The sequence below is a fragment of the Platalea leucorodia genome, assembly GCF_965183815.1.
Source record: "Platalea leucorodia genome assembly, chromosome: 3".
Lineage (NCBI taxonomy): Eukaryota > Metazoa > Chordata > Aves > Pelecaniformes > Threskiornithidae > Platalea > Platalea leucorodia.
Window position 1 is genome coordinate 111,574,449 of NC_138825.1, and position 142,680 is coordinate 111,717,128.

At 46.5% G+C, this 142,680-nt stretch overlaps 2 protein-coding genes across 7 annotated transcripts; one reads left to right on the forward strand and one right to left on the reverse strand.

Annotated features, from left to right (window-relative positions):
* The first annotated feature begins 34,344 nt into the window (after positions 1-34,344).
* On the forward strand, positions 34,345-101,532 carry HPCAL1 (hippocalcin like 1). Of its 6 annotated transcripts, XM_082306691.1 has the most exons (5): positions 34,345-34,558; positions 50,981-51,027; positions 95,835-96,237; positions 97,398-97,503; positions 100,359-101,532. In XM_082306691.1, the coding sequence occupies exons 3-5, from the start codon at positions 95,860-95,862 to the stop codon at positions 100,454-100,456; spliced, it is 582 nt and encodes a 193-aa protein (XP_082162817.1). In that variant the 5' UTR covers positions 34,345-34,558; positions 50,981-51,027; positions 95,835-95,859; the 3' UTR covers positions 100,457-101,532. The 6 variants fall into 6 exon arrangements, with proteins under 6 accessions (XP_082162817.1, XP_082162820.1, XP_082162819.1 ...); XM_082306694.1 differs by lacking the exon at positions 50,981-51,027 and having other exon boundaries at positions 95,745-96,237; XM_082306693.1 differs by lacking the exon at positions 50,981-51,027.
* A 24,871-nt stretch (positions 101,533-126,403) lies between these two features.
* ODC1 (ornithine decarboxylase 1) lies at positions 126,404-135,895 on the reverse strand. Its single transcript, XM_082306269.1, has 12 exons — positions 135,723-135,895; positions 133,123-133,231; positions 132,803-132,948; positions 132,460-132,633; positions 132,119-132,291; positions 131,701-131,835; positions 131,462-131,543; positions 131,061-131,144; positions 129,609-129,771; positions 129,409-129,521; positions 128,908-129,122; positions 126,404-126,853 (listed from the first exon to the last, which is right to left on the reverse strand). The coding sequence occupies exons 3-12, from the start codon at positions 132,902-132,904 to the stop codon at positions 126,712-126,714; spliced, it is 1,383 nt and encodes a 460-aa protein (XP_082162395.1). The 5' UTR covers positions 132,905-132,948; positions 133,123-133,231; positions 135,723-135,895; the 3' UTR covers positions 126,404-126,711.
* Between the last annotated feature and the right edge of the window lie 6,785 nt (positions 135,896-142,680).

A 142,680-nucleotide genomic window follows, 5' to 3' on the forward strand; every position in this document is an offset into this window, starting at 1 on the left:
CATTATGGTTACTTCAAATGGTGCCAGAAAACAGCCTCATCTTTTCCTATATATTTCAGGAATTTAATTTGGATGACTCCTCACTAGCAAGAACTAAAAAAGCTCAAATTTTAAAGCTCTAATTTTAGTTCATGTCTTTTACAAAGTCAAGGGTTTCTGTTTTTTTCTTTTCTTTGTTTTGTTTTTAATGGAAATTCTTCCCAAAATATGTCAGTGATAAAGAGAGTCAGATGCGATACACAGCATGAAGGATGTGATAGCGGCAGCTCTCAGCACAGGCGGAAACGCTCATCTCCCCCAGTAGCTGGTTACTGCAGAGTGATTAATAAAGCACTGATAGCAACTGACTGGGACGATCGAGAGCAGGGAGACATGGTGGTAACACAGCTAGGTAAAACTAAAAAACAAAACAAAACCAAACAAAACCAGCAGCTTTCTTGTTTTCCCACAGGACTTTGTACTCAGGGTGTCTGTTTTTCTTCTGTAAGTAACTTGGATTAAAAGAGACTTTGCAAAACTTATAATTTTTAGTTCGCAAAGAATTGGGGTGCAAAGAGGGGAGGAAAAAGAGAGGGTAAAGACTGAATCTACTGTCTCTTGAAATGACGTGTGGTGGGTTAGGTCTGTCCATAGGATGGGAGATTACTGTGTTATGAATTTCATTTCATATATGCATGGTAAAAAAAGTATCACCAAGCATTCTCCAAGCAATAAATCTCCCAGCATCCCAGATCACCAAGGACCTGAGCTTTTCCATCCTTTCTCTGGAGCTCTTAGCATGAGTCATTTGTTAGGAACAGGTATCCGAATCCCAGATAATTAATCTCTTGTGATTACAGTGGTGTCATTGCATCTTCATCTGTCTTCTGTTTCTCATGTGAAACAAATCTTTGGTTATTAAAGTAGCCAACAGAAAGGAAGAGCCTGGGGGCAATGGTAACAAGAAGCAGAGGAGTGAATTAAAGTTATATATATATATATATACACTGTTATTTATCAAGCAAGTGCTGTACCTTGGAGTACAGCAAAGGCCTAGATAAGACTTCAGCGTGATGGTAATGATCAGCCATCAGTGGCGTTAGGGTAGATGCAAAAGAGGAAACGGGCAGAAATATGTGAGCTCTAGAGAGTGGGATTCAGATTTCAAGGATTAACAAGGATTTCCAGTTGCTAAGAACAAGAAGATGGCTGCTATGAAAAAGTATCATCATCTGCCTGCTCTGCATTTTTTCCTAATGAATTTGCTGTTGTACTGAGAAGTCAGGCAAAGTCACTGATTTTTCCTCCTTTTTTTTCTCCTGTTTTCACTATATTTTCTTTGACTTTTCACTTTTTGTACCTGTGGCTCTCTTTTTTAATCAGAGGTAAAGCTTCCTTGGCCTGTGGTGTGAGCAGCTGATGGGGAGTGATGGGATAAGAGGGAATAGAAGTCCCGTTGACAGGTCAAGGCTAAGCATTAACGGCACAGCACAGCACAGCTGCCTGCGATTGCCAGAGCTGAAGCTGATAAGCTCAATGATCCCTTCTGCCCTGTGTCCTGCTAGTGAGCTACAAAAGGTAGGAAGTTATGTCCTTGTCCTCGTCCTCCTTGTAAAGTAAGAACAGCAACTGAAGAATAGGCTGAACATAGAGGTCCGATGAAGAAAGAGGAGTTGCAAATTTTTGGTCATGCTGTCAACATGAGGACAGCTGGTTTGGGTATAACAGTTGTGTAGTTGTTGCCATTCTAGAGTATTGCCATTCTTTGTCATCCAGTATTACCTGGAAAAACTGCTGATGGAGTTCAGCTGTAGCTTGTTCCAAGCACTTTGTAGTCACTACTCAAAAGATGATCTGCTAGCTTCAGTTTCCTCATGTAATGAAATGTGAGGCAAATATTGGAGAGGAAACTCTTGCGCAAGGAGATGAAGTGAGTCACTTGTGGTTGTGCTATCAGTCAGCTGCAGAGCTGGGATGAGTGCTTGCCTCTGGAGAGTCTGACCAAGGCAGCTCAGTCCTGTTCCTACCTTGAACTGACTGATTTTAACTACAACTTCCTGCTGGAAAAAAGTGTGTGTTTGTATCCTGGTGTGCTGCTTGGGATGGTGGCAACTTGGCAGGGCTGAGGGCGACATCCCTCTAATGCAAAGTTTGGGGGTATCATTCCGTGGGGACTTAAAAATGTTTTTCTGTTAAGGGGTGTGCTATGCGATCCATGCATTTCCGACTGAACGTAGCCAGAGACACTCATCTTATTAGCATTTCTACCCACAAACATCTTCAGTCTTCGCTTAGAAATGTGAACTATTTTAAAAACAGGCTGTGAATACAGATTCAATGATGTTGTTATAATTACTGTACCAGACAAGATGGCTCATTTTAGGAAGGGGAAAGTAGCTACAAATACAGCATCTCATAAAAGAGACTTTAATTAAGTCGAGAGGCAAAATATAATAACAGTCTTTTTAATGTAGACATGCTGTATCAAAGATCCCCAGACTGACAGGAAGATTAAGCTGGTTATGGTTTCTGTGTTAGTGTAATTGTTGAATTCAGCACTTGCCAAAATAAAACCTGGATCATAAAATAGGCAAGTTCCCATATAGCAAACTATGGAAAGTTTTTAGGGGTTTTAATTTTTTTTTTTTTAATTTAGATGAAACAGTTTTATTCACAACGAATGGTTTAATACCATGTGCATTTGTATAATGAGCGATAGAAGATCCTTAAATTAATGAAAGTTACCTAGAAATTAATGAAAATTACCTAGATTCTACCTCAGTTCTTCCCAATACAATTAAATGCTGGGCAGATCTATTCATATACGCAGTGCTATTCGTATGTGCAGTGCTCCCACTAAAGCACTGCCGATCATGGCAGCAGCTGCAATGTTTTTTCTCATGTCCTGCAGGAGTCCTTCTGTGGTGGTCCTGTGATGCTCCCCACTAAAACCCTCTGATGACCTTCCCAAAGGTCGCCAGCCCTTGTGCCTCCCTGGGGGTGAGGCTGCTTCCTACCTCAGCTTGTCTGTGCTTGCAGTCTTTTCCCACTCTGTGTTGCTACCTATTCTCCATCCCTGCAAGGTGGCAGGGCTTCTCTTTAGGTTGGGCTTGGGATGCAGTAATAATCTCAGAGGACGTAAGTAAAACATTTTCCATATCTGAATAAGCAACGGCTTCCTTGTGTGATTGAGAAAGCCAGGCTGCGTTCACTTGATCCCTAGCACTGCCTTTGGAGTGAATGGTCTACCTGAGCTGGCTCCTGGATGTTCCCCGTGCTTCCATGCCATGGTTAAAGCCCCTGGGTCTGGCTGCTCTAGCAGCAGATGGGACCATCAGGGACTAACGCTGGAGCTTGTACCCCAGGAAGGAAAGGGTGGGTTTTTCTGACCAAATAAGCATCAAGTACCTCTTGCACTGTGAGTTTCTGCTGCCAAGTCCTTAAGACCTTGGACCGAAACCAAAGACGAATCAGTTCCTACCTTTGCCATAGACTTTTTTTTTCAAGTCAAGTAGGTCCATGTCGATAAAGATAACTTTAGGAGCCTGACTCCACTTGGAATGTTACTTATTTCTGGTTAACTTCAGTGTGACTTAAGCACTTGGGACTAGATCTTCTCTATTTATGAGATGTGGATCCTTTGCCTCTTATTTGCCAAAGTTGGTAAATCTGTTCCCCAAAGAGCTAACTCTGTGCATGTGAAATATTGTTTATAATATGACACTGCTACAGAAATACTATTAATTGTTAGTGAAATTCTGGCAAAGAAGTAGTAAAGGAGAGCTGAGAATCACTATCTGCTTATGCAACTTCATTAGGACTTTAAAGTGGGGAGCAAAGCAAGAATACGGTGCTATAGGCTAGACTGTAACTTACTGAAAATTGTACTTATAATGGCCCTTTTGAATGAAAGATATTTTGTGAATGTTATTTGTAATCATTCAATACTTCAGAGCTACCCTGCTACTGCTGACTGTCATTACCAGGAAAAAGGAGGCCTTTTGGAATTCAAATGAGATGCAGAGAGCATCATTCATCAGACTGACTCCACTTTTGTTGGCAATCTATCAAATACACTGCCAGTGGGAGTCCGAGTCTGCAAGATGAAGAACAGTCAAATCCACTGGCCCTGCCACACCCCACGTTGGTTTTCAGCCAGGTTTGAAGATGAGTTACTAAACATCCATTCTCAGCCACGGTTGGTGGTGGGGTTGATCGTGGCTGCTTGAAATTCTCTCGAAGGTGGGAATGTTTCGCTGGTGACGGGAGAGACGCTGAAGACTCATGGACCAGTGCCTTGCTGCAACAGCATCAGCACTTTCATCAAAAAGATCCTCAAAAAAGCATTGCCTCTACCCGTAATATTTTTGTTGCTTAGGGTTTTTTTTGCTCCTCAGGCTTGTTGGCAGTTTTTAATAGTGATGTAAATGGCATCTGTTTTCACTAGTAGTTCATCCACAGCATTCTCATGATGCAAGTAACCCTTGTCTGGTTAAGGGTTTGGTTTGATGGTTTCTTCCACCCAACTTAGCTTTCACTTAACTAAGAAATTACAGGGAGGTATTGGCTTGATTTGGAGCCAGAAAGCAGTTTCCCAGGGCCAGGGTTATCTGCCTGCGTGTTTGGGCCAGCTCTCTGGGCACGGTCCCACAGGCAAGGACTCTCTAGGGACATCTGGGCAAAGCCACTGTAGCTGTCATGGTTCTGCTGTTTTGCACAAAGGCTGCTCTGAACTGCTCTGTCCTGGGCTGCCTGGGAGATCCCACCTCGTTTTGGTTGGTCTGCAGCTTTTGGAGGTGTCCTTCAGCCGTTTGGCTTCCGCTCTGGGACGAGGCATGCTACCAGCATCCCTCTCCTGCCCTCCTTGGCGGGCCACAAGCTCCAGCTCACTTATACCTCCCTGCTGTCCTAGGGCTCCCTGACTTTCTGCCCATGCTTCATCACAAGCACAATTTCTATCAACAACTTACAGTTTCAACCCAGAACAGGAAAAGAACAGGTTAGAGGGTAGTTCCTGAAGTTCATTCTTGCTTTCACCTTTGAAGATAAAGCGACGTGAAGACCATGCTGGATGGATGAGGTTTTTGGAAGCCCAGCAGCATGCAGGTGTACTGAAGAGAAAGTGGGAGAAAAGACTCACAGATGAGTCAGCTGAAGGTACCACCCTCCTACCCGAAAGCACATGGAACAACAGACTGTTGGAAAGCACCTGGAAGGACCAAGTAAGACAGGTAGCAGCAAATACAACCCAGTCTTTTAAATTCCAAGGTATTTTAGCTTTATAGTCAGATAAAAGCCAACGTGCTCAAGGGAGAAACAGGCATCAGAAGTACTGTCCTCAGGCTTTGGATGTTACATGTGAATGCTATGTCCGATCAGGAAGGGAAACACGGTCTGGCTGAACCTACCATGACATATGTGTGAGGATAGTTGATAACAGTGATAATGGTTCACTTCAAAAGGAAATGAGGTTGCTGTCCGGCATTGCTGCATCTGCCCGGATGTGGTTTTGTTCCGTGTTCTTCAATGATTACCTGGCATGACCCTGGCATGGGGCTGCCGGGAGAGGCAGAGAAGAAAGGAGAAATCAGTTCTTCATGCCTTTGGTGGACAGGATAAGAAATGAGAAGCTTAAATCTGCAGGGAGAAAGATTCGGGTTTTACATTAGAAAGAAACTCGCAATCTGCTAGGAAAGCAAGGTCGTGGCAAAGCAGGGGGAGGAACTGTTTTCTTTTCTTATGTCTCCCTTCTATCAGCTGCCAAATTATTAACAGCTGAACTGTTTCCAATGGTGGACGGTCTAGTTCATCCAAACTGGTCTCAGGCAAGTGCTTCTTGTTTTTCAGACCAAAGTGCAGAGATCAGTGCTCAGTCGTCTGTCTCCATGACAGCAAAACACTAATTTTGTGGAGAGGGGAACACTCAGGAAGATTTAAATCAGGAACCTTTTGGCTCTTGAAATCTGGTGGATAAACACTACTTTTGCTCCTGGCAGATGTTCTTAGCACGACTCTTAAAGAAAGTAAGATGTGAAGTTGGGCTGTGACCGAATGCACGGGCAGTGTGGGGGGATGCGCTGGCACAAAACGGGCTGGAGGAGGGATGGCTCTGCCTCTCTTCACAAAGTGCTTGAGAACTGGTGAAATGAAGGGCTAAACATGAGCCTGGCATTGTTGTTAATGTTATAAATGAGATGTTAAGCCAGAAAAAAAATGGAGGATCTGAGTCATTCCTTTTTGTCCCTTACCCTCTCTACTTGCCATCTTTAGCTTGCCTCTGCTCATCATGCCCTCTTCTCACATCCAGAAACCAGCCACAGGCTTTGGCAGGTTTCCCAGCCCTCCTCCATGGTCCAGCCACCACAGCTGGAGACAGCAGGCCCTGCTGCTGACCACACTATCCTGAAAGGGTGGATGAAGACACTTTCCTCAATCCAGGACTAGATGAAAATATTATATAAAAATAATGGGTCCTAGATTTTGCAAAGATCTTGTCGTGTCTCCAGCTGCACTTACTTCTCTACAAATCCTTATGCAGTGAAGTGTCCCAGAGCTTGCTGTGGTAAGGTATAAAAGCAGCTCACTTATTTAAAGATGCAAAACAGTGATAACCTTGCTGGATTATATTCCTGAGGTTGAATTCTCTTCTTATGCACTGTTGCCCATTCAGTTACTATGAACGCCTGGGTAGGTGAAGGGCAGTATTGGGTTTCTGTTATATGTTCATCCTAAGTTGTTGCCAAATTGGAAATTTAAATAACATATGTGGGTAGAGTTCCAGACAAGCTGTAGAGGTCCCATTTAGATGCTGAGTGTCAGAGTTATATTCTGATCCTTAGAGATGCTGAAATGTGCTTTGTGAGATGGAGTCAGACAGTGGTCAAGGATACTCGAATCTTTTATGACTTACTGGATAAATGATTTTTTCGTTGCTATTTTAGCAATCAGGCTAATGGATTGAGTTTTCTGATTGCTTTCTGATATCATTTAGCAATTCCAAATGTTTAAGCACCTTCATAGGTTTCGTTATCTGCAATACTAGAATTAAATATATTAAAAAGAAATTAAAGTAAACGTTGTGTGTTTCTCCATGAGAAGCATTTCTTATTTAATTTCTGAGATGTTACCAGTATCTGCATGATACTGGTATCATGCTTAGGGAATGGCTCTACCTAGTAAAACATGACAACCATTAGCACACTTTAGGTTACAGTTTTAGGCACAAGGAATTGCTCAAGTGCATAATCCTGCCTAGATGACTCTCCAGCCCTTCCCAGAAATATGGTGATTTTCAGAGTTACAGAAAAGTGAAGGAACAGAGTGAGCATGTGGCAACATGTTCACACCTTCTTTCCATCTGCATCTCCAACCTGCTGAGAGCCACAGGTGGTATTTCTCCAGGTTGATACTTTTCAGTGGGCTCCCATCCTCCTCCAGATTTGTGTAACTCCATTTTTTGTACCCGCAAGCTTTTTGTAACCTGCAGCAAGGAACTCTAGAGATGTTTCATAATCAGGTATTTGCTGTGTGTTCACCATTTTGTCCAGTTGGAGAGCATTAAACAAAAGTGGTCAGAGCCAGGTTCAGAAACGATCATCCTGTTTGCCCTCCCTGTCCCACTTGGACTTTGTGGCTCTCTGTGGTGCCTCTGACCCGTTGTCTCTGCTGGCCTGAAGATGACTGATATGTTGAGTGTTGCCCTTCTCTTTCTCTCCCAGCTCCAGTTGATGCTGCTGGAGGTGGAGGGCACCTGACCTGCACACCATATGCCAGATGAAGATGTTCCCTGCATGGTCCCCATCCCACAAGAACAGTTTCTTTTGTGTTTTTTGCTTCTCTCCTTATTTTTATGTTCCCTACTTTTAACAGCTACTGTTTTGAATTTTTCAAAAACTATCCTCTCTGTTAACCATATGGAAAAAGATAATTTAAAATTCGTTGTTGTGTAGGATTAGAATTTTTTCTATGATGTGTGTCACTTTGTATTTATCCATAAATTACCTACCAGCTTGCTGCCCAGTGAGGTCCTTCTGAAATTCCTCTGCCAACTTCAGATTTTTTTTTTTTGTTCTAAATAACTCTGTATCATCAGCAACGTTTTTTGTGTCATTATTCAAGCTCTTTACAGCTCATTACATCTGTTATAACTTCAGGATCTTTTTCCTGAGTGGTAATGGTTTGTTCAGAAACCACTATCGTGGAAGTAAAGCAAGAACTGTTCTCGTGTTTATTTATCCACAGTGAATTTAATTTGTCATTATAGAAAATTATGTTAGTTTAAAAAACAGCAGATATTTATTTAAAGCAGATTTCAGTAAGAGGCAAAGTTAAAATTAAACTCCAATAGTGAAACAGACGATCTGTTTTAAGACATGAAGTTATGACAAGCGTATTTAGGCCACAACTTGCTATATCTGAGAATTTAAGTTGATGTAAATGAAATAGAATATTTAAGAATGACATTGCTTATTTCCAAAGTTTGAAAAAGAAAGAGCATTAAGCTCATAAAAGTCACCAGACAAACATCTAAACCAAGGTTTTTGTCAAAATAATAAGACAGTTTTACAGCTATTTCATCTCAGCAGGAATTCAGTGGGGTTTTTGTTTCAGCATGTTCATCTAGTTCAGCTCAAAGACAAGTTAATTGAAAGCTGAAAAACTGCTGTTTCCTGTTTCGAAATAGCAAAAGCCAAGCATGATTTTCCTGCACTAACATAGAAGTAAAAGTGCGATGCGAGGAGACCAGCTCTACTGGTTTTAATGGCTTAAAGGACCTTGTGGTTAGTAATGGCCAGTTCAATTCACTTGCCATAGAAAATGTGTATGTTAATTAATGAGAAACCTTTTCAATAGCAATCACATTTCATTAAGGATTTAAAGATTATACAACCAAAATAATTGCTTTTTTTAAAGTTGTTTTTGTGCTTTGTATCTGTATTTTTAGCCGAATACAGCTTGACTCCAATTACCTAGGAAAAAGTCATAAGCAAATAACAAATCTGTAACTTACATTTTGAAACAGGAAATTATGAGCTACAATAAAAATTGACAATCTGGATGTACAAATACAGTCTATCCCCCTAGTCCGCAGAAAGTACCATGTGTACCTCCATCTTCTATTAAGTTGCAAAATGTCATATCCTGGTGGATGCCGGCAAGAAGAATGATTTTTTTTTTTTTTTAGTGCAAGTGAAATACGCAAATTATTATTAAAATTAATTTATTTCTATCTGCAGTTGGCAGAAATTGTTGAAACTGGTCAAAATTGCAAGTAGTCACAGTCAGATCTTTAGGAGAGAGCTGTTGGTGTATGTGTACTTCAGCATCCTCCGATCAGTCAGCAGCTCAGTGCAGTTCTTCCTGGCTGATGATATTAAAATAATCTCATAATCTTACTTCCAAGTCTGTAAGCAAGATATCGTAGCTAGAGAGTCACACATGGAATTGGTCTATGGCAATAGGTTAAAATCAAGGGGAATGGCTGGGTGACTTGAGTAATATATTCTGGCTAAATTCTTAATGCAATTTAGCAGCTATTCCAGGTAAACTTTAGCATTGATAATAGAGGTCTTCTGATTGGGAAGGAACCGGGGATTCCCTTCTTGACAATGCCTCTGACACCCTGAGCTTGTGTGAGTTTTCATTTTCAGGGACTCGGTAGCGATGTGTGAATGGCCATCAAATGTTGCAGCTTCCTCCGGACTGAGAGATCTGGCACTGAGAATTTTTCTAATTTCAACAGACTCATTCCGGACTCTTTCTGCACCCATCCGAGCCTCAGCCAGTGCAAATCTGCATAGCCCCGTTGACTGCAAAGGAGGCCAGTTAACAGCAGCCATGAACTGAGCCTTGTTTGTGCATACATGTGTATTTTACCTCTAATACAAAAGAAATGTGATAATTGTTCGTGTTGGTAATGGCCTCCCTTCTTCATCTACCCCCTCTGAGGTATGAATTAGCTTTCTTGCTTCTCTGATGAGCTAAATAGGGTGGCCTTCTCAGAGGAGGATTCAATTAACATGCAAATATCAGATTGTATAGAGAATAGCTGACACCTCTGTCTAGACCTTTGTGAACTTAATTCATAAAGCATTGTAAGCAAAATAATTGCTTCTTTTCTGAGGCTGTAATTGCCGAGTACATTATACTCAGTGTTCAGGAAGAAATTATCACTGTGCTATCAGACAAAAAATCAGGAACTAATAGGAAACATGCAATTTTATGTCAGGGAAATACAAAACAAGGTCATGTAATTTCGGCACCTAATTGTGATAATGTAAAGCCTAATTCTGCAAGTCCATGAAATTCACCCACTGAACAGGAGTCCTGACCACGAGGGTAATTCAGCAGTGGGCTCCTATTAAAATAACAATTGTGAATAACATTCCTAACTAGATTGAAGTTAGGATAACAAACCACTGCAGTAAGAATTTGGATAAGACACACATTAGATTTGATCATAAAATGCACATATAGATAATGACATTTAAAAGTTTCGGGCAGTCAGCTGACTTGCTTTTATCACATGTAGCTTTTTAAGGCAAATTATAACAGATCGCCTGATCAGGGACATAGTATCTCAGTTGCTGATTTGAGGCAGAATTTGAGAGTAGATGCTCTCACTCCAAATCAGCGATCTAGTACAATCAATCAGGCAGATTTCTTTTGATTGCAGTATTTTTGTGGCTGAACCAGATCAAGGACATGGAGCTAGTCTTAAAGAGCAGATTAAAAATGTAAAAAGGAAAAAAAAAAATCCTTTTTAGCAAAGAAAATATGAATAGAACTATATCGGAAAAGGAGGATGTTAGATGCTAAAATCTCATGTACTAAGCTTGACTAAGCAAAATACCTGTAACGGGGTTATCAGTTTCAAAAGAAGGCTCATGTTGGTAGCGTTGCCCTCTGAGTTACTGCAGTGCTCTTGGGATAGCTCAGGCAGCCAGAACACTGACAAAGCTGATTCTTTAAAATATGAAATGAGGAGGAGAAAAAAAAGTCATGTAATGCAGAGCAGGAGCAAGTAATGGCACAGGGTAAAAAAAGAGGAAAGGACTAGACACCTGCCCAGGCTCTGCCTGCCTGCCTGGCTTGGAGCAGTTCAGAAGGCACCATGCCCTTCCCCTGGGAGCTGCCCTCACCAGGCATCATTTCAGATGCACCAACGTGAGTAAATGCACGTGGGGAACGGATAGGATCCTTGCTGCCAGCTGTGGCAGGAGGACTGCTAGAAACACCCCCCCATGCACAGCTCTCCCAGCCCTTTGCAGCCGGTGGCAGGGAGGGGATGGTTGTCAGCACAGGGGCAGGGCTGGCCAGGTTACACGTGCCTTGCCCCTTGGTGTTGACAAGGTGAAGTGCTTTGCAAGGGTGGATAAAGGCCTCGAATGTCCCTGTCCACACCAAAGAAGACAATTTGCAACAGCAGTTGAGAGCCAGTAACTAACACAACTTGGTGCCCAGTACTGAGCTCACTTGTCTTAGAGCAAAAACATGCTTTGTCTCTCCACAGGTGAAGCCCTGGTGTGTTATAGTTGCATTCATTTTGAAAGGAGGTAGTAAGGCCTCTTTAACTATGCTTTTTAATGCAACTTGATACTGTTGATGGAAGTGTGCATGGGCTTGCCTTGGACTAGGTGAGGGAGTAAGCAAGCTCTAACACAATTGCTGTATAATGAGAGGTAAGATTACCCCTTGGAGAGAGATTTTCATTCCTGCTAGGTTAATCTAGTTAGGCTTACTTGTGCCAGTCATTTATGAGTATGTTTAAATGAAGACAAGACGTGCTCCTTTTTCAGGATTCGCTTACTGCCTAGGCACTGCTTGCCTTTCCCTGCCTTTCACCCATGTGTTGGTATCCAGTGGGAGCAGCCACAGCCTTTGCCAAGTGAAACTGCAGCTTCTCACACAACGGGACCCCAAGTCAGGGCATCCGGATGCTACTGTAGGGTAAACAGCAGCATATGGGTGGTAGTATGTTACATAAACTATGGGAGAAAGAGATGTTAATATGATTATGAGACATTCACCATTGCACTCCTGAATTTCAGAAACTAATACCTCCTGCATACGCATGCCACTCGGTACCTGGGATTATTGACAGAATTTTAATTTATATGTTAAATACAATGCACTCATAGTATTGGTGTGATACTGCAGCAATCTTCTTATCTTTCATTACCAACGCCAGAAACAAAGAATATTTTATGCTGGCATCTGCATTATTTGTAAGATGTTCTCCCTATTCATCACAATAATTTTATTTCTTCTCCCCTTCCATGTGCATATGCAACATAGCAGCCAAGTTTCACCATTTTCTTTCTCTTATTGTTCAAGATTAAATTTCTCAGAATCGTATTTTCTCTTCCAAGTAAGACTGACCATGCAGTCTGATATTGCTTCTTTTCTAAGAGCATTAGATTTCTCAACAGATAAAATATGGACACTATTAGATGGCATTGACTTTTTTAAAGCTGTAAGTAGTAACTGATAAAATCAGTAACACAGACCATTTTAAGCAACCTTTCATCCTAGTAATTCTTTGGCTTAGTCTGATACGGAAATTAATTTTACATACTGGGAGAAGATATATTTACAGAGTCTTGAAAGAGCATATCTTCTTCTGAGTTATTGAGAAGAGAAGCTCTATTTTCTTTCTCAAGTTTGTCTCATTCTTTGTGGTAAATGACTAAAGATGCAATTCGGCTCTGCATGTTAAAATTTTGTGCAGTGGAAGATCTGGGTAATCTGCCAGATAGTTATTACAGTCACGCTGTGTGAGTTTTATAACTCTGTGAGGGTCTGCAAGAGGCAATCAGTAGCTGACGCTGCTTGGCTATTTGAAGGTGGGTATTTGCAGGGGTTTATTTTTAGAGACCGCAACATCCCGAGGTATGACAGTGAGATTTTGTAAAGATGAAGTCGTGAAGGTGGAGTGGCAAAGGGGCCTCTACAGTGCTGAAGTCCTCCGCTAAGGCTGTGACAGCAACTGGAGAAAGCGCATGTGGCTGAGGATGAGGGCGGTGTGATGAAGCTGCCTTGCCCGGGGGCTCTGTTGTGTAGATAGGTTCAGAGCCAACTTGGGTGCATGTGTTTGGGGATGGTCCAGCAGCTTGTGATCTGCGAGGAGGAAGGTTTACATGAAGAAGTGAAACAAGGCCTAGCAGATCTCTAAGCAGAGGCATTGTTTTTTTCTCCTTTACCATAGATGGGTGTGTAGAGTAGATCCCCAAATCCAGAAAAACGAGTGTCCCAGGCTCCTCCAAAAAGCAGCTGCAGACACGCACGAAGTGGAGGATGGAGCTCCCACTCTTGTTCAGAGACAAATACCTGGGTCCGCATGTGTGAAAGAGGACTGGGGTGGGAAGGGCAGCCTGCAGCGTTAGGGTCGGGACGGGACGTGAACCAGAGACTGCAGCTATTGCTGTTCCTGAAGTGGGAGAAATGGCACCTGCTTCTGTGAAGAGTGGAGATGGAAAGAAAGAGCTGGGGAAAAGCTGCGCTGGCGATAGAGAAGTAATACTGTTGATTCATATTGTTGTAACACTTAAAGTGCAAAGCTTGGGGCTCTGCTGTGTTGAGTGCTAGGTAAACACATAATTGCTATCAGCAAATGAGAGCAAATGTCAGCTTTGCTTTGAGGTGAGAACCCCTTTCTAATTAAAGGTAAACTAAAGCCCACGACAGGCCCAAATTACTTGGAAATGTCATGTTCTGCAGCGTGGTACAGGGTAACACAGAGACCTACTTTTTTGGGTAATTGAGCAAGGGATTCCTGAACTATAATACATGAAAATGAAAGGTCTTCCTTCAGTTTATAACCCAGTCTTGCATTTTTTGTCTTTCAGAAGCTTGAACTGGGTATTTAGGAGGTTCTCAAGATGACTGCTGGCAAAAAAACTTGACATTTTTCTGGCACTTAATGAGATAAAGCTTGTTTAGTATCTAATTTTTTATGTTACTAAATATGAAGACTACAACAGGTAACTTGTATTTCATCAAGGCTTACCTTTTCTCTGTGCCTCCAGACTCTTGGAGGAGAAGAACATTTAAAGTTGCACAGCTGTGTAGACTTAGAGTTACTAAACAACTTCCATTCTCAAGTCCTGTTTTTAGTTGCTTATGCCTTGTCAAATAAGGTTGAATCCAAGTGGACTATGTATTATACTGCCTATCCCAGAACTTGGTGGCTTTGCAAGCTTCAGAAATCCGATCCAGCAAATTTGGAAAAAGTCTGACACAAACCAGTTTAATTTCCTTAAGTGAGAATTCTTGGAGCTCTTTAGCCCAAACTGCAGTGCCTCATTTTTGAGCAGGAATTGAAGCTCAGTAGGAGGGTTTGATTTGCAACTGGATCAGTTTTCAGTTTTCCCTCTCACACAAATCTGGCCAAGATACAAACCTCTAAAAAAAAAAAAAAACCCAAACCAAAAAAACAACCACCCCAAAACCACCACTATTTCACATACACTGTAGATACATGGCAGTGTGGGTAAGTTCACGGGTGATTTCATCTCCAAACCCAAGGCTCCAGCCCATGTAGTCTCTGGAGCTCTTCCTTTGTAATTGGGCATTGGAGCCAAAAGCAAAGAAATGCTATGCTTGCAGTTGAAGCATATGGATGCATAAGGCAGAGCCGTGAAAAGCAGATGAAGATGAGGCAGACTGGTGAGTGGGGAACAGATGTAAAGATAGACAGGGTAATCTGGGTGGTAGGAATAGGAGTAGGGTAAAAAGCATGGGAAGGAGCTGGGATATGAAGCAAGAGAAGATGGTGAGGAGGCAGGTAGGTCTGTAACCAATGGGACATATGACCTTCTAAGTTCAAATTCAGGATGAGTGGGTTTCTTTAGCATCTTCCCCAACAAATGCACTAGAAATAATGTCAAGTAAAATGTGAGTATCTTCCTACACAGAAGGCAAGAGTTTGCTGTCTCTGCTCCAGTAGCTTAGCTTGAAGGGATTAATGGATCAAAGCAGCTCAGTTTGGGTGAGGACTGCTTTGGGGTGGAGCATAGAGACACCTGAGGTGCCCCATACACACAAGAGACAACAGGCCAGTGCATCAGAGGGAAGCAGAACAGCATTGAGACATTTCACTGGAAAGCATCCTCAGTCACTGCTGCGGGACAAGGCCACCTCTGAGGAACACGGCTGCAACATTAAGCAGACTAGTTTCTAGTGATAGCGCTTGAATAATACTGTCAAAATGCTGGCAGACGTGTTTCAGAACACTCTAATATCTTATATAATATCAGCCAAGGACTGAATTGCTTTGCCAAGCTTCATCAAGACAACTGGGACAGACTGGCAGAGCACATCATACTGCAGGATGCATGATACTTCAGGGGAGAGAAGTACAGGAGAGAGGAGATGTTGAACTTAATATCTTTTATATTAACACTGGCTGCAGAAAATAAAGAGCACTGTGTGTTTCCATGCCAAACCTGAAGTGGTCTATTCACATCTGAATGGTGAACCCTAGCACTTATTTGCCATCTGGGTTAAGGGGCTGCTTATCTCATACAGGAGAGACAACTTGGGTGGCAATGAAAGGGCTGTGAAGGGTTGTCAGCATTTGAGCAAGGTTGATGTGGAGATGCAATGAATGGACCAGGCAGGTATTAAACTTAGCAGGTAGCCAAGGGGCATCAATCATAGGTAAGTGACAATCCTGCAGCTTGAGCACAGGCTGGGTGTGATACCTTGGCTGGGAGCAGAAGAAGTGAAAGACTGGGGAAGAAGTGAGGGATGCAGCTGAGTGATGAAGGCAGGAGGCTGGGGGTGTATGGGGGTGCTTTGTGCTTCTATTCAGAGCCAAGGAGACGTGAGCAGCAGTGTTTCAGTTGTGAATGACTGATGCAGGCTTGCTTTGAAGAAGCAACCTCGAGTATCTGCAAAATATTTGTTGGAGGTGATGTTTGCAAGAGCAATACATTTCCAATACAAGATTAGTGCTCTTGAATCCAACTGAGAAGGCCTTTGTGAAAGATGATTTGTCTTGCAGGGAGCTCAGGGGTGCACCCTTGTTGGGGTGTGGGAGCCAGGAGGCCACCCAGCAGTCTTGGCAGGCCCCCTGAGCAGCAGTGCAAGGGGCTGCCGGCTCTCAGAGCTGAGTGCAGTCGTGACATTTGTACAAGGCAGGGACCTTCCCCTGTGCTCCCAGTTACATCCTGAGTTTGACTACATTGATGGGATGCAATATGAACGATCCCATCATCACTGAATGCTTGTTTGTAGAGCTGCTACAAAATAATAATGAATTTGCAAGAGTAAACTCAAGTAATTGAATTTACTCATTTGGAAAGTTTTCCTGAAGCCTCGTTTCACTTCTGCATGCCTTTAGCATATGCATATCCTGTAAGTGCCAGGAGAAATTCTATATGCAGGTCATGAAACAGACCTTTGGATGGACTCTCAGGGAAATGTGGGGATATTTAAAACAAGACTGAAAAAGTACCCCTCTAGGGCAATGTTTTTCTGGCAGAGATGGCCTAAATGGCCCTTTTTAATCACCATATCAACATAAAAAAGTGTGTCAGAGTACTTCTAAAACAGAGAGGGATTCAGAACTTTCAAATATTGGATTTAGCAGAAATATATAATTTAACAATTTAATATTAACAATATATTAACATAAATATCATCTTGAGTGCTGCTTCATCTGCACTTAGACTGAGTCTAAAATGAGGCATGGGTCTGTGGCCCTGTCCCCTGCAGCCTCGGTCCCCATGCTGGGACCAAGCTCAGGGTTTCCTTTCCGTGGACTGAAGGGATGAGTTGGGGTGCACCCGGGTCCTAACATGGACTTGGACAATGTCTGGGTCCCTCTACGTCCAGCAGAGTCTAACAGACATTGTGTGTGTCACGATAGGCTTTTTCTTGCCTTGCAAAAGGCCACATAAAAGAAACTAACCTTCAGACACACTTCCAGTGGAGAAATGATGTGGTTAACATGCACAGAGAACAGGGTTCATGCACTTTCCTGAAAACACAGTTTTCATGGGACAGCCTTTTCTGTCAGTGTTAATGATTTACCTTGGGAATATGATTCTATAACTCTACTCAGGTTCTTTGCCTAAGGAAAAGAAGATAAATTATGAGCTTCAGAGTCTGAGTCAGGGCAGGCAGGTAATGTCTGAGAGGGTTTGCAAACCGGTTCTGGTGGTGGCTGCATCATATTTCTATAAATGCTGTTTTCAGTGCTGATACCATCAATATCATATAGGCCTGTTGCAGCAGCATTGTGTATCCAGAAGAAAAAACAAACAAAAAAAAGCATTGGTTCGGAGCTGAAATTTACTTTTCCCTCTTCCTTTAGGCTCATGGTTTTTGTATTACTCATTTAATTCTGTGGTCACTTTTCAGGAGCTCCTGCAGGGGATTTTGCCTCCTCCTCTTCCCTGGGAAGAAGGTTATACAGGGAGTTTCCAGCTGTGTTCAAGTACTGTGCAAATATGAACTTTAAAAAAACTCTGTCTTTTTAAAAGGTGAGAGTCAGATATCTTTGCACAGAGTTGCAGGAAATGATGGATAAAGTCTGGAAGCTTGTTACGAACATGAGTGGTTCTGCTGCCTGATCTATTTGTTTTGTACTTAATTGTGGCTTAGCTTTAAATGAAGCTAAATGCCAGAGCTGTCAATCTAGCACAGAAATGGTACAAAATCTGGGAATCTGGCTGCAGAACTCACGTTGCTCAAGGCAACCTGCATTCGTAGTCAGAGAAAAAGGTAGCCCATCTTGCTTTTCCTACAACACACAGAGTCAGCCATTTGGGTGATGTATATGCTGCTGTCTGCTGTAAGTGTCAGAGATACTTTCCATGTAGAAAATGCCATCAGTGTGACAGATATTCACTGCCAACACATTGAAATGGAAAGCCTGCTGCAATTCAAATAGAAATATCCTGGGAGATTCTCAGCTATGTTGAATTAAGGAAGGAAGAATAGATCAAATGTTTTTTTCTAAGCTCAGTTAACTCCACAAGAACAGGACACAGCTGTGAATCCCTTAAAGGCAGTACACATTCTCTGCCAAGTTAGAAGGCAATTATTCTTCATAAATCTGTCTTTTTAAATTCAAGCAGATCGATTGTCTCGTCCATCCTTTTCCTATGCAAGCACCCAGAAAGGCTCTTTTAGCACCACCTACACTAAGTACCCCGCTTATCAGGAGAGCCACACCATGGAGGCAATGAAAGCCCTGTCAACCCTGCGTATCCCTTTATAATGGTGGATGTAAAGGTACGTTCAGATTTTTAATGTTTTAACCAAGAAGCTTCTGTGCTGTTTTTAAACATTGTCTTGGCTTTAGATATCTGACCTCTATGCAAAGAAATAGGACGATCCTAAAAATTTATTGTCTAGCTAATAGGCAGAAAAGTGTTGCAAGAAGACAGGATAGTTTCCTTCCATATACTTTCATGGTTGCATTAGCATAGGGCTTCCAGAGCTGTGCTACATTGGCTTGGTTACAAGACAGTCATCTCCTAATAGCCCTGTTCTGCCAAATCACCCTGGCTCTGAAAGTCAAAATGGCTTCTGCCCTTTCTGGTGACCTGTAGCCATGGCTAGACATTCAGCAGGTACAGCGAAGGCAAATATTGTTTGGTGCAGTTGTGAACAAAGCTTACCTAAAAACATGTGTGAGACTTAGGAGAATCGGTTGCCTTCAGGGCTTTAAGGTGCTCGTTGTGATCTGAGTAACATGCTAGTCCTGAGGCTTTTCACTTTTTTTTTTCAGATAGGGAGAATGCTATGCAGTCTTTGTAAAGTGCTTTTTGAGATTGTACCGATTACACCCATTACTGCTATGGTGTGTCTTCTCTGGCTGACATTTGGTGGATTTACTAAGGCCCTGAAAAACCAACAAACACGATGAGAAAGGGAGATGAGTTAGCATAAATTGTCCTTTCCCACACTGCAGTGGCACAGCAATGAAAGAAAGGGTGTTTATTTATCTTTTTTTTTTTTTTAAAGACCATATTGTATATGTACCTCATTTGCATGCTGTTGTAATGAAACAAAGCAGGTAAATGAGATGTTTGTCCTTATCAACCAGCCTCCAGAGCCCAGCCAGATAGACGGGCCAAGGACAGCTGAGGGGTGGGATGTGGTGCAGAACAGACCCAGCAGCAAGTGCGGGGTCAGCTGCTTGGTGGCACCAGGTACGACTGGGGCAGCCTGGGGACACACACTAATCATTGCCGACTTAAATACAGGGGAAACGTGTGTTCTAGGTATGAAGTATGAGAAATTCTGCTGTCACTTAGGAAACTTCTGGTTTACCCACACTGGCATCATAGAAGGGTCCTCTGGGGTCTTAGTCCCACCCCTGATCCCAGTATGGCCAACTTCAAAGGTAGGTGAGGTTGTCCAGGGCCTCATCCCACTGAGTTCTGAAACTCCAGGATGGAGATACCACCACTTCTCTGGGCAACTTTTTCCTATGCTCAACCACCAACCCTCATGATGAAAATTTCTTCCTTGTTTCTAACTGGAATTTCTCTTGCTGCATCTGTGACCGCTGTCCCTCCTCCTCCTGTTCTGTGTATCTGCAAAGAGTCTGGCAAAAGAGTCTGCAAAGAGTCCTTCTCTGTCACCCACCACGCTGTTAGGCAGCAGGAGGCACCCCAGAAACAGCAAATGAAGGAACTAGAACTGAGCCAACATATTCATAATAGCTTCTGGGGGACTGAAAGGCCATGTGAATCTCAGTTTGTGAATCATTTCTGCTACAAAAGCAGAAGGAATTCAGAAAAGTCAACAGCTTGGCACTGGCACTTCCAGGACAGGAATTTGAGTTTTCTTTCACCTTGACTTTGAAGAGGCCTAGGTGTTGACAAGGGATGATGGGGAGGAAAGGGTTAAACAGCCTGGAGTCTGAACTGAAATAATGCTCTTATTTTGGCCCATCCATGATTTTTTGTTGATATTTTAGTTCCACAAAAACTGGAGAGAAAAGCTTTGAGCGTTACTTTCTCAGCTCCCGAAGAGACCGGAGCACAGTTTGCCGTTGACTTCATGGGGGCTTTGTTCCAAAAGTGGTGGGGTGTCACTGGGCTTAGACAAGAGGGCTTCCACTTTCTCCCAACATCTCCATGGCAGTGTGGGCCAGTGGAGCTGCATTTTTAAACCCTGAAAATGTGGAAAGCTGCAGCTGCAAATCCTCTGATAAATCACAGGAAAACAGGGCTAGAAAGATTCACAAGGGCTCATTTAATCTTTTCTCCAGCCTCAAGGCAGGTTGTACCGTTTTATCATCTCTAACCACCACTTGTCTGACCTGTTCGTAGTGTGATGGAAATTTCAATCCTCCCCAGCCATCCAGTCCAGTGGTTTGCTGCCTTTACCTGCAGAATTTTTTTTTTTCCCCATGCATGGTCTGACTCTTACTTGCTTTAATTTAAGCTTATCACTCCTATTCACTGCAGACATCCCCCTCCACTTAAGACAACATTTTACATAGCTGGAGGATTATGTTTCCCTTCAGGCTTCGCATATTTAGGCTAAACCCCAATTCAGTCAGCCTTTGCTTTCGGGGTGTTTTCCACCTCCCTGCTTGGCAGCCGGGCTCTCTGCAAGTGCCACTCCTCAAGCCACAGTGCATCACTGGCTGGTGCGGAAGGGTCATTTCCCGTTGTACGGGCTCTGCTCCTCCCTTACCCCCTCTAGAACATCTGTCTTCACAACAACATGACACTGTTGATTCACATTCACTCTGCAATCCACAACCACCCTCTCAGACCTTTTTTTGGCAGAGCTGCTGCAGCTGAACCCGGGCTGTGTTTGCACAGCTGATTGTTCCCGTCTACCTCACATGCGTCTCTGCTGAACCGCATCCTTTTCTCCAGGCCTTTTCCTCAACTTGTCAGTATTGCTTTAAATCGTCATCCTGCCCTTCTCTGTGCCTGCAGTGCCCACTTGCTTTGCCTTGTCTATAAGCTAATAAGCATACTCTCGATTTCTTCATCTGTACCCTTACCACATGCTCTTCTCTTCAATTGACCCTAATGTTTCTGGACACAAGGGAAATATGTGATGCTTTACCTGCCACCCACTTAAGAGCTTAAGAGCTCTAAAGAGCTAAGACTCATAGAGATGGCCTTTTGTTCCCCTTGCAGCAAAAAACCCCACAGCAGAGCTGGATGCATTTTTGACTGATACAGTAATCCTTGCTTCCTCTCTCCAGTTGCTTTGTGTCACGTCAAACAGCTCCCACACTTACACATGAAGGAGACGATATCTGCTTACAATACATGTCTCCTCTTATGCACATTTTAAGTTCAAGGAATGGCATGGGCTTAGAGGAGAGCCTTTCACTTTGAAGGATGCCAATACTCTTAATAAATGAAGTCTATGGAAAATCATGGCTCACAACTATGAAAAAAGCACTTGTTTGATAGCATGCTATGACTGTACCCAGTAACCTCATACTAGGAATGAATAATGCCATAACAGGGAGCTCATGGAAACATGACCTGACATGGGACAGACCCCTCTGCCATTCTGCACGTGTCTTTGGCCGGGAGGTACGACTGGAAGTGCCTGGTCCTGTGCCACTGAGAGTCATGCTGAACCAGGGCACTGGACATTCAAACAGTTCATCTGGAGCACTGATAACCTCCCTGTTTGTTAGTCTGTGAGCAGGCTGCCACTTCTGGCTTGCATAAAACTGAATTCTCAGGTGATCTGTTGCTGTTTTTAAAAAAAGGCAATAAACTTCTGCCTCTGTGTGGGTATGCTCTTTTTCACGAAAGCAACACGTAAAGGCCAGAGTCTGTCCCAGGGAGCCCTGTGCCGAGCCTCGGGGAGCCCGCTGAGATGCTGAGGGCAATGGGGTTGCATGGTGCCAGCTGTAAACCGGTCACCAACGTTGGCTCCTTCAGTATTCAATTAAAACATGCCCAGTATACAGCCTGACTACATGTGTTAGTCTGTAAGCCATAAAAATCCCACATCCTTCTACCCAAGAGTGGCAAGTTAAACGAGCAGTCCCAAGGATTCAATACCTTGAACTGGACACTGTAATGACTGGCTTAAAAAACTGGGAGACTGGAAGAAAACATCTGTGTTTGCTTGCTGGTGACTCAGGGCTCAGGGTTAATGTTTTCAAACTTGCCATGAGAAATACGGACTAGAAATAGAACTGGTTTGAAAATTGAAGGTCTGGATTCACAAGCAACACATGAATTCCAGCATCTGGAGCTTTGCAAAAAGCCCAAATGTGATAAGGTCTGCAAACAGGGGATTTTATAGGACCAGTGGTAACACAGTGGACGTGATAGTGGAGGCAGGGTGGGGGGAAGAAGGTTAAACTAGCGTTATAACAAAACATTTCAGAAAATATCCCTCCCTGTTTACAGCTGGGGCAGGAATGCTAACCTGAAACAATTTCACTTGTTTCTTCTATACTTTCTATATTAAGAGGTACTATTTTAGATATCTGCTCACTTCATCAATCTAACTGCAGGGTCTGCTTTCTCTCCCTGGGCTGAATCTGTCCCAGGAGGAGCTCTGTAGAAGACTATGCAGTTCTGTCGAGTATGAATTTGACCCACTGTGCTCAGTTGTCCTACTAATGCATCTGTCTTGGGTCCAAGTGCTCTCCTGATTTGTACTATAATTATCCTAAAACTAGATTTTTCTAAATTTCATTCCCTCATAGCTTTTTATAGTTCTGGGAATTAATTATTCAGAGCTGTGGAAGTTCTCAGCAGCACTTTTCCCCAGCTTTTATGGACATGGATGCATTTGGCTTATGTAGAGCGGAGTTGCAAGTTGGCACTTCAGATGGGGACAAGGGAATGACTTCGGCCAAATGTTAAACATGATGTGTTCAGTGTTTTCTTCTCTGACACCATCTCCTTGAATCTTTTGAGGCGCTTATAATCTCTGAGCCTAGTAACGTTTGTATTCCCTCCATGGTGTTCATAGACTTTAAAGTAACCCTTTACCTGTTACAGGTTGATGCCACCTGTAGCATCGCAGGGCAGGAGGCTTTGCGATGAGCATGGGGACCAGTGTGGCTGCAGAGCTGGGCACTGCCAAAAACACCCCCACATTTTGGCTGGGATGGGAGTAAAGTGGAGCAGGGGTGCAGTGGGGAGGCTGAAGGAGACAGACTTCTAGCCTGGAACCAGAAGCTGGGCAGAAGTTAGCAATCTCATTTTGCTGGCTGGGAGCGAGTGGACGTGCGGTTGGGGATGGCTGGGCTCTGGGGGACATGCCAGAGGGGTGCCTCTCTGGGGTGCAGGCTGGGGGAGATGTGTCCTTACAGCCCTAAGGCTTTGTTCAAATTTCACTTGAGTTGGAAATTACGAGGTGTGTTTGGAGGGCATGGAGGCACCAAAGCGTGGACCTACGAGGCTGCTGCCAGCAGAGCTCCTCTAGCTTCCTCGGCTGGGGACAGAGCAGTCTCCAGCACAGGCATGTGGGGAGCAGCGCCCACGTTGGGGTGTCACTCCCTCCCTTGCCAGACTCACCCCATCTGCCTGGGGAGTCACAGCCACTTCTTTCACTGAGCCCTTTCCCCTGGAGGTCACCATTCACACGCTGGGAGTCTCCATCGCATGGAGTGGTGGTGAAGGGTCTGCACTGCAGCCGCCAGGCTCTGAGCAGGACCCCGGTTCCCCTGCAGTTGGCTCTGCAGAGGCAATACAGCAGTGGAAAATGAGATTGAGCCTCTTCTGCCTCCCACATCCTCATTTGGGTAAGTGCAGAGTGTGTACTTTAATTAGCGATGATACATGAGGGAGACAGGAGATGAAGCAACGTTCAAATTAAGTATCTGCAGAGCTGGTGAGAAGGTAAATATGAGCTCCCAGACTTGGGGGATTTTTTTCAGTCCCTTCTCCCTCAGCAACAGTTTGAGTTTTAATTTAAAAAGCAAAGAAATCGTTGTTGCAGCATTTTTTTCCCCAAACCCACCAGCTTTGATGTCCACCTTCGCAGCCCCCTGTGCCTTACGGCATTGCAAAGCCCAGGCAGGGTTAGCTGGGCTCCTGCTGTGGATGAGGGCTGGGTCCTCCCCATGCACAGCTTTGCATCAGGTAAAGGGATGCTGCTCCCATGCTGCAAACCCACGGGGAGGGCAATGGACTGACGACTGCATGACACCACCATCCCTCCTGCAGCAAACCACCCTTTAACAGAAGGAAAACACAACAGATTTGGGGTCTTTCCTGAGGGATGGAGGCTTCAGCAACATGCCTGACTCCTCTCTCCCAACACTTTGCACCTCTGCCCCCACCCCTGCATGCATTTCTGCTCCCATGACACGTCAGGAGGATAAATTAAGGTTTATTGAAGAATAACTTAACCTTAGATTTCAAAATTGTTGTTTCTTAAGCGTTTGACTTCCTCTGTGCCCTATGTGACAGATTTTTTGCTTGCTTTTGTAAATAATACGGTATTTAATTATTGGACAAAGCGTGCTCCGTAGTGAAATATGGGTTCTAATGCATTTTAAACTGGTAAATACCAAGTATTCACACCCCCTTTGCTACGATTTCACTTTAATAATGATTTTGGTGTTTCAGTATGAGTCAGGCAACAACACGGGAATTGCTGAAGAAATTTCACTGAAAACCTCTCTGAAAAACCAGTTATGAGTCAGAGGAAACACAGCCGAATTTTACTGGTTGAGGTCTGGCTTGGTTGGGTCTGTAATTTCAGAAATCAGGTTCCACATCTGGAATTGTCTACAGTTTGGCTATTAATAGGATGTCTGTATTTTTATTTCACCACTACCACCAAGGGATGGGATCTGCCTTGGGGAAGGCAGCAGCAGCCAGCACCCACTGCTGCCTGGCGGAGAAGACCCTGCTAGAACAGGAGATTTCCTGCAGAGATGAGTCAGAAAAAATGACCTTTTTTCCAATGGAAAAATGCATTGCCGATGTGAAAGGGAACCATAAAGAGAATCAGCTAGGAGAGGAAGATACTGGAAGACCCCAAAGGCTCCAGAGTCCCTACCTTTTGCTTTCTGCCCCTGCTAGTGTAACTTGTTTACCTACTTTTTTGTTACTAAAACCTAAATTTTATATGCAATTAAATGCTGGCTGTTCCCAACAGGACCCCAAAGCAAAGCAGCAGTTGTGTTGCTCTCGGGAGTTCGTATGTGCATGGGCAGAAATGTGCTCTTTCCATGGCTGAACTGTACGTTAATTAAGCAGTGCTGAAACTCTACCAGCTTATGTTAAAGGTAACCCAGTCCAGCACTTTTTAGGAATTCATCTGGTTTAGAAACTCATTGGGTGCCTGTTGTGGTTTAACCCCAGCCAGCAACTAAGCATCACACAGCCACTCGCTCACACCCCCACCCCCAGTGGGATGGGGGAGAGAATTGGAAGGGTAGAAGTGAGAAAACTCGTGGGTTGAGATAAGAACAGTTTAATAATTGAAATAAAGTAAAATAGTAGTAGTAGTAGTAGTAATAATAACAATAATAATAATAATAATAATAATAATAATAATAATATACAAAGCAAGTGATGGGCAATATAGTCGCTCACCACCCGCCGACCAATGCCCAGACCACTCCTGAACAGCGACCGCTGCCCCCTGGCCAACTCCCCCAGTTCATGTACTGAGCATGACATCATATGGTATGGAATAGCCCTTTGGCCAGTCTGGGTCAGCTGTCCTGGCTGTGCCCCCTCCCAGCTTCTCGCTGGCAGGGCATAAGAAGCTGAAAACTCCTTGACTGGTGTAAGCACAACTTAGCAACAACTAAAACATCAGCGTGTTATCACATTATTCTCATACTAAATCCAAAACACAGCACTATACCAGCTACTAGGAAGAAAATTAGCTCTATCCCAGCTGAAACCAGGACAGTGCCCTTTATTGCTTCTTAATCTCTGTTAGCATGAAGGCATGTCTCTCAAAGTCTCTGTCAGACAGAATTAATGCTGTTCAGATAGCCCCAGCATAGAGTAAGTAACTGAATTTTTCTTACTTGCCTGGATATCATTTTATATAAAACAGGACACCTGGTATCATGATAATATGAAAAATCTGGTGGTATTTGCATGGCAATCTGAGTGCCGAGAAGCTGCTGTGGCTTCAATAAGCTGTGCCACTGTTTGCCTTTGAACGCTGTTGGGTGTATCGGCTGAGAGTGGCCGCACCGGCGGGTGCTGTGAGCACCAGTACCTTGCCAGAACACCAGCGGGATGCTGATGAGAACATGGTGTCATGCATTGTCCAGGATCCTGCTAGCAGGCTCTTTTATTGGATTATTGTCTGTTTGGAGGGGGAAAAAATATCCTCTGCTTGAAGCAAAATGCCTCATGGTTTGTGTTGTGATAAAAGGTGATTACACATCCCTGAAAACTGTAATTGCTTGTATTTGCAAAGTTGCTGCCCCTCTCTCTGTTGGTCTAATAAAAAAATGCATGTTTTGGTAGCGCTGTGGCAAAGGTAGGGCAGGATGCTGGGCATGGCCAGAAAGTAACCTGCCCTTTGGAAAAGCCCTCCCATTTCAGCAAGAGCCCTCTACATTTTGCTGTGATATCCCCATCGGGTGAGCAGCACCAGCTGCCGATCAAGCTCCTGGGAGGATGCTGCTCCCCTGTCTGCCTGCCCCAGGCTCATCACAGCGGTGGGTCCTTCTGTCTCCCCCTCCTCCTGCACCCACCAGCTCAGGCAGGGGGTGGGGAGGGGTGTCGGACTAGATGAGCTTTAAATGTCCCTTCCAACCCAAACTATTCTATGATTCTATGATATTTCATTCCTTGAAATCAAAGCTCGAGGCAGCAGAATTGGGACATTCCTGCAGTAGCACGAAGAATCTGGTGATTATCTCAACAGGTAATCAATACCACCATTTAATTATTAGTGTGCATTTGTCAAATGCCCAACAATGTGATTACCCTATTTAAGGATTTTCTCCAGGCATAAACCAACCTTTTTAAAATTACTAACTTTTTTCTTATTGAAAGTGTTGTTAATTAATACTTTTATTGTCCTCCCCTGTGATTTGATTTCTCTTAATTACCAACAGGAGCAATACAAGAGTGCTCCATCGCTTGTGCCAAAATTAATCTGACTTCCTCCAAATTGCACTGAATGATCCACATGGCTTCGCCTTTGGGTACTGAGTGGAACACCTTGATCCCATGGGAAATGCTGCTTTATGAGGTCCTCTGATTTCACAGAATCATGGAATGGTTTGGGTGGGAAGGCACCTTTAAAGGTCATCTAGTCCAACCCCCCTGCAATGGGCAGGGACATCTACAACCAGATCAGGTTGCTCAGAGCCCCATCCAGCCTGGCCTTGAATGTTTCCAAGGATGGGGCATCTACCACCTCTCTGGGCAACCTGGTCCAGTGTTTCACTGCCCTCATTGTAAAAAATTTCTTCCTTATATCTAGTCTGAATCTACCCTCTTTTAGTTTAAAACCATTACCCCTTGTCCTATCGCAACAAGCCCTATTAAAAAGTCTGTCCCCATCTTTCTTAAAAGCTGCCTTTAAGTATTGAAAGGAATTTCAATACTGAATATTTCAGGGTCAATTTATGCAGATGAGATTGGCGTGAGGACATGGGTGTCCCGGCAGGAAGGTCTGAGCTCTGGATGAGGGGTGCAGCATGATGCAAAGCCCCTTAACCCCAGAGCGCTGGGGCAGCAGCATCCTGATGCTGGCAGGTCGGGTCCCGCGGCTCTCGCAGGGCTCTGGAAGGCATCCCAGAGCACACAGGCTGGCAGAGCGCTAAATTAGCATCTTGTTGGCTCCAACATCCCAGAAAGCGCTGTTGGGTTTCTTTCTTTTCCTCTTTTGTTCAGCCATATAAAAAAAAAGTGGCCTTAGCAAAATCGAAAGTTGCTGTGGGGAAATACCAGGTTTACTATATTATTTTTTCATTGCCCTGAACGAACAAAAATACTTTGTTTTGTTTTGCTTTTTAAAGCTTTTGTAATGCCAGGCTAAAACATTGATTTTCATTTAGACACACGGGTATTTTTCACATTTAATTTCTGGCTTTTGCGTTTTCCTGTTGTGGTTCAGAATAGAAACAAGTAACAGCATTGATGTTTTCTGCTGCATAGAAACACTTGAGTTAGTTACCTTACTCTGTCTTACCTCTCTCAGCATAAATCTGCCATTTTGGACCACAAAACCAGAGTTCACTCTGTTGCATCCCACAGACACAACAGTCTTTCCATGGCTCTGTGGGACCTCTTCCGTTTCAAAGGCTCCCCGTTATTTTCTGCTCAAACAAGTCGGACATAGCATTTTGTGTTTTGATATTGCTGCTGCTGCTGTGTGGGTTAAAAACCCCGGGTGGGAATGCCAAGACCAAAGATGCTGAGGCCCTCACCATGCCATGGAATCGCAGGTGAATACCCAAAGCCCTGCTGCTCTGCCCTGACAGCAGGCATCTTTCCGCGTAAAGCCCATGGCAGAACTGGGTTCTTGGTACGTGCAACTCGAAATAAGCATGTGCAGGCTATGGAGCGTAGGAAATGCCAATTTTTTTAATAGTTTTAGTTAAAACACCCCCTGCCCCACACTTTTTTTGATGATAAATCCCAGCAAACATTGTGGCAAACCCCAGAGTGCAAAACTACAGTAAAGCACTATGGAGAGAAATGAGGCTTTTTAATTTTCCCTATTTAGCAAGGTTTTTCCCTTTTTGTGTAAGAAGCTGTAATATTAAAATCTTACCTAAACCATCTAACTTTAGTGTCTGGCATAGCAACTGCAGCATGGGAGGCAAAATCAAGTCCCTTTTAGATTCCCATGTAATAAACTGGTAGACAACAGTAAATGAAATGAAAATGTGCTGGTTTAATTCATAAATTCATCACCTCTGTCAGGCTTAATTTTTTTTAATATTTCCTCCTTCAGTCATTCTATTATCGGAGAGAAAAACCATGCAGCCAAATTTCCTTTATGTTGCTTTAATCGTTGCTCTCTTTGACTTTGAAAAGGACATCTTCTTATATATGTAAATGTGCCTGATAGCTTTGGCTGTTCATACGCTAAGTCCCCCGTAGGCACTGGGGTATCCCTGCGGCAACCTTAATACAAATGTAGGTAGCAAAGTGCATTTTTTTCTTTGTCCAGCTGTGCAGGCTCACATCTGCTGTTCCCAGGCTTACTGCCAATCATCACAGCTCTTACTATTCCTTTTTGATCGCAGGGGAAGAAAGCACCCAAGACAATCTTCTGCTAAGAGAAAGAGCAGAAATCATGCAATGATAGAGTATTGCCACTCTTTTTCTTACTTTTTTTTTTTTTTACATCTATCTGAGGTTACTGGCACAGCGGCAGACATAGCAAGTAGGTTGGAGATGAAAAAGCATGCAAAAAACCTACATCAAATATTGTGTTGCAACTAAATTCTCTGAGCACCCATTTGCACTTTCTCCACATTATATTAGTCAAACTAGACAAAGAGACTCTGGAGGGTACTAGCAGATTCCCCCCTCCCGCCTCTCCCCATCCTCCAAGGTCGTTTAAAACAGGCCAGGAAAGTACACTAGAAAATACTGCAGGGAACAATCCTGCTTTGGCAGGAAAATGCACTGTAGAAAACCTACCTGCTCTTTTCCACCTCCAGTTTCTGTGATCCAGACGACTAGCAAAACCCCTTGGCATATTTGTTTTGGTCGTACATTAAATACTGGGTCTGCCTGTTCAGGCGATGCTGCTTGCCCATACTGCAGGTGAGAGCAACACATGCAGCTGGCTTTTCCCAAGTTATGTTTATTTGCCTCTTATGTCCAAGCTGGAAATGCAAAGGAAAGGAGCACAAAGAGGGGTTAAACTGATGCAGGCAAAGATTCAAGCCCCAGCATCTAGTAGCAAAAAAATGGGAGGCTTTATAGATAAGCATCCAGAGTTTTATTACTGGAAGACAAAACTTATCAAAGAAAATAGTTCTGATAAACAATTTTCCCTTATATTTCCCCAAGCACCTGCCATCCACCTTGGCTTTATCACAGTGAAATAACACTGGGTACACTTCTCCATTGCTGTTTCTGTTTGAATTTCTTTAAAGTGATTCCTTGGTGAAGGATTTCCAAAAGCAAGATTAAAACAGGATGAAAAAAAATAATTGGTGTCTTTCAAAACATTGTTTTCTTCCATCAAATGTAAGTTGTGAGGACACTCAGTGATGGAGGAGGGTGCTCCTCCAACCGCTCCTGCAAGGTTGTCCTGCAAATGCCCCAGCCAGGCGGGACCCTCCTTCCCAGGCTAAACTGCCGGCCAGCAGCTCCCCCCGGAGGAGTGCCATCCGCCTCCAGGAGGGCAGCGGGGGGATGACCAGGACGACCGTGTCCCCAGCTCAAAGCCAGAAGACGTGCTTTTGCTGTCACTCTCCGCAGTGGAGGCAAGTCCAGGCTCTTCTGGGAGAGGCAGGTGAAAGCCTCTGACCCACACAAGCTCTCCACCAGACACCTGGCCTGAAAGTGGCTGGAGCAATCAGCCGCCTTCAAGGATGCTGCTGCCCACCAGCCCTTCCTGAAGCACTGGTGTTTTCCATCCCAACAACCATGACAGGTATCAGGAGACCAACGGGGAAAGAGTGGGCTGAATCCTTAATCCTTGCCAGCAGTTTCTTCCTTTGTTTTTTTGGTGCTGGCTGTCCAGGTCAAGCCGATGAACTGCTCAAAAAAGGTAAATATCGCTTTAATCTCTTCCTCGAGTTAATCATGCCAAACCACAGGAAGGCAGGTAATAATTCAAGATTAGCAATAGCTTTACAAAGCTCACATTATTATGGCAGATATTTAAAGAATAGCAGCGTGCCACACACCTCAAATACTTTAGTTTCCATCTAATCCCTTGGTGATTAAACCCCAGACAGCAGAAGGAATTTCACACAGTATTTTCAAATTCAGTGTAGTTGGAATGATCCAGATGAATCTAATTTAATCCCCCTTTGTTTTTCTCTCCTGACTGTGGAAACATGATGAAAAGCAGAAAGAAAAAAGAAACAAAAGGTGAGATGCCAGAGCAGCTATGGATTTAAGTTTGCGAAGGCCCACGCTAGGTCATCATGGGAGTATTACAGATAGGCTTAATGAACATAACGCCATCAAAAGAAAAACTTCAAATAAGCCAGATACACCCAGTGGGCCCAATCTTGCAAATGTGCCTGCTTTCATAGAATCATTTAGGTTGGAAAAGACCCTTAAGATCATTGAGTCCAACCATAAACCTAACACTACTAAGTCCACCACTAAACCATGTCCTCAAGCACCACGTCTACCCGTCTTCTAAATACCTCCAGGGATGGGGACTCAACCACTTCCCTGGGCAGCCTGTTCCAGTGCCTGACTACCATTTCGGTGAAGAAATTTTTCCTATTATCAAATCTAAACCTCCCCTGGCACAACTTGAGGTGGTTTCCTCTTGTCCTATCGCTTGTTACTTGGGAGAAGAGACCGACCCCCACCTTGCTACAACCTCCTTTCAGGTAGTTGTAGAGAGCAATAACGTCTCTCCTCAGCCTCCTTTTCTCCAGGCTAAACAACCCCAGCTCCCTCAGCTGCTCCTCATAAGCCTTGTGCTCTAGACCCTTCCCCAACTTTGTTGCCCTTCTTTGGACAGGCTCCAGCACCTCAATGTCCTTCTTGTAGTGAGGGGCCCAAAACTGAACACAGTATTTCACAGGACATTAAGTTCTCGTAGTAGTAGACTCAAGTACACACTTACGTGCATAATATGAGAAGGTAACTGCCTACAATGGATCTTAACTGGCAAGTGCAGGGCTTGACTGTCTTCACGTGGCACGTTCTCTGAAGAGGAGAGTAGAGCTGGGAGGCTGCGGAGCAGAAGCAGCAGCCCTCACATTGCAGGAATCAATCATCTGCAGCTTCTTTTCATCTCAGATTGTTTGTGAGCAGCCAACAACTTTCTAAGGTCATCCTTCCTTGTTTCCCAAGGGATTTCTGTAACTCAGGAATTGCTCGTTATCAAGCATAAGGACTCAAAATCATCTGAAATCTTGGCAGTGTTTCTTTGGTTGGTCATCTGGATTCCACCATCTTGTATCCAGTCACAGCTGGAAGGGTGCAATTCTTGAAGAAAGAAGTTAGGTATAAATGAGAGTAATGCCTCATGTCTGTTTCCCAATAATTGTTGAATCCAGAATTATTTTCAGTATTTATATAATTTATCATGGGATAATATACAGAATACTGGAGGGCTTGAAGAGAGGAGCAGCCATGATTCCTTCTCAAGTAAATACCCACTGACCATAAAATGTCCCGGAGTCTCCCAGCATAGGCAGCTCCGGACAGAAACGTTCGAGCGCTGTGCTGAGCAGGGTGCAGTGCAGCACAGGGACACCCACCCGAGGATCACCCCAAACCGAGGGCAGGGCTCTCGCAGCCGCCGAACCCCATCGAACCAGGGCAACCTCACAAGGAATTGCTGCAGCCTCCAGCAATGGCTGCAGGTCTCACTTCACAGCCTGTCCACTGCAGGACGCGGGGCAGCGAGGCAGCAGAGGAAAACCTTCTGCTGTTGGGGCTACCGGGTGACAACCACGTTAAAAATGAAAGCGGGACTGAGTGCCATGAACTGCCTCCTCTCGCCAGACAGCAGCCCTGAGTGCTGTAAATCTCGGAGGAGGCCTCAAGCAGGTACTTGCTCTGTTGCCACCTATTCCTGGGTGGAGGGTGGTGTCGTCACCCGCGCCACCGCCCTCCCTGGCAGAGCAGCCGGAGAGGCACGGCGGGAGCCACAGCCCCATCCCCGCGGCCGCCGCGCTTACGTGGGCAGTGCTCGCGCAGGGAAGGGTTTGCGGGGAGAGCAAGGGGATTACTCACGTGTAATCATCGCCTGCGAGGAGAACCCGGCTTCAAGTATGTGGAGTTGGCAGCGACGGTGGTTGCATACAGTTTTCCATTATATGTTCCTGGTCGAGTTGCTTCTAGTTTTTAACCGGTTCTTTAGTTTCCAAGCTTGTTCTTTGCCTTGGGCTGACATTTTTATTATCTTTCTTTAAGCTGGCAAAATGGTTGAACTATTTCTGAAAGGCCTTGGAGAAAATGGTTATTGTTGAGTAACATTTTCATCTCTTTGCATCAATGTATTCAGTTTCAATGTATTCAACCTTTGGAGTAGGTGTGAAAGGTTTGCATTATTTTTTTTTTTTTTGCTGTCCTTATAAAAAAATCTGTTGGACTTAGTACAGAGATAAGCTTTGAAAAACTGCTGCTTTGGTGGTGGTGGGATTTTTCTGTTTGTTCCTGCCTTCCCCCCTTGCCTCCCAAGGTCTGTTGTTAACATCTTTAAGTATCTTTTTTCTGGTGTGGCCTTGATTTCAGCTCTGTTCAGTTCTTATCTCCTGACTGCACTGAATGTGCTCACTTAGTCTCCTGTAAGGGAAGGCAGAGTGAAAGCTACCGATAAGGTACAGCGGCAACTACATTAAACTCTCCATACATTTTTGACTTGAAAATTTACTGGGCAGGAGCTGGGGGGGGGGGGCGGGGGGGGGGGCGGAATCCTAACGGGAGGATTCATTTCTTTGTCTGTGCTGCAGGCCATATTTCTGAGCAATGATTTCAATTACTTCCCTCGGGAAGCAGATTAGCATCAATCCCTAAATCCCCTCCATTTTGTGATGGGGTACGCGGGTGAGCTGTGCAAGTTCACGGCTCGCACAGAACGGCGAGCGCCCGTCTCCAGCCGGCTGGGAACGCACCCACCCACCGGCACCAAATCTACCTGCACCAAATTCACCTGTACCGCTCCCAGCCTTGGTGGGGGGCACTGCTGGGATGGGAGAGGGGCACTTTGGGGGGCACGGGGGCCGGCGCCCATCGCCCTGCTCAGCTGGGGAGCGCGGGGTCTGCTGTGAGGCTGCTGCGCTCGCTTGCAGCGGCCGCTCCAGAGCTGCCGCCGCTGCCAGCCCACCCAAAACTTGCCGCTGCTACGGGAGCCCTGCTCCACCGTTTCCTTATTTGCTTTGGGGTTAAAAAAAAAGGAAAAAAAAATTAAAAAAAAAGAAAAAAAAACGAAAAACCCAAACTTTCTTGCACACACCCCCCCCCCGCCCACGCCCGCGTTGCCAGCGAGGCCGGCAGCGAGCCCCGGCGGGGCGGGCGCAGGCCCCGCGGGCGCGGAGCCCCGCGGAGCCGCCTCTCCGCGCTGCCCCCCGGCCCCGCACTTCCTGCCCGGCGGCGGCGGCGGCGGCGGCCCGGGAGGCGGGCAGGGCGATACCAAGTGGCCCGGCTCGGCGGGAGCGCCGGCGGCGGCGGCGGGCGGGCCGTCCCTGCGCGGGGGCTCGGCGCTGCGCACGCCGCGGGGCGGCCGCGGAGCAGCGGCGCGGTGCGCTCCGCCCCCCCCGCCGCGCCCGCTGCCCCGCCGGGGAAGTTGAGCTCCGTCCCTCGCTCTCCCCGGTCCCTCGGCGACGGCTCCTTCCTCCCCCTCCCTCCAATGCGCCTCCCGCTCATTTCCTCTTTTCCTCCCCGCTCGCCGCCGCTCCGCAGGCGTGCGGCTCGCCCCGGCGCCGCCGCGGAGTTGTAGCGCCCAGGAAGCCGCCGCGCCCCCGCGCAGCAGCCGCCGCCGCCGCTTCCAGGCCGCCGCGGGACCCCGCTCCGCCCGGCCGGTAAGGGGCTGGGGCTGCCCGCCGCCGCCCGCCGGGTCGGGGGCTGGGGCTGCCCGCTGCCGCCCGGGGAAACTTCGGCGGGGCTGCGGAGGAGCCGCGCTGCCCTCTCCTGCCGCGGGGACTGTAGCAGGAGGGGAGTTGGGGTGAGGGGGGGGAACTCTACGGCTTTTGGGGGGGTATTTTTGGGGAGCGAGGGTTGGAAGGATCCCGGCTGGATTGCGGGCGCGGGGCGCATCTCTGGCAGCCCCGCGGGGCGCGGAGCGGGGCGGGGCGGGCGCCCCCGCCGCCGCCGGGGGATGCGGAGCGGGTCCCCCCGGCCCCCGCCACCGCCGGGGGATGCGGAGCGGGTCCCCCCGGCCCCGTCGCCGCCGGGCTGCGGTGGCAGCGCCCGCCTCGCCCCGAGCAGCGCGGAGCGCCAGCGCTTTCCCCTGCCCTCGGGAAAAACACATATGTGCGTATTTGTACGTGTTTCTCTCTGTGCGTGTGTGTATATGTCTGTCTGTCTGTACGCAGATATATGTGTGTATGTATATACACATGCAGCCCGCGTGTGTGTTTGGGGTGTGTGTGAGTCTCGCCTGATGATAAAGCGAGTTACGCAGCTCTGCTTTATGGTGGTTAATGGTTTACCCGGCGAAGTTCCCGCCGCATGAATGTTGCAGGGCGCTTTGAGTCAACTCCTTCAGATCCGGACTTCCTATTTGCCACCTTCCCGAACGGCCTCTAAAAAATGCTGGCATTTGCCTCTGGTGAGCAGGCTTTTTTGGCTGCCTCCTCCCCTGGGAGATGTCTGCGGCCGCGCCGGAGGCCGGGTGGCTGTGGCCGAGGTCACCCCAGTCCCCTGAACCCAGGGCAAGGGGGGACACCCTGCTCCCGGGAGGTCGTGGCAGCGAAAGTGTCTGCCAGCCTTGGTTTACATCGGGGACCTGCCAAGGCGCTGGGCTGTGGCATGCAATAACTGCAGGAGTATGGAGAATCGCAAGAAATAGGGAATAAAACAAGGCAAGTGTGTTTACAAGTGAGTTTCCATGTAAATAAGTTTCTGCTCGATTTGGGAAAAGGTCATTTAATGCATCATCTGGAATGAAAGATTTGCTGAGAAAAACAGCTGGGTGTTCAGTAGGTCTGTGTCTCCTGCTTGCAGCTGGGTGATTTATACCTTTATGGCAAAATCCTGAGTTTTTTTTCACAGGAATACTTATAGGCAAGAGCTGGAACTGAGTGTTATCCTGTAATCGCATTCACAAATGAAAATCTGATAGGGATATCAAATTTTCTCTGGGGGGGAAAGAAATGAATCAATTACTCCTTCCCCAAAATATTCTGCAGTTTTCCTGATAGGAGCTATTTGTCGTGGTTTGGGGTTCAAAAGCTCTTCTTGCCTGAGACGAAACTTGAGCAAAGACCACAGGGCTATTTCAGCAGCCCACTGGCACAATAACGCTGTCCTGCGTGGGGTCCCAGCAGCATCACTGGGTGCTTCCCGCGGCAGCTGGGGAGCAGAGCTGGAGAGGAGCCCGTGCGGGGCCCTGCCTGTGCCGGGGCCGAATATCCACCTTGCTCCTGGTGCCTTGGCCCTTCTTGGGTGCTTCGACAGGACGCCTTGGATTCAGGTGAAGGGATCTTACAACTGCTTATGTTTGATTTCATCTAGTGTGGTGAGGCTTGGGAAAAAAGGCAGGTAATCCCCCCTGCTTCTTCCCTTAGGTTAGATGGGGAGATGCTGGCCAGCCAGCAGGGCACGCGTCGCCTCTTCCTTACGCCTATTTTTTGCTTTGTTTCTTGCCTTAAATTTAGGGTTTCTCAGTGTAGAGTTGGAAGTGTAGGAAACTGGGAGGAAAAAAAAGTATGTGCCGCTATAGAGTGGCTGTCGCAACGCTGGCAGCAGCTCTGCTGAGGAGTCAGCTCTGCTGGCAGAAGAAGTGCTTTTTGTTGGCACGGCTGAGTCCGTTCACGGAATTGCAACGGTGAGAAGAGTTCTGCCAGCTGCAGGAGTGGGGTTTGCTCTTACAGCTGGGCGCGTGCACTGGCAGTAACTTGTGTCAGCGTGGACAAACCTTTTGAGTTATGGAATGAGGCTGTTGCTGTGGAGGTGCAGGCGATGCTCTGCTCGCTGTGTGTTGTAGCTGGCACCATGGTGCCTGCTTCTGCCACCCGAGCTCGTGGGCATGGCCATAACATGGGCCAGTTGTTGGGAGCTGATGACAGAGATTACTTTGTAGCCTAAGCAACATTAAACTTGGATTATGACTCTGCAAAAAAAAAAAAAAAAAAAAAAAAAAGGCAGCATTTGATCTGTGATTAGAAATGGTTGCAATTAAAAATACTCATGCAACGTGATTTTTTTCTTTTTTCCCCAAGCAAGACAATATTCTGTTGAGTGTTGATTATTTTGACGTGAGTGAGAGAGGAATGCTGGTAGACCAAGGGACAATCTGAATTAAAATTCTATGTTGTTGGGGTTTTTTTCTGGCTTTTAGTGATGCGAGACTGTTAGGAATGAGGTTGGGCTGTCTGCGTATGCAAGATGCACTGATACTCATGGGAGGAGGATCTCGCGCTTTTCCAAAGAACTGCTGGTCTTTCCTTCAAGCATGACTTATAGGTCAGATCCAGTAACAAATGCAATATGTTTTCCAGTGAATGAAAGAAAAACAGACTTTTTTTTTTTTTAAATGTGCTTTTCCTCATGTTCCTAGGATGCTTCCCATAATGTCTGTATGTGGGATTGGTTTCTTTGTTTGTTGTCTGTATTAGAAAATAGTTTGTGTCCAACTTTAGTATCTTTATGGAGCTTAACTTGGACTGAAGTTAAATTTCTTTTGGCACGAACTGATTTATCTTAGCTCACGTTGACTGTATTACTGTATTGTGTGAGATCCTAGACATGGATTGTGGCAGGATTTGCTCTTGCAAAATTGTTGGGTTTTAGCTTTAATGAACAGAAAATGTTTTAAATCAATGCCTGAAATTTCCGTTGATCCAATAATCCTCTACCATCCTGTGAGTATAACAAATGCAAATAATTATCTTCACTTCATCAGCCTTTTGCTGTATAAAAGTTTTCACCAGTTGCTTGTGTTTTGCTAACCTGCTAACTAACCCATGGATTTCTGCATTTCTTGACTTCCCCAGGTAAATACCTTCTGCCTATTGTCGCACTCCGATAGCAAAATAATTGTGAATCCTTAAACAATGGGGCAAATACTCCATGAAGGAGTTCCCTACCTTACCTCCCTGGGTCTTTCAATGGATAGGAGAGAAGATCCTTCAGCTGAGCCTCCTGGGAATGTGACCTTTCTGGAAGTTCAGTGTTATGTTGCTTATTGAGTGGGAGACCCATAGGATCGACTGTGGGATGAGTTATGCATTCTCCTGCACTGATTGCACTGGAGTTAGAAGGCAGGAGCTGGGGGGGCTGGATCCATTTTGCAATCTAAGAAATATTGCAGTTCTTCTGGATTGCACTGCATGAAATATGCCTTTATTATTATTAAGAAATGCCGCTTATAATTCGCACAGTAGGTTTGTAGATACCTGTGAATAACCAGGCTGGAAGAGATGGCAATGGTACTTTGACTATTTCAGTGTTTCTTGTACTGTAGATGTGCGTCTTTTTAAAGTCAAAGAAAGCAGCAAGTAGTTTAAGGAACTCCCTGGTGATCTGTGTTAGTTGAGATACTGTGGAAACCCATGCCAGCAGCATTCTGTGAAAAAGACGCCAGCTACAACCTGGTCGGCTTTTCTCTTTTGCACACCGCATGTTTACTGACGAGCGGACTGCCTGTATCAGGCAACAAAATCTACTTGAAACCTAGCCGGGGAGAAAAAACAGCAACAAAACTTAAACGTAGCTATAGTTACATACAGTTCGTGCACCAGCCTTTTGAGACCTTCTGCCAGTATTTTGGTGACTGCTACAAATATGTTTTCACCTTATTTTCTTTTTCAGCCCTCTTTTTTCAAGGGAGATCAGGCTGCCTAAGTGGGAAAGGGTGCAGCTGGATAAATGTATGTTTAACAGCTGGGGGAAAGGACGCTTGCTAGTATTTCAGTTGCTGTAATCTTAATGTATTCAGAGAGGTGTTCTGAGTGGATGGTATCCCTTTAAATATTCACTTGAGTTGGAAAACACTGGATTTGGGTGGCAGGGACACCTGGAGACTTCGAGGGTGAAAGGCATGGCTTGCACCTTCAGAGATGCTTGCTGAAAACGAGGCGTACTGAGATCCTGACACGCTTGCCAAGAGCGACAGCTAAACTTGGGCAGCTGGTTTAGCAATTAGATTATGTTTTTGTTTTGGACAATGAGTTTACCGTAACGAATTAACTGGTGGACTAGTCAGAGTGGCAAAGGGGTTTGTTTTAGATTCCCCAACCGTGCAGCGTGCCAGCATCAGGAACGTACTTCCCACCAGTGGGAGTGCAAGAAGCGTTTCATATGAATGCCTGGGGGGGCAGAGGGAGCGTGTGTGTGTGTTCTGGTGTGCAAACACCAAATTCTTGTGATTTCTTGAAAGTACAAGCATGTGATGGATGGTATAGCTTGGGCATGGGATAAGAAAATACATCTTGCTGATGCTTGAAAGTTGGCACGTGGCTCATGCGAAATCATTTTAGAATAGGAGGGGGTGGCGGTGGGAGGAGGGAGGAAACGAAATGCCTTGGGGGGCCGGGAGCCAGGGCGTGGGCGTGCTGCAAGCCTTCCTTGCCCTGCTTCTCATTCACCTCTGCTCCGCACGGGCTAGCGTGTCTGTGCAGAAGGGATGCTTTCCCTTGCTGGGAGGTAGCAGGATTTTTTTTCTTTTTTTTTTTTTTTTTTTTTTCTTTCTAAAGGGCATTGTGCGCAGGATGCTCTGTTCTTGGCAGCTCACCCATGGTGCTAGGGGAGAAAGCCGCTGCTTTGGGTCGTGCTGCAGATAGCCGCTGTCAAAGCCAGTTAGCATTTGCGGGGCATCCTTTCCTTTTTCTCTTTAGTGAAGCTTTATTTTTTTTTTAGCAGGTAAATGGTGTTTCTCCAAAGGCATCTCTTTGTCTTTCTTAAAACTTACCTGGGGAGAAGCAGACTTTCCTTTGGAGGACTATTTGGGGCTGGTTGATGATGGTTGTTTGCATGAGTGGGGAGTGGGAGTTACAAAGGAGGACGTTGTGGATGCATAACCATTAGCACCAACTTTAATTATGAAATGTGTGTTCAAAAGAAAGTGAGCGTACTTTGTGGTGCTTAGGAAAGGGTCTCGAAGCAACATCTGTTCAATATGCTAGAAGATGCTTGAAAATCCTCTGTCCTCTTCACCAGAGCTGAAGGGAAGGCAGCAGCTTGAAACTTGGGCTTGGGAATGCAGGTCTGGCAGGAGCTGCCTGGCAGGAGTGGCTGGTGGGTATCGCAGGCAGCTGCCTTTTGTAGTCCTCTCCACAGGGTGGTCAAAGCACCGTCCGGGAACAAGCCAGGGCTTCTGCTGTTCCGTCCAGTTTCCAATTTGAGTTTCTTCTTCGACAGTCAATACCCTTCTGTCTTGTGTCACCTCTCTCTCAGTCTCCTCTCCCTGGTATCGGTCCTCCTAAAGCTCTTGTAGTGAGAGAGCTGGAGTTGCTGTACAGAGGAGTGGGGAGAAGAAAGCAGACTCAGCGTAAAAGGCCCTCTGTGATTAGACGCTACTTTGATTTTTGCTGGGCTGAGTTTTATTGCTCTTGAGCTCGTGTATGTCAGCCTTGCTTCAGAGGGATTTGGGGGGGGGGAGCTTTCCAGAAAATGGGTGCTCCTGTGTATAAGAGTTTATTAAAGGAGGCACTTATGCAAAATAAAATGGGGGTTGGAAATGCTCGGTGCAATGAAGCCTGAGTAGTTACATCCAGTGGAGGGTGGCAGGCCAAGCCTGTCCCTGGTGTAAGGAGCCTGATTCCCCCAAATCCCATGACAAATTATTCTCCTTGGCTTAAGTTTGATGAGGAGCAAACCAAAACCCACTGAAATCAGTTGTGGGAGACCTTTTCCTTTCAGCTGGCTCCCTTGCTGTTGGTAACTCATCGGCTGCGGGGGGTTTGTTGAGTGTTGTACTCTCAGTGATGGCTGTGACACCTCAGGTTGTCAGGACAGGAGTTTGGTCGCTGCACGCATGCCTGTCCTTGGGAGCACAGTGTGAGCTTGGGGGTGCTGTGCTCCTCCACACCAGGCTTGTCCCAGGAGCATCAGCGCTGCCTGGGCTGGTCAGGGGCTCTTCTGGGGCTGTCAGAAGATGTATCAGAAGATTTTTTTTTTTTTTTTTTTTTTTTTAAATGGAAATTGGATTTCATTCCAGCTGAGGGTAATTGGAGCTGTGGTAATGATCTGAAAGCAAATGAGAATGAGCTCTGTAGACTCCAGCCACAACTTTCTGTTCTGCTCATGTCATGCTTCTTAAAATGGCATTCATTCCTAAAAGTGGCCCTAAAGCTCTGTTACTAAGACCTGTGTTTTTCTCAGGAGATACGCAAAGTGAGGGAAGATCATCCTTCTGATGTAATTCATTCTCTAGTCCTCCTCTCCCATCTCCTTAAGGATGCCCTGAACCTGCAGGCAGACTGGCTCAGCCAGGCTTGTCCCTGTGGGAAACCTCCTGACCCTGGTGGCACTTTGCGAAGGAGCAAAGAGTCTGCCTTCGTGCTCCCCAGATCACGAACAGCTGTGGCTGGACCCTCCAAAGCAGCCTGCAGTTGCAGGAGAAGGAATCTGTGACTCCAGTAATGTCTCCCTGCTTGGCCGGGAGGAGGAGAGGAGTCTTTGCAGAAGAAAATCCCATCGCCAACATCTGCCAAGATACTGCTGGATCCTCCAGAGCGGAGAAACAGTTGCTGTGCCCGTTGCAGGAGGGGGCCTCTCTTCTGACACAAGGACTTGCTGCATGCAGGTTTTGCCAGGTCTGAGCTTCCCAGCCACACCGACTGTGATTTCTCCTCTCTCAGATCTCCTGGTGTTTGCCCATGTCTTTCATCACCCCGATGGGGACTGTCAGCAGGCTGTTCGCAAGGTGTGTGCTGCAGCTTTCCACAACTCCTGTCCCTTAAGTGAAGCAAGCTGTTACGAACTGATAGCACCAGAAACGTGAATTTACTGAATGCTCGTTTTTATGGGCATAATTCAGAAGTCATGATCTGGAAGTGAAGATGCCCTTGCTTGCCGCTTCCAGAGCTCTGGCTTGTTGCAGGACACGTTCATGGATCTTCTTCCTCAGCTTTTGGCTTAGGCATTGTCTTCTGGGGACTGGAGCTTCACAGCCAGGTGTTTGCTAGTCCCATTTGTGTTGGGAGATTTTGAGTTAGCTGCTTCTTGGTGCTGAGCTTTGTTTTCAGATGCTTGGTGCCCCTGGCTGGTGCTGGGCGTCTTGTATGCCTCATTACCCAGCCCTGCTGGCTTTTTACGTTTGCTGGGGAGACATGTGTCTGACAAAAGTGGTCTGCATTGCTTGCTCAATTTCAGGAAAGCACTGCAAAACCGTGCAGGGGGAAGTTTTAATATTCTTGAGCTGTATGCATGCAAAAGGCTGGGCTGGCTATTGAATATTAATGCCTGCTCAGGAGCTTGTAACCAGTATGCCTCCTGGTGTAATAGTCATTAGATGGACAAACAAAGCATCGGTGGCTTTTAAATATCACAAGGGGTATGGCATCCTGCCTCCCCCTTTCCATGCGAGCACACTCGCTGTCTCTTGCCCGCTGTTTGGGCGGACTCTGACCCGGGGAAGACGTGTGGGTGCTGGGGCAGTGGAGCCACAGGCTGAGCTCCTCAGGGCCAGCGACCGCTGCCACCTCTGTCCGTGACAGCGTTTGTGAGATCTCCCTGCTGGCTTCTGCGGCTCTGGTCAGCGCCCGCAGCCAGCGTGACGTGGGGTTTGCAGGGTGCCCATTTGCCACCGCTTGTCTCCTCTCCTCCCCCAGCTCACCCTGCTGTCCATGTCAAGCCAGGGAGATGGCAGGCTCTTGCTTCCCGTTATCAGCCTCCATTTAAACCTAAGCTTGGCCACAGCATTTCTTAATGTCAGTCACCAGTGGAAGGAGAGGGAAAAATCCCTAACCAAAGTAGCGATGGTGACAGATCCGAGAGCGTAGACTTCAAGGTGGTCACCCGTCAGTCTTCTCCAGGTGCCTGGCTTCGTGCAAGTCACGGTGCCCACCAAGTACAGAAAGGAGGGGACTTCCAGCACTGTCACCCGAGTGTCCCTGCGGCTCCTGAGGAGGGGTTCACCCGGCTGTGTTTCAGACAGCCCTGCTGCTGGCTGAACCCCGTCTCCATGTACCCCGTTTGTGCTGGGACAGCCCCTGCCAAGGTGAGCGGTGGGAGGGCTGCCTGTGGGGAAGCGGCAGCCTGTCCTGGCAGAGCAGGGAAGACCCACCAGCCTGGAAAAATCTTTGTCACCTGAGGTTGATATTTTACAGCCTCTAAAGCCGTGATTGATGTGTTGAGGAAGTTTTGCTCTTAATGTAGCTTTTCCAGCTCTCTGGAGGTTAACAAGACACCGGTGCATCTGGTTTTTGCTTTGCTTTCAAGGTGGTTTTCCCCTTATAATTATAAAGAGAATGTATAAATTTTTTTAAAGGAGTAAACGATCTGCCCAGGAGCACTAGTTTGTGATAAACTCAATTTAAACACAGCTGCACATTCTGTAGCTGGAGTGTGGTTTTATGTAGCGTAAAAGAGCCTCAATATGCAGAGAAGGTTAAGGTTATATGAGGAACCTTGGCTGTGCCATAACAGCATTTATCACTGTAATTTTGTTTTTGAATAAATTCAGGCTTCATTCAGTCCTTGGAAAGTTTTTGAACTCTTTCAACTGCTCTTTTATGTCCCTCCACCTAGTAGCTTAGCTGATACAAATTTGCAATCTCCTTTAATAAAAGGCAGTTGACACTATGTCCTGCATAGCTGCTTAGCAAATCTTATTTTAGCAGATGCCTCCCTTTCCCTGACCGTCCTTATTCACTTCATTCCTCGCGAATCTTTATTGTGTAACTTGAACGTAATGTTTAGTTTAGAGCATCCTGTGAAGCAGGGAAATGCAACTGAAAAGGAGGCTGAAAAAGGGAAGAGAGAAACTTCCTGGACAATGAATGTGTAATGACATAATTTAGTTAATTGTATTGGGGAAAAGTTTAAAAGAGGAAATAGAGTAAATAAGTGGCACTGTTCTGTCCCCAACTGCCTGTATCCTTTTTAACAGTAGGCTGATCGCTTCTGCGCAAGTCAGACCAGGCACCATGTGGCATTTGTCTACAGTCTTTGAGGGGAAAAAACAACAAAACCAACCCTGCAATTCAGTAAGGCAAAAATATTTACGTGATATTAGTTCATCTTGTTCTGACACTTTAAATTAGATTTAATAAAATTTAATGCATTTAGTCATAGCAGAATCTTTGAATTTCCATACCTTCCTTTCCTTCTTTCATGTGCACACAGCTTCTAGGGGAATTTAGTGCAGTACATGCGCTTAGACAACTTACTTTGGCCATCAATTCTGTGGTATCATCAACTTACCCAGCTTGGCTTCTAGTCTTAGCGCTGGTGCTGTCCTGAAAAAGCCTTTGCTTACACTTGAATTTGTAAAGCTTCCTTACCCTTTAGTTGCTTTTGTGGAACCCAAGTTTGGGGTGTGTTTAATAAGCCAAATAGCTTTGCTTATGTAAAACTGGCCTAAGAACTGCAGATATTAATTACTCATTGAATTGGGTGGAGGAGATGTTTGTACAGCTTCCTCACCCCTCTGAAGTGGGGCATCGTGGCATGGTCATCCTCAGTGGCCAAAGGTTATCAGCCAACTTGTGAGAGCATCCGTTAGCAGGAGGGATGGAGCCAAAACCGACATGTAATGCAGAAATACAATCTGCAGCTTTGGACTGAAGTAAGCAAAACTCCTCCGAAGCCAGGGGAATTGCCTCTGACTCCACTGAGATGAATCTGTGGCAGTGTAGCCCATGATGTATTTCATGATAGGTCTTGTTGGTGTGCAGGTTTCTCCTTTGCATGAGCTTAGTGTGGTTTCCGTTGGTTTCCCTGTTGTTCCCCTGAATCTGGCAGGGATAACTGTTTGTGTTATGATAGCATCAGCCAGAGATAAGATTCTTGTACCGCACGCTTCAGGCTGTTCTTCAGTCAATGGTTTAACCACTATATTGCAGCTGTGTTCAATAAATAAACCTTTGGGGATGTTCAGAGTGGGGTTTTTGGAAATGTGGAACAACAGTTACTCACTGTAGACCTAATCTTCTACTAATTTAGGTCCAAGCTTTTCAGATTGTACTCCAAGTGTTTCTGTGCTCCAGCACAGCAGGCATGCAGCGGAGATGTGCGGCGCAGCATGGAGTGTTTCCTAAAATCCCACAGTAAAAACTGAGGGGATAGATGCGTTCAATTGATAGGATTTTGGTGACTCCTGTGAGCCCAACTCTGATGTCTCACAGCTAAGGCATGACATTCCTGCTTGGGTAGGAGCACAAGTCACAAACAGTCTTCCAGACAGAGACGTAGGTCTCTTACTCACTTGGAGAGTTTACTTTTAAGCACTCAGGTAAACATCTTGTCATGCTCTCAGGACTTGTTGACTTACCTGGTAGACCTGAGTGCCACGGGAAACCGAAGGAAAACAATGTTCTGGCAGGGCAGAGATTACGCCACTGTCCCTGCAACACCCAGCAGCCCCATTCTCCCTGTATGGTTTTGGGTTTTTTTAATGGTACAACATCCACCATTATTTGTTCTGTCTTCTCTGCTGAGAGGTGGACCTGGCTTCGCATTTCACCTCACTGTTAGGGGTTAAATTCACCAAGCAGTGTCAGGGTGGCTTTGTGAGCAGGTATAGGTACCGGTGATGCTGCAACGTGCTTCAGGTTGCAAAAATTTGTGTTGGAAAGTTGTCCAAATAAACTGCAGTGGGAGAAATCCTGAAGGCAGAGAGCTGACAGGAGTTGGACACCTTCTGAAAATGCAGGCTGCTTTACAGCATGAGAAGTCAAAGTAGCCTGGGAGCCTGTTCAGTCCGTTCAGTCAACAGGTGCAGGAGGTGCTGCAAATAAGCAAACACGGCCTCCGAGGAATGTTTTGAACTCCTCTCTGTTGCCGTGTCTTGATACCGTTAGTGCTTGCTGTTTCCTTCGTGCTCTGGCAGCCGCCTGGTTACAGTCTTCCCTGTGAGAAGTGGTGCTTTGCTACGGTGACTGCCAGGAACTTTCATCGAGAGTTTTTGGGCTGTGTGGCCATCTCGGTGCACATGTCCAGTTTGATGCGTTCAAATTGAGGTTCACTGTTGTTATGGTTGTGGTGACAGCTGGAAGCAGGTATAGGACATGTCTTCTGTCAGCTACCAGAGCTGATGTGGCTCTGTTGATGGCCTGGGGCTCGAGGGAGCGACATTCAATCTCTGACTTAACTATATGCCTCCTGAGATGTTCCTGGGGAGGCTGCAGGGTCTCCATACATCAGTTTCCTATTGCAGTGGTTGCATTATAATACATTTCTGGGGGTGTTGCAAGCATGTTGCTTAGGTGAAATGGTAACGGGAGAGGTGCCACTAGCAGTATCCAAGGCAGAGAAAGGAGGGGCAGCAGTTTATTCTGTTGACACAACAGAAACCTCTCTCAGTGGTACCAGCCCCTTGGGGGCTGCCCAGCCTAAGGTGTATCTGCACCGCAGCCATAGCAGAGTATTGAGGACACGTGAATTAGCTTTTACGTTAGCCAGTACCTAAATCTCTAGTTGTAGCACCCTGGAGTGCAGTATGGGCTAGAAAGGGAAATGAGCCTACGCTGGGCTGTGGTGGCATCTGGGCTCTCTGAGCCATGCCGAGTGGTGTAAGTGATCCCTGGGACTTAAGCAGGTTGGAAATGAGCTTGGGTAGTGACAATCCTTTGATGGACAGGGTGAACTGACCGACTCTTCTTCTGGGATGTAGGGGCCTTAAAGAAAACAAACCTGGAGGACAGAGTCCTCTGGGAGTTTCTTTGCACTGTGGGTTGAATTCTATGTCAAGGTGGGACCTCTCAGAGCTGCTGGGTGGGCTCCGAGCGTGGTGGCTTACAGGCCTGGTGTGAAAGGTGAGGAGGAGAAAGGGAGCAAGAGGTGAGTGGGAAGAGACTGTGCTATGGAGGAAGAGGTAGGTGGACACACTCCAGAGCAGTTTGTCAGCTGGCACGAGTGCTGGCACAGCTACACATGCGGTCTGGATGCATCCACAAGCATGTGTAGAAGTGCAACAGCCAAAGGTGTGGTGCCGTAGTGGGTGATGAGCTGAGCAGCTGGGGGGGACTGGAGGAAAATTAGACTAGAATAGTTCAGTTGGAAGGGACGTACAATGACCATCTAGTCCAACTGCATAGCAAATGACAGGACAAGTAGTTTCTTGGCTGTCCATAGGCTATTGCTACCCACATGTAAAGGGGACTGCAAAATTGTATGTCCTAACAAGCCCTTACCAGTTTGCATTTGCAAGAAAAAAAGAAAAAAAACCTAACACATTTTTATAAAATAGCAGAGTCTAGTTGAAAAAGAAATTGCAAATAAGGGAGAGCAGAGACTTCATGTAGTGCTTGGGGTTATCTCCACTGCTGCAAGTGATGTTTGCAGGCAGGTCACACCATCCACAAATGTAGCAATGTTAATAACAGTATTGATTTGTCTCAATGCAGTTATGAAAGCTGAACCTTGGAGGTGTGGGAGGGCCTTATCAGTAATCAGCATCAAGATTGATCAAGGATAGTATCAGCCAAAGGGGAACAAATGGAGGCTAGAAGAGGGCAAGGTAAAATAGTGGCCATTAAAGGAAGAAAAGTGCCCACAACACTTGAGGCTTCTCCATCACGTAGAAAGAAATCTACTTTATATATAATGTCTATGACTCGGGGCAAAGGAATGGGGTTAAAATCACTTTGGAAAACAAGACAAAAGAAAAATAAAGGTGTCTGCAACGGTTTTGGTGCAAGCTAAGGCAGGTCTGGAGACACTGCAGGATGTGGCAGAGCTGCAGTGCCCGCAGGGGAGGCAGGGGTGGGTGACGCGTGACCATTGGGAGGGACTTCTACCCCTGCTAGATAGGTCAAAGTGTGGTCTGAAAAAAAAACATTTGCTACCTTGGTTTCTCCAGTCTGTCAGTGAAGCTCTTTTTATAAGAAGGATCTTTACAAATGATTCTTTGGAGCAGTTTCCTCCTTAAGCTTTTTGCTGGCAGCTCTGAAAACAGTAGGTTGATGCACTCGCCTCTTCCTGCCCAGCCTCCAAAAGTTACTGACATCTCTTCCTTTAATTCTGCTTTGTAATTGAATTTCTGCCATAAGTTGCTTCTGCTAATTCAATTATACCTTACTTTTAACTGGCAGTGGCTTTAAATACTTCATGTGATACTAACATAGAAATTAACGTGTGCTGTCCGGTTACCCTCTACTCCATTGGGTTGCAGCAAAGGTTTTGTATGATTATAAGAATTTAAGTAGCCATTTTTTTTCCCAAAAGTCTTTTGGGATGCCAGAATCTAGCCAAGGACTGGGAAATGCCATTTATTTTGCACACATAAATATGGCCAAATAATTGTGCACTATTCTGTAAGGTTTGTTGAATGGGGAAGGCACAACAATTTTGTACCAGCAACACAGAAAAGAAATCGGAAGAGCTTCTGGGTTGTGTTTCCTATTTTGCCATTGACTGGGTTCAATCCTTACGTTGCCTTTCCGTTGGGTTTCATTGGGTTGGCAGCTTGGAGAGATAACATCCATCCCTGTACAAAATGAGGATACTAGGTTTTCTTCCCAAAAAGATGTTGAAGCTAAAATGACTTGTTTAAATGTTTGTATTGCTGCCAGGTTACAACATTAGTGAGTGCCTGCCTGGGGATCTCAAGAGTAATAGAAAGTTTCATGGAGTGTTGGATCTTCCTTCCTGTGAGCAGGAGACTGATGTAGTTGACATCTGCACTGACAAGGGAAGATACCAAGATAAAATAGGAAGAGAATCATTTAGGGAGCACTCACTTAAGGGTTTTTCTCTTTTTCTTTATTTTTTCTTCCAGGTTCTCTAGGCCTTAGGGAAGGGATTGTTTAAAACAACCCCCCAGATGTTGGGAGGACACATGTGGCAAGGTTGGTCTTCAGCAAAAGCCGGTCAACCAGCATCACCAGTGATCAGGGGAGAGGGCACCTGCAGGGGGTGGCTGGTGACCCTGTGGCAGAGTGGGATGCCCTGACCTCACCTCCATGACACTTGTCTTGTTCTCATGATTTGTAGAAGGAGCTAGATTTCAGTTGGCTGCTTGACTTTGGTTCTTTCCAATTTCTTCTGGGTGATTATTTCTGAAAACCGGTGGAGAATTTGTGAGGTTTCCATAACAATGAAAAAGTAAAAAATATAGTGCTAAATTTTTTAAAAAGGAGAAGATGGAATTGCAGTACAGCCAGTCTGACTTTTATTAACTTCCAGTAAAACACTGTAATAAATTATTTCCCACCTGGGCATCTTCTGGGTGCTTATGAGTAACAATCAGCATGGATTAGTCTGGAACAAATCATGTCAGACATCCTAATTTCCTTCTTCAGCAGGGTAACAGGTCTTGCGGATAGAAGAGGAGCAGATGATAAGATGTACTTCAGTCTAGTTAGGTTTTTGGCACTGTTTTGATATTCTCAGAAGGAAGTTAGGGAAAAGGAATTTTGGTGAAACTTTTGCCTTATGGATGGTGCAATGTGGGTGTGCTAACCATGCTCCAGGCTTAGCTCCACTATGTCATCAAGCTCAGAAGAAGTATTGGGTGGGGATTTCCAGAGGTGGACCCTGTGGCTTGGGTCATTGTAATTGATGCATTTGATAAAATACTGGTTCAGACTCAACAGGTAGCACCAAACTAGGGGAGGTTACAAGCACTTGGGAGGAGGGATTAGATTTTCAAATAACTTTGGGCAAAACCAGAAAATTAACTTGGAGGGTCCATCATTCGCACCCGAAGGCGTTAATGTGGGCTTGCAGTTATCCCTGGTGAATGAGCTGGCTGTACAGACTACCCAGGGGTGGTTGGAGGGGCTCTGCTGAAAAATGTTTTGGGATTGTGGTGGGTCACATACTGCTTTGCCAGCATCATCCTGCCCCAACAGCACCGGACAGAGTCTTCCATAAACAGGAGGATGGACTTGCTGTGTCCTGTGTTGTGTCTCCTGGTGCTTTGGCATTGCTGGAGTACTGGAGCCAGTGTGGGGCACTGCATCTAGGGGAAGACGTGGAGAAAATGAGAGAGGCCAGTGGGGATCTGAAGAACATGACCCAAGAGGAAAGATGGGAAGGAGTGGGGTGTTTGGTCTGGAGAGAGGGTGAAGGATTGGCACAACGGATTTGCAGGAAGACTGCTGCGAGGCGAGAAATATGAAACATCTGCCCCATGTCTGTGGGGGTTAGGGCAAGTGGTAATGAGTTTGAATAGTATCACAAAAGGAAGAAATTCCTACTTGTAGGGATAGTGAAATGTTGAAGGAGACTGTTGGGAGGCTTTGGTAATGTCTGGGATCTCTATGGCTCGGGTTTTGCATTGGGCAGACCCAATGTGTGTGTTAGGGGTGGGTTGGAGGTGCCTAGGAGTAGGGTCCCAAACCCGGTGGGGTTACTGGGTCAGACGAGGGTCTGGCAGGGAAAAAGTTGGTGTGGTGGGGCTGGAGGAGACGAATGCTTCCCAGCCGTGCCTGGCCTCAGTGGTGGGGGAAATCATGGAAGGCTCTGTGGGAGGGTGGGAATCAGAGCGAGTCACTTGGTGTTGATTTTCTGATCCACAGACTGAGAGATTAGGAATCGCAGAAGCAGGTGAGCTCACTCCTGGTGCTCTCCTCTGTGACTCCTTAAGTGCTGATGAACCCTCAGGATTCACAGTTGGCAGATGCTGAAGGGATGCAAATTATTATACTCTGTTTTCTCGAGACGCACGCTCAACGGAAAGAGAAGTGATTTTTAACCTTTCAGAGCAATGCTTAATGGCTCCAGGAAACTTGAAACTTTCTCCTGTTTTTAGATCTTGGCATAGTAATATTTTGAGGTATAAGCCAAGCAAACCTTCTGAATCCGAACTTGATACTTGCTTATTTTGAAAGATGAGTTTTACAAAAAAGATTTAAAGTAGGAAGGGTGGTTTCAGCAGATTTTTGAATGCCAGAAGAATTTGCTGTCTGAATTCGAGAGAAATCTGTGCGTTTTTCAACATGGGAGCTGATTTCTATTTCAGGACAAATAATAAAATGCAAACGCAGGCAACAAAGTTGTTTCTCAGTGTAGGGTAAGAACTGGAGTGGAGTTTTTGCATGTTTAGACTAATTCTGATTTCTTTTTCAGCTGGTAAAAACTGTTTTTTACAGGGGAGGCCAAAAAGTGGGAAAGTTATCACTTAGAAGAAAGCTGTAATGTAAAGCATGTTTGGTTTGTGTCTTCTGCTCCAGGTTACTAAGCCCTGTGGACTTTCTCTGAAGAGATTCCAAGATAGGTGGTGAGTACTTTCCAGAGCTTTCTCCTTTCAAGGTGCTCTTTAAATTAGTTATAGAAAATACCAGTGTTGGTTTTTGTTCTACATTGGGTGCAGAAGTTTGCATTTGCTGAGCTTGTGGCCCACTTTAGTTTTAAAGCTGGCAGGGCTAATCTTTGAGTAGGGGTTTGGCATCAAAATGTTAAGCTTTACTTTTGCACCAAAATGAATTTTCTGAGACTTGATTCGTGAAATAAATGCTATATTTTTAAAAATATTTCACTTTAGGAAAAATCTGTACAAATTACACTGTATTTTTACTAAAAGGCTACACTGTCCAGTGGGGCAAAGTGTTTTCCATGTCAGAGAGCAACCTTAGGTTTCTTTTTTCCTTCTGTTCTGACCATCTGTGTTAATCTAAAGGAATGCAACTTCCAGAGGGTTAAATGACCTGCATAACTCGCGCTAATCTTTGCTGCATGTGACTGATATTGTCCTGCCTGCACCCAAGACTTCCATGTATTTCATTTTTATGTGCTTCATTAAAGTCCTTATTTGTACGTAAACAAAACATTAAATCGGTAAAGAGCTGCAGGAGAATGAGATTGCTAAAAAATGCCGATGTTGTGGCATTGCAGCTGGAGAGCCACCTCTTATGCTGATGTAAATCAGTGCAATTTCTTTTCCTCTGGTGGAGCTGATCTCTTCCGGTGAATGCCAGCCAGGACGCTGCTCTGTAGCACCCTTTGCTGTTTGTTTTCGTCGTTTCTAGAGAAATACGTACCCTGTTTCCTCTTTCAATTCTAGATTTCTTTCCAATGAGATTAACCAAATCATATCATTACCCATTAATTGCTCAGGAAGTTTATTCTTTAGTTGCACTTCCCTGGTGCACAGGATACAAGCTATTAGAGCTCTTATGTGTTCAGACTGACTAATGAACTACAGTTGAATGTCCCAAACCTCTAATGGACTTCTCCATCTTCCAAATCAATATATTTTCCATAGATAAGGGGCCTTTTGATACAGATGGTCCCAGGTTGATTTGAAGTGTCCATACAGCTGAAATGTAGCCATCTGCACATGTTTCTTGTCGGGGCAGGGGAGGACGCTGGGGTTTGGTGTGTTGTACTGTGCTTGTGTCCACCTTAAATATGTGTTCATTTTGGCCAGAAAATGCTTATTTAACATTTATAAGGGTCTTATTTAATGCCCCTTGAATGTATTTGTCACCAATTACATCTTTCATTGATGAAAGCATCCCCTACTTAATAAACTGTTTTATCCATGTTTTCTGTATAAGGAGAGATAATTTAACCCCAGATGGTCCTTCTGACTAAGGCTTATGTCCGTAAACCATGAGTCTTGTAAGACCAAATTATGAATCTTGTGTGCCTTTTGCCAAAATGCTCTTGTGAGTAATAGCTTATGAACCCCTCCTCTCCCCCAGTCCCACAGCTACGATTGGATCTGCATTATAAAACTGCACGCTGTTTGTACTGATAATTGCTATATTGGGACCTGAATCATCAGTTGATCTTTTTGAGATGTTGAAAGATGAATCAAGCTCTCTTCTCCTGAGGGCAGAGGGGAGTATGGGGTTGGTGACACTAAAACCATGTGTGTAAAGGCCAGGCAATTTTAAACTGTCCGTTTAAATTGTACTTACAATCGGATTTTCTTTTCTTGTTGTTTTACAACATCTGAATAGGTTATAAGTTAAAAAAAACTTATTAATGCTCCAGACTCTGCTTGCCAGAGTTAATGTTTCTTTCTCCTGGGTAGTCCCTTTGGGTAGTGCTTTTAAAAGCTTGAAGGTCCTGTGGTCTTTCGGGGAAATTTGGGCTTCCGATACACTTTTGCAAAGAGAGTTTAGAGGTGTCAGGTGTTTATGCGTCACATTTTTGCTGCTTTAATGGTCTATATTCCTCCTCGCCTTTTCAAATTCAGGTGTGTCCTTTATTCCAATTTGGGAATTTAGATGATCCATACCAGTATGAAGGTACATGTCCAGGGTGTAACAGTTTCTGTATGGAGCCTTACGGTGGTCTGGCTGTGTCGGTTGATATTTAACATGCAGTAGGAGACAGACTTGAAGGCAGACTGGTGCTGAGCCAGCTGGGCATTTTCCAAAATGTAACATGTGGCCAGTGGCACATGTGTGGCTTCAGAGCAACATATAGCATCATGAAAACAAAATATATATGAAAGTCCCTGAAAGTAGCTCAAATTTTACCACAGCTGAGCACACCTGGATGTGAGGGTGCCATCTGGGGAAGGGGGGAACAAGCACTTGGGTGCTTTCCTGATGGGGTACTGCGGGCTGTGACAGGGCAAGCTGCTTACCCGTGTTTCTGCCTGTAAGCTCATAAGCAGCTCTGAGCAGCAGAGACCGGGGAGCCAGGCACACGATGGGAGATGCACCCGCATCGGGGCTGCCCTGGGCAGGACGGCTGAATCGGCACCCGTACTGGAGTCTCTTGTGCCTCAGCGTGTTTCGGGGTGCTGCTGGGGTGCTTGTGCCAGGAGGCTGGAGGCGTGATGTGGGCGTGAGGGCCATCTTGGTCCCAGGTCTGATGCGGTGGGGCTGCAGCAGTGGCATCACCGTAGCCTCTGTGCTGTTTCAGAGGAGTGCATGAGCAGCTGTGCCCTGCGGCTGAGGGAGGCAGAGGACAGGGCATGAAGTGGCGCGAACAACAGCAGAAACTGCCTGTTGCTTGCATGGAGCTGGGGCTCTGCAGCTGAAACGGGGCTCCTCCGGTTCAGTGCTGGCATGCATCACTGCAACATCCAGGACTTGCATTTTGAAGTGAAACTTTCTGCAGCCAAAGACTGACAGATCAGTTCTACCAAACTGGTGTTGAGAAACATTTTATTTTTAAACTGGAAGCTGACCTGAAACCTGTGCAACCTTTGTTTTTTGAGGGAAAGTGGCTCCCCTTGAATGGGAGGTTGTGTAGAGGCCTGGAGGGTTGCGCTCCTGGAGATGCCTCAGGACCACCTTTGGCTCGGCATTGAAATCAGTGGATGCTCTTGCCGTTGGTGCTGGGGTGTTTTTGAAAATACTCCTGTGCGTAGAGCGGGGCTGTGGGCACCTCCTCGTGGCCTGGCTCTGGGACCTTCTCCATCACTAGGACATCCCTAAGATGTCCTCATCCCTGAGCCCCGGTGCCTACCAGCATGGCTCCTCCTCTGCTGTCCCTGCCAGCACCTCCCTGCCTTCCCCACAGCCCACTCCTGTCCCCATCTCCAGGGTCCCACAGGGTCACCCTCCCTGTGAGCGTCTGGGCTCTGTGGGGAGGAGGAACCAGCAGCAGAGCCAGACTGAGCAACAGGGTGGAGGAGGAGGGAGCAGGCAAGATAAGGGGGAATTTGAGGCTTTTTCCCCCCTTCCCTGGGCATCCTCTGTGCCACAGCCTTGAAAAACTCTCTGGTTTGAGGATTCAAATCCTATTGGGGAAAGGGAGACCTTTCAGTGCTATAACCTTTTTCTGTTACCTTTCCCCGCAGTCTGCTAAAACCCTCTAGAGGATGCTGCGAGGGCCAGATGTCTGCCATACATATGACTATACTGCAGTGGGGGGAAAAAAAAGTGCAATTAATTGGAAAATGTGTCTTAAAAAAGAACAAATGGGGAGCACAATAGCAAATTAAGTACCTTGTGTGAGTGGCTTATGTAATAAAATAATTAAGAAGAATTTTTTATGCGTTTTTCCTCCCTACCACCTTTAAAAATTTGTATTTGAGTATGTTGTCTATATTTTTAATATAAAAAGATTTAATTATTTTCACTGATGAGGCATTTCTGTGTTGTATTGTGTGTTTGCTTTCCACATACCCTGTTAGCTCATTCAAGGATATTAAGAAAATAACCAGGATGAATGTGCAACGCTGCTGTTCATCTGTGTTTGTTTTTATGAATGAATCTTCTGCCTGGTTGCACACAGACTTCGGGATTGCCCACTTTTTTGAGAACTCCTAAAATTCAAAATTTTTCATCAATTCTTTACTGTGATGGGGAAAATTTAAAAGCAGGCTTTGCTTTTAAAAAAAATGTAAGTTATTAGCCAAGATTTCCAAGCTTGGATTATTCTGTAATAGCGCTGTTTTTCCCATCATTTACTGTGTCTCCTACAAACACCACCTACCTTGTACATTTTGTGTAGATGTTGCTATATAGCATGAAAAAGGAGTGTCTCCTAATGCAAATATCTCATGTTGATTCACTGCTATACAACTGTTCATCCTCTAATAGTGTGGGATTACAAAGCATTATCATCCTCAGATTGACTCAGGTAGTGCTATTTTTATTTAAGCTGTATTAAGGTATCATTGTGAATCTTTGGTCTTGCAGCATGGGGGTAATACGATTTACTATTTTTATAAAAAATCAACACAGCTGTACAAATCCTGTCCATAGCAAGAGCTGCAAAGATTCGTCATGAGCTCAACACTTTTTTTCCCCCATTTCCTTTACAGTGAGTTGTTAAACTTTTAATTTTCATGTGACATCCATCATGTTGGCCAGGCTTGGAATAAAATAAGAGGGTGCCTTGGCTTATGGCCAGGGACTTGCTGGGAGAAGCTTTAGTGTAAGCAGGGGGCTTTGGTGTAAGAGGGTGAGCAGGTTTGGGGATGCTTGGTGGAGTTACCTGGGCAGCCACCAAGGGGATGCAGCGGATTTCATCCATCTGAGCCCTTGTGGGGTCATGTAATTCAAGCAAATGAGACCTCCCGTGGACATCATATCAGCACTTGTGTCCCTCCACCTTGCTGGCTTTTAGATCAGGCCCTGCCCCTCTTAATTGAAAAAAAAAAAAAACTGCTGTAATTTGGTGTGGATCCTTTCCTCGCTCCTTTCCTGCTTATCACCCTGCAGCAGCTTGGTGCCCTGTTAAAGCAAAAATAAACATATGTCCTGGGGTTGAGGTTGGCTGAGGGGCACAGTCAGAGCTATCTATGGACAGCATGTCTGTCCGGCTGGATGCCTGCGGGTGGGACGGACCGCCAGCTGTTGTGTTTCCAGAGGGGGAGGAAAAAAAAGCATGGTCAGGGATCATTTCCCATAGGTGGTTTGGATGCAGCCCCCTTTCGGGGGAGCATAGTAGGAAGGACATCACTCACGGGTCGGCAGTGCACCCCCAAACTTCCCACCTCCAGGATTTGCCAGGATGGGGGGCTGCTTCAGAGCAGGGGACGCAGCACTGTCTTTTGGGGAGTTTCCGGGCATCTTTCTGGCCTTTGTTGGCATTTGGAAGAAGAGGCGATGGTTGACAGAAGGGGAGCGGTGGTGGCGCTGCTCCACCTGCCCCAGCATCATGCACATCCTCCTGGGCATCCTCCTGGGCTCTGCATCCCGGGGCGGCCTGGCTGGCGAGCTGCTTAATTGCTCTAATTGGCTCATGGCACCCAAAGGCACCAGGATCCTGGCGGGACTGCTACCATGAGCAGCTGTGGCTGTCTCAAGCGCGATCCCCAGTTGTGTAAGTATGAACACATGTGGGGACACATGGGGCCTCAGCCCGCAAAAAAAAAATGTGAGTGGGTGTTTCCATCCCCTTCAAGCCTTCATTTGAAATGAAGTAGACATTCAGCAATGGGTATTTTTACAGCTTTCTCTTTAATTATCAGGAATGCAGAATAACTTTGAATAACTACTTGATTTCTACCTTACACAGAAAAAAAGCCAGTGGTAGTGGCTGGATGCTCCACACTTCGGCATGGGCAGCACAGCACATCCATTGGAAGGGGTGAGAAGATGCTGTAGATTTGCCAGTGCAGCACTGCAACAGGCTGCTTGCAAAGGCTTTCAGTCCCATTCCCAGCTGACCACGAACTGTTGAGCTGGGTATGGGAATCAGCTGGTGAAGTCTGATCTCTGTTACGCCATTTAGGGTAGAGGAACTTAAATTGTCAATTTTGCCATAATAAAATATGTGAATAATTTTGACATGGGATGCATGCTGAGTTTCAGAATAACCAAGCCTGAAGGCAGGGAAGAAAAATTGTGAATGTTAATTAAAAGGTTTTTTGAGGTGAAGCCTGAAAACCCCAACTTACTTTGAGGGTTTTGACCTATCTAATATGTTTACCTCTTTAAAAAGAGCAACACGTCCTGTTCATTGTGCTTGTTTTTATGCTTAACATGTATTTTAGCTGTATTTAAGTATTTCAGTAGCAAAGTTAACCATTTAACTAGCTAACCACACACAGACTTGCAGGTCTGATTTTGCTGCAGCCTCATTGCTGCATTCTTGCTCCGGCCAGGGTCTCGGCTCCAGTGCTTTGTTAATGGTTTGGTTTGGGGGGGGTTGGTTTGGAGTTTTTTGGGTTCTTTTTCCCCCTGACACCACCAAGTGTTGCATCTACATCGGCTGTCTGGTCCAGGCATCTCCCTCTTCCTGCACAGCGTTCTGGTGAAGTTCCAGTGGAGCATCGGTGGGGTTGGTGGGATGCAAGCTGGTTTTTGTGTGAGCAGAGGGTCTGAGCTAAGCCAGAAAGTTTTGTTTCCTTCTCCCTAAGCATTTGGTATTTATAAATACTACCCTCGGGTTACCAGAAAATCGTGTCTCTTAGCAATCAAAATCCAGATTGCTCCCTTCCAGAGAGCTGCCCTGCATCACTGGGGGAAGCAGATGTGGCCATCAGACAGACCCTTGTTGCTGTTTTCTGGGATGAACCATCAGCATCTGCAGTTGGGCTAGATGATCGTTGCAGGTCCCTTCCAACTGACCTCTCCTCTCTTCTCCTCCTCTCTTCTCATGTAGACAGGATTCAGGAGCTGCAAGAGGACTGGGCTGTAGATCCCAGCTGGTATTTCTGTTCTTGCTTTGGTGCAGGAGGGGTTAGATGCTCACTGGCTGGCTGTCTTACACCCTAAAGCCTGAGAATTAATTGTCTCAATTTTGATTGCATCAGCAAATGGAGTGTGGTCACAAAATGCAGTGAATCTGCTACAGTAAAACTGAAGTGTATTGAAATACAGAATTTTCATTTCAGGAAAAAAAAAATTGGTCTTCATTGAATTTCAGGGGGAATATGATTTGACATTTTCTTTCATAAAATACCATAAAAATAATTTAGGAAGAATGTTAATTTTTGTAATTTGTGGGAGAAATTTCATTTTTGGGATTTACCATCAGTAGCTTATTTCGTGGCACGTCAGTATTAAGGCATTTATCATTAAGGATGTGTATCATGTTTCATTGTTTGTTATGTACCATTACTACCTATATGTCAGAATAGTTAATTATCTCGTTTTGATCATTTATATTGGAATCATTAAGTCAGTTTGGTTTTAAGTCTTTTTCTAGGTTAAAATACCTTTTCTCTGAATGATGATGAAATATTTCAACGCTGTATCAAGGAGCACAATAGATATGTTAATATAAGGGTATGAAAATAGAATCTTGGGGATTCAAAACCTTGAGCAGATTGGTTTCAGAATATACTAGGAGTACCTTCCCTGAGTTTGCATATGCTTCCCAAGTGTTTTGAATCTGAAAAAAAGAGCTGTTTCCTTTTATTTTGCTTGCATTTTGGTTTTCGTTGTTTTTTTTTTTTTAAGTTGGACCAAATGTATTTGACAAACTCTGCTCCTCACTTGAATAGTCAGGTAAGAGGACTGAATGGTCCCCGTTCACCACTATAAAGATAGTGGGGGATGAATTTACCTGCAAAATGTCAAGTGAATTGAGGATTGAGAGATGATAGCATGTACAAAAGACGTTTCAAAGCAGGCAGGCACTAAATGTTGAATTTTGTAGAGTACCTGGGAAATTACTTCAGATTATCCTCTTGAATCAGTGTACTTTTAAAGATCATTGGCTGGGTCTCTAAGGACAGGGATTCAGTTTTCCAGGCTAGCTGTTTCTCTGGTTGTTTCCAGACATCTACCAGGTCTGTGGTTGCATTCCGCTCCAGCCACATACTTTCTCTGCACCCCGGATAAAGTGTGACCTAGTAGGACGGTGGGCCTTTACCGTGCTCTCCATCCCTTTCTGTGGTGGCAAGGTTCTGTCTATTTCTAGCTAAACAAATACAAAAGTTTGATTTTATTTCTCATTGCATGTCAAGCATCCTTCTCTCTTCAGCCTCCCGTGCTCTGCGAGATGCCCTGGTCAGGGGTGATGATGGCTCTGCCTGGAGTTCCAGGCACCCCAGGCGAGCAGAGCAGCATCCACCTCTGTGACAGCACCCAGGCAGAATCCAGGGTTTATTATGCCTAAATGCAAGTCAAAACCTGCAAGAAGTGGTTTAATAATGGGAATGTCAGCAGACCCCTGAGTACAATGATGCTGCTGGATGCTTTCATAAATCTAAGGTTTAGGTATGACAGTTATGATGCATGGCACTGGGAGAATGTGAAACTGCAGTCATTAAACAAAAATGGGCTTTTAAACTAATGGCAGCTGCCTAAACAGTTTTGCAGTGAAGCAGATTCCCTTAGGCTACCATTCTTCAAATAATACAGCTCCTATTTACTTTAAAAACCAGGAAAATATTTTGTTTTGGTGCTGTAGCTCTGCTTTTACATTCATCCCAAAGGTCAGGCTGCTACGTGTTTGCTAGGTTTTAAGCTGGAGGTGTTAGAAAATAATGAATGGCAACATTTCCAGATAATTCATTCATCATTATTCCCCTGAATTAAGCCACCTGCCATACCAAGGATTCACACCTGCTCCTAGATGGGTTTCCAAGGGAGTATGGGGGCACTTGTCTCCGTCCAAACTCGGCTGTGTTTAACCCAGTAGGTAGTTCTGTACAATGTCTCTGTTATACAGATTTTTATCCAAATACCTCCATCAAAACCTGTTCCAACTCCTGCTGGTTTAAAATGATACACAATAAAGCAGTGTGTTGCCTTGTCTCCTTTGAAGCCGTCATTCCCAGCCTAAAGCTGGAGGTGTAAAGATGCACATATTGCCTTTTCCTTCATGCCAGAGAGATCCTGGTGGACAGGTGCTACCCGTGATCTGAAGTGTGTTGGCCAATTCCTTGAAGAGGCATTTCAAGAGTGTGTGGTGGTTGCAGAAGGCCAACCCATTCTCAGCCGCCCACTTTCACATCTTTTGTAACTTTTACTTTACCCAGACTTGGTTTCTTCCTGAAAATAGCTTGTTTTGGCTCAGTCTCCCTGTCCCACTCGTTCTTCAGCTTGATCAGAACTCATAATCTTTTTTCTTTCCTTCCCTCCCCCTTTTATTGCAAGAATAGCGGAGAGGACAAAATAACCCTGGCTGTGAAAGGATGCCGAACAGCAGAATTTGGTTGTTTTGTTTAATATCTCTCTTTGTACCATGCACAGCTCAGAGCCCTCCCTAGAAGCCCAATTTCAGCCTGGGGCTGGCCTTGCTTGCTGAGTAACTCCAGATTGATTTTTTTTTTTTTTTTTAATTATTATTATTATTATTTTTAGAGCAAACAGTTCCATTAGAAATGTATGTGAAATCCATTGTGATCAGTCATATTTCACTTTGAAGCCCTCCACGTCATGAGATAACGGTTTAAAGTTGGATGTTGTAATGCTCTGTAGTTTTTCTAGGAGCCCTGCAAGACCAAGCAGAGGTTGGGAAGGATGAGCTGGAGGGCTGGAGGTCTCCTGCCGTGTCGGGGAGGTCGAGCGCAGCTTTCGGAAGCCAATGAGTCTCTTCCAAACGTCGCCTGCAGTCCCAGCTCTCTGTAGTTTTTGGTTGTCCTGTGAGACCTTGGTAACATATTGCTTCTTTCCACCACTTTTCTTCTTTGCTTCCGCAGTCTGTCCTTACTGTAAATGTGTTTTCTGTCAGCAGTTCTTTGTGGACGAGGAGAGCTGTCTAACTGCGGTGGCTTCAGCCAGGTTTTCTTTTTCCTGGGGAGTATGCTTGAGTCAGGAGAGGAAGGTGGAAGAAGAAAGGTTAAATTAACTGTGACATGAATGTTTGAACAGATGGCTGACCTTTGTAACACCAAGAACCATTTACTTTTAGAAATTTGCAGGCTGCTTGAAGTTTGTCATGCTCTTTACAACCATCTAAGCATAGATATATGACATGATTTATTAGCTTACCACAAGGCTCCATTGCTTAATTTCCCTGCTGTTTGAAACACTGAGCTTTAGGTGGAATAAGCAGGATCCAGGAGCATCAATGGGATCGGCTCCCTTGGTGCCAACTTTCTTTAAACTTCTAGAAGCTGAGGGAGGAGGGGTGCTCCCGGTCATGCTGGAAGGAGCTCAGCTTGCTCCCCCGGGAGAGCTCAGCCCTAGCAGGAATGAGGGCCATGCAACAGTTAATTGTGGACAGGGAGGAGACAGATGATCATCCTGCCCCAAATCACTTAACCGTCTTAAGGGTCTACCCGTGCCTGCCTGAACTAGCGAACTAATCTTTCAGTGAGCCACACAAGTGAGCACTGAGCTATGTATGGTATGAAGAGGGAGATGACACAAAATGATCAAATTCCCCTATCCCACTCCTCCCCAGAAAGCTGTGCACCATATGCCTGCTTAATGGGGGAAGAACATCACTGTTTGGAGCAAATTGTTTCAGCCCGTGGTGGGTTCTCTGTCCTCTTGAGGCTTTTTAGGTCAGGGTTGCATATCTTCTGAAAATATTTGTGGTGTAGGCCAAATAGGTGGTGGCTTGATGCAGAAAAGCTTGGAGAAATTCTTTGAGTCAAGAGGTGTTGGACTACATCAGTTGTTCTCAAATTAATGCTTTTTGTGAGGGCACAGCAAATTCCCAGGGGCTGCACTTTGGACAGTTGTGTGGTGATTTGGAAAAGCAATATCTGCATGGTGGCAACACATGAAGTCTGTGGCGCCTTTCTGGAGATCTGCTGGGATGAGCGATGCCAAGGGTCCCACCTGGGATTCAGTCAGTGAAGGGTGGAGGTACAACCGTGAAGCGCTTGGAAATTGTCTTTATAAGGAGTGCACCATGTTAGTCCAACAAAAAGAAAGAAAAAAATCTGTATCGGTGCAGCATGTATTTCTTTTACAGAGGTCTGGCTTATCACTACGGTTGGCTTTTCTTAATTACTGCTAATGCTTCTGCAGGCTGTGCAGTTGGAGCTGGAATGTCGCTGGCCCGGAGTCAGGGCGCAGAGGCTTTTATCAGGGCCACTCAGAGACAGTCCATCTGCAAGATGTATTTATTTTTTTCTTATTTGTCTTCTCTAAATAAAAAGTGATGCTGTGAGAATGTCCATTCCATCCTATTGCTTCACTCTACCAAAGCTGCCATTTTCTGACAAACTGTTTTAGAAAGTTGTATTTGGCAAATGGCTGTTTACTTAATTCCTCTGCTGTCGTTGCTGCTTGCCCGTGAAACGCAAATCTGTTTGTGTGCAAGCTCAGCTGTAGCTCAGTTCAGAGAATTCTTTAAACCATAGTTGCTTTCTGCTCTTGTTTGCTTTTTTTTAGCTCCTTTTCTCTCATGATGGAGGAACTGCAGGTACTTCATATCTGACGGAGGCAAATCCAGTACCTGCAGAACCAAGGCTGTTAGAAGCTCCGACAGCCGCGTGATAAGGTTTCCTTGCTTACCCCAAGTGTTGGAGCTTCAACACTCTTGGCATCCCACAGCTATAACACAGAGAGCATAAGGAGGATTAGATTTGCAGGGGTGAGTTTATTCTGTCTGCAGAAAACCATGTGAAGCTCCACAAAGGAGCAGCCACCTATGTTGGTTCCCCAAGTGCTGTTGGCTCAGGTCTTCAGTCAACAAGGGAGATTTCTCCATGATTACTGTCAGCAAGACTGGCTTGTCAGGAGGACTTGGGAGAAACAGCCTTTTTCTTTTTTTTTTTAAAAAAAAAAAAAAAAAGTGATTTCCTTGGGCTCAGTGCGATCTCTGAAGTGAACTTACCTACTTGGGACACTGGGATTTGTTTTAGAAATTAAATACCTCCTCCATCATGGAGCTCTGTGCAGAACTGTGCTGTTCACGGGGGGAAAAAAGGAGAGTCCCTCGATGAAACTGGTTGTTGCAGGGTTTTTCTTAGACTGATAAACTTAAGGCTGTCCCTGGCAAAGTGAGCTTAAGCAAAGCTTAACATGCTTTGCCCACAGTTACTGCGATACAACCCAGCTTTGGCCACCCTAGCCTAGCAATGGGTGTTTCTGGAGGAAGGTAGAGCATAGGGACTGTAGTTATAAAGGGAAATGCAATTATAAAAGCAAAAGAGCAAACAGTTGTTTATAATCTATAAAAATTGATACTCATTGCTCTCGGGTTCACCTTCCTTGCCTTAAGGTTTTCTCATTAGAAGCAGTTTCTGTAAATACCGTCTCTTTCTTTCCCCTTGGAGAGATCTCAAATTGCTGGGCTGGAATTGTTGTCTGGGTAATCAATAAACTTTAATTTACATGACAGGTTTTTTTCCTTGAAGTTGGTTCTTTCTGTACTGGAGATAACATGTCTAAAGCAAATGTAAAATGAAGAAGGGTTAGATTCAACTTGACTCACTCTTACAATTTTGCAATATGAATGTCTTCCAAAACAATTATGGTTATTGCTAAGTGGACGCTAAATGATTAATCTACTAGCAGACAGCCAGTGCAGTAGTGTCTTTGAAACAATTTTTGAGCCTCTTCCCTGCTGTTCTTTCCCTGCAAGACTGGTTTAAAGATAAGACACTGACAATAAAATAAATTGTGATTTGTAGCCCACTTCTCTTTCAGTCTACTTCTTTGCTTCAGTGTTACACTTCTGCCTCACACTGAAAAGCATGTAATGAAAGGGGTTTAATGTCTGCCCTGAGCCCAAAAAATATTCAGTCTTGTATTTCATTTGAGGCATATGCTTAAATTATCATGGGGTTGGCTGGATTTATTGGTGCACTTTGATGCATGCTTAATCCAGGTGAATAACGACGCTTCAGAGCTTTTGTTGATGGGAGGTCACAAGTGCTCTTCTTTGTGAGTTGGTGGCATCATGTGCAGAGCATGTGAAAATATTCACTGACCATTTTACTGTCTGGACTAGTCCTTATAATGGGAATACCTGCTTACATCCTGGTTTTCTTCTCAGAAGGTCTCTTCTTTTTGCTACGTGGTGTGGAGGGAGAACTTCGCAGCGCTTAGTTAAGGAGCTGAATTTGCAGCTGAATTTAGGGAGATGACTAAACACTTTAAAATGCAGTGATTTGTGAGAGAAAAGGCAAGACTGCAGAAAAGACTCCAGTTTGGTGCCTCATAGATTCTGTAAACTTGTACATTTTTAACATTTTTACAGCTACAAGTCATAACACTACGTACCATGTTGCGTCGAGACAACTGACTCAGAAAAATCCTCTAGAGTCTGTTGATGCCGTGGACTTGCCTATGTGCTAGTGCTGGTTTTAATTGTCTTTCTGTTTGAGCAGATGTCGTCAAATCTGACCTCAAGTTAGAGGTTAAGCTCTTGAATAGCAATATGTTTGGTTGTATGCCCAGTTGAACCAGCTCAGAGCTGGTGAGCAGCAGTGGAGCTGGGCATAAGTCATGGAGTTACTCATATAGCTTCTTACCCTTGCCTTAAGTTGTTCTGGTTAATAATATGATATAATAATAATTCTGAACAATAACAGGTTTGCTTCCCTGGCTTGTGTGATGGCAGTTCTGTTATTGCAGAGGTTTTGAGTTTAACTCTCAATAAGCTGTGGCACAAAGCCAGTTACTGCGTGTATGGTTGAATACTGGCTTGATGGAGCTACAGAATATTTTCCCTGCACTTGGAAATATTTTCTCGTCCCCTAAAGGCAACCCTGTGCTCTGATAGCAACACTTTTGTTAGAGCACGAGAAGGCTAAAAACTGGCTCATACTGCACACTTTCTTAATCCCAGCTTTCTCAGGTAAATGAATCACCTTTTGTTAATTCCACATGGTGGAAGAAACAGTTGTGACAGTGCTTATAAATGATGCAGTTTGCTTTTGCTCTGGATGCTGAAGTTTGGGAGTGAACTCCAGGCAGACATCTGTGCTCTGTTAAGGTTATTCAGAGCAAAGCTTGGTTTTAGTCTTAATGTATTTGCTATCAAATTTTAGTAGGTAAACATGAGACAGACTGCTCCCACCCAGCAACAGATAGGGTTGTTTTGGTGCTATGGCTTTGGTGCGTGTTCCAAAATGACTCAGATAACCAGTGCTTAAAAATAAGCACCCCCCTCTCCTCCAAGCCTCCAGTGTGGGGGCCTGTGGTGCATGCAACTCGTGCCAAAGGAGATCAGAGAGGAGTGATGGTGTGCTGAGGTCAGAAAAGGGATGTGAAGATGTTGAAGGAGACCACCAAGAGCAGTCTTGCCTGTGGGTGCTGCAGGATGAGGCAATTAATCTCATTTAATCTTATTTTTAAGATAGTTTAAGATAGTTTTCTCCATGCATCGTGAGACTCTCTCATCATCCTGTTGTTTAGGTTTCTCTGTGAAATGGTGGTGGTCAGCATGTTTCAAAATAGCAGATTTCACAAAGCTGTGTTGATTGCAAAGCCCAATCTCGTGCTGTTGCAGCGAGCAGCAAGTAGACTTCCAGCACGAACAAACAGGTCCCCTCTCGCGTGTTTGCCCTGCTGAGAGGCTGTTCACTTCCCTCCCTGATTAGAAACTGCCCCACTTTCAGTTTTAACTTACGGTCTGTTTAGTAGTTTGGGGCTTTTTTTGTCAGTGCTGTTTGGTTGTTTTGGTTTTTTTTTCCATCTACTGTTCACCATCCTGATGCAGTTATAGCAAAAGCTCCTCTCCCTTCTTGTGCTTTTGTTTTAAAATGCATCAGCCAAGTGCTGCTAGTCTGCCACTTTCCTTAGCATTTTTTTAAAAAATATGTGTCACTGAAGAACATTTTGGTCTTTGCTCTTTATTTTTATTTGCATGATCTAATTCAGCTTGACTTTGGCAATTTCTCTTTACCCCTTTGCTTCCTGACCTCTGTGACACAGCTGTCTTTGCCGAGCAGCCCTTCCTTTCCATTCCTCGCAGGCACCCTGCTTAGTCCTGAAATCCCTTTTTTGGTGATTGTTTCTTCAGTTAGATTGGGAATCATTCCCTATATGTCTCCCTCACTTTGCTTGGGGTTATAAGTACCAACTCTTTTCTTTTCTTCTTCTTCTTTTTTTTTTTTTTTTTTAGTCTTTGCTGTAAAGATAGTCTAAGCTTCTTCCAAGCATGTCCTTGAGCACTTCAGTCCTGTTGACTTCCATGCCAAGTTCCTTTGATTCCTCAAAGCTTATGGGAAATTGAAAATACTAATTTCTGTGTTTTGCTTCAGAATATTCTTCTACCTAAACCACCTCTCCACTTTCTGAGAGCACTTACAGCTACTTACAGTGTCTAAATTAGTACACCCTTTTCTAGTTCAGGAGCTGGAGGATTACAACTGCTGTCTGCTGCTTCCAGGAATATCTGTGGTCAGCTCTTAGCATTAATAGTAGGTTCTTCAGTTGAATATTTTGGGAAGTTACAGTCCCACAGTAAGATAAGCTGTGTTAGCACTTTTATCTTGCTGCAGACCTTGCAATCTACACTGCACTCCCATGAAAACTCTGTAGGGTGCAGGGCAACCTGTGCCATTGTCCGTCCTCCCAAGCAGCGTGGACCCCATAGCACCATAGACCGGCCATGACTGCCACCCTTCTGAGTTTCTTCTCCTTCTGCTGCCTGACTTTTCCATTGTGTTGCCCTGGCTCCCTGTATCAGTATTTTAATCCTTGATCTTGTTTCTTACTCATCATCTGTGAATTTCTGGCTAATTAACTACCATCCTATCTGGCTGCTGCTATTGATGTTAATATGCTCTTTGTTCTCCTAAGTTTGGATGATATTGTGTGCTTTTTTGTCCACATTTACCAATCCCCCTGTCTGTTTATTAAAACCAGATGTGGGAATTAACTGTATTCCTGATATCCTCTCTCTAGAGTTTGTTTTTTTTTTTTCCCCTTTAGTTTAAAACTCTCATCTGTGCCTGCTGTGATCACAGAAGGCCACGGAGAAACATCCTTTTTCCATTAATGCTTTCTGGTGGTGGAACACCCTAAAACTTCCCTTGCAGTGTCAATTCTTGAACCATATGGATGACATTAACTTGTAATGGCCTTTCCTTCTTTTTGTAGCATCGAAAGTAAGTCCCCAGGGATGATGCTCAGAGGCTAAGCCTGGTCTGCCCAGGCTCTCTCTATAGCCTAGAGGGAGGTAGGCACCACTAGGGAGCATCTAAAATGGGCTCCTGCTCCAAATTGCCTTCCTAGTCTACTTCTCCCACTGACAGAGAGACTATCCTCTTCTGGGCTAAATTTAGTCCTGAGCCTGGTTCATCCTGTGGTTGAGTTCTCCATCTGTACACTGAGAGCAAGGGCACTTCACCTCTTACCAGAAAGCCAAAGATAAATCTCTTGGGGAACGAGGAAGTCGAATACTCTTAATAATAAGGACCAAATAAATTAGTGTAAGTAAACAGAGAGCTGAGGACGGTACAGTGGAGCAGCTGGGGGCACGGGATGGAAAAGGAGATGGAGAAGCGGAGTATGATGGAGAAAAGTCAGGCCTCCGACACATGAGCTGTGGCCTTGCAATCAGGAACAGCTGAAAGACTTTCATGGTGCAAAGACATCTTGCAGCATCTCTCCAAGCAGGAAGAATGGGTCCAGATTGCTGTGTCTACAGAGGACGATTGTTTTATTTCCCATTAAGAAGGTAGACACCAAATCAGATTTCCACTCCGAGTTGTCTTATATTTTTAGCCTGTGATTGGATTGCAAATGCACAGTGGATATTTACATTTCTGGAAGCAGGCTCTGGTGCCGTCCTCTTAACCAGGATCCAAGTTAATTTGCTGAGCTTCCAGATGGGAGCCATTCATTTCTCTATTACAAATTTGCAGGAGTGCTTAATTTAATCTAGATTTTCTAGCTCAGTAGTTTGCCTATTCTAACATTCAAGCATTTTCCTTACCTCCCCTTCTGCCTTTTTTTTTTTTCTTCCCCTTGAGCTGAATTATCCACTTGTGCAGAAGAAAGAGAATGGGTTTTGCAGAAGGAGCCACCTGTCCATCATCCATCCTGCGTGGAAGCAGATTGTCCTTCCATCTCCTATAGAAGGTTTCCTAAGAGGGGACTAAGCACAAGGTGTAGCTGGTAGAGCCTCTTAAGCCCTGTTTCACTTGGTTTGTTGAGGCTTATTAAATTTTGCTAGCTTCTTTGTTTTAAACTATTTAATGATCACCTTATTCTGGTCTAGTACATGTGCTGAATGAAGATGTTGTTAAACTACTGGCTCTTTCTCTGTTGCAGGTAGATAAGAATATTTGCACGGGGAGGCTCATAATTTTCCTTAGCAACATTCAGCCTCCAGTGCATTGAGTGACTTGTGATTGTATTACAGTCATTCTTTAATGAAATTTTAAACTACATGCCTCTTTACAATTACTTCTGCCTGGGGTTCTTAGATAGCCATGCAAACACTATGTATATCATTGCCATGGCATGCAGTACATACTGAAGAAGCAGATGGGGTGCAGACAGGTAAGGTTGGCTCATGAACCGGCCTTTCTTCATTACTGCATTTTCCATAACAGTTAAGACTGTGGTAGGAAAAAATGATGCATCATGGTTTAGGTACTTTAGTTTCAGAATGAGTGTATTGAACCAGCTTGAGGTCAACTTTATTATTTCTTCTCCTTGTGTTACGAATTTCCAGTGCTCCAAATAGCCAAACCTCATCCCAGAAAGACACAGAAGTGCTGCACAGAGAGACTGCATCCCTAAGCCCCAGAGACACAGCATGCTCGGAGCGACAGGCATGCTTGAGAGCTTGTCCTGAGCAGGTTGGGTCAGTGACCTGCAATGCTTAGCACATGGATGAACATCTACAATTGTCCTGTGTGGTTTCTGTGTTGCTTATGGTTATGCAGCAGTTGAAGGAAGCTGGGGTTGGTAGGGAATACGCAATATGAAACTGTCCTACTTCATTCCTTGCTCAGGATTGTTGCCTGTGAGGCAGTGATGATGAGGATGATGCGTAAGGTACGAGAAGACATCTTTTTGTTCTGCATCTGTACAACATAAAGTCTTGCTGCCTCCTGGTCTGTGGCTCAGGCCTGAAGGTGCTAGGGTGATGCTTTCACCCAGGTGATGCTCAACCCTTGCAATGGTAGGGCGAAGTGGGGTAGTTGGCTATGCAGTCGGGAGGCTCTGGCTGCTCACTTCTGGTATAAATAGTCCTTGGCACTTTTACATTTTGGGGTTGGAAGTGTCAATATTGGTTTTCCCCACAGCAGATGAGTGGACAGGCTTTGGAGTATTTTATCAGGCGATGGAAGCGATGGGGGGGGCTTGCTTCTGGAAGGTGGGCGATGGAGCATGGGGCAGGGCTGGGTGAAGCAATATTGCAGTTGTGCCTGGGAAGGCAGGCACAGGCTGGGAGTGCAGCCCAGCCTCAGGACTGAGGGCAGGGGGTACGTTTTGTACATGCTCCGAAGGGCCAAGGCACAACCTGGACCTGATTCTCAGCACCACCGGCAGGCTGTGAAACACCACAAAGGCAAAGGTGGTGTGGTGGAAATGATGCATCAAAAGCTTATTTGGCTAGCAGTACTCAGGTCAGCATCTCAGGTTAACAGACAGTAACCCAGACAGGGTGGGAAATTATATGAAACTATATGAATGGTACTATAATATATATTTTATTAGACTGTTGTTTTCCATCTTGCTCTACCACTGTAAAAAAGGATGAATATAAAGGAGAAAGAAGCAGCACTGGTATTAGAAACAGAAGCTTCTCTAATGTAGCTCTGAGATAAGCTTGTTACATCGAAACAGTCAGCCTGGAAGTTTTCTCCCTGTCGTGCTGCCCATGCAAACTCATTAAGAACCTTTAGGAGTTTCTCATGGTCTCCTCCTGCCTTAGTGTGAGTAGGACGCTGAAAGCATGGGATTATGGCTGTGCCCCTCCCACTCGCAGAGCCTTACGGTGTGCACGTGTTGTGAAAATTGCTTGGCGAGGCTGCTCTGCAGGAGCCGGAGCTCTTTCAGGCTACCTAGCAAATCCTATTAAGTCAGGAGTGTCAATACAATGTGTAAAACTTTGGTTCGGAGGGAGGGGCGGGGGGGGGGGGGGCTATTTATAGCTGCAGTAAGAGTATTGTGTGCACAGGGCTTTTCTCTCACACCTAATCAGGGACCTTGGCAGATTCACTGTTCCCTTTACCTGCTCAGCAGCTTGGGTGCCAGACCTCCGAGAGCGCCAGTATTTTAGCTGGAAATCCCAGTCATCATCTAGGGCCATCTGAGGGCCATTGTGGAGGAGAAGGTCGTGGTTTTCTGCCTGCCTCTCCGTACAGCATCTCCTCCTCTCCTGGCTCACTGGGTTCAGTGGTTTGGCTCTCAGGGCGCGCCATCACCACCAGCGCTGCGGTGGGAAGGAGGAGGGATGCTACGTATACGTCAGAGATGTCATTAAACTTCTCAAGCTGTCTCCATGATGACTGAGCTCTCTGAAATGTTTTGGGGCAAAGTGCATAGGATCTGGAGTTTGGAGGGACCGAATGTGGCAGAGCTCCAGGGGCAGGGTAACAAAGAGATGTGCTTGGCCTTCGTGGGAAGGATGATTTACGCACCCTGTCGGCAATGTCAGTTCATGGTTTTGGGGTCTGGCTGGGTAGATAGGGAGGACTTGCCAGAAGAAGTTTCCCGCCTTGGGTAGTCCAGTGGTGGAGCGAGGACCTCCTTTGTAAGCGTGTGTTCACAGTCTGGTTTTAGGCTTTGGCATTTGGCAAGCATACTAATAGGATGTCAAGGCATTGACACTAATTTAATTTTAAAATAACACAGTGTTAGGGGAGCACAAACAGCAAAGACCAGCAAGAACATGCTCCTTCCCGCAGCTGGCCCGGGCTGGGGTCCCCCCACCACTGCTAGCCCCTGGGATGCTGCTGCGAAGCGCAAAAAAAGTGTTAATAAAGCATACGAGCTTTCTGCATGCTTACTGCATTACACTGAGCGAGTTAATTATAGGGATTGTTTATTTTATGGGTTTTTTATATTCTTATTGGGAGCCATTTGCCAGTCTGCACGGAAGTCTGATTAGCTGAGAATTGCTAGCTCTCTTGTATGTGTTGACCTACAAAGTGAAGGATGCAGCAATAAACACAGTCCGTTAGGCTGCTGGAGAGGTCTGTAGGTTTCTTTGGAGGCTGGAAAGGAGAGGTTTTGACACTTAAATGCCTTTCCCTTGAGAACTCGCCTGTGTTCGGCATGGGGGGCCTGTGCTGGCATCCCTTGGAGGGGCTGGCAACAGCAGCCAAACGGCATTGCTCTCCGCTGCTGGAAATCTGGGGTCTGGGTGTCGGTGGGTCTCTGTGCTGACCACAGTGGTGAGCTGAGAAGGAGCTGCCTTACTACAGGTGGTCTCGTGCAGGAAGGGAGCAGGACGCTGGTGTCAGTGCAGCCATAAATCTGCCCCGTCAGCAAAGCCCCAGGTAGCAGGAAGGGGAAAGATTCTGCTTCTGTAGACGAAGGGAATAGGGAATTGTGGCTGACTGTGGTAATTCTGCGATGCCTTCTAGAAGTAAGCATGATGCTCCTTGCAGAGTGCAGTTCATTAGTTAAGTAAGTATAAATTCAAGTGTCCTTCAGGGTACGGGGGCACAGTATAAGGCTTCCACTTCGCCCAGCAAATGCACCTCCCCATCGGTCCGCATAAAATGACTTTCAGTTTTTAAGCAAGGGGATATTTGACCTCGGCACTGGGCGCCTGGGTGTGTTGCCGGAGGGTGTTGAATGGGCACTGTATATGAGCGGATAAAATACGGGCAAGGTGACTAATGACACCTGCAGCCTTGCAGCGATATTTTTGTGAAATGTCTCCAGTGTAGCAAAAGCGCCGGGCTGTTCTCTCCAGTATCCTCTTTTCTTTTCTTTTTTTTTTTTTTTTTTTTTTCTTAATTACAACAGAAGATTTAATTTTTTGTTAACGGTGTAGGAAAAACCTTTGGCAATAAAGCAAGCAAAGGCTGTGGAGAACTTTGCCCTTTGTGGTGGTGCATTCAGGATGCTACTGCCAGCATTATGTGGGGTGAGGTGGTTTGGGGCAGCAGACTGGTGCTGCTCCTGTCCCCATCCCAGCAGCCTTGGAAGAGGCCAAGCCTCCATCCAGGACAGGATAAAGGTATATTTTTAACCACTGTTTTGACAGCATGAGTTCAGCTGCTTGGTCAAGGTGGATCTGGGCTGCAGCGTGTCTGAATGGTGTGTCAGCGTGTAGTCTGCCCCAGTCCCTTGTAGGCACACCAATACATTGACTTGTTTAGAAAACCCAGTCTGGCTGCTTGAGATGGGCCAAGAGGGCAGAGTGAGAGTGAAGCAAGGGGTAGTTGTTAGCTAATGTAATCTGCTGTCCTAAAGCCAGCCTGTGTCCTACCATGTGTTTGTTGGGTTGGACTGGGAAAAGATGTCCATGTGTTAGCTCTGCTTCTTAAGATCCACAAAAATATTTGCCAGCCTTTCCAAAAGATTTTTAAATTACTTAAGGTCTCTGCAAGGCTGCATTGAATCTACTTTTGATCCTAGCGTAGAGGACCACTGTGTGGTTGGAGTGGCCCAACTGTCTTAGCTTCCACCTTTTTGTATTCACAAACATCTTGTTGTTGTTGAGGTTGTGGACCAAAGCTTGTGTGTCTTCAAGCCTTGCAGTGCTTGAAGCTGTCCAGTCTGTCCCTGAGCTACGGTGCAATGGCATACCCACCAAATTTTTCTTGTCTTGGAGGTAAAAATCAGCAGTGAGATACTATAAAAGAGGCAGGTGCCATCTTACAATTTCAAGTGGCTCCATTTTATCTTTGAAGTTTGCTTTCATCAAAATGATGGCCTACACTTGTCCAAGCAGTATGATATCCAGCAAGTAGCAAGGGCATTTTTCTGCCTGGGATTAGGCGTTGCCAGTGACGTCAGGGCGGTGTGGAGCTGGCGTGGCGTTTGCAAACTATCACTCATAAAACCAGTGCTGTGATTAATTCGGGTTCTCAGAGCTCTGAAACAGTCATTTCTATATTAATAATGTTCACATCTAAGTGGCCCTCCACTGGTGTGGAGTTTCTCTTTGAACAGAGGTTGAAACAGGTAATTTTCCCATTAGAGCCTGAATATGTAGCCACATCAGGCTGTGGGCACAAATTGGGTCTTGTGTAAATGTATTTGCTCCTTGAAGGTTTTCTTCTCTTTGATGCAGAACTTGCTGCTGTAGGTGTAAATGTGTGTATGCTGACCTAGTGCCCCCCTATTTTTAAAGAAAGATCTGTGAATTTCCGATAGACACATTTTGGAAAACCAGGGGATCTTTCAACTTTTTATCTTTATTTTACCTTTGAGGGAAACTAAGTGCTGTACCAGAAATTCCCCTGGTGGATGGGTGACCAGCCGGGTGGTCTCCTCCTAGCTCCAAAAATTCGACCTGGGGAGCTGTAGACTGCAAAACCATCAACTGCTTGGAAAAACCCTTCAACCCTTTCTACCTGCCTGTGCCTCTGAAACGAAAGTTTGGGGCGTCTATTGAGATCCCATATCTTGTTTAACCGAAACACCTGAAGATACTATAAGTAATGATGTCTGAGGAGCTGCAGAAGAGAAGCAAGAGCCAACTCCTGGCTAGTAGGGATTCAAAACTGTGTTTGAACTGGTGGGAAGGGACAAATAATCTCATGCTAGCTCTTATTTCTCTGAAACGTCTGCAGTGCAGCTTTGGAGGAGTGAGCTGCATCTTCTGCTGGTGCTCCTGGATGTCCTAAGCCTGGGTGGTTTTTGGGGAGATGTGAAAGGGGGAGATGAGCTGAGATCAGAGCCGCCTGCCTGCTTTTTACACCGTAGCAGTGCTAAGGACGCATTCCCTTTCTGAGCTCTCTCTTTGGGTTTTGTCTGCTTCTTTACTTGAGAGTCTTAATTCAGCATTTGAGAGACTCTTATTTTGCCCGTGTAGGAATGGGGCTGCTGAGGGGGATAATGGAAATATTTGGGGCAATAGGGTGACGTCTGTTCTCTACCATCGCCCAGGAATTTCTGAGTGTTGGAAGGATGTAAAATGTAAAACCCATCGCTGGGCGGAGTGAGGGTGAACGTGCGGTTTGTGCATGTGTTTTCGCTTCGTATTTAAGAAGAAAAAAAAAATCATCTAAAAATAAACTGCCAGCTTGCCTCCGCTTCCTGGTTCGCGTGGGGCTGCGGCGGAGCAGCCGGAGGGATGAGGCGGCTGGCCTGGACCAGGGAACCCCCCGCCTGAGCCGGGGGCGGCCGGAGGGGCGAGGTGAGGGGGCGAGCGGGGGGCAGCCGGCACCCTTTCAGGCAGCCGGCCGCAGAGCAGGGCTGATGGTGCGTGGCCGGCTGTTCTCTGGGTGCGGGGGGGTCACGCTGCTGTTGGACGGTATGGCAGCACCCTGTGGGTGTCTGTCCTTCACGGGGTGGCTGCGTGAAGTCCCTCTGCAAATATGCGTTGTGGCGTGGTGGTGCGAGTGTGTAGGTCCTCCGTCAGTCCTGAGCGTATGAGTTTCAGTGGGGAGGGAGGTGGTTGGCTTTGAACCCTAAATTGTAGAGAGTGTTCAGAGGTCTGGAGTGGAAGAAGCAGCTCTGGGTGAAATGGGTGAGCAAGGAAAGCAATGGTGAAGCCATAAAAAATGTATAATATAATGGCAGCCTCCTGTGCCGATGCAGCAGCGTGGCGTTACGGTGGTGTAACCGGCACTGAAACTCAGCTCGAGAGCCACCGGGACACTGCAACGGCAGCTGTGCTGGCTTGCGGGGGGCTTTGCTCTCCGGGTAGGGAGGAGCGGCGCGGTGCGGGGGCAGTTTGCTGTGCCGGTGCTAGCAGAGCTGCAGACGGGAAGCGAGAAAGGCAGTGCCCGGCTGAAACCACAGCACGGTGTGTTCGTCGAGAGATGCCCCGAGAGCTTATTTTCTCATTAAAGATACTACATTTCCTAATGTGTTGCTTTTTAAAAAAAAAAAACAAAACACAACAACAAAAAACCAAAAAAACACCTAATGATATTGTGCAGGGGATGCACAGCTGATTAAAATATTTGTAATACTGAAGTGTTTACAAATAAGTTGATAACGGCAATAGGAAGTTGCGTAGTTTTCTCTGCTCTTTAAAGGCAGAAACTCCCCTAGCTTGTGGTCAGTAAGATATTGCAGAGCCTGGTTCTGGCCTGAGCTGCCAGCAGGGACTTTTACTTTCTTCTTTGTGTGAGCTAAATCCATTTTACTCCATGAACCTCCATGAACTTTGTTTTTACCTCCATGAACCTGCCTTGCTTGTCTCAAATCCAGAAGCTCGCTATTTGAAAAGACTTCTCTGAATGTCCTTCCAAGTTTTATCAGTGATTTCTCGTCAGTAGTCCTACCAACATATATATCATCTGTATATTTACATTGCATATTTTTACTTCACAGCTTGTTAGTTTTCAGAGGGTTAGCAACCTCCTGGAAAAATTTGCACTGACGGGGGAATCAGTGGCTTCAGTCTTTCATGATCTTGGTTTTCTGACCTGTATTAACGTCTTTTTCCACCTGCCTGGAGGAGATGGCATTTGCAGGTTCAGCAGTGGGCTGATGGAGCCGCACTGGGGAGGTGCGGGCTTGCCGAGCAGTGGGTTGCCCAGCTGGGGTGGCCAATGAGAAGCATCTGGCATTTAAAAAGCATTAGTGGGCAATGGATATTATATCCATATGTAAAAGGTACTTTAAAAAGTGCCTGGAAGGGTTGTAGATTGCCCGTCTGGCTGGTGAAGCATCTGAATAGCAGAGCTGCATGGGGGAGCATCTTGCCATAGTTGGGGCTTTTCTGAGCAGGGATAAAGTTGATGGATGCAATTTGGTTTCCGGATGACTGTAGGCAGTTTAGCACAAGTAATCATGAAGGAAATAATCGTGGGTGGAAAGGGAAACGTGACTAGTGTGGCCGAGCAGGGCTCTGATGAGTGTCGTAAATGATCTGGGTTTCTTTCCACCTTTTTTTTTCCCCCTGAAGAAAGTCCAAGCCCTGGTGGCTCTGTCTCTGCTGCACAGCCTCCTGCTTCGCGGAGCTGCTGCAGCCACCTGGGCAGATGCTCTGGGCTGCGGCTGCTGGGTACCAAAGCACCCAGCGGGGAGGAGATGCTCCTGCATTGACTTGAGTGGTGGCAGGAGGGATGGGTGTTTAACAAGGGCTGCCATCGTCTCATCCTTGCTGGTGTCGCAGCCCAGGGATGGCTAGCTGCTTTTTATTGACCGCAGGTTATTCATCCACTTGGTTTTCCTCTGTGGGGGAAGAACTGGTTGTAGTGCAGGGATGCTCCTTGGTGTATCCGGTGGTTTCAACTCGGCTTGAATTTTGTGACTAATGGCTGCAGCAATCGAATTCAGTGTCTGAAGGCAGCGCTGCAGTCATGCAGCACTTGGGAGGGGACTACAGTAATTTTTCTATTTAGCTTCTCTGAAGACTTCTTTTCATCTGGCCAGTTCGGCCAGTTTTGTTGTTGGTTGGTTGGGTTTTTGATATTTTGAGGTGTGTATGTGGTTTTCTTTTTGTTATTGAAGATGAAATAATAGCTCCTTGTCTCTAATGTAATGTAATTAGACAGAGGAGCAAGCTATTGAATGGTTCTGGCTAAAGCTGTGAAAAAGAATAAATTTAACTGCTATTATATGAAAAATCTTCCTTCTTCTGCTTTTCTGATGATGACTGCTCATTTGTATTTTAGCATCTGTTCCTGTAAGAATGTGGAAGCAAATGAGCTGGCTCAGCAGAAACTGAAACCCAAACTAATCTCATGCTGGAGTAAATCCTCAATAGTCTCATTGTCTGTAGGCACTTTAGCAGCAAACCCAGAAAAAAAAAAATCAGCATTAAAAACCGGAATAGATGGCAGAGAAAGCATCAAAGCCCTTTTGTTGTTTTCCCCAGCACCCCTCAGGCTCCATGCATGTGGCCGGCAAGTGCAAAGCTCGGCAACAAACCACCGTGAGCTTTGCCCTGCTGCCCAGGGTGCCGGGCACAGGGTCCTGCAGCCGGCAGTGCCAGAGCCCAGCTTCACCATCACCGGCAGGCGGCCGGTTCCTGCCAAAGCTCTTTATGAGCTTTCCGAGGCTGGCTGCTATGCGTCCCGCAGAGTCCTCCCATCCTTTCACCCTGCGCTTCCCCACTTGCATAACTGACTTAGGCATTACCCTCCCTGCTCTCCTTGCCGTGTCTTTGGTACTTGTGCATCACTTGGCCTCTTTGTTTCGATAAGTAACTTTCCAGCCAAGTTGCTCCTTAGGTGAGGCTGGGAGTGTTTCAAAGCAGAGGCACTAAGTTTACATTCTTGCCTATTTAATTTTGTAGATCAGTTTCATACCTAAACTCAGTGGGGTTATTTACTGAAAGTATATGGAGAATAGTATTTCTCATTGAAAAAAAAATACCAGTTGCTTGTGAACTCGATGCTTCCTCCGGTCAGAAACTGAAAGTGGAAAGGATTTTTTTTTTTTTTTTTTTTAAATTACTTTATCAGACTGAGAGAAATGTAGATACTAGTAAAGCATAAACAGAAGGAAGTAAAGTAGCTCTCAAGTGTTCTAATGATCTGAGTAGCCAGTCTGTTTAGCATGACTTGTCATTGAGCCTTCAATTTGGCACTGAGGGTTTTAGTTTGTTAAATTAAATAAAGCATGGAAATAGAGTTTTTAGAAATTGCGGTCCAGCTTAGCTGTGCATACATTCTTCAATCCCACACACAGGATTGCTCGGTCTGTGCTGGTATTCGCCGCCTGGGCTTTTCCTTGCAAGGTGGTGTTGTGTATTTTAACTTATTAATGCCATAGACAGTGGGATTGAGTGTGCCCTCAGCAAATTTGCAGGTGGCACCAAGCCGAGTGGTGCAGTTGATATGTTTGAGGGCGGGGATGTCATCCGGAGGGACCTTGACAGGCTTGAGGATTGGGCCCATGTGAACTTCATGAAGTTCAGCAAGGCCAAGTGCAAGGTCCTGCATCTGGGTCAGGCAACCCCCAGTATCAATACAGACTGGGGGATGAATGGATTGAGAAGGACTTGGGGATACTGGTGGACGAAATATTGAACATGAGCCGGCAACATGCACTCACAGCCCAGAAACCCAATTCTGTCCTGGGCTGCACAAGAAGCAGCATGGCCAGGAGGTGATTCGGCCCCTCTGCTCCGCTCTCGTGAGACCCTACCTGGAGTCCTGCGTCCAGCTCTGGAGCCCTCAGCACAGGAAGGACATGGACCTGTTGGAGCGGGTCCAGAGGAGGGCCATGGAAATGGTCAGAAGGATGGAACACCTCTGCTATGAGGAAAGGCTGAAAGAGCTGAGGTTGTTCAGCCTGGAGAAGAGAAGGCTGCAGGGAGACCTTGTCACAGCCTTTCAGTACTTAAAGGGGGCTTATAAAAAAGATGGATAAAGACGTTTTAGCAGGGCCTGTTGTGACAGGACAAGGGGCAATAGTTTTAGACTGAAAGAGGGTAGGCTTACATTGGACATGAGGAAGATATTCTTTACTCTGAGGGTGGTGAGACACTGGACCAGGTTGCCCACAGAAGTTGTGGATGCCCCATCCCTGGAAGTGTTTAAGGTCAGGTTGGATGGGGCTCTGAGCAACCTGATCTAGTTGAAGATGTCCCTGCCCACGGCAGGAGAGTTGGACTGGATGATCATTAAAGGTCCGTTCCAACCCAAAACATTCTGTGATTATTCCTGTGAGATCTGGTGCCAAAATCTGCGTTTGTTTACTGGCAAAGGCTGTGATGTTTCTTAGCTGATATTTATACTGTACTTGAACAACTGTTGGCACTGCTGCTTGATGAAGGTAAGCAAAATTCCTGTGTCTGAGTGGAAAAAATGTTCTTCAAGTTTAAGACATGAGCCATCTAATATTTTCAGTCATGGTAAATGTAATGATATTTTATGGGCTGGGAGGCAACGGTAGGAAAGAGGTCTGTAACCTTTTGAAGGAGAGGAAGCAGATATATTTTTTTTTAGGCTTGCCAAGTGTTGCCATTTATCAGGCAGCTCCTCTTTATCCCCAGCCCCTGTCCTTGGACCTGCCCAGGACTGATTTGAAAGGACCTTCCACTTCGTCAGTGCAGGGTGATGTTTGCTGTGGCAAGATGTGTTTTCCCAGACGGCTGCTTGGCAAAGCAGGGAAGTCCCGTCAGCTGCCTTTTGTACTTAAATTATCTGCTTTTTGGCACAGCTACAGGCTCTTTTTAGCCCCGTGCGTGGTGCCTGGCACGGTGAAGGCCAGATCTCAGCTGCCACTTCTCTGCATCGCAGTGGGAGCCCTCTAGCATCCCGCTTTTGGGCTGGGGCAGCCACCATCAGACGTGATCCCCATCGGAGACTTCCACTGGTTAACTTTCAACATGTACCAGCCTCAGATGTGCTCTTAGCAAAGAAATGGTAGCTCCCACCGCTTGTACAGACATGTGAAACCAGGCTACTCGTGTTAAACGTAGCGCTGGCTGGAGAGCGTGTGCGCCATGGTTTTCTCCGGGAAAGCTGCAGGCTTGGAAACACTGGCTGCAACAGCGGTGTCAAGAAATTGTATGTGTTTTAGTGGGGTTATTTGTGGGTAAAGAGTGGTGCTCTGCTGCTGAGGAGCTCTGTAAGCTCTGCCTGTGGTGCTTCTGGCAGCCACTGCAGCTTCGTGGTGCAGCCTGGAGAAACGTGCTGCCGCAGCTCCCCTCCCTGCCAGAAGGAGCAGTTTTGGTCAAGAAACAGTTGCTTTTTATAGGAAAAGTAGATCTGGGGGATTTATGCATGCACCAATTTTATTAACTGGCGTGCCGAGACATGTAGCGGTTTGAAGCTTTTTCACAACTTGGGTATCAGAAGTGATGGGCCATTGGAGCAAGCGCCTGGCTGAGCAGGCTTGTGCCTGGCCAAAGCTACCTGTGTGCCCCAATGTACATCCAAACGCCCTTATGGCATAGACCAAAGTTTTGGCAAATGATCAAACTTGCAGTATTTTTGCATGGTTTCTCCCTATCCATTTGCTTGCACGGCGACCCAATCCAGGCTGCCTTTCTGGTTTGCAGAGGGCTCTGCCATCTTGCTCTGGTGCAAGCACTGCTTGGAGCTAGGGAAGGAGTTGTGCCAGGCCGCTGCGGTCCTGCCCCGAGGTAAAGCAGCAAAGGACACACTTCTCTTGATGTCAAAAAAAAAAAAAAAAAAAAAAAAAAAAAGTGCTTTTCTCAATCTCTCATCGACTGCAAGCACTGTGTGTCTGTAAGCATGCATGAACATGTGTTTGCTGAAGAGTTTCCCCTGCCCGTACAGCAGATCCTGAGGCCCCTCGTGCTCCAAGTGGGCTGCAACCTGCTCATAGCATTCAGGGTTGTTTTCAGTCACCTTTTTCACTGCTCTAGTAAAGGGGGATTTTGTTTTTTATTTTCAGAGCAAACTGCCTAATGGCCTTTCTGTTTGTTACAGCTGTTCCTCTGATGTGCCAGATCTGAATCTCCCCCTTTAGGAGGAAAAAAATCTTATTATGGATAAAACACAAATATATGTGTGTGAGAAGCTGCACTTGCTGAACATGTTTTCTAGTACACAGATCCTATTGAATAGCAAATAGAGAGTGATTGTGGTCTCCCCTAGTTGAGGCTGTGGTTAGATTTGTTTGGTTGGTTTGTTTTGTACAAGCCTGCTGTTTTGTTTATAAAACAAATACACTGTTATTCCCTGGTCTCCCGCTGGATGGGCGGTAGAAGTGGTCCTCCTCAGTTGCCCAACACTTATAGCTGGAGCAAAACTGGAAAATCCTTGTGTGATGTGCACCACTAGGTTGTACATGTGGAGATATTCCAGAAACGTGTTGGATCACTTATTTCTTAACGTTGTTTTTCCACTGAGCTTCACATCTCTTCCATTAGAACCCATCAGTGGATGGGTTTTGAAGCTCCACATTTGGGAGTGCACAGATCAGATATCTGATGCCACAGCACTGGCGTTTGTCATTAACGTGAAAGAAGTTCAGGACGTGATTCTGAGAGCTGGTTAACCCTGGGGATGGAAGTCACAGAAAAGGCAAGAAGTGCAGGGGGAGTCCGTCTCTGAAGGGGGGAGAAGCTGCTCATCTGGAAATGCAGAGAAGAGCCCGGGCAGAGCTGAACACAGATTGACCCAAGGCACTAAGGTGAAAAGACAAATCCCCTTCTTGGGTGTGTTCCCAGTGCAGATAAGGAAACTCAGTGTCACTGTAAAGGCGCGGGCGAGACCCCATCCAAGATAGTGCAGCGTGGTCCCAGTGGCCAGGAGTCGGGAGGCTGTCACTGCATTAAGTGTGGAAGAAGATTTCTACAACACAGGGAAAGGAAAATGTGTGTCTGAGAGGGGGCGAGAGGAGCCTGCTCAGTTAAGCCAGGAAAGCCAAGGCTGATGCGAGAGTGATGTCTCTCTATACGTGTATGTAGCAGAGGGGACGTTCTAGAGAAGATTGTTGGGACCAGAGCAAATGCTGTAACCAACACTGAACACATTTGGGCTGGAAATTAGAAGATGACTTTTGAAGCTGTTAGAGGAATCAGGGCCGTGACTGGGGTGATGGGAGCAAAGCCTGACTGGCTCTTGGGATGAAGCTCAAGAAGAAAGTCAATGAGTGATGCTACACCTGCTGTACCAGGGGCCAAACCTTGTGAGCTGGATAGTCCCTTCCCCTGCTGAATCCTCACTGTTAGCTTGGCGGAGTGAGAGGAGTTGCCAGCACCATTAGTTTGGTCTTGTCGGTTATGTGAGGAGGGGTAAATCTTGTCTGGGTTTATGCACAAGTGGCTGTTGTGTCTCAGCAAAAAGCAGGAAAAATGTGCAGGGCAAGGGGACAGCCAGGGCTTTCTAGTACCACTTGTACCCCGGTGTGACAGATGAGCTCTTGCTGGGCGTGAGCTCCCCTAATGCTTACCTAAACATCCAAACACGCACCTGTGTGATGCCTTAAGGGCCTCAGTGTGACTGTATTTCTAAGAGGAGCGGCTCATCTTTAAGAATATTGAAAATAATGAGTACTGACTGCATTTGCAAGTACATTGAGGTACATCCACTTGGGCATAGCTCTGTATGGAAGCCATTAGGACAAAGCTGAGTAAGGGAAGCTTATAGGACACTGAGATAATTTGGAAGCAACACGAAAAAGAGAAATAACCTATAGTAGCTGAACTGAATTTGCAGGAACGGTGGCACTCAGCGTCTTTGCCTCAGTGTGTGCCCATGGTGGATGTGCCATCTCTCCAGGGCTGGCACTGGGGCAGGTCTGCCCCTCTCACCCCTGGCTGCGAATTTGGTGTCGCCACGGGCTGTTTCTTACTGCAGTTTGTCTAATCTCAGCCCAACAAAGCCGCCTTCTCAGCTGAGTGCTCACCGTATTGCCATAATATGAATTAGTAGAGATAACCCAGGAGTTTTATAACAACAGTACATTTACCGAGCGCATTTTGTTGTCCAGTGAACCCAGAACCTGGCAGATAATTGCTATGAGAAATAGTTTTGATTCTTTCAATCCCTTGTAGAACCGGGGAGGAGTTGATAACTTTATCTCTCCCAGTTTTGGACCAGGTGCAGTTTTGATGGCTATCTTGGCAGGTCAAAACCACAGACGTCTGTTCCAAACCAGTAGGTAATTGCTTTGTGCAAAGCCATTCATGAACTAATTTTTTCCTCCAGGAAGGTGAAGTTTGTTTGTTCAAACCCATTTCAAAGCAATGCCATTTCTTTCCAGAGACCATAGCAGAAATGCGTGCACCACTCAGTTCTCTCCGACCTGCCTGTATCTTCATTTTTGTTTTGAGAATATAATTTGGAATATATTTTTTCCACATTGCTTCTTAATCTGTCTAGCCTGATGTTTTCCAAACCTGTGGTTTCCTTCCTACTCTCCCTTATTTTCTCTTATTAAATCTTCCAGCCCATTGAAAATATCCAAGATGTAGATTTAAGCAACTTTGGCACAGCACAGGTTGTCTTCTCTTGGGTTAATAGGCACTGGGTGCTCCAGCACATTAAGGATGGGTTGAAAAATGACAAACAGGCTTCTTCCTGTGGGCTGATGCTCGGGGTGGAGAACAGGGCAGGCGAGAGGTGTGATAACTGAATATATACATTAAAAATGGACAGTTAGATATCTGATGCAGAACTGTACAGAGAAAAGATCTGGATGGTCTGTAAATATGTAATACTGTATTTAGGGCCTGATCCTGTTACATCCAAGCAAAGTTAAATATTCCATCAGTATTCGTTAGGAGCGGAGGTTTTTTGGTCAATGCCGGTTATTTGCTTATCAGTACTGTTGCCCAACCAACAGGTTGTCTTGGCTCCAATGTTCATGGTCTACATGTGGGACCGTGCGAGAGGCAGGAGGGAGGCAAGGGGGGGAAGGTCCAGTGTGGCTGCAGAGGTGGAGAGGGAGGGAAGGAGCTGGGAGGCATGGATGGAGCAGGTTGAGTGTCTCCGTCTGTCAGAATAAAGGGGCTGCTGCAGCCCTATGGGCCACAGGAGAAAGAGCTAGAAGGTAAATGGGGCTGAGAAATAGTGGGATGTTGAGATGGCATTGCAAAGTGTAAATGTAGCTTCTTGATTTTCCTTTTTCAGCAAAGGATGTTCTTGGGTGGGGGGCAAGTCTGGCTCTGCACCTTTGGTGAGGGAGCTGAGAGCCCTGTCCCAGGCTTTCCATAGGCTTTTTTATCTGGATGGTGCCGGTCTCAATGGGACTGTGTGCAGCCCAGCCTTCCCTTTCCCACCAACGTGGTGGGAACTGCAGCGGGGCGGCCGTATCCCGTGGGAGACCCCCAGCAGCCTTCAGCCGGGTCCTAGCCAGATATGACTTTCTTCCAGCGGCAACCCTTTTGGTCTTCAGCAGGACTTGGGAGGAGGGTTATTTAAAGCCCTCGTCCTTTCTGTGGAATATAGGAAGAAGGAAGCGCTTCCTTCCTGTAGATCTCTATCCAAAGCTTTTGTCCTCTTCCTTACAGTCCCACCCTGCTTGGAGTTGCTCCAAAACCCAGCATGCCGGGGCGATGCGCAGTTGTTCAATGGGGTCATCCTCAGCTGCAGCTCGTCTCCTTTTCCAAAACAGAAGGTTTTGGCACCAAAATGCCGAAGAGCGCTGTCCTGGGCTGGGCTGTAGGATATATAAATGCCCATCTGTCCGCCCTGTCCCACCACCCCTCCTGCAATTGGAAATGTTGGTGCTGCAGAGAGGAAATAAGAGGGTCGACCTTCGTTTGGGAGCCCCATTGATGCTTGCTGCTGCATTTGAGTTGTGAAACTTAAGGGAGGTGTCAAGTCTGACAAGTCATGATCTCTGTGGTAGAGGGTCAAGAAGCTAAAAAAAAAAAAAAAAAAAAGTTAACCACAAGGATGTGAGGGCCTGAAATGCTTTTAAGGTACTGCCTACTCTCTTCAGAGCATGTGGGGGAATGTGGGACTATTTCTGATGTGCTTGATGTATCTCAGGAAAGTCCAGCAGCAGGATTGTGCCTGTGTTTGCAGAGGGGAGAGAGAAGAGGCTGAACGGGAGACTCGGCCAGGGCAGAGCATCAGCTGGAGCATCTACCTGGTGCCTCCATGGTCCAGACTACCTTCTGCTGAGCAGATAAAGCTTCACCTTCCTCCAGCAGGAACCTCTTCCCTGATGCCAGTGTGACTCCAAACACCTACATCAGTTTTGGAGCTGACTCCCCTGACCCTGAAGGTGGTGCGTTCGCTGGCCTTCCCTTTTCAACATACGTTCTGCCAACAAAAAGCTGTTAGCAGGCTTCAAGGCGAAGGGAAGCAGCCTTGCTCTTGTGTGCTGAAATATGATGTCTGTAGACCCCGGGAGAAGGCATCACTTCAGAAACTTTCAATTAGTGCACCATCCTCCACCACTGTAGCCCTCCTTTTAAGCACTGCCGCGTCCTTTAAACAGTTTTTTCCTGTTCCTCTCAAGAGGAAAAAATAAATGATAAATTATTGTGTTGACATTACGCAAATGTTGCACTTACGGAAGGGTCTTGTTGACATGGTTTCTCACACAGGATACCTTCTCCTCGTGCAGAAAAGTTGCTGAAAATTTCCAGGAAAATAGATATGTCATCCTTGGGGAAGGGAGATTAAAAACGAATGACAGCCTGGTGGCTAGCGTGGATCTTGGTTTGTGAAAGATGCAGAAATTGGTGAAAGTGTTGGGTTTAGTAGGATTTTCTGTAGCCTTGTTAGAAGTGGAGCTGACTAGTAGTTGCTACCAGGTATAGCTTAAGGTCTCTTCAGAGACCAGAGTAATAAATGAAAAGATTAAAAAGTGGCTGAGGTCAGTATCCTGGCATGGCTGGACCCAGAAGACCTTGTATGTCTATGGCCTGATACATTAAAACCTTACTGATTATGTGCCTTTTTTTTTTTTTTTTTTTTATCTTTGCTGAAACAAAGTTCATGAAGATAGTGCCATCTGAAAAAAAGACCTTAAGGTGGTATCAGGAGTAGGTTTTCTCCCTCGTCCCCTTCTCCCCCCATGAATGTCCACCTTCAACATCGCTGTTGAGAGAAGACACTCATTTCCTGTTTTTCCAGTCGAGACCTTCACCGACGCGGCACCGAGGCGGTGGGAGAGGATGTGCCCCGTGTGTGGTCTCAGGTGGAGGTCAGCTCTTCTCATCCCACGCCTGTTGGGGTACTTCCTGCTCCAAACCCATCGCATCTCCTTCCTGTAACCATACCCAGCTAGGGACAAAAATACACCCATTTGGCCACTACTGGCATCACTTAGAAATAAATATAAAATACAGCATGATTTGATTTTCCATTTACTGTCTTGCCTAGCCTGCTGACAGACTCAGCTCCAGGCAGCCCTCACCCGCAGCACTCAGAAAAGCACATTTGGTGTGGATATTGCTGGGGATGGAGCCCTGTGGTGGAGGTTAATGAAAAAAGTGATGTCTTGAATGCGGATTGCATAGTTTGCTTCCAAGATGATTTGCATGCGAGTGTTGAATGCTGTGCAGAAATGCCAGAGGAAAGGATTTTCAAAGGGCTGTTCTTGGTGGCCCTAAAAATGTCATCGTGTGTCTGGGTCAGGGGGTCTTCAGCTGTCTTCTCTGATATGGAGCACCCCGTTTCTCTTAGACTGTCATATTGCTCTTCTGCATAATTTATAGTGAACGCACTTCAAAGCAAATCATGCTGTCGAGTGTTCAGGATTAATGCAAGTTGCAACTACTTAGCGCGTGGGCTGGGACTGGAGGTGTCCTGCCATGCTACTGCATCAGCCGCTCCTGCCATGGACTCAGGTGCTGCGAGAGTCCAGCAAGTGCAGTCCCTGACAGCTCAGCGAAGGGGTGTTATCCATTTTTGTACTGCTTTTGCAGGAACTAGTCACAAAATAATCCAATGTCTCCTGTTTTCTGGAGAACTTCTCCCATTTTTAATGATGGGAACTTAAGAAGTGAGAGGGGATATTACTTGTATCACTGAGCATCATGCATGGCTGGAGACATGGTCTGTCATATCACCGCTGATCAAGCAAACATGTGCTTCTTGTCTCTGCAATGGGTATGGAAAGTGGCACTTTGTGGTCAGGATCCACCTAACAAGGATGCCAATGCCCTGCTCATCCCTGCGACCATCGCGTCTGGAGTTCACACCACTGAGGTGCTGCCTTGGGCAAACACCCATGTGTACCCTCGCACACGTTGCCCATGGGGATTCACCAGCCCAGGCATTCCTGGGTGTGGGCAGACCTTGCCATCCCAGGAGGACAGCAGGAGTTTGCCCCAGATGGGTGTCTGCATCCCAGCACAGATTTTGCTATAATTCAATACGAGGTGTTTGGCATCGCGTTCTCAAGGCACAAAGGCTTGTGGTTATCCTGATGCAAACCCGAGCACGAGTTCCTGGTGCGATGCTCTTGTCCAAGATGTGTGCTGGGTACATGGCTTTCCTGCATGTGATAGTAGTCTCTGTACTTTTGGCTTCTTGATTTCAAAATTAAATTTAAAAAATCCCTTTGAGGCTGGTACAGTCCCCTGCACCAAGACTTGAGTAATATCCTCAGCTAGCGTAGAGCTTGGGCTGATTCCTGCCAGCAGAAGACTGGGTCTCCTGCTGCCTGAATTGCTGCATCCAGTGGAACCAGGTTCCTTCCTTACTGGCGGGATGCTGTTCTCATGTAGTTATTTCGCAGAGTTTTTATTTCACAGGGTTTTTACACCTCTGCAAGAAAAAAAAAGTTAAACTCTAGGTTGGCTTTTAGATTTTTAACTTCAGCGTTTTTTTCATTCATCAAACAGGAAAATAAAGGTGTGAAACAATTAGAGTACTGTCATTAGTTGTTGCCACTGAAGGGGAAAGAGAACAGTGTTCTGAGAAGAATTTTGGTTTAGTGGAGTGTATTTTTACAAAGTAGTTAACCCATGGCTTTTGTGCTATTTTAAAGTGATGATCTGTATAAAAAAGCTCATTTAGAAAGCTAGATTAATAACATAAATGGATGCATTTATATTAGATTTGAGATTTTGGGAACAAAAACCTGGGTGGTAGTAGAAATAGCTGTGTATTTGGTGGATGAAAATGTTAGTGACAAACAGTCTTTCTTTTTTGGTAGATTTTTTTTTTTTTTCCCTCCCAGTGTTTCAGTATTTTTAATTAAGCATCTAAATAAATATTGGTTGAATTTTTGTTGAAGGTAGCTAGTTGACCTGTCTCCAAAATCACATTTTTCAGCATCGTTTTCCTAAGCATACCTCTGCTAAATAATGCTTTAAAAAATAAAAAAAAAAAGTTTGTCTCCACTGTCTTGAAAACAAACCCAGTTCTCCTCTCTTCCCTGTTTGAAATTAGCTGCCCTGAAATCCCCTTGATTTCTCCAAGCCCCGTATCTCAGCACAGTACCTGCAGCTGGGGAAGGGAAGGATGACAGATCTCCTTTTCTCTTCTCTTCTCTTCTCTTCTCTTCTCTTCTCTTCTCTTCTCTTCTCTTCTCTTCTCTTCTCTTCTCTTCTCTTCTCTTTTCTTTTCTTTTCTTTTCTTTTCTTTTTTTTCTTTTTTTTCTTTTCATTTAGGCATCATTAGCAGGGAGGATGGTCAGCGAGGGCCGATTATCATCTGTCGCTATCTCTTTAGCAAGTGTTATTGTCCCCAAGCTCTCCATCTACTGCACACAAATGGCTGCAGTGCTACGGGGTTTGCTCAGGTGCAGTTGGCTGGCTTTTGATACTGCCATATTTTGGCTAATTCTTCTGAAATTTAGTCCAGCTTCCTTTCTTCTAGGGCTGTAATTATTCTGTAGAGAGGACAGCTATGTAAAAAGTGGGAATACAACCTGTATTTGTCCCTCAAATCAGTACGTATGCATCCCTTAATGCAAGCAAACAAGACTTTAAAGGATTTTCAGTGGCACACTGACTTTTTAAATGTTTTAGGGACTTTATGAAGGTGGCTTTGCACACCAGAAGAGGAAAAGAGACCGATATATTGCGTCTCCACTAGTGTAGCAGGGTGCTCAACATGAGATGCAGCACAGAGTATCTCACCTGGATGGGCAGCGCCTGAGAAGCGTTGCTGCCCCTTCCACTGGCCCCCTGCCCAGAACGGCTGTGTTAAGGACGCTTGCTGGGGAAAGCCAGCAGGGAGAGGGTGGGAAGCTGGATGTGATTTACCTTCATCAATTAAATAAATGCATCATATGAAGCTTCTAACATCCAACGGCAAGACAGCCCAACCATGTTAATTCTGTGGTTTTATTTATATTAAAAATATAATGCCCTGTGCTGATTTTTATCACTTTTTTTCCCCTCTTTGTAAGCTGTGAGGCTACAAAGTTCTCTCTGGTTTCCAGGTTCACATCAGGCACATTTCCCTGTCCTGCAGGCCTGGACTCACAGAGCTTTGTTTAAAATTGTGTATCACAATAGTATCTTCAATGAACATGACGTGGGTTTTTCCTCGTGCAATGCAGCCTTCCCTGAAAAAGACCTTGTATGCTAAGACATTGTGCTGACATGTTTTCCTTGCTCTGTAATATTGTGTAAACAAGCTGTATTTTTTTTTTTTAAGCCTTGCCAACTTTCCACAGTGTCTGAAGACAAAATAGGGCTGGCTGATTCTCCCTTGGTTTTGTTTAAAAAAAAAAAAAAAAAAAAAAGGAAAAGGCAAAGGGAGGAGACAAGGAAAATCCACTCATGATTTTCTTTTCCTGTCTCCAATCACAAGCTGTATTGCTGCCCTATCTGCTCCCAGCCAAATTAACCCAATTTCCTAATTTACTCAAAATATTTCTGTGCTTTTCTTACTTCATTGGGAATATTTGCCCTTTACAGTAATAAGCTCTCCTCCCTGAGCTGGACAGCATGACAGAGAGCTCCCCGAGGAACTGCCACTTTTCTGGTCCCAACACAGGTCTCATTTTTTCCCTCATTAGCAGCAATTCATGAATGTTTGGGGGTGTTTTGTGGTTCTTTTGTTTCTTTGCAGCGAATTTGTAACCGTGCCCTCGATGGCAAACTCTCATCTCCTGGTGACGGAGGTCAGTGTCGGCGTGCGCAGCAGGTACCAGCGTGCCCCAGCTCATTGCAGTGACTGCTGCTATCATCTGCAAATGCCTCTGCACCACATACCGATGATTTGAACGTAAAATGGTTCTCAGGTTAATGCATTGATGCTCGATGTCAGCGACTAATTGATTTCCCCCTGTAAATCATTATATTCCTGTAAATCAGGAATATAATCCCGAGTAAAGTAACTTCAATAGACAGGAGCAATCCAGAGACCTATAAGTGAATTTCTTAGGTTTCAGCCCTTGCAGCTGACTCCCTGAAATGAATGTGCCAGCCTGGAAATATTCCTCTCACATAGCTATTTGCGGGACTGGAGCCTTTGTAATTATATCTTTCTTTGGTGAGCTGGGGGTAGGTGGTTATTTATAATGGGTTTTCATCCCAGACGTGGAATCAGGTTTTCAAGACCACACAGTTCCTGAGTACGTGTTTATGGATAAACTTACAAAGTAAGGTGGCTCGAGGCCTGTTACCAATTCACTGCGCCTTTTGGAAGGACATTCAATGCACATACCTGAACTGTTACTGAGTTTTCTGGAACTGAAAATGTGGGTGATACAGGTGATGGTCCTTCTGCTCACCTACTTTTTTTTAATAAGCTTCTGAAGAGGATTTAACGTGAAAATAAGTTGCAAGTAAGCAATGTTACTTATTTAAATAAAAGCGTGATTAGTCATTGAAAGTGAAAAATTTAAAAAGCCATTTATTTGGTCTGTTCTTCACTTGTCAGGTTTCGTTTTTGTTTCCCCAAAGGCAGCAGAGGAAGGAGCTTCAGCTCCTCTTGACGCCAGCCTTTCGCATCTCAAACCCCGCAGCATTTCTGCAGGGTTTGAATTTTTCGCGGCATTATTGATTGAGGTTTCTCTTTTGTCTCGCTGCTTCTATTATTAACTTTTCAAGAGGTGAAGATACTCCTTGTTGCACTACAGGCTTTATCAAAACGTGTTACTTTTGGCTCTGCACCTACAGCTTGGGAAGACAAAGCACATGCTGTGGTAGCTGGTATGTGAGCTTCAGTGCTGCTTTTGCCACAGGGCAGGAAAGAAGTTCACATGAGTTTACCAGGCAGGACCAGATATCTATAGCAACGTATTTGTATATCCTGTGCCTTCTCTATTGCAATGCTCGTTGCTTAGGATACTGGCATTAAAACATGTAACAAAATCTGCTCTTTGCTCCAGAGTTCATTATCTGTCCCAGGCCCATGTAATTGCACATTTCCCCTCCCAGTTCAGATCAGACCCGTTGACCAGCCCTGGGCAAAGCATGGTCCAGAGGATGTCATTATAATCCCATTTTGCAGCCTATTTGCTACATGATCTTTTCTTATTGCCAGGCATTTGTTGCTAACTGGTGTGCCTGAGAACCCATCTCCCTCTTGCAGTTTGGCCCATGGGAGCTGGAGTCTCCTTAAATACATCTGAGCATTGACTGAGTTGGTGAGCGCTGGTGCTACCACAGACCAAAACATTTTTTCCCGAGGGTGTGTTCCTGAAGTGTGGCAGCACAGATCTTTAGTGACTGAGGCTTTCATTTGGACTACTTGTGTTTTTTCATGTTGGTTTTGTTTGTTTGTTTGTTTGTTTTTAATATAAGGATCATACTTTAAAAAGTACAGGCTCAGAACAAGACACCACAGTTGCTGAATTGCCCCAGGGGAGCAGGGAGCAGGACCTCCTCATGGCTCTCGTCTTCACCTGGCTGTAGGAAAAATAATGAGGCTATTTCACAGAATGGTTGAGCTTGGCAGGGACCTCTTGAAATCATCCAGTCCAACCCCCCTGCTCAAGCAGGGTCAGCTAGAGCAGATTGCCTAGGACCATGTCCAGCTGGGTTTTCAGTATCTCTAAGGATGGAGACTTCACAGTTTCTCTGGGCAATCTATGCCAGTGTTTGACCACCGTCACTGTAAAATTTTGTGTTTCCAAGCAAAGCCTTTCTTAACATGATGCTCACAAGGTCCTTGTGGGCTAAATCCTTTTGTCTCTTCTGCGCCCCAAGGCAGATGGCATCAGTGATGGATCTGACGCTTTAGGTGTTTTAATAAAAAAATCTTCATCCCCTGTGGGAATGGTTCTTGCATTTCAGACCAACTTAGAGCAGTATTTGCTGCCGGGCTTATGCTGTTCATTTGCTTTGAGCTCCTGCAGTCCCAGAGGCACTGTGCTACAGCTTCAGGACCATAACAGATCTCAGACACACTCGTTCTGTTTTATAAGTCAGCACTGCAAGAGAAATAGTGCTAGATTTCCCCCTGCGAAGCAGATAGCTCAGATAGTATAGAGAGTATTTATTCTATTTCTCTGTGCACTGTCTTTCTCTGCTGGAAAGCAGCTCTGTCCCACAGACAGGCATTTCATCAATTTTCCTCTTTTTATTAACACTAAATCAGTATCCGAGGGGGTTTGCACAAGGAAGTGCATTTCTAAGGAGTCGTTCCTCCTTTTGCAGCTGTAACTGATGCACTGAGAGGATCCCATCGGGAGTTCAGTTCAAGGGGATTTTGCCTTCAGAAGGTTTGCAGTGAAAAAGCCAGGTTGGTCTCTGGCTTTCTGGGTTACGTGCTCGGAGAATGCTTCTACCCGCAGTAACCGGTGGTTGACGAAGAGTTCATGTAAAAATAGGATGCACTGAGCTTTGTTACAAGTATTGCAAATACTTAAGTGCGTGGATAGTGACAACCCGTCCATCTATTGGTAAAAACACAGAATTGCTACTTTAGCTGTTTCAGAGTTAGCCACAGTTACTCACCGTAGTGCTGGTGTGCGCACTGGTGTGCATCTTGGCCTCAGTAAAAGACCTTTTTACTCATTGCGAGGCTTTTGCTATGACGTTATTGCTTATTTTTGGCGAGCCTAGAAGGACAGAGGATGTATTCAGGTAGGAGTTCTCTGGCATCTTGGTTTCTAGCCTGGCTGGATGTAGCTTATTGCAGGCAGGCAGCAGCACCGTGTGATTTTAACAAAAAATTTGGTCTGAAAGTGGAACAAAAATGTATCTGCATTCCCCATTTGAGCCTTACGTGACTGAGCATCGCTTTAATGAGCAATGATATACTTGTGAAGTCTACTGGTGGGCAGTTACACTTCTAAGCTTTTCCTTGTCTGATCCCCTCAAGGGCATTCCTGTGCTTATTTTTGTTACTGCCATGATAGTGCCGGATGCTCTGAGGGCTTTCGCTCATCCAGCTAAGCAGGGATGGACCTCGCTGTAACGTGTGTGGCATCGCTTCCCTGGATTTCAGCCTGGCGTGGCGGGAACGGAGGGACAGGCAGGCTGTGTTGGAGTTAGGTCTCTGCTGACTGCCCAGGGCAACGCTGGGTGCAAGGATTTCTCTTCTCCCTTGCCTTCTACGCCCACTGCAGCGAGTGATTTGGCTGGTACAAGCTTGTTTTTTTAAAAAACAAAAAAACCCAACAACAACAAAAAAACCCACAGCCCAAATCACAGGACTGACCTGAGCATCCCAGACCCGCTCCCTGTGATTTCCATTAGCAGCCATCCTCCGAGTGGTCTTGTGGCTAAATCAGCTGCTGAGCCTTTGGAAAGTGATTTGATGAAAGCATTTTATAGCAATCGAATGAAATGTCAGTTGGATGCTAGCAGCAGGGGTTGCTGTCATGATTAATGAGATATTTAGGCATTTCATTTTGGAGGAGCTACCTGCAACACAATTCACACCAAAGCTGGTTTTTTTTTTTTAGATGGGTTTTAATAAATTAATGTTAATATTGGTTATTTAATTATTTGTAACAAAATGGTTACAACAACTGCAGGGTTACATTTGGGTTGAACATATTATGAAGCCTTTCAGAAAGCTCATATGCAAAAAAAGGTTGTGTTCATGCATTGCACATTATTTTTCTGATCTAAAAATATGTAAAAGAGGAGTAAGGGTTGAAATAACCTGTAATTTGTTGAATGCAAAGACTACTTGAATATAAAGCTTTTGAAGCTGATAGTAAATGAGCATCCATCCAAATAACAGGATATCTCTTACTGCTAGTAGAAGTAATGAAATCTAATAAATGAAGTTAACATCTTACCTCTGTTGTCTAGGGGCCTCTATTTTTAAGAGAACAGGAATAATAATGTTATTATAGGAACAGGGAGAAATGGCATTAAACCTTTTCAAACTTCTTTTAACTGCTGGTTGTTGGAAGTTTTACCATGCGTTCCTCAACCCTGTGCATGATTAAAGCTGAGTTTGTTTCTGCTTAAAGTCCAGCTCCTGCATTAAGCGGGCTCTGCTGCTCCTCCTGGCCCCCTCCCAGGGAAGTCTGAGACAGCTGCTAGCGAGGCAGGGACTGCTTTTGGACTGGCCATCATGAAGCCACGAGGATTCCCTGAAGGACAGGACCCAAAGGCACCTCCTTGCCCAAGGACAGAAATGTAGTGTTACAATTTCTGCTCTTAAAAAAAGGACTACGGTCGATCTGTTATTTGCTCCAAGCCACTGTTTTCTACAAATTGACTGCAGCAGAGTAGAATATTGTGTTTTCTGCCTTTGGCGCTGCAAGGATGAATATATGGAGCAGGGGAGACTCATAGATGGAAAGGCAGCGGGAGCAGCTGGGAGACAGTGGTTTAACTGGAGGGCAGCCCAGTGCTCACCTAGGGATAATGCTGGCAGGGACTGGGAGCTGTAGCATCCCTGCACATTGGGAGCAAGCAGAGGTGTGTCAGGGGCCCGGAGAAAACTGCAATAAAATGGACAAAAATAAAGCTTTGGAGCTGAAATATATTGGCAGCTTTTCTAGAAAACAGAAGTGCTAATGATAACACAGTTTTCCGTTAAGCCCGATGCATTGAACTAATGAGCAGCTGGCTGGTTTTTGTCTCTGAGCTTTAAGCCACAGAGCAGGATGTGGATTTTTTACATTGCTGAGGCGACGCAGAGACTAAGTGGAATACAAATAAAACGAGCTTAAATTCAGCTGCTGAAAATCTGTCTGTAGAGCAACTTATTTTTTGCTGACCTTTAACTTTTTTTTTTTTTTTTTTAGGGTCTTATGCATGCCTGGGATTTTTACTCTCTGTGAAGTGCTTAGCCCTGTTATATTTTTCACGGTCTCTACACGCTTTGTTGCTTAGCTCTTGCAGTTTCCGAGTAGCCGCGTGGTGTTGGTCTGTTACTAACCTGCCTTCTGCACTGGCTATGAGCAAGCCTAACGGGGCATAACAGACTGCAGAGAAATGCCATTTAAGCTGGACCAGTCACAGGGGTTTGGATGTGACTTTGCACAAAGCTTGTGAATTAACCTCTTGAGTCTAGGGAAGGAGATAGAGCTCAACCTCTTGCTTGGCAGATTGGTTTGGTATTGCTGGGAAGCCATGAAAGGCTGAAAGGGATAAAGCCAAAAATACATCATGGTATCTTTTTTCCCTGTTTTTTCCTAAGTGCAGATTGACTGTCTTTCATTTTGTTGAAGGAGCTTTCCTGTTGCTGGGCAGTCTCACCCACGCAGTCACCTGCGCATCACGGGCACTGTCAAAGGAGGGGACAAACCCAGCCCCCTCCTGAAATCCTGATAAAATCCTGAGATTGAAATGCCCTTTTGCCCACATTGGGGAATATTGAACTTACTGAATAAGCTTATGTAAAAGTATAAACCCCAATAAACCTGGAAGGAGTTGCTTTGCCAAACATTTTGCTTTAAAAAGCCCTTTTCTCTGCTTGTCTGGGGAGGCAGAGGGTCGTGATCTGCTGGGAAGGATGAAGTCTCTTGTGCCGGTGTTGCTGTCACGGGAGGAGGGAAGAGATGCTCCATAAGCCAAGGGGTTTCAAAGAGCATCTGGACAATGTGAACGTGGCTGGCACGGAGCCACCTGCCCTTCCTGCCCCTCGCTTCGTCCCTGCTTACTTTCACTTTTGAACAGATGGATTGTACTTTTCATCGCCGCTGCTGTCCCTTCCCGCTCGTTCGTCGCAGCAGATCAGCCTGTTGGGGTGGGTCAAAGATTTGGGATCCAGACCTGGGCACCGCAAGCCATATGATAGAGCAGTGGGATTGTAGCAGAGAAATAAAATAGTAAAGATGATTATTTTCCAAATAATAAGGATTGATAATAAGGGTTAATATTTCCAAAATAGTCCCTGCCAAACTGCCTTCCCTTGTCCTTCCGCAGCATACTAGTAATTGAGAGAGCCGAGAGGAGAGGAAAAGAGGCCAGATGAAATGAGATATTTTCCCAGTGATTTATAGCATCCTTTTTCTCCTCTTTCTCCCTTGCATCGGGCAGGGTCTGCATTTCCCGCAGGGCTCTGCCTATGCCTGGCCCCTCTCTGCTGAGTGGGGCCGGACCTCAGGTGGATGCTCTCTCGCTTTGCAGCCGCTGAACCCGGATCCAGAAGAGGATGGGGAAGCAGAACAGCAAGCTGCGCCCCGAGGTGCTCCAGGACCTCCGCGAGAACACTGAGTTCACAGACCATGAGCTGCAGGAGTGGTACAAGGGCTTCCTAAAAGATTGCCCGACGGGCCATTTGACTGTGGAAGAGTTCAAAAAAATATATGCGAATTTTTTCCCCTATGGCGATGCATCGAAGTTTGCGGAGCACGTCTTCCGCACCTTTGACACCAACGGTGACGGGACGATTGACTTTAGGGAATTCATCATCGCCCTGAGCGTCACCTCTCGGGGCAAGCTGGAACAGAAGCTGAAGTGGGCATTTAGTATGTACGACCTGGATGGCAACGGGTACATCAGCCGCGGGGAAATGCTAGAAATAGTGCAGGTGAGGCATTGTCTCTATTTTATATTTTATTCATGTTGCTGTAACCTCTTCACCCTGATACAGTGGGAGCTGGAGATGAGGGATGTGCTGAGCTGGGTCCTTCCTGCCCCAGGGAGGCTCTTGAGCCCGTTGTCCCTAAAAGGACGCTGGGATGAGGTGCAAATAGGAAAGAGCCCAAGAGATGAAGAGGGGGCTGTGCAACTGGCCCGCAGCCAAAACCTTGCAGCTCTCCCTGGGGATTTCTTAGTGGGGTGTTGATGGGATCAAAAAACCCTAAATGCAAATTTTACTGACCAGATTAATCTCAAAATTAATACTTTGAAACTTCAAATCTGAGTCAACATGAGCTCCAAATGAAAGGCCGTAGCATGTCCTCGTCTCCCGAAGGCTGAGGCATGTAGCCCACAGGCTCTCCCAGGGGGGCGTGTGGGGCAGAGCCCCCTGTGCCCCTGCCCCATGTGCCAGCCGGGGCTCGGCCTCGGCAGTGGGCTGCTTGCCATCCGTTCTGCAGCTGAGATGTGTCTCCAGTGCACTGCAAGGGGCACTGGGAGCACGTAATGCACCCAGCCAGTGCCCCGGCATTTGGTCCTCATGGCTGAGCAGGGATAATTTAGGAGGAGGGCTAGGACTGCAGGTGTCCTAAAGAGGTCTCATCTTTATTCACATTCTTGTAAGTCTAAAAATGTGTTTCCTTACCCATCCACAAAGAAAAACAACCCCTATTCCTATATATTCACGTTCACCTGTAATCCATACAACACCACACGCATGCACGTAACTGCGTGTATGTTGAGAGCCAGCTGAAAAGGCAATGGGTTAGCCCAGTTGCAGAAAAGAGAATTACACACCATTGCCTCCTGTATTTTAGCTCAGTCCTGCTCATACATTAATTTAGACCCTGACTTTCAGTTAAACTGACCCAGTGGTGCGGAAGCTTCTTTTCAAGTGCGAATGAGTAGAGGAAAGAAAAATAAAAAAAGCTGCAGTCAGAAATTCCTATTTGTTTTGGTTTATAAAGTCCTGCAGCTGCCTGCCAGGGTCAGCTGCCTTTTTTTATTGCTACACGCTTGAATTCTTTTTCTCAGTCCTGATGCTTCATTGTTTGGATTGTGGTTTTCCTATATCTTTTTTTTTTTTTTTTTTTTCCTTTCAATACCCAGGCAATCTACAAAATGGTTTCATCAGTAATGAAAATGCCGGAAGATGAATCCACTCCCGAGAAGCGAACAGACAAGATCTTCAGACAGATGGACACAAACAACGATGGTAGGACAACACCGGCACCCCTTCATAGGCTCTAGAAATACAGGTTTTCTAACCCAGTGTTGGTCGAAGCAGGTGATGGTATTGGGGGGGGGGGGTGTCAGGTAGAGGGCAGGGGTGTCCCCACCAGTACCTCTGGTCTCTGCCTGGCCTCAGTGAGCATCTCCAGTCCACAAGAAATAGGGTGAATAACTGGGCAGTGGGTGAAAGATTTTTCCTGCTGGGGGGATGAGGGGATGGGAGGGGAGCAGTTCATCCCCAACATTTCATGGGTAAATCCCGTTTGGCAAAGGCTTCTCTGAAACCCCCAAGTCCAACGTCTTTCGATTATTTTCTCTGGGCATAGCACGAACTAGGCACAAGATTTTGCTCCCATTGCCCTTGACAGGGTTGCAGTCCTGGACTTGTGATCAGTAATGCGGGTCGAGGATGTGGTTGGGTACCTAAAAGCAAAATTCCCCTGGGTCCATTATACTTACTTTCTGTGCATGTTTATGGTGTGTGTACGTATATGCATGGTCACACATGGTCCTGCAGTTTACTCTGCTGCAGTGTGCATGTTGGGGGCATGTAACAGCTCCTGAGCCAATTATGGAGCCACTTGATAAATTATCTAACAGCATACCCGTCACAACCCCTCCACCTGAGCTAGCTTGTTTCCTCACCCTCGAAAAACACAGGCAAAATGGGGCAATTTCCTCTGCCCATCGGCCTGCTGACGTGTTTCCTCTCGTCCCAGTCAAGGTGGAGCTTTCCTGGGAATTACCCCAGCAGCCGCCAAGGTGGCAGCTGCCCATGTCAAAATCAGGAGTTGTATCCTACTGATGTGCTCAGTGGGAGCACAGATTTGGTTCTAGTGCTGAGATATGGAGACCTGGAAAAATATGATCTTATGTATAAAAGGTTTTTATTTAAGAGAATTTTATGGCTGCATTTTGGCATCTGGTGCTGCAGCCCCCAGGGCAAATTCCTGGCCTTGCTGAAGTCCTCGAGTATTTTACCTTTGACTTCATCAAAACTAGCACTTCATCCCCTGACTTCACATGTGGAGGGCCCTAAAATGACATGATTAAAGCATTTTTGTTCTGCGGAAAGTAGCGGTGCGTGCAGATGTGCGACAGAGTGGTGGTCACAAAATCTGCTACATACATCCTCCCTCTGTTGCACTTCGTTGCTGAAATAGAGTCATCCTATTCCCAGTTAAATACCAGCCCTGTAAGCCATGCAGTGCCAAGGAATAGCGTGTGCGCAGGGAAGCGCATGTGCTCTTGGTGGCTGGAAATGTTTCTTCTTCCCCATCTGATTGTTGAATGTTGCAAATAGATTTTGATTTGTGCTTTGCTTTTAAGTATTGCAAGGAAAGGGGAAAACTAATAAATGTCCTGATAGTTACGAGTACTCTTTTTCAGGCTGATAAAAACTTAAGAAAACACTTGGTTTGGGAACATTAGCTTAAAAGCCAGAAATTAGGACAGAAGCATGCCACGGTTTTTTGAGCTTCTGTAATTTGTACAAGAGGAAGGTTTGCTCATTCTTCCCTGTTCAGCCTGATTCAGATGCTGGCCACCAAGCTCAGTCCTCTCCCTGTCCCTGTGGCAGGCTGGGAGCATCCCGGGGACAGTGAAAACTGGCACGATGAGCTCGTGCCTCCCTGCCTTCAGGGGCACGTGGCCAAAAGTGGCAGCAGGCGGGTGCCACGTGTAAGATGTTCATGCGTGGGTCCTGGCTGTCTCGAGCGGAGCAGTTTGGGTTGGGTAAGGGTGGCCCTGGGGTGTTGCATGAGGCTGGGGTTAGGTTGGGCTGGGACCATGAAGTAGATGGGACATCACCGGACCTGGTGACAGGGATGCAGCAAATGCTTGTCTCCTCCAGTTCGTAGGGAAAACTATTTCTCGTTTATATTGCTACGGCTTATTTCTGCCATGGTTCAGAGTGCTGAAGCAAGAGAGTATTGGTGATAGCAGGCAAGGTGGAGGCTGCTCACAGGCTCCTGATGGCATTTGTGCAGGGGACTGGTCCGGAGTTTGGGAAAAACCTGCCGGGAGACTGGGTTGCCCCAGGATGAGGTCTGGGAGACCAGATGGGACCTTTCCTCCTTGCCGTGCCATGGCATGCTGTGCCACAGCACTGTTGCAGCCAGGGGATGCTAGGGTGGTCGCTCCTCCAGAGATCACTTTTTCAGACCCACAGACTGTTACGGGGTCCATCCAAGTCAGTGCCTCTGGCCTAAACCAACGGTGTATAAACCAGAAACACTCGGTAGCGATGCATGGCAGTAGGTGGCTCTCCCAAGGCTGGCTTTTCTCACTGCCTTTTGAAACAGGTCCCGTTCCTGTACACCCCACAGGGCAGAGCAAGTAGCTTGTAGGCGCAGGAAAAGCCGTCACTGCTCAGCCCTGCACGTCACAACAAACCCAGAGGGTGCAAAGTAGAGAGCATTTGGGATATTTAGGTTTAAAATGCCATAGTAATATGGGCATAATTTTCAAAGTGTACATGTGTTCAGGTACCATGCCTTGCGTTCATGTGTCATGTAATTTGTATAGTCTGGTTCTGGGTAAAAAGCTGCCAAATGATATTAGAACAGTTGTTTTTATATTTGGTACTGTCTTTTTAAATAAAAAAAATAACAATTATTATGCTAGATTGTTTTGCAGAAGAAAAATGCATCTGGGCTTAAGGGCTTGAGTCGGATTTGGCTGCTGTGCATTGCACTAAATTCCCCTCAATGCCTTTGCGATAGATTAAATATACGTATGTTGCTTCGGTGAGGAGGGGTTTTTTTAAGCTACAGCGACGGTGGCAGCAGCAACTGACTTTTCTTTTATTATTTCCATTTTGTTTTTCCTCCCTTTCAGGTAAGCTGTCGCTGGAAGAGTTCATCAAAGGTGCCAAGAGCGATCCCTCCATTGTGCGGTTGTTACAGTGCGACCCCAGTAGCGCGAGTCAATTCTGATTAAAGCGGACAGTGTGCACAGAGAATCTCGGCTTGTGTCCTTCAAGCTTTGCTCGCAAACGGATGCCTTCTCAACCATTCCTCCACACTTCGCGGATAAGATCCCATTGCCAGATTGTGTGTGTGTGTGTGCGTGTGTCCGAGCGAACCAGCCCTCGCTCCTCTCACTAACACCAGTGCAGCTCTCCTTTGGCAGCTCCGTTTCTGCTTCCCTGTAATGTTACGATTCACTCTACACATTTTAAACGTTAATCGAAAGGTATGTTTACATGCAGCTACAAAAGAGTTCATATCGCTGGTGAGATACCACTTCACTTAGTCTGTAAGAAAGGTGATGTTCTAGTAGTACCCAAGAAGATGCTAGGTAGGACTTTTACCCGACATAGCAGATGGTAGATAATTTATTTTGCTTCAGAAATTACTATGTAAAAAAAAAAATGTGGACTGAATGGAGTAGAAAGTTAAAAAAAAAAAGGAAAAAAGAAAAAAAAAAGCAGCTTTCCTGGGCATGGTTCCAATTTTCTTTTTGAGGAAAATTGCTTGCACTTATCTAATGGTCTTTACTTTCTTTTAATATATATATAAATTATATATATATGGTGAAGTAAAATTTTAAATATTTAGGTCATCTATTTAAGGCATAAAATAGAATTCGAGCTTTGTTTCTTCTAGTCGTCTGTGATTTATTCAAATCTTGGAGATTGTTTTTTTGTGATATTTATGCATTAGCAAATTGCTGTTCCAAAAGAAATGCATGACTAGCAGTTTGTGGATATTTCACTATGTTTAATTCCTGAATGCAAATATTTGTTCATTTTTACTGTCAATCGTTCCAACGTTACTGTATTAACAAAAGACCTGAAAGGAGTTCATCTTCATTTTGTATTTCTCAGTGGAGTCCTACTTTCTGGTGGTTGCTGCGTCAAATGGCTTTTGAGTGCCCCGAGGTGATGTGACTCGCACTGCTGTTCTCGACTTGGCTACACCTCCTCCCTTTTGCTGTCGATAATGTTAATAGTCTTGTGCATTCCAGTGTTATTTAATATCTGCCTAATGCCAAGAAATATTAATTGAAATAAAAGACTACTTTTCTTGTCACTGCCTGTCTTGGTCTAACCCATGCAACAAGTTCCTAGCATCGCGTATTTGGGGGAAGGATGAGGCTGGCTCCCTGCCTGCTGTGTTCCCATCTTGTCTGAAACACATTGCCTTGTAAGTATGTAGGTTTTTTTGGGAGCCCGTTGTTGTGACTGGGTTAACGCAGCAGTGTTAGTGCCTGTGGGTGCCTGTGGGATCCTGCTCTATCCCAGCTGGGTCCTGGGTGAAGGCAATTCCTTGGTGGAGATCACAGGCAGGTGACAGCTCGGTTTCTGCTGGATGTGGAGAGGCTCAAGGTGCCGAAGGGAAAGCTGCCAGCCCCACTGGCCAGGCTGTTGTGACGAAGAATTTAAAACATAAAAGTATCTTGTTCCTGTCAGGTACCAGGTACGTGCTGTTAGAGTAACGTTAGACATTGGTGGCATGGAAAGCAGTGTTCCCCATGTTCATCAAGTCTGCAGGTAGCTGCTTAAGCCTGTCCTCTGCAAAATAAAGTATCAACAAATGATTTGGCCTGAGGTTAACATTAAGCATGTAATTAAGTGATTTTTGCTGTGTAGAATGGCCTAGTAGTGGTTAGGTGTTAATACTTTAATTTTAAAAAATTAAGGGATTTTTGTTGTGTAGGATGACCTAGTAGTGGTTAGGTATTAATACTTTAATATTAAAAAAAGGAGAGAGAGAGACGGTTGCAATATCCAAATGGAAATGCGTTGTTAGGTCAGACTCGGTCTGCAATACGGGCTCGTGTCAGTGCTGCCAAGCAGAAAAGTGTGTTCATTTTTTTTCCTAGAAATTAAAATTTGAGCTATTAAACCAACAGTCCTTTCAACCACAACACCCTGCTGACAAGCGCAACCCTGAAAGGAGAGTTAATCAGGAGCCTGCGTGCTTTCCCTGGATGAGCCCAGCAAGAAAAGCAAGGTATTGGGGAAAAAAATATAATTCCATGGTTGCTTATAGTCTGTCTCCAGACTATTTGTGTTCATGCTGGCTGGCTCTCTGCCAGAAGATGCTGTGGTGTTAAAAGATGGTGCAGGTGTTCTTACACTAATGGCTCTTCTTGCACGGGCTGGGTAGCAGTTGTTTAGATGCACAAGGTTTAGATGCGAATCAGCCACCGTGGGCTTTTAGCATCTCTCTTCACTCGGGAGAACGTGCAAAAACATCTCTGACCTTGTCATGGGGTGGTGCCTGTGAGAGGGACCGCAGCATTTGAATCTTTTTTGTGCAATCTTAAAATGAGTCAGGCATATTTTTAGTCAAGCATTGCACAATATCCTTTTCTTAGGTACCAAGGATATAAAAACTCTTTTGCTGTAGCATTCATAAATGCAGCAATTCTTCTGTCACCATTCATCTGCTCTTGTAAGTGGGACTTTTGTCACCTTTTCCACCTTTTTCTGACATCTCTCCTCTTCTGGTTTCCACTTTTGTCTTTAGTGAATAGCAAGTTTAAGTAGTTGTTAACCAAAGCCCAAACTTCTCATTTGAAAAGAAAAAATTCTCCTTACAAAAGTTCATTTTGACCTTTTTTTTGCAGAAACAAAATGAAAGAGTCTGAATTTTAGGGCTCAAAAAATTCCCATTTCTTTGACTTTATAATTTTTGCTCTGAAATGTGCCGAGGTATCCACGATGGAGTTTGGTGCCCGCCACGGGCTGACAAGCCCCTGAGCAGCCCTGTGCAGACACTGGGACTGTGTTCTGCTTCATCTGGCCCAATTTCTTCTGCCTTTCTCTTTGCCTCTTTAAACTTTCCAGTCCCAGGTTTGATTTCTTTAGGTTGTCCCCCACTACTTTCCCAGCTTTTAAGGGGTTTCTTCTTCTCAAGTGGGTCGGCTCTGTTTCGGACCGGGGCTGGCACAGGGTGTGCGAGCAAGGCGCTCCCAGCCTGCCTTTTGGAAAGCAAGTGAGGAAGATGCCCAGGAAAGGTAGTCGTGCATGGCATCCCAGTGGGACCAGGGAGATGCTCTGAAGCCCGACCAGGCTGAGCTTTTCAAAGGTGGCTTCTGATACAGCGAACCTTTTGATTACAGGCCAGCTAAGTACTGGAAAGGGCTTTATCTGCTGCTGCCAAGCAGCTCTCATAAGAAAACCAGACCTGCTTCAGAGGCTGAAGTTGTGCATCCACAGTCACGGGGTAACTTTGAACATCTTGGCTGTGCTTTGAAGAGCTCCTCTGAGGATGTGTCTGCTTCCCTGGCTGGTAATGAGGACTAAGAGGGGAGAGCAATTTCCAGGCTCGTCCTCCAGGATGTGTCATTTGAGAGTTGATCCAGGCAGAGTTCAAAACCAATGGAGAAATCATTGAAAAGTTCGCAGGGTTTTACTGCTCGTCGGGCTCCGGGGGTGTCTTTCAGGGAGGGACAGGTGTGTAGGGGGGTTAATCACTTGCGAAATGATGTCCAAGTGATTAATAGAAAACTTCAACATGTTAAGTGACTTTGGTGTTTTGGCGAACTGTATGTTTCATTAGAGTCTAACTTAGTGAAAGTGGAGTTTAGCACAAAAAAAAATATCAGTTGGGTCCATTTTTACCTCGCTTTAATAAGCTATGTAATTATTTTCTCGCCACGGAGATACCTAGCACTCTGAAAGCTCTGGCTAATTACTAGATAAATTCAGGCTTTTCTGGATGAATTGCAGGTCCTATTAAGCTAATTCAGAATTATGTCATTGCCTTTCAAATTAAGTTAGTGCCTGTCTGGTTGCAGCTTAACTCCAGCCTGGGTGGCAGAGGTGGTTGGATTCGGTCTTGTATTTCTCTGTCGCCAGGTTCGCATTAGCCCTTTGTTTTTAAATAAGGCACTTTGCAATGTATTTTTAGCATTAGCCTCTGAGTAATAAACTCCTGCGAAGAACAACGTGAGCATTTCTGCAGCCACCGGGCGGATGGTCTCCATGGACAGTCCCCAATCCATTATGCAGGGCACCCTCTATTCATATTTAAAGGTTAGGAACAGCCATCGACTTCAATGGTCCAGTGGGCAGACTGGCATTTTGAGATCCCCAGGCTGCATGATGGCAGATTATTGCTGATGAACCCAATAATTGCTGTTATCTCTTTTGAGAGGGGAGAAGTTTCATTGGAAAAGAAGGAAACGGGAGTAAAAAAGGAGAGCAGAGCATCTCTCTGTGTAGCAGCTTTGAAGACGTGCCTGCATCGCTGGGAGCTGTGTGCCTGGAAGCAGACCCTACCTGTTGCCCGTCTGTATCCAGTGGGATGGTTTGGACCCAGACACACTTCTGAACGCAGCATGGTCACTGTGGTTAAAGGGCAGTGCATCACCAGAGGGTTGGGTTAATCCCAGATTGATGGCCATGCCAGACAAGTTAGAAACCACTAAGTACGGAGGGAGCTAGCGGATGTTATGGCAGGAGCCCTCTCGATCATTTACCAAAGGTCTTGGGAGTCTGGGGAGGTCCCTGGTGACTGGAAGCTAGCCAATGTTATTCCAGTCTACAGACCTGTTAGTCTAACCTTAGTGTCTGGAAAAATTATGGAGAAGATCATACTGGGTACTACTGAAAGGCATTTAAAGAATAATGCAATCATCAGGCACAGTCAACATGGGCTCACAAAGGGAAAGTCCTGTTTAACTAATTTGTTATCCCTCTAGGATAAGGACACCTGCCTAGTGGATGAAGGGAAGGCGGTGGATGTAGTTTTTCTGGATTTTAGTAAGGCTTTTGTGTCCCTCACAGCATCCTTCTGAACAAGTTGTCCAGCTGTGGGATGAGTGGGTTCACGGTGCGCTGGGTGAAGAACTGGCTGAAGGGCAGAGCTCAAAGGGTTACATGTAAATGGGGCTACATCTGGCTGGTGACCGGTCACCAGCGGTGTTCCTCAGGCTTCAATACTAGGGCCAGTTCTGTTCAATATATTTATCAGCAATCTGGGTGCAGGAGCTGAATGCGTCATTAGCAAGTTTGCTGATGATACCAGACTGGGAGGTGCTGTTGACTCTCTTGAGGGACAAGAGGCCTTGCAGAGGGATCTAGCTAGATTGGAGCATTGGGCAATGATTAATGGGATGAAATTTAAGAAGTCCAAATGCCGGATTTTGCGCCTAGGATGGAATAATGCTGGACAGAAGTATAAATGGGGAGAGGATTGGCTGGAGAGCAGCCCTGCAGAAAGGGATCTGGGGGTGCTGGTTGACAGCACGCTCAGTATGAGCCAGCAGTGTGCCCTGGCAGCCAAGAGGGAAACCACATCCTGGGGGGCATCAAACACAGCATAACCAGATGGTTAAAAGAGGTGATTGTCCCACTGTATTTAGCATTGGTGCAGCCTCACCTTGAGTACTATGTGCAGTTCTGGGCCCCACAATTTAAGGATGTGAAGGTCCTTGAATGCATCAAGAGGGAGGGCAACAAAGCTGGTGGAAGGGCTGGAAGGAATGTCCTGTGAGGAGCGGCAAAGGACTTTGGGCTTGTCTAGTTTGGAGAGAAGGAGGCTGAGGGGTGACCTCATTGCTCTCTACAGCTTCCTGAGGAGGGGAAGGGGAGAGAGAGGTGCTGAGCTCTTCTCCCTGGTATCCAGTGATAGGACACGTGGGAATGGTTCAAAGCTGCGCCAGGGGGGGTTTAGACCGGGCACTACGCAGAAGCATTTCTTTACTGAGAGTGTGGTCAGACACTGACCAAACCCAAGCCTGTCAGTGTTTAAGAGGCATTTGGACAATGCCCTTAATAACATGCTTTAACCTTTGGGCAGCCCTGAATTGCTCAAGCAGTTGGACTAGATGATTGCTGTAGGTCCTTTCCAACTGAAATCTCTCCTCTCCTCTCCTCTCCTCTCCTCTCCTCTCCTCTCCGGCCAGAAGGAGGTGAGGAGCTGTCGTGGTGGCTGTCTGTTGTCTTCAGAGGTGAGGGTAAGCCCACGACCACTGGTTGGGTGGGTTATTTTAAGAGGTTGACAGTGGGCTGGCTCTTCCTGATGGAGGAATAATTTATCCCAAACAAAATCTTTACTGGTTGGGGTATCACTAGAGGGAATTGTCTCTCACCTGAAGGTGAGAAGAAAGGTCCCCTCCTTGCTCATCCCCACTGCACGTTCCCATGCCTCAGTGTTTGGTGCTGCTGGGGCTCAGGCAGGTCGGGGCTGCTACACTGGGTCGTCCTCAGCTCCTCCAAACCCTCCCTGCCTCTAGGGCTACAACTCTGAGCACACCTTTGGTGTCTTCTCTGCCTGGTCCTTGGCACTGGGAGCTGCAGCACTAAACCTCTGGGCACTGCCAGCCCACCTCCACCCCAGCTGTGCTCCTGGGTCCCCACTCCAGCATTTTTTTACCTTTCCTGCACTGTTTTGCCCAGGACCGTGGCAGCTTCCTTTGCCTTAGCTGCGTCTGACGTGCAGAAGTATGAAATTCAGTGCTCAAGGCAGGTCATGCTCCAAGTCTGAGTTGGTCACAGATATATTATAGCAAATATGACAAATTACATCCCAGATGAAGCTTGTCTCTGCCTTCCTGCTCCTGTCACCCAGGGCATTCTGCAGGTAATGAGGTGTAAGCGAGGGAACCTCTTTCCCCCCGGTGATGCAGGCTGCGCCTGCCCTTCCCCGGCGCTGGGGGTGGCGCTGCATTGCAGAAGAGAGCAGGAGCAGGGACAGGTCCTGCCTAAGGGTCCCACCCTGTCAAAGCCACCCACAGCAAAAACTTCCATCGTCTTTACCAGGTCATGACACAGGCATCTTTCCAGTTGCTATTTGCATTTTGCTCTTTAGTTTCAAAGTGAAAAAAGTAATAGCCCAAAAGTCCAGTGTGGGTACAGGTTCAGCCAGGGTTGAACCCAGGCTTTCTCCAGCAAACTCTGGAGAAAAGGAGGCTGAAGACCTTATTGCTCTCTACAACTACCTGAAAGGAGGTTGTAGTGAGGTGGGTGTCTGTCTCTTCTGCCAAAAGCAATAGGACTAGAGGAAATGGCCTCAAGCTGCGCCAGGGGAGGTTTAGGTTGGATATTAGGAAAAACTTCCTCACCGAACGGGTAGTCAGGCACTGGAACAGGCTGCCCAGGGAAGTGGTTGAGTCCCCATCCCTGGAGGTATTTAAAAGACATGTGGATGTGGTGCTTGAGGACATGGTTTAGTGGTGAACTTGGCAGTGATAGGTTAATGATTGGACTCGATGATCTTAAGGGTCTTTTCCAACCTAAATGATTCTGTGATTCTATGAGTCTAAAGTCCTGGCCATGTGGCTGTGCACGGTTCTGCTCCAGCCTATCCTCACTGGCAAGAACAGCCACATATTTCTTCTACATACTAAAGCACCTCTAATGCATTCCTTGACTTGTTTGCATAGGAGGAAAATGCAAACTGCCATGTCTAGTTGGTGTCTCCAGCGTGAGTACATGCAAGAAGAAACACCCTCTTCCTCCCACATGGGGTTCAGGTTGTAGCCAGTGCTGCACTGAGCATGCCTCCGTGGTCAAGAAGTCCAGAGGAGTACCTGGCAGGCAGCCTCCCCAGGGTTTGCTCCTTTTCACCTCTGCAGGACCCTATGCTGCTTTTGAGAACTCTTCTACTGCATCTTCGCTGTGGCGGTGGCTGCAGGGACAGCCCACGCTCGCTGCGCTGTGGCTGTGGCAGCCGGTGGTAGGGCTCTGTGGAACAGGCTGCCCACCTCCAGCTCCCACAGGGATGCCATGCGGGACCACCGCTCCTCCCCACCCTATTGCAAAGGTGCAATGCCAAAGCGGTGGTGGGAGAAAAGACCCTTCCTCCTCTTGCGAGACACAGCTGGTGCGAGCAAACACCCAGCTCTTGGGGCTGCAGCGATGACTGAACCTCTTGGTCGAGAGCCAGGTTGCTGCTGAACCCGTATGGTTTTCCTCTTTATTCTTTTTTTGATACTTTCCTGGACCCTTTTCAGGGCAAATAATTGATTCCACTGCTGAGTGGATGCCGTGGGCAGCAAGCGCAACGCTGGCAGCTGGTTCCTCGGGGAAAGGTGAGCGCAATGACTGTGCCTTAATATGCCATTAATAACCAGGAACAAAACACAAACACTGCATACGCTTTCCTTGGAGAAAATAAAATAAACTCAGCTAATTTAGATGTTAGTGTTGCACAGCCATGGTTATTTCTGTGCTGCTTTCCTTCTGAATTATTAATACTTAGGGGGCTCGCGACAAGCGGGTTTGATGCCTGCTGAAGGGCACAGGTAGCGGCACAGCATGCATATGGTGACACCGAGGAGCAAGGCTGCATGCACACTGAGGACAGTGCCGATGCTCTAGAAATGAGTTGCAGGTGCCAGGGTTTGCCCCACACGGCGCCATCCTCCATCTCGTCAGCATGGTGATGCCCCACCTGGCCACACCAGGGAAATGTGGTCTTTGGGGAAACTGGCTTTGATAGCCCCCTGTGCCCCACCTGGGGAGCCCTATGGGCTAAAGATAACCGTATAAGAAAAGAACTTCACTTTTAAGCAGAAGTGGCTTAAGCCAGCTTAAAAGCAGCTGTTGAACCTTGCTGAGCTACTTGGCAGGAGATTTCACAGCCACTTCTTGCCGAGCTGCCAGTGCTATCAGCCACCCTTCAGGCACGCTGCCACCAGCCCGCTGTCCCCTGTGGGACTCAGGGATGGCTGCACAGTATAGCAAGGCTCCCCAGGGAGGCCCACGCAGGGTTCCAGCTCTCCCACAAGGATCCCAAAGTCTTTGGGGACCGAGGCATCAGGGGCCACATTGGTGAAACCTGCAGGACTGCTCAATCAGTGCAACTCTCCAACTCCAAGTCTGCTTAGCCCTTTGGTAACTGCCAGTGCTGCTGCTGGAAACAGGGTAAAAAAAAAAAAAAAAAACAAATAGGAAAAAAAGGTTTTTTTCTTTTTTGCCTTGAGTGTGATGCTTTCCTGTAATGCCTGTGAAGGGAGACGCTGGCCACTCTGGCCGTACCTCCATGTGGCCCCTCCTGTGCCTGCTGCATGGTAGCCGGGTGATGCTCTTCAGGCAGCAGAGGCTGGGGCCACCTCAGTTGCTGTGGCAACACCCAAAAAGGGGCCAGGAGTTTAATTTTTTTCTCCTCTCAAAGCAAAGCAACTTGCTTGAAGCAAAACCTCGCTTTCCGTTTTGGATGACTTCCCAGTCCCCCAGGTTCACCTTCTCTGCACAGTTCACAGCACCCGTGCTGGGCAGGATGCTTGAATGGGCCAAAAAGCCCCTGCGGAGCAGCATGTGTGCGACCACGCATGGGACGGTCCAGTGAGGTGGCAACAGAGGGGACCAAAGCCCTCTATTTCTATGCTCCATTGTAGCAATCGTCTGGCAAAGTTACTCTCAGGGCAATTGTGCTTTGCACTCCCCTGCATTTTTGTGGGGGGGTTGACACCACCCAGAATACAGGGAAAGGGACGAAGGGGACAGTGAAGGGCAATTATAATGAATTTCCATATTCTTGTAGCTGATTCTCAAAGCTGACATTAGATCATTCCTCCACCAGCCAGCAAGGTTTGTGCTGTTTCTTGCATTTCCATCATCATTTTTCTAGTTTTACTTTCTTCTGTGCCAGCTGCCTTTGTATGCTGCTTCCACCCAGCTACAAGTTTCAGTGCTCTTATTTGGCTTGTGTTTTTAAACTTCCTTTTCACGCTTGAGCCAGCACGAATTGACAGTAATTCCCCCACCAGCCCATGCTTGCTCGGGTTGGGTGTGCCACAAATCTCAGCAAGCCTCCTCGCAGCTCAACCTGCCGGCAAGCAGGAGGCACCGGTGACAGCCACATGGCTTGCCAAGAAGATCTCCTGCTCCTGGGTTTCCAGTAGACCATGTGACAATTTCAGACACACCCAATCATCAGCAATCATCATTTTGAGTGGCATGAGCTGCCATGTCTCCTGGAAACCTTTTAAGTACAGGATCAGCACTTTTAATCTACGTGCACTTGCTTAGCTGCGATGCTGCCTCCTCCACTGCAGCGTGGCTGGAGAGCTGCTGTCACCAGGGGTGAAAGCGTGAGCACAGGCACAGGCATGGGCACGGGCACTGACACAGACAGCGGGATCGAGTGCACCCTCAGCAAATTTGCAGATACCACTAAACTGAGTGGTGCAGTTGACACGCCTGAGGGACAGCATGCCATCCAGAGGGACCTGGACAGGCTGGAGAAGTGGGCCTCGGTGAACCTCATGAGGTTCAACAAGGACAAGTGCAGGATCCTGCACCTGGGTCAGGGCAATCTCTGGTACCAATATAGGCTAGGGGATAAAGGGATTGAGAGCAGCCCTGAGGAAAAGGACTTGGGGGTCCTGGTGGATGAAAAGCTGGACATAAGCTGGCAATGTGTGCTCACAGCCCAGAAAGCCAACCGTATCCTGGGCTGCATCAAAAGAAGCGTGGCCAGCAGGTTGAGGGAGGTGATTCGGCCCCTCTGCTCTGCTCTGGTGAGACCCCACCTGCAGTCCTGTGTCCAGCTCTGGGGTCCTCAGCACAAGAAGGACATGGACCTGTTGGAGAGGGTCCAGAGGAGGGCCACAAAAATGATCAGAGGGATGGAACACCTCTCCCGTGAGGACAGGCTGACAGAGTTGGCATTGTTCAGCCTGGAGAAGAGAAGGCTGTGGGGAGACCTTATTGTGGCCTTTCAGTACTTAAAGGGAGCTTGTAAGAAAGATGGGGGCAAACTTTTTAATATGATCTGTTGCGATAGGACAAGGGGTAATGGTTTTAAACTAAAAGAGGGTAGATTCAGACTAGATACAAGGAAGCAATTTTTTACAATGAAGATGGTGAAATATTGGACCAGGTTTCCTGGAGAGTTGGTAGATGCCCCATCCCTGGAAACACTCAAGGTCAGATTGGATGGGGCTCTGAGCAACCTGATCTAGTTGAAGATGTCCCTGCTCATTGCAGGGGGGTGGACTAGATGACCTTTAAAGGTCCCTTCCCATCCAAACTATTCTATGATGCTATGATTTTCATACCTCACCAAAGACCAACCTTGAGCCTCACCATCATAAGGTTGTAGTGTGATGGGGACTTGTTTAAGCTGCCCACGTACAACCTGAGCTGACACTGTGGCTCCATGAGCCTCCACCAGTGTCAGCTGGACACAGACGTGGCCAGATCAGCCAGTAGTGCTGGCTTAAGGCTCAGAGGCACTGGGGAATTTCAAAGGGACACCACTCCACAGGCAGGACTGGCCCAGAAAGAACAAAATAGCTTCATGCTTCATCCTGTTGATCAGCAGCAGGGATCCCACCTGCTCATGGCTGCATGAGCGGTAATATTACCAGACCAAACTTCCACGCACTGGTGCCCGGGCTCTCCTGAGCCTCAGGGAGAGCCAGCACACAACGGTGTGCGATGGCTGCCTTCCTTCAGGCTTCGCCAAGTGAACTGGGAGGCTCCCAGGGAGTCTCTGCCTATCTTCCTCAGCACATGGTAACCAGCAGCAGGTGGTCAGCCTGCAAACATGGAAAAAAACTGTGGTCAGACAGAGAATGCCAGTGTAAGGACAGCAGCGTGCCTTGCCAAGCTCATCCTCCTGTGCTGCCTTAAATGCTCTCCAGAGACGCATGGTCAGCTCTGTGCAAGGGCTTGATCTGCTTGCTTGGTGCCAAGCAGTCCCTCACCATCCCCAGAGAGCTTGGGGTCAGGACAGCATCCATCCAGGACATGGGAGATGTCATGTAAAGGTCCAAGCCCACACCACCTATCAACAACAGATGCAAGAGGGCTTGTGGGCTCTGCTAGTGCTGTCAAGAAGAGGTAGCACCTTATTTGCCATCCTCCCCACCAGACAAAGTTCTTCCTTGAAAATTGGGTTACTTTGTCATCTTCCAGGTCCCTGTAGATCACCAGGGACCAGGTGGTAGATCGCCACATTTATTACCATCAGCCTCAGCTGATCTGGCCTTGCACATTAAACTGCATCTCCAACAAAACCTGCTGGGCTGGTGTCAGCAGCTGTCCTGCAGCACGGGTGACCTTGAAGAAAATTCCATCTGAATGCCTGTTGTGCAAATGGGAGGCAGGTGCTACCCCAAAATTTTTCTGCATTCCTGGTATATCCAGCTGGGACTGAGCCCTGCAGGGCCTTGTGATGCGGCTCCCAGTGGGGCAGGCTTTGTGTCGCCTGCCCTGACGGCTCCAGCCTGGCAGACTCTCAATTCCCAGCCACAGAGGGGAAAAATAGCTCACCTGGCAAACAAGTGCACAGGGCTGGATTGGCACCTTCCACCGCAGAGGTGACCTGGAGGGAAGGAAACAGGGTTAGTTCCCTAACATCAACATACCAGCCATTGAGGGTGCAGAAGGGGTTGGGCTCTGGGGCTGCTGGACATCGTGGAGGTTAGCCCATAGGGACACCATGCTTGCAGGCAGCAACTGCGTGGAGTGCCAGGAGTGAGCCACGCTGCTAAGCCAGAGCTTGCCTTTGGGATGGATGCCTTTTCTCTGCTCCATGCTGGCTTCAGGCAGGGAGGAGCCTTAAGGGGAGCTGGTGCACTGGCTGTTGGCTCAGGCAAGATAAGGAAAGCAGTTGTCATTCTCCACGGGATGACGAGCAGTTCTTCCCTACCTCTCAGCCACTGCACAGGTCCCATGAGGGGCTGTTTCCCCATTGCCTGGCCATGAAGACCCCTGCGTTTGGGTATGCCAGTGGCCCAAGGAAACAAGAAATGGCATGGACCTCTGGAGAGGTAATGAGCTTGATGCAGGTTCCTCGCTGGACCTGGCATGCCAGGCACAGAGATGCTCCTTGAATACATGGTCATCAGATCTCACCTGGACTGAGTAGCCAGGGAAATGGAGCAGAAAGATCCATCCCAGGTCTGGAGGAAGAGGAGGCTCAGCAGACTCAGTTGACCTTTCCCAAACAACTTTAGGATTGCGTGGAATGACATTCAGCAGCAAAAAACACCAACATGTCCTGACAACAGACAAGGCAGCTTGGCCATGATGTAACAAAATACATCTTCCCAGAGCCACTGGCTGCATCTAGCTTCATGAAATAACCTCTGTCCTGAGTGCCCTTGAGCGCTGGAAGCTGCACTGGCAGGCTCACCAGCTCCCAAGGTCTAACTTGTTTAGTGTGGGAGAGGAGCATTTCTCACACTATCCGAGGGGATGAAAAGGGACTTTGGCAGGGGAAGAGGTCAAGCCCAGGAGGGTGGCCTCCTGGGGGCTGCTGGTTCATGGTACAATTTGGGTTTACATCACACCTTGCCAGCTGTGGCTGGGTGCTTGTCAATGGGGAGCCGGGGGAATGGAGCGGGCAGAAGGGGCTGCAACCCCACGCGTCCGAATGCACTGTTGAGGCGTATCAGCTTGTGTGTGTACATATGTCTGCAGCTATACTGGGCATTTATTTTCAAATTGGCGCTGTGCAGGTCCAGCACAGTGCATGCAGGCAGGCTCTGACAGGGAGGAGGCAGCAGGAGCACGCCTGCAGCACAGGCATCTGTGCTGGGGAGGTGTGTGGGGATGGGGCAGGAGAATATCCCATCCTGGGCAAAGCTGCCAAGGCATGGAAATACGGGGTGCCACACAGCGACTAGTAATGCCAGATGGTCTCTCTTTGCCCAGGGCCTTCCCATAAGATTTCTTTGACCAGGAGCTTTTGCACAAGCACAAAATTCAGCAGCGGCATTTAGAAACAAGGGAGGCATGAGTGGGTGTGACGAAGAGGATGGGACAAGCAGTGGGAGGCTGAGCCTGAGATGCAGCCTATGGACACGATGGCAGATCACCCATGTAGGATTTAGACCCACCAAGCAAGGGGACGTTCTTGAAACTGTCCACCTCTCGGCTAACGCCACCAGCAGAGCATGGAGCTGATGGCATGGGCAGCGTGGTGCCTTGCTGCGTCGCTTTATGCTACTTACAAGCACTTTCCTAAGGATAAGGCTAAATGTCCTGCCTCTGGGTTTGCCTTGTCCTTGCCTTGCCCATCTCCCCTGGGATGAGCAATTCCCACCTCTGTCCTGGAACATGAGTCACTTCAAAGTCATCGCCTCCATCAGCTGCACAGCTCTGTCTTACGGGCTTTTGCCAAAGCAAGACTGCTAGTTGATTCCCGCCTCAGTAATGTGATTTAAATCACCCTTCAATCACTAGTCATTTCCACACCTTATGGCAATAAGGACAAATTAGTACCTTAAATGAAAGGAAGGTGCTTCTAGGAGATGGGTATAATTTCTAATGAGTTTTTGAGAAGGGGCTGCCAGCCTTGGATCAGTTGATTCCTCTGCTGTGGATGTATGAAGGAAAAGGACACAAATAGGAAAAAAATGGCACATCCTTGTGTTGTGCATGGCACAGATACAGAAAAACACTGAGTGCCATAGAGGGCACCTGGGGGCTACCAGGGCATTGTGGTGGTCCCTGCCTGCATCCTGCCTTCACCTGCACCAGAAGCTGACAGCCACAGTGGGTACATTTTTTTTCATTGCCCAGTGCCCTCTAAAACTCAGAGGTTTCAGCGCTTAATCAAAAGGTAGTTGGAAACGAGCCCTGCAGGATGCAGGAGCCTGTGCCCCACTGCCGGTAGGTAGCCACCCACTTCCTTGAAGGGCGGTGAGATTTACCCTCCAGCATGCCTCCAGGTCATGCCTTTTCCTTAAACATAGGGGGAAAATAATTTTTAATGTAAAAAGTAGTGATGTTGGGAGATGTTAAGACCCAGCTGCAGGGGATGGCATGGTGGGATTGCCTCTGGCAGCCAAGCTCAAAGGCATGCTCACTAGCTCTGCCCAGGGGATCGAGAGGATTTTTGGTACTTTAGAGAATCAACCACAGCCTTACCAGGTTGGACAGATATCCTGGATGACTAATTAGTGATTGACAACGAATTGGAGCCCACAGGCGTCACCTGTCGCATCCTGGGAGAGAGGATGGAGTCGCACAGCGAGGACATGTGTAAGCTGGGGCTGGATGAAACCGGTGCCCAAAGACACCTGCTGTGACTTTAGGTTTCATACAGATAAGAAGAGCTGAAGTGAATGGATTTGACCCAGGCAGGTTTTTACCTTTATCCATATATCTTAGAGCAGTAAGCATTTTTTTCATCTCAGAATAGTAATATTTTACTATTTATGCCACCAGCATGACAGTGAGAAGCCAAGCTTCAACAGTTCAGTTCCGTAATCAAAAGCTGCAACCACGGTCCCCCGCAGCCACAAGTGACAGCGACCCAGGCTGAGGAGCTGTCACCACCTGAAACACCACAGGAAAGGTTTTCCAACAGCCTGCTAAAACGAACAGCAACAAATTGCTTGGATTGGGTGGCATCCACCCGAGTGCACCCAAAGAGCAGAAAGATGAGAGCATAGCCTCTCATTTATATCAGCTTCTGGTAAACATGATATCAGATTATTAGTAGTATTTTTTTTAATGACTCTAGGGCACAGTCTGAGGAACTCCAGACCAGTAAGCCTGATGTCTGAACCATAAAAACATTGGTAGAAACTATAGCAAAGTACAGACATTGCGGATCCTAGGATAAATGTGATGTATTAGGGAAGAGATAAAATGGGCTTTTACAAATGGAAGTCTTGCCTGATGAATCTGTTTGTGATCTCTGCAGGAACAAAGAGGTAACACATTCCTAAATGGTCTGAAAAGGGATAGATGGATGGATGGATAGATACAGTGAGATAAGGAAGCTTGCTAATGACACAGGATTGTCTAGGATCATCAGAGATGGTGCAAAATATTGCAGAAGTGTTTGTCTGTGTTGATGACCAGGCAGTAAAAATATTAGTTAAGCTACCTATTGTTAATTACCAAAAAAAAGGACTCAGAAAAAATAGTTCTAATTATTCATACACTTCGGGGTCCAAATTCACATGATATTAAGATCAGTTTGGGTAGAGGTCTGAAAATATCATCTCAGTGCTCAACTTATATGATGAGTAAGCTTTTGGGGTTTAGGATGTTACTGAGCTGGGTAAAAGGGTTCCCCAGGCACCACACACGTCATGTGGGGTTACGCTGGCCTCCAGAACCTCCTTCTTCTGCTTGGGCACAGACAGTTCTCCCTGTGCGGCCCGTGTGCCCGTGTTTCTGTACCTTTAGTTCCTCACTTGACAATTTAAACTTTCAGGCTATTTACATGGCAGCTGGTACCTGGCTAAATCACGTACAGTGTCAGCAGTACTCACGCAGACCGATGGCAAATAGCTTCACAGCTGCCTAATGCCGGCAGGGAACATTTTGATCAGCCCATCTTGACCCTGTGGCTAATGCAGGCCAGCAAATCTGCCTTGGTAATTTGTGTACCAGGCTTGTACCTTTGGCCTGAGGCTGGAGACGACGCTAAACATCTGCCACTGGACTCCTGAGAGTGACGTCAATACTCTTTTGTCCTAAGTCTGGTAGCAGCTCAGCTGCATCTATCTCTCCCAAAGATAAATTATAGTTTATTGCATGGTATTGCTCAGGACAGAAAAAAATCTCATTAGGCACCAGCACTTAAAACTCGGAGTAATAAATAGCTTGACCAGGGTACCTTTTTGTCCCTTTCCACTTTGTCTTTCCTTTTCTCCTTTCTGCCAGCGCACACACACTCCGGCTCTTGGGAAGCATGGGGGGCTGGCAGGATGGCAGAGGATGGTTCACGGTGTACCTGGGCATTACTGGGGATAGCACTGGGAAGCCAGGCCAGCGGAGATGTGCTCCGCCTTGTTGCAGCCCCACTGGCATCATCTGCCCAAGCAGGGTGGTTTTCTTCTCCAGGAGGGGACAGCAGCAGGAGAAACTCAGGGCCTTTCCCGGGGCACCTCTTGGGGTGCATCCACATCTTGGGGTGCATCCAAGCCTCAGCTTACACCCAGACTAAGCCATCCAGCCCTGGGTATGGGGTAGTTTCCACTTTCCACATGCAATAAGCACTGTAAGGCATCTGGCTCCAGCCCTCCTTGGGCCATGGGGTGCTTGTCTGGCCCTGGGCAGGGGACATGGGCAGGAGGGCAGGGAGCTGGGCACAGCCGAGCTCATCTCACGCAGAGGTTTTAGGGAGCCCTCACTCCACCAGCCTGCCCTCATCTCTCAGCAGCTGCAGGTACTCCAGGGAGTCTCTGCTGTGTCCCACAAACCCCTGGACTTGGTGGCATCAGGCAGAAGGATGCCTGGGGCTGCTGGTAACCCTTCTGGAGGGACGCATCCTGGGCAAGGTACGCTGGTGTTGCCTGCTCAGGCCTCCTCTCTTCCCGCCATCCTCCCCCCAATCCAAAAGCCAAAGATTTAAGGCGTTCTGTTCTCCCGGCAAGCACTGTTTCCCTGTTGGGTCTCCTCAGGGCAGGTCAATTTATTTGCTGGTAACAAATTTCCTCCTTCTCCCCCAAAACTGAAGTGTGCAGGTGGTAACCACAGCCGTGGGAAGGTCCCGGAGCTGAAGGCCTTGGTCTGCTGAGGAGCAGGTGGCAGCAAACACCGACTCCAGTTTTGGGACTGAGGAGGCAGCGGGTGAAGCCAGGCGCTAACGCGGGCTGCTGCTGCCATCTAGCCATGCCCGCCGCTCGGGCACAGCGCAGCCCTCGCCCACACCCCCTTCTTTCTTTTCATCTATGTTCTGTGCAAGTTACTGGTTTTTTGCATCGTTCCTCTTCTGAGCCACCAAGGAGAAGGTATCTTTTAAGGTCTCTTCGTTTAGCCCACCCTTTCTGAGACTGCTGCCATAGCTGCTGCAGTACTTAGGGCCAGGACATGCAGCAGCTCAGTGGTCAAACCAGAGCGGGATATGCCGGCTGCTTTCCCTTGCTCCCCATGGCCGTGGGCTCGCGCCCAGTGAGCGTTGTGGGGCCACACTTGCTGGGTTGCATCCTTCCACCCAGTGAGATTCACCTACCCTGGGGGAAGACACCCTTCGTGCCCTGGTGCTGGCATGGACATCTGACCCCGCAGATGTCCCCACCAGCCTGGCCGGTGTCCTAAACCTGAGGCTGGGAAGGGGTCTCTACTTTTGAAGCCATATGCTCCCTGCAATGTCTGTAGCTATCGGCTGACCCAGGAGGAGGAGCGAATAGCGGTCCCGAGTCTGAGGAGCAGCACATTCGGCTGGGGATGTAGGGAAACGGCTTCAGGAGGGTGAGATGCCACCTTATGAGGGGCAAGGCTCCTGGGTGAGGAACTTTCTTCACCCCATGGAGCAGGACGTGGCTCTTTGCTCCAACAGCCACACCATGGCAATGGTTTAGCATCCATTCCCACTTCTTTGCCCCCACCTCTTTTTGTGAGGCAGGAGTGGGTCACCTCTCCTCTGTAGCTCATCAAGAGGCAGGTGCCCAACTTTGTGACCCCATTCTTAGATCCATTTTAGCACTGGAGCACTGGCATCTCACCAAGCACAGCCCCAGTGGGAAGGCCGATGAGGAGCTGGTGTTGTCAATCCAACTGCAAAAGCATTCGCTGGACCGAGGGGACTGCGCTGCCGGGCTCAGCCCCACGGCACTGCCAGACCCAATGGGGACAAGCGCACTAGGGTTGGTGGGACCTCAGGAGGTCGCTAGCCCAGTATCCTGCTCCAAGCAGGATCAGCTGCAAGGTCAGCCCAGGCTGCTCAGGGCTTTGTCCCGTCAGGTCTTCAAAGCCTCCAGAGACGGAGCCTGGCCAGCCCCACCAGCAGCCTGTCCTCTGCCTGGCTGTCCTCATGGGGCAAGTTCCTCCTTGCACCCAGCCTGACCCCCCAGTTCCAGCTTGTGTCTGTTGTCACCTAACATCAGCAATCCTGCAAAGCTGCTCTACAGAAGATGGCATAGATCCATTCCACGGGCTTACCCCCCCAAGAAAACCCCTGACGACAGAGAACCCAAATTAACCCCAGAAGTGATAAAGGAAAACAGAAATGTTGCAGAAATAGCTACTGGAAGAGCTGAGCCTTGGCCTGGGCCCCAAGTAGGAAGCTGGAAGCTGACGGGACATTTGATGTAACAGCTTTAATAAAAAAAAAAAACAACCAAACACAAAACAAACCAACACTCATTTTGAAGTGTTCTGTGTATTAAAAACCCCAAACCCTCTGTTTCCCATTTCTGTGAACAGAAGGGAAAGGATTTTTGCTTGGTTGAGGTTTTTTTTTGAGCTGTGCAGTAGTTTAATTATTACTTTGTACCTACTTTTTCCTTGTACTTTCTTATTTGCATTTGTTCTCGCTAATAACATCTTGCTTATGCTGCGGTCTAACATCTGGAGTGTGGGGCTCATTTGAAAGCTTTCCATTTCTCTCCTGCCTTCCCTGGCTCTGTCAGACAGGGTGGGGGGGTTTGATGCTTTTTTTTGAGCTGAGCTCCATCTTGTGGGCTTTTGCTTGGCTCATTAGTCATCACATCGTTATCTCTGAGAGGATCTCCCTTGGCCCCGGCCAGAGGAACACCCCTGCTTCTCTTGCAGTCAGGTATCCTCACCCCACCGCACGGCACAAGCAGGTGAGTCCCACGGCTCCTACCTCCCGGGGAGCTTGGCCAGCCAGCCTGGTGGGCTGCAGGAGGAATTTCCCTCCCCCAAATCTGCAGGTGCCACAGTGAACTGGATTTTTTTTTTCTTTTGCTTCTCACTTTGGTCAGATGCTTTAATGGTTTAATGCAAGTTTTGACTGCAGGAAAGCAGGAGAATTGTTGCTGAGAAATATTTATTGAGCTGTTACAGCAAAATGCTGTTGCTGCTGTTAAAGTATACCTAACAGCAAGTAACTGGAGTTTTTAAGCAGGAATTTTTGTATCTAACAACACCATAGATGAGTATTTTCTTCTTGTCGTTACAGGAAGGGCAGCACCTCTGTTATCTTACTGAAAACTGCATCCACATTATGCCGTTCAAGCATTGCATCCCTGTTCCTTGCAAAAGTGCCAACCTAGAGCTAATATCTCATTCTTCCCGACTTAGTAGCCAAATATGAAAGGTTGATGCTTAAGCCCACTGAATGCCCAAATCCTGTTCTTCTCCCAAGGTAGGGAACTGCATTTTAAGAATGGATGAAATAACACCTGTGATTACGAAGTATTTTGGGAGTCCTTTGTACTGAGCTGCTACAGGTGCCCTTTCTCAGCTTGTACGCAGCGCTTGCTGCGTTATGGAGGTACAGAAACTGACCCTGCCCTTCCTCAGCAACGGTAAGGTGTTGGTAGCAATCTGCGGGGGCACCGATCTCTTTGCATCATCGGACTGAAAGTGTTTGTGCCTTTGCTTCCTTCCCTGAATTGCTGTGCAGCCTTGCTGTCTCTTGACCGCTTTCTGGACTGGAACAGGGCAGTTGGCTCTGAACCACAAAGGCAGGATGAGCCAATTAATCCTTTGCAAAGTACTCTGTGAGCGTGAAATGAAGAGAATATAACTGGAAGGCACTTTTTTTTTATGTGGGAATACTGTGGGCAAGACTGGGACCAGCTCCCTAAAATGAGGGAGAGGAAGAAGGAGGGTTGGTTTCAGTGTGCTAATGCTTTTGTCTTTATGCAAAGACTAACAGACTGAGGAAAATTGTTCCTGCAGTATAGGCATCAAGAAACACATGCAAATAAGGGTTTAATATTAGTGGGACTGTAGCAGTATTTGCAAGACAACATGGACATATGCAAGACTGCAGCATGCTCCCCTGAGGGAGCTCCCCTTGTTTGCCAGTGCTTAAGCATTTGCCTGTAATGCGGGTGGCCTCTCCTTACCAAAATGGAGGGGATCCAAGGGCCCATCCGTGGTCATGCCCGAAGCGCTCACCTTTGCATTAGCCCTCAGACTCACACCGCAAAGGGCCACGTCGTGGTGGCCACACCACTCCGAGTGCTCACAGCTTTCCAAAAGTGGCACCGCTGAGGTTTAGCTGCTCTGAACACCTCCTGTATGCAGGACTACAAAACCAGCTGAAGAGCAATAGCAAATCTTGCCAAAAATGGAAGTCCCAGCCCCACATATGCTCCTTGTTCTCCATGTATTTTCAGGATAGTCAAATACAGTGTTTTAACTAGCTAAAGATGAATTTAAATTGGAGGTATTTGTGACATGGATATTGAAACCAGACCATAGCCACTAAAAGATACCTACTGCTTTCAAACTGTAAAGAAAACCACATGATGCATGTCAAAACCAGGGACACTTCTCTAAAGCAAATTACTCTCACTTCTTTTGGTACTGATCAGTGCTTATTTCAAGAGAAAATTAAAAGTAGTAATAATTATTATTATTGCAATGATTGATGACCTTTTACTTTTTGACAATCATACAACATTGTACTGGGTTTGCGTGACAAGGTTTTGGTAGCAGAGGGGCTACAAGAGTGGCTTCTGTGAGAAGCTGCAAGAAGCTTCCCCTGTATCCGATAGAGCCAATGCCAGCCAGCTCCAAGACGGACCCACTGCTGGCCAAGGCCGAGCCCATCAGTGACGGTGGTAGTGCCTCCTTACTAGCACATTTAAGAAAGTGGAAAAAAAAAACTGAGAAACTGCAGCTGAAGAGAGGAGTGAGGATATGCGAGAGGAACAGCTCTGCAGACACCAAGGTCAGTGAGGAAGGAGGGGCAGGAGGTGCTCCAGGTGCCGGAACAGAGATTCCCCTGCAGCCTCTGGTGAAGCCCATGGTGAGGCAGGCTGTGCCCCTGCAGCCCATGGAGCTCCATGGTGGAGCAGACATCCACCTGCAGCCCATGGAGGAGCCCATGCTGGAGCAGGTGGATGTGCCCGAAGGAGGCTGTGACCCTGTGGGAAGCCCACACTGGAGCAGGCTCCTGGCAGGACCTGCGACCCCGTGGAGAGAGGAGCCCGCGCTGGAGCACGTTTGCTGGCAGGGCTTGTGACCCTGCGGGGGACCCAGGCTGGAGCAGTCTGTTCCTGAAGGACTGCACCCCATGGAAGGGACCCACGCTGGAGCAGTTTGTGAAGAACTGCAGCCCGTGGGAAGGACTCACAATGGAGAAGTTCATGGAGGACTGTGTCCTGTGGGAGGGACCCCACACTGGAGCAGAGAAGAGTGTGAGGAGTCCTCCCCTGAGGGGGAAGGAGCAGCAGAGACAACATGTGATGAACTGACCACAACCCCCATTCCCCGTCCCCCTGCGCTGCTCAGGGGGGAGGAGGGAGAGAATTTGGGAGTGAAGTTGAGCCTGGGAAGAAGGGAGGGGTGGGGAGAGGGTGTTTTAAGATTGAGTTTTTATTTCTCATTACCCTACTCTGATTTGATTGGCAATAAATTAAGCTAATTTCCCCAAGCTGAGCCTCTTTTGCCCATGACAGTAACTGGTGAATGATCTCTCCCTGCCCTTACCTCGACCCACAAGATTTTTGTTACATTTTCTCTCCCCTGCCCAGCTGAGGAGGGGAGTGACAGAGCAGCTTTGGTGGGCACCTGGTGTCCAGCCAGGATCAACCCAAAACAAACATATTCATCTAAGCTCTTCTTGCAATACTTGGGGATAATTTTTTTTTTTTTTTTTTTTTTTTTTGTGGAAGAGAGGTGGTTTTGATCCGGAAAGAAAGCTTTCCATTTCAGTCTTCCTGCAAATCAGTGCTGTGTTTAGCTATAAAAGGTCTGTTTAGATGATAATACTTGCTGGGGGTGAGGTCTGTGAGAGGAGAAAAGCTCTCCCTCCAGCTCCAGGTTTGTTCCCGGACCAAGCCTTGCTCCTGCAGGTGGAGCTGTGGGGTCCCTGCTCAGGGTCAGTCTGCTGCTGCAAGTGTGGCAGCAGCCTTCCCTCTTCCAAGGGGACTCATGCACTGGCACTGTTTGCTGGCAAGGCCTGTGTTGTAGCTTACAAGTTAGCAGCTTAAAAATTAAATTGTGAATTAAATGCTCATGCAGTAACACAAGGGTACAGGGCCATCAGCAACTTCCCCCCCTTGTCCCTCACTTCCTCCCACTCTGCTCCCTCTGCTTCACTACTCTACACCATTCCCATCTTTCATTTTCCATCTGATATAATTTCAGAGGGCCAGTGTTTCTCAACCTTTTTTTGGTATATGAAACTACATTTGCACCAAAGGACGTCAGCTGAACTCCAGCACAGGCCATGTAGAGCCGCAGGTGGACTTACGGAAGGTCTCAGCTAGACCTGTTTCAGATCTGAAACTCAAGAGGAATGGGGCGATGAGAAGCCATGCCCTCATCTCAGGGAGATGCCTTGGTATTTGCCTCAGATTACTCTCTTTTTCCAAGAGCAATCCCAAGAGAACCAACATGACCATCACCGGTGCCAGCGAGGGGAACGACCACCAGGGACATGAGGAGCAGGAACGCCACGGTCCCTGCAAACAGCCCAGCAAAGTCCACAGCGAGGCAGGCACAGCACCCTATGGAGCGTGGCTAGCAAGAAACAAGCTGAAAGGCACAGGCTATTCTTGGCTCCAACACTGATATTTTTTGAGCTAATTATATAAGACAGATGCAGCTGATCTCAATTTTTCTGGCATGCAGCTCCTCCCTCCCTCCCCTATCAGACAGGCTTGCTCCAGGGAGGAATAATTAACACATGCAGTTAGAACAACTGGATTTGATCAATGAACATGGCAAAACAGAGCAAAGGCTTTGATGGCCCAAGACTTGGGGAAGGAAGGTCAAACTAAGCCATAGGAGTTCACTGCTTGCTTTACTACATTTTTGCTGTCCTACATGGTGCTCCAGCTTACACTAGGAAACGTATTTCCCTAGTTCAGATGGTAGGAAATCCCCACAATCACCATATGACCCATTCCTGTCACTTGGGGTATTTTAAAAGCAATTTAGAAAGTGGAAATGGACCACTAAGATTCTATGGAAGCCAGGAACAGGGCACTGAAGGATATATACTCAGTATCCCAAAGCCCAGAATCCAACTTAAAATGAGAAACTTGTGTCTTGCTTAAAAACACAGCACCATTACTGTAAAGATTTACTACTCCCACAAGTACTAAAAGTCAGCTGGGTTTTTTGGGTACTTTTTGGTTTGGCTTTTGTTTTTTGTTGGTTTTTTTTTTTTTTCTTCTTTTGCCCCCCGCCCCCAAAAATGCTCAAAAAATACAGTTCTTTTTAAGCACTTGATACTCCCCTTAGACACAGCTTACAGAGCACCAGCTGAGGCTATGACATACCTGCCATGGAAGAAGAAGGTAAAGAACTGAGGTCACTACATTTCTTTTGGGGAGCATCAGAAGTTAATCAAAATGCTTATTAGCATGTTGCCACTGTCCTGGCCTCCAGCAGAGAAACAGATGTAATTTTTGAGACCAAACCCAATGAAACAGCTAAAACAACCCATCAAGTTAGATGCAGATCAAGAAACTAAGTGGAAGCCTGCCAAATTCCTCTCAGGGAAGCCTACTAATTAGCTTCCACAAGTGATTGCCTTCAAACAAGCTGCCGGAGACAGTCTCTACTGGCTGCGAGGAGAGCAAGCCACTTGCCTGCCAAGGCACTAGCTGCTAATGCAGATATCACATAAGGTCTCGCTGCAGCTGGCAGCCCTTCTGGCTCAACCATCCCCAGCCTTCAACCAGGCAGGTTTAAAAAGTAGCTACATCTCCTTTAGACAACCGCAGGCTTTCCAAGAGTACTTTTTCTGCATACCTGTTAGGTTTTTTCCCCACAGTTCAAGTGCACTTAAGCTCTCACAGGGCAAGATTTAGATTTGAAATTGTTAAGAGTATTAACATTTGGTTACCATTCATTACTTTTGCTTTCATGCTTAGAATCATTGTTTCCATATGAATTTGGAGAAGCTAAAAGAAACCCCTGTTGGGATGCAGGGAATCAGGAATGAGGTACCATCACTTCTGTTTACCCTAGCAGTTCAGCTAGTGAAGAGTGTAGTCTCAGCTGAAACCGCAGAATGGAGGTTAAACATTGTCTTTCACAGCTGCTTGTAACAGTTTTACTTCTCATCTTGCTAGAGCCACTGTTTCTATCAGCAATGCTACCCTTTGGATGACCCTTTAAATTTTAACACTTTAAGTTAGCTTAAGCTATATATACTTACTCCATCATTAAGGCTTTGCTCTTTACACAGCAGGCATTTGCTAAGGGATGCCCGCAGTCCAGGACCTTCTGGCAAACGGAACCAACCCAGATCTGTGGCTGATGAGTTCGTCAGAAACATTTTGCAATTTTAGTGCAACAAGTGGCAGCAAACTAGCATCAGGTTAAATAGAAGTCAAAATGCTCTACTCCAGTAAACAGCCTAATTTATCATCAACACACCCTGTATTAGCTCCTAGTACTTACTACTGATGTCATCTATCACATTTAATCCAAAGTCAGAAGTTTAACAGAGTAGCACATATTTTCATGACATTAAATAAGAGCTTCTAATTGTATTGCATGCACAAAGGATGTTGAGTCCCATCTCTTATCATCCATTTTATACTAAAGCCCTAGGCACAAGGGTCAGAGTAGTCATCACCTATAGTCAGCCACAGTTTCAGCTTCTTAAATTTCCCTATGACATATTTTAACCGTCACACACATAACAAGCAGCTTGCCAGTGGCAGCCATGGAGCCTGCACTATATTATCTCATTAATGACCAGATGTGTTTAAACAGCCATCAGTCCTGGCCACAGCAGCTACAGACTAACATGAATGAAAACAGCACTGCACTGAACTTGCAATATGCAATGTGATAAGCCTATGTTCAACAGTGAAAGACAAACATGATTCCACAAGAATTCACGCAGTATTCAACTTGTTGACAGTCAAGCTTTTTCTAATTGCACATTAAAAAAAGGCACAATTTAGTTTCCATACCCATTAAGGGGTTCCTTCACTTCAGTAAGTTGGGAGGACAAGGGTAGGAGAGGAGACAGCAATTGTGTTATTCATTTATTAATAAGCTCTGGGCTCACAGCATCGAGTCTGCCTCCATATATGCTCTAAGAGCCATCCATGACAGATTAATTTTCTACAGATTAACCAAACACAGGACCAGTTATTTCAATATACTTTATTTTAAAACAGGTAGGTCACAAAACACTAAGCTTAGCCCGTTCTGCCATACACAAGCTACAAATACTTGTTTGACAGTTGAGGGTCAGTCTTTAGTAGCATACATGAAAAGTGAATAAAAATCCATATAAAACAATATTCAAATAGTTTCCATAGGAACACAGATAATTGTGACCCATCTCCTAGTCATTTTTGTTGCATTTATGCCAAACCTAAACTTTAAAAAAATCACTTAAAAATTCTAGCAAGAATTAAGTTAATGGTCCCCCAAATGCCCTAAATTCAATGACTAACCTTGCAGTTAATTACTAAATATTACCTATACATTAATACTAGCTGAAGCACAAGTTGCTGGATATTCAATTCCGCTTTCCCAGGCACAAGAGAGTGGCAGACTAGCAACATCCTGCTCCTCCACTTCAGCTAGGAACCCTTGCTCCTTGATCTGCTGCATTAGTTGCCTAGAAAGAAAAAAAAAAATAAAAGAAAAGCAACAGTCAAAAAGTGTTTCACTGATGTACCAAAAGAAGGTAAGCAAAGTTTTTTTGTTGTTGTTGTTTTTTGGGGTTTTGTTTGTTTGTTTGTTGGGGTTTTTTTTACTGCCAGGAAGCATGAAATGAACTCTTTACTCATCATCTGCAATCCAGAAAATATTATCGCAGGGCAGGGGGAAAAGAATAATCAAAGCAGAGTCCATGCAGGTCACTTGTGGCTGGCTAGGCTTTAGGGCAAGTGCCAATATCAAGCTGGTTTCACCATTTCTGGGTAGGATCTAGATCTTCAAAAATGCACCTATATACCTGTAGCTGCATATATATACCACATGCTATACAGATGTAATGACCTAGTGCTCAATAGTTCAGAATTTCACACCTATGTCACTGACTATCCCCTATCCCACCCCCTCACATTCCTGGGTAACTTGAATCAAGTAAAAATATGGATGGCAAACTAGGAATGTAAAGGAGCTGACCAGCAAGAACCACACAACTCCTCCTGTACTCAGACAGGAGTTGTACTGAAAGACAAGCTCGGAAGAACTTCATGTGACTGAGTTTTTGGACTTAGTTATCTTATACTATACGCAAGGCAAGAAGTTGTGCTACTACATGGCTCCCCATATACTACTAGCTTTTACTTAGACATATGTAGTCATCTTGTCCCTTACCTTTCACAGTTACCTAGCCACAAATTTAGTTGTACACCTTTATACATGTAGACTACATTCCCAAAAGCTTTTGCCTGTGCTAGAAAGATCTATACTGTAACTTCACTGACACACCCCCCTCAGTTAAGGGCCAGTTTGTTTCACAGAATTTTCTTGCCAAAACAGAAAATGCAGGCGGTCACATAGGGGTGAAAGAGGGCTGTAGCCTTGGATGATGGTTATGTCCGCATAATTAAGCTCAGCATGCCTCAGACCATTTCAACAGAAACCCAGTGCTATAGCAAGAGCTAATTATTCTCCTGCAGAGCCATTTTCAGTTCAATTAGACACAAGTTTGGAGTCTTATGGGAAGTCTAAAAGCTTCATTTGGTTTGAGGAATGCTTCAGTTGACAGGAGATTTCACTAGAGGAAAGAAACAATACAAGCCTTGCTTATAGAGGCAAGGCTAGTAAAGAATGGAGGAAGCTTCCTCTTTTTTATGGCAGGAATTCTCCTGAACTTAAGCATTTTCAGTAAATTTGAAAGCAACCCAACAGCAAAGTTAATCATGCTTTAGGGTAATACCGATGCCCAAATGCGCTCTGCCAGTTTACTAGGCAGACTTCAATAGAGAAGTAAGGGCTTCCTCTTACAGGAAACCCCACTTTTACAGAAGATGCAATCCGTTAACCTGCCTTGCACAGAAGAGCATCTAGATTACTTCAAACTACTGTTTAAGTCCAGTTTCACAGTATCCTTGCACTCAAAGGGTAGTCCTGCTTCCTTTGCTTACCTGTTTAATAACTTCCCATGGAGATCTAGCACTCTGCACTGAGCAATGGGCCAGAGCTCAACCTAAACCAAGGAACAGCTCTCAAATAAACAAACAGATCATACTGTGAAGCAGCACTGCAGAGTGTTCCTGTGTCCTGCAGTCAGGATTTAACAAGCTATCAATTTAGAAGAGAGCGTACTACTAGAACTGTGATTGACTGGTCTCTAATTACTGGTCACAAGCTAGCTGTAAAGAATCTGTAATGATTCTATATGTTGTGCAAGAGTAAAAAACACCAGCTAGAAGCCCAGGTTAATAATAAAAAAGACTCCTAACATTACCCCATTAAAAGCACCTCTCCTCAAAGTGAGTACGTCAGAGAAAAGAGTAATTGGTAGTGTTAGCATTGTTCTAAGCACACAGCAAAAACCTTCAGAGGCATTGCCTTCTTCCACATCACAAGGAGGTTTTACAAGAGCTATGGCACTGAAGCTATGGCCCTGTTTGTTAACGTGCAGCCAGCTGACATGAGCTATGCACTACAATCATCTGTACCAAAAGCCCCAACAGATCAAAATACTTCATTACTAACCATGCTGGTCTTGACATCACATAGTGTATTGTTGGCCTCTGGAATCCATTGAAAGTAGAAGCTGCTGCAACAGTATAGGCACCCATGTTTTCAAACAGGATCCAGTCACCAACTTGCAACTCTGGCATATTAAAACGCTCAACAATACGATCTAGGCCATCACACGTTGGTCCCCATATGCTGCAGGAGTAGCAACTGTCATCTGGTTTAGGCCGCTAAAGAAGAGAGTTGAGTATAATTAGTTTGACTATCAAAACAGAGCTTCCAGAAGTAATATCATAATTAGTGTAACATTCCACCTCACAGAGAAGAGAAGAAAGAGCTCCTTGCAGGTCCTTCTCCACCCTTGGCTTTGAATTAATTCCACTGCATGCTTCATAAGTCAAATGCCAAATTCTGGCATCATGAAGGGAGCAGTGAACTGAGAAGTGACTGCTGTGATGAGGATTCTCCTACATCCATGATACACGACCAGTATGTGATACTTCTGAACGGGCATACCTTTTGCAGAACTGGTTTAACATGTGCATGATCATACAAGATGCAGTTGAATGATCCATAGACTCCATCATTCACATAGTACATAAGAGTCTTGTCATTTGCATCATCTTCATCTGGAAGAAGTTGAGATACCAGTAAGAGAATGCTTGGAAAGCAGCACAGAGTTGGCTAGAAGTAGGATTAGGTCTAGATTTACATACCATCAGAACATGTTTGCTCCTTTAATACAATTTTTTTTGCAATGATGTTGACTGCCAGTGTGAATGCTGATGCAACATAGTATCTTCCCGGCTCTGCAATAATATTTATTCCAGAATCTGAAGGAAAGTACTTATCCAGTGCTGGGTTGATTACACTTGTGATCTAGGGAAGAATCAGTTGCCAATATTAGAACTTCAGCAGTTACTCAGGTGCTGTTTTAGAAGTCTGAGATGAAGTCAGACTTTCATGCTCACAATGATATACTGGTCAAGTGTGTAATAACTATTAGTAGTAACCTCTGTTGATTGCTTTTGCTTTATCTTCCCAAAGTTTTGTTTGCTATTAAGTTTGCACAAAGCAACAAAAGCAGACATCACTTGCAGCTTAAAAATTTAAGTGACCAAACAGCTCATGTTTGGGTCTAAAGAAAATCACCCCTCCTAGACTCATTAAACCAGCATTAATGCCCTGCAAGTCCCCACACTTCAATTTTAATTTCTAGTCCACTTGTAGTTCTGCTAATCATGCAATATCCTCCAGCTTATTGCATCCTAAAGAAGTCATCTCACAGGATCTTAAGAATACAAAAGGCTTTGTCATCACCTTTGAAATTTAGTTGCCTTCACAAACAGTCATTTTCAAGTTCTGAAGTTACCAGTGATTATTAAGCTGCCTCCAACCGCAGCATGACTGTGTTATGCCATGGAGCCCAATGACATCATCATTTGCTCTTGATGCTTCATGTAAGCCAATACTGTACCATAAGAAGCCAGACTGCACTAAGAGGTATTACAAGTGAGACAATATTAGCCCATAGTATTAGCAGAAAACTCACTTTATATAACTTATTTGCTGTCTCCTTGTATAAGTACGTAACATCATTTAATACCACATTAGGTTAGACTGGCAGGTGCTCTGACAACACTGCTCTAAGTGGAAATCCTATTAATACCCAGCCACCTTGTCTCTTCAGAAAGCAGAACCATCTCTGTGTGAAAGCAGACTGGAGAACTCTGATCAACTAAAAAATGACCCAAAAGCTAGTTCTAAACCGGATCAGACACTGATCTAGTTTGCTGCCACCCAGAAGGACAGTATGGGTTCAGGACTACCTTTTCACCCTGTTTGGGAGCACTGCCGATCTATATAATCTGAAGTACAGCATCTACTGGAAGAAGTCTATGCCAGCAAGAATCAAGCCTGCAGTTAAAACCTGCTTTACAAGTTTGATATCTCTGCATGTTTATGCAGTCATTTAGCAATGTATCTAATGGGTTGATCTAATTTTCAGGTTTCAGATTAATTCCCTTTTTCCTCTTAAATTTCTGACCAAGCAGACAAATTTTCTTGCAAATATGTCTGCATACAAATAGAAAAAGCAAGACTTTGTTTAATCCAGACCAACATTCAAAAAGACTCTGCAACCTGAGAAGTTCTTAGTAAAGCTATACCTCTTCGAATTTAAGCTTGACATCTTCAGAGCCAGGGAAGCCACCACCAATATCAAGCAGATACATATTGAAGCCAAGTTCAGCCTAAAATGAGATTAATGGCAACACTGTCAAGAAAGCAGTTCTTAATAAAAAGTAATGTAAAGTCATTTCATTAATACTTGGAACACAGCTAACTCATTATGTTCAAGTAACAGTCACTTGAGTTTGAGCTGGTGATTCTAGTGCATCTGCAGATGAGTTTTGCAGAACTGGTCAAAGTAAGCCATCATGACCTCAAAAATTCCAACAACAATAAATTAGCGACTTAGCTAGCTTTAACCCCGTAACAGTTTTACACTTGATTAAGTTTTGCCACAACAGTTTAGCAGTAGCTCCAGAGAAAGCAGAACTAGACTTACTCCCATATCGAACACACAGCGGGCATCAGAAATGGCTTGAACAAAGGTCTCTGGGTCTGTACATCCACTTCCAACATGGAAACTATGAAGAAATACAAAATATCAGTTGCTATTTGGCAAATTAGTCAAGAAGTTTATACAAAACTCAAGTCACCATATGCAAAGGCATCTCTATTGTCAGGTAGACCATTTAAAGAGATCTCACTTAATACGACTGTATTTTGATATTATCAACTTACCTAACTCCAATGATGGCAAGATCAAGTTCTTTTGCACGCTCCAGAAGAAGCCTGCTAGTTTTAAGTGTAGCTCCAAATTTAACACTCAGACGACAAACTGCTTTGGAGTCATCAGTTGTAATGCGCAAGACTAACCTAGAAATAGGAAAAAATGAGGATTTAAATTCCAGTATAAAAGACATCATTATCAGGCAGGTAAGACCTTAGAACGAGACCGAGCTTAAATATACAAGCTTTCCTGTCTGTCTCTTCCTAATGTGCCAGTAAGCTATACAGGATCAGATTTCACTGGCTAAAAGTAGGTTTACTTTCTCATAGCTTTGCAGCCCATCTTAACTAATGAAGTTTCAGATAACAGTGGATGCTTCCATAACTTGGGAACACAAGCAAGAATTACAGAACTATTAGCATAACTTACTTGGCTTTTGGATGGGCCCTCGCAACTTTCATTAGTTCTACTTCACTATCAAATGTCATCATCTGTACACCACTGCTGGCAGCATGTTTGATTTGAGATACTTGTTTGCAAGGATTTGCATATATTATTCGCTCAGGAGGTACACCAATGCTCTGTACCAGCTGTATTTCCATCTGAAAAAAGAACAGATTACATTTGTGAAAGACATTTCTAGATGGATGATCAAACTAATCAGTACAACAGAAGCGATACCCCTTGGTTATGCTTAATTTTATATGAACACATCTTGTAAAGCTGAACATGTACTAACATCACAGATCAGAACACAGTCAAGATCTTACCTTACTGGCGCAATCAAATCCTGCACCGAGAACAGCAAGTGTCTTCACTACAGCTTTGCTGTCGTTACATTTTACGGCATAGAAGGGGGTTACCCGAGGAAGGGCTTTATGCCATCGCATGTGCTTCTTTACAATATCCCCGAGGTCAGCGACATAGAAGGCATCTTTATCATCCTAGGGCAAACACACATCTTAAAGTTACAAACAACGGATAACAGGATAAGCCTAGAGGTCAGCATTTGAGGGGGAGGTTGCCTTGCAGAAGATTTGCAAAGACAACTTGTTCCATTAGTTTATAAATTTGTGGTGTCAGAAAATGCAGTGATGTTCCTATCATACTTACAGAAGATGACACTTCATTTATTTTTTGGTCAAGGATATCCTTGGCAGTGAAGCCTTCGTCAAGAAAGGTAAATTCAAACTCTTCATTGCTGAAGCTAGTCATGATTTCCAAGATTTCAGGTTTACGTGAAAGGATTTAAGTACAGACTGTTGATACAAAAAAAACCCCATTCATTACTTAATTTAAATTAATACGGTTTACATTCACTACTTCACTTAAATTCATAAAGTCATTATATGACCACTACATTGTGGTCATATAATTTACAATTATACAATTCCTACAGTGATCACTTATAGCAGCACAGGTTAGGAACTTACATAGATGACAGATCAGATTTAATCAGAACCAAGGAGGCACACCACAAAATAATCTTGCTAGCTTGAAGGCAAGTTCTCCTCTGCTCAACAACTGTATGATGTACTCAACCTATTCAAAGAAAAAAAAAAAATCAAAAATAAATACTGTCAGATATTATTAGCCTGAATCCCTGGAAGCTTCTGCTCCCTCTTCCTTCACCTCCACACTGGAGCTCTTAATTTTATGTTAGTGCCACTGTCAACCTACTTACCACTTCTTTTTAACAACTCTTAAGCACTACTGTAGCTCACCAGTTTCTGGGAAAAGGGCTTACCTGTTACTACAGACAGAATCTGAGGATGTTACTGACTTCTGAGTAGTAACAACTCTCACTAGGTCAAAGCCAGTTGAATATGTGGATTCTCACTACAGTTCAGACTACGCATAAACCAGCCATGAGATCAGGGCTTTCCCTGAAGTTGCTCTGTTGGTGGTTAGAGCTTCCCTGTTCTACCCATGACCTCCAGGCTAGATGAAAAGAAAACCTCAGCTGTCAGGAGTGGCAGATACAGACTAAAAGAGTGGTTCCTAACTGTGATCTGCAGACAAAGTCTTAACAGTGATCCCAATTAACACTTTATAACAGGATTTTACAGTAGTCCATAACACATCTTCATTGTTAACAGAAATCTGACAGCCAAGTAGAAAGTCCCTTGAGAACCAGAACTAAAGAGCAAAAGCACATTCCTCTGCCATCCAAGACCTATGTATGTGTATGGGTTATCCTTTTACTGAGTAGTCCAAATAGAGAACGACAGTCTACTCCATTAAGCTGTTAACCAGAACTGTGTGCTACCTTTTAAAGACCTCGGCATTGCAAGTGACTCACAGGGAAGATATGGTTTCATGTAACCAGGTCCAGCCCCCTTCCTTCTCTCAGCATTTTTTACACTCAGTCTAGTCATACAGATTCAGACTGAAGACTACGTAAACTCTAAATTGTTCACTAATCTTTAGTTACATCACTGTTCCCTCTGTTTTCAAGAAGGCTGGCTATAAGCCATATGAAAAATGGCACGTTTTATAGCTGTTACAGATTAACGAGGTTCCAACACCAACAGAATCACTCATTCCATACACTGTGTGTACTAGAATCCCTTAAAGTTTATCTACTGAACGCCTTTGAAAAGTCAGCGATTATACAACTTCATTTCAAGCCTTCAGAAACATCTGGTACCTGAACTGCCAGTGTCAAGAACTACTGCACATCTTTTGATCAATTCTCACTTGCCAGAGACAAACCAGATTTGAGATTCAAACTAGCTTAAGCTTTAATGAAATAAAACCCAACAGTCCACCAAGCCTCATTCTGCCCCTGCTGTCATTCACATGCAGTGTTAATTCTCCCAGAAGCTGGATTAAAGTCTTCTCTGAAAAGCTGCTTTGAAAGGACCTTAAGAAACAGCAAATTAAACACTTCTTAGGATGCTGTTTGTTACTAAAGAGAAGGTGCATCCTGTCATAGGATGATTTCAACAAGATGTTGCAGCTTTACAGAAAGCAGTGCAGGGGCTTCTACCTGTGGTTAAGAGAAGTGACCACCATCAGGAAGAATTTAGTGTATCTTCCCCTCTGCACAGAGCTGCATGAAAAGCACTTACTAACCTCTGAAAAGGGAATTACCTTTGCTGGTCACTTCGTTAAGAAGTTCTTGCAAGCTTTCCATCTCCACCTTATTGCACAATTTTAACTGCAGTGTAATTACACAGAATATAGACAGCACATGATCATGTCGATGCAAATTGTAGCCTCCCAGAGCATATTTCTATTTGGATTGTGTGCAAAGCGTCTGCAGCTGCCCAGAAGAAAGGCAATTTGTGCTCACTTCGAAGTTGCTCTCCAGAACATTCCCTTATTCAGCAGCTGTATTTAGACTCAGCTGAGTCATGCCTGCGGGCTCTCTACTCAAATACCAAAGCTGCGTCCAGAAAGGGCGCCCGAGGCGCTCCCGGCCCTGCAGTCAGCAGGCCGCCGCTATCGCGGAGAACGCGGCGGGCCGCCCGGATCCCGCTGCCGCCCCGTCTCCCTGTAACTCCCCGCGGTCCTCGGCCCAGCCGGCTGCCCGCCTCGGCAGCGGGACAACGGGCTCCCCGCCCTCCGACGCTGCGGCTCCCGGGGCGGCATTTCGGGGGGCCCTGGGGGTCTCCACGAGAGCCCGCTCCCCCGCGCCGCCGGGCCCCCGCCCCGAGCCACCCTCCCGCCGCGCACCTGCCTCTCCCCGCCCGGAAAGCGCCCGGCGGCGGCGGCGGCGGAGCCCCCCCCTCCCCCGCTCCCGGGAGGCGCCGCCAACGCCTCCCCCCCGGCGGGCCGCCCCGGCCCGCAGCCGCCCGGAGCTCTGCCTTCTCCCCCGCCGGGGCTGGGGATTCCCCGGGCGCGGAGGGAGGCCCCGCGCCCGGCGGCGGGAGCCGGCGCCCAGCCCGGGCCGCTTGGCAGCGGCCCCGGAGACACGTGGCGCGGCGCCGGCCGGCTTCCGCCCAGCGCCGTCCCCGCCGCCCGCCCCGGCCCCTTCCGCGCCGCTCCGCTCCGCTCCCCGCCGCGGCCCGGCCCGCCGCCGCCTCACCTCGCCTCAGGCAGCGATGGCGGCGGCTGCTGTCAAGCCTCGGCGGCGGCGGCCGCTCCCCTCGCTCCGAGCCGCCTCCTCCTCCTCCTGCGAGCCGGGCGCGGTGCGAGGAGCCGGGCGGGAGGCGCCCTGCCGCCTGAGGAGGAGCGGGGCCGGCGGGGCGAGCGGGGCGCCGCGGCTGACAAAGCTTCGCCACCGCCGCCGCGCTCCTATATATAGGGCAGCCGGCGTCGCTATGGCAACGCACCAGCTCAAACCAGCCCCGATCGGCTGGGACCGGGCAGGGACTCGGGCCAGCCGCTATTGTGACGTCGGCGGCCAACACGCGCCGGGCGCGCCACGCCCCCCCCCGCCCGCCCCGCCCGCCCCGGCCGCTGCCGTGCGCTGGGCGCGTCCGGTCTCTGCAGCGGGCTCGGCGCGGCTCCCCCGCCCCGCCCCGCCGCGGGCCGCCCCCCACCCGCGTCCCCTCCCCCCGTGGGGCCGCAGGGTGCGTGGTCCTGCGGGGCGGCGTGCGCCCGCCCAGCCCTGCCCGCTGCCGGCAGGTGCGCGCACCGCCCCGGCCCCCGGTGCCGTGCCCTCGCCCGCCCTGGGAGCCGCGGGAGGCCGCGGGGCGCCGCGGGCAGCGGGTGCTTTTGGCAGAGGCCGGAGCACGGAAACGCTGAGCCGCGGGACGCGGAGCATCGCGCATCTGGCGTCCGTGCGGTGACACTTGGGACGCGTTTGTCCCCCCTCTGCGGGGCACCGGCAGCCCCCGCGGTTCAGGCGTCGGCCCTGGCTGCTGCCTGCTGCGGCGCTGCCCCTGCCTCCATCCCTGCCCGCCGCCGCCGTGGTCCAAAAGGCTTCTCATAACGCTGACCATCTTTTTTTCCTTTGCTTTTGCTTTGACACTGCTATCTGTTTCCGCCGTACGTTTTTTTTTTTTTCCTCCCTGCGTGCTGACTTGTGTAAAAAATGAGCTTTGGGGGAAGTTGTAAGCAGGTATAAATTCCATGGTTCTTTTAACCTGCTTCTGTTTGAGCCCTGAAAAAACTGCCGTGACGAAAAGGGGATTTTTACACCCTGACAGCTCTGGGGCATTTGCAGGAAACCTTTCTGCAGCCCACGCTGCAGGACGGAGCTCGGGACGCTCCTGCTCCTCACCTCCAAATCACCAGTGGCTATTTTAATTAAGAGCTAACAGAGGGCTGGGGCTTTCTGAAAGCAGAGACATTTGGCGGGCCCCTGCCCCTCTGCACGGCTGCCGGGTGGGCACCGTGCTGTGGGGAAAACCCTTGGCCTCGCATGGGGAAAAGCGATGGGGAATGCCGGGCGCTGTGGGGTGCGGGACCCTGCTGTGGAGGTACCAAAAAGGCTGTGCCCACCGGCCTCAGAGGTCCCAGCCTCTCCCACCGAGCCCAGCCGGAAAACCCACCGTGTTTGGGCAGCAGCGGATGGGATGTCCTTGGCCCCCGCAGCCCCCCAGCTGCCGGAGCTAGGTTGGTGGGAGGGGGGGCCAAGGCTGAGGCTGCACAAGAATCCCTTGAAAGAGTAAAAGAAAGGAAAACACCAAGATCAAGCAGATAAGAAACAAAAGGTGAGTTGGGCCACAGCCAAAAGAAATGGTGGGGGACAGAGCTGGCTTTGGCTAAAATAACTAAATGAAAGAAGGAACAAAAGCTCCTGAAAGATTTAAAAAATATATATTTAGTGTGTGTGTATGTCGCCACACACACAGGTATGAATTGGGGAAGGTTTTCTAAATAACAGCAAGCAGGCAGTGGGGAAAACCATCCCAGTGTGTAGCATCCACATCAGCTGGTCCCCGGGGTGCTACCTTCCCTCAACATCTTTTCCCGTCGCTGCACAAGCATTGCCTGTGTCGAGATAATTCATCAAAAACCCAGAGGAGTTTCACACCCTCTTCTGCCAGTTAATGGGGCAAATAACAGGGTCTGCAAGGCTCTAGATTTGGCTCCATGGGCAGCAGATGCAATTTAGGTGTTGGAAAAGCGGATGGAGAGGGAAGCAAAGGGCTGTGCCACCACTGCAGGAGCCCAGCTGCTCGCTGAGCTGGCAGAAAAGCAGGGGCTGAGGCTGGGATGGGGATGGTGGCCATCACCCAGCCCCAGCCGTCCTCTAACCGGGGCTGGGGGAGAGCCCACGGCTCCGTCCCCACCGGGGTCTGCCAGTTTTTGTCTCTGGAGGCTCCTTGAGAGCTGCTGGTGGCAAGGGCTGGCTGTGAGGGGCACAAGGCTTGCAGGAGGTGCCTGAGTACAGGGAGGGAAGGGGTCTGGCCCTGGCTCTCTGTGCGGGGCCACAGCCGAGGACAGCCTTCAGGCACATCAGGCTAGAGGAAGGAGGCACATCCTTTGCTACCCATATTCTGGCTAGTGCCCTGAGGGCCTGGCGAAGCTGCTTGGAAGGGCGTGAGGAGCTGCACAGGTCCACGGGTAACAAGAGCAGAGCAGATCCTGGGTCTGAAGAGCTGGGAGGTGCTCCTGCAGCTCCTCGCAAGTCACCGCCAGTCTCAAACTACCTTACACGAAGCAGTTGTGTGGGCCAAAAATGTTTTCCAGAAGAGGGCACTGGAAAAGCATTTGTTGGCAGGAGACTGTGGCCACATCTTCCTGATGTTTCCCCTCCTTGCTTTCTCTCCAAGCAGGGCCCTCGCTGCCATGGAGGGACAGGGGATGGGGAGGGCTGTCTGGCTGCCCCGTAGCTGGTGGTGTCTCCTACATCTCACAGCAGCAGCATCCTGGTGGTCCCTGGTCCTGCTGAGTGGTGGGTCTCCTGGCTCTTGCAGACCCCTGAATTTGGGAGGAGCTGGAGCCAAGCCCCAGGTTCCTGCTGCCACCGGCCAGGCGGTGAGAGCTGCCCAGCAGGAGAGGGACGGGGTCCCCGGCCAGCACCATCCCAGCAGCTGGAGGAAACCTCGAGGTAATTCTTGACATTTCTTAACTGCTTTCTTTCCCTCTGAGTCTATCCAGGGGCTTTGCGCTTCTTAAGAGATGAAGGCTTGTGACAGCTCGCGGAGGTAAGTAAATAGTACCTCCACTTTACGGATGGAAAAGTGGTGCAGAGGGAGATCCAGTGATTTACCCAGGATTGTGGAGAGTAAAATCCAGACTGGGGTGTGCCGAGCCGTCAGTCTGTGTGAGGTGGAGGTCCTCAGCAGGCTGCGGGGTGCAGGACACATGCATGGGGGACTCCTGTGGGGCTCCCTCCGGCTCTCTTGGGGCAGCAGCTCCTCAATCCCTTTCAGTTTGTTGGCCATTGCATGGAGTAAAAATGCTATAAATCGTCCCTGTCATTCAAAAAAGGACATTAGAGGAAACAATATATTTCCAGGATACATTTTTGTCATCTTTTGTTACACATTTTCTAGGTGTTTGAATGCAGTTTCTTGCCACTCAGTGCTGCAAATGTGGTGTTGCATTCTTTTGAGACAGAGCAACAAACTAAGTAGCTCCTCGCAGTGGCAAAACTAAAGGAGACAGAGTGACTGAAAACCTTGCGGAGTGACCGAAAACCTTGTGAAGTGACTGGAAAGCTTTGCAGCTCAACTGCAGAAATGCTTACGTTTCTGTTTTCTAACTTGCCTTTTTTAGGAGAAAGTAGCCCCAATATGTTCAAAACGAGTCATTCACAGACACATGCCATGAGGTGAAGCACGTAGCTCTGACATTACAGCACCAGTTTTGTGTCTGAGGCTTTCCCAGTCCTTCACATGTACAGATTTGAGATAAAAAAAAAAGAAATTAAAAAAAGTCAGTGCTCTCATATGCCTGTTGTTAAATACACTTGATACAGAAAGGTGTTTTGAGTATCATCATCCTCTGTATGAGCTCAGCACCCACCAGAGGTGAGCCAGATTGTAAGATAACAAATGTTATATTTAATACATGGATTCTATAGGCAACACATAATGGTATAATGGGCTTTTAAAATACTTTGTTTTTTAATAGACTTTTCATCTCATCTTGCTCTCAATGAAGACAATGTCAAAATTCTCTGAGTCAGGAAGAGTGAGAACAGGCCTGTACAGTGGAATCAATGGAGAGGGAACCATGGAAGTGACACAGTGATTTTGTGTGTCCAGCCAGCGGAGTGCTGTTTACACCAGAAAGTGGGGAGGCAATGGCCAGTCCTGCTAGCACAGCACTGCGGTGGTCAGCCTGTAGACCACATCTTTCTCTCATGTAGAGGGCTGTCTTCTGCCATGGTGAAGACATTGCTGGGACTGAGGGGCATTGCTGTCACACACAGTTCACATCCAGCTTCTGAGCCTGCCATGGGCAAGACTTTGATTTACTCCAGAAGCAGCCTGAGAGTTTGAGTAGGTTTCAAGTTTTGAGTGAGGAAGCATTTGGTGCTTGTAAACTTATCAAGCATCACATCAAATGGTGACCATTGACGATGCCGGTACTGGATCTGACCCCTGTATGCATCTTGTCTGGCACACGCTGCAATGGCCACGCAAAGAGGAGATCGCTGTTCAATGTGGGGAGCAGCAGCAGGACCTGAAATATGCCATGATTTGCAGAAAGGAACACTTTGCAGCATTGGTCATTTCTTTACCGCCTAAGATCTCTCCCTTGGATCAGATCTTCAGGTGTTGTGCAAACACAGTGAGGTTACAGACTCAGCAAACTTGCAACTGCTGGTGGGAAATTCAGTGCATGGTGTGAGGAGGCAGGGAATGAGGGCAGTCCATGGCACGTGTTGGTGAGCACAGCCCAGCCCCGTAGGACTTTGTGCATGGTGCACATACTGACATCTGCTCACAAAGGTTTGTTTTCTGGTTAATCTATGTCCCAGTGCAAAGCTCTGAGTACACACTAATATTTGGTGGTAAAAGTAAGGATGACTGGGAAGCTTAGTGTCTCAGTTTTCACCGCAGCCTTCTCTTCCTCTGATTTTTACTGTCTTCAGATAGACAAGTGACAGGAACATGTAGGACATCTTTCTTTTACAGTAACACAAAATATGAGAAACTTCTCAGAGGTCAGTATGGTTTCCCAGGGTTTATGGCAACATTAGACTTCAGTTATCATCTCCAGTAGGAGGAACTGATGACATGAAGGGCAGAACTGAATATATTGGATGGTGCATCAAATCAGGGCCCACAACATTTGGAGGAAAAGAGAGACACATGTAAAATTTAGAAGATTATAAATACTAGATGTGTTAAACATGACAACTATTCATTCTCTTCTGCGATACTAGGTATATACCCTGTAGCAGACAGTTTCCCAGACTAGCTGAGAACTTCTGAAGGTTTCCGTGGCAGGGGAAGGGAATAATACAGTATCTGGATCCTACCTTCCACCCCTGAAAAGACTTTCATGCAACGGAAATCTTTTGAGACTACACAACAAATTGTAAACGACTTTGAAGAGATAGCCTGTTGGTTTCTGACTTTTAATTCTTCTTCAGGGAGACATAAGAGTTGCAATCTCACCTACACAATACCCACTGCAAATGGCCATGAAGCAACACCTTGCAGCCAAAAGCCTCACATTTTGGATTATGATTGCTGTTTAATTCAGGATTAGTTTAATCTGGCAAAGAGCAGTTTAAGAGGTGACTATCTGAAGGGTGGCTACAAAGATGGTGCAAAAGTCTTCTCAGTATTGCCAGACACTGTAGCAAGGAGAAATGGCCATAAATTGTGGCATTGGAGGTTCAGGTTGGACATCAGGAGAAACTTATTCTCCAGGAGAGTAGTGCAGCCCTGAGACAGGTAGCTAGAAAGGTGGGGTGGCCACCCTTGGAGATTTTCAAGCTTAAGCTAGAAAAAGCCATGGCTGACCTGATCTGATGCCTGGTGATAGTCCTGCTTTGAGTGCGAGGTGGGACAGGAGACCTCTTTTCCAGCTGGCATTTCTGGCTCCGCGTTCTGCATTCAGGTAAGCCCATGGGTAATGCAGACAAACTTCACGACATTTTTCTGACCCAGTCCATTAAAGGTGTGAGTAGAGAGGTGTCTGTGTGCCAGGGACATGGCATGGAAGGCACGGAGATGGTTGGACACTCTCACAGGCAGGGGACGGAGAGCGTGGTGCTCCGAGCCTGTGCAAGGGGGAAGGAAAAGTGGAGAGCTTGCTTTGGGAAAGGGACGCAGGACTGCCAGGATTGTGCAACTGTGGCCTTGCTCCCTGCTGTCCTTTGGCAACTTGTGCAGCGAATGCCTGAAAACCTGTATTCCTCATTCACTTGCAAAAGCACACAGGGGGAAGGGCCAAACAAGCACATTTTGTGTGTCAGGAATTACATTTGGCTGTGCTGAAATCCTATATCCGTTAGAGACAGCAGAAAGTTGCAGCTGAGCTAGACTTTTACCTCCCTTCTTCTCTAGCAGGTCAGATAAACCTCTGAAAACCTAAGTTTTGAGAGGGTCAAAATTCAGATCCAAGTTTTGTCATCTGCTCAGTCCTTTCATGAACAAGATGGACGTAACTACTGGCAGCAGCAGCGGTTTTATGGAGTGAGACAGAAAGTTATGTGTCTCGATGCAAAGCCCGGAGGCACACAATGGTCTTTTCATTTCCCAAACACATTGAATCCTGCAATTGTCCCATGAACGGGACCTGCCTGAAGTCAAGGGGAGCTCTGTGCATGAAGCGTTAGAGCAAAAGGAAGGATCAGGCCCTCAGAGGTATATTTTCATCATAATGTTTGAAGATTTACGTGTATAACTACGCAACTCAGGGTGAGACTGTGCCTCTAAGGCAAAACATATGAGCTCACATACAGAATTTATCATTATAATAACAATTTGCATTTCTATAGAACCTTTGATCTTAGAATCTCAAAGTGCTTAACAAACACAAATTAATTAATCCTCACAACTCTCCTGCAAGGTAGACATGTATTATGGAGAGACGCTAGCAGCTAGCTTTCCATTATAAGTCTCATTTTAACTACCTCCTAACTTTGCCAAAACTAAACCAATACACACAAAAATTTCACAAGCATG

Coding starts and splice junctions, on each gene's coding strand:
- ODC1 (XM_082306269.1), bottom strand. CDS start 132,904: ATGACTAGCTTCAGCAATGAAGAGTTTGAATTTACCTTTCTTGACGAA. Junction 131,836..132,118: donor AGGGCCCATCCAAAAGCCAA/GTAAGTTATGCT, acceptor TCCTATTTCTAG/GTTAGTCTTGCGCATTACAA. Junction 126,854..128,907: donor GTGATGTCAAGACCAGCATG/GTTAGTAATGAA, acceptor TTTTCTTTCTAG/GCAACTAATGCAGCAGATCA.
- HPCAL1 (XM_082306691.1), top strand. CDS start 95,860: ATGGGGAAGCAGAACAGCAAGCTGCGCCCCGAGGTGCTCCAGGACCTC. Junction 96,238..97,397: donor AAATGCTAGAAATAGTGCAG/GTGAGGCATTGT, acceptor TTCAATACCCAG/GCAATCTACAAAATGGTTTC. Junction 97,504..100,358: donor GATGGACACAAACAACGATG/GTAGGACAACAC, acceptor CCTCCCTTTCAG/GTAAGCTGTCGCTGGAAGAG.